This window comes from Anthonomus grandis, chromosome 7, assembly GCF_022605725.1.
Source record: "Anthonomus grandis grandis chromosome 7, icAntGran1.3, whole genome shotgun sequence".
Taxonomy (NCBI): Eukaryota; Metazoa; Arthropoda; class Insecta; order Coleoptera; family Curculionidae; genus Anthonomus; species Anthonomus grandis.
In genome coordinates this window covers 26,292,508-26,407,523 of record NC_065552.1, presented here as the reverse complement: position 1 = coordinate 26,407,523, position 115,016 = coordinate 26,292,508, and the positions used below count along the sequence as shown (strand labels likewise).

At 33.5% G+C, this 115,016-nt stretch overlaps 5 protein-coding genes across 7 annotated transcripts; 1 reads left to right on the top strand and 4 right to left on the bottom strand.

The window, feature by feature from the left end:
• Positions 1–3,658: 3,658 nt before the first annotated feature.
• Positions 3,659–17,322, bottom strand: LOC126738102 (D-beta-hydroxybutyrate dehydrogenase, mitochondrial). Its single transcript, XM_050443252.1, has 6 exons — positions 17,156–17,322; positions 5,214–5,412; positions 4,927–5,155; positions 4,644–4,863; positions 3,989–4,114; positions 3,659–3,928 (listed from the first exon to the last, which is right to left on the bottom strand). The coding sequence occupies exons 2-6, from the start codon at positions 5,397–5,399 to the stop codon at positions 3,739–3,741; spliced, it is 951 nt and encodes a 316-aa protein (XP_050299209.1). The 5' UTR covers positions 5,400–5,412; positions 17,156–17,322; the 3' UTR covers positions 3,659–3,738.
• A 12,587-nt stretch (positions 17,323–29,909) lies between these two features.
• On the bottom strand, positions 29,910–32,328 carry LOC126738101 (uncharacterized). The gene is made up of 3 exons (XM_050443251.1): positions 32,113–32,328; positions 31,940–32,059; positions 29,910–31,886 (listed from the first exon to the last, which is right to left on the bottom strand). The coding sequence occupies exons 1-3, from the start codon at positions 32,207–32,209 to the stop codon at positions 31,072–31,074; spliced, it is 1,032 nt and encodes a 343-aa protein (XP_050299208.1). The 5' UTR covers positions 32,210–32,328; the 3' UTR covers positions 29,910–31,071.
• A 7,127-nt stretch (positions 32,329–39,455) lies between these two features.
• On the top strand, positions 39,456–47,808 carry LOC126738104 (lysophospholipase-like protein 1). Its single transcript, XM_050443254.1, has 4 exons — positions 39,456–39,713; positions 45,365–45,486; positions 45,540–45,684; positions 47,360–47,808. Exons 1-4 carry the CDS (start codon positions 39,638–39,640, stop codon positions 47,701–47,703), a joined length of 687 nt encoding a protein of 228 aa, XP_050299211.1. The 5' UTR covers positions 39,456–39,637; the 3' UTR covers positions 47,704–47,808.
• Positions 47,809–51,756: 3,948 nt separating this feature from the next.
• Positions 51,757–68,252, bottom strand: LOC126738100 (protein lethal(2)denticleless). 2 transcript variants are annotated; one of them, XM_050443248.1, is made up of 9 exons: positions 68,041–68,252; positions 67,721–67,907; positions 62,725–62,933; positions 62,510–62,668; positions 61,113–61,313; positions 60,823–61,058; positions 60,450–60,613; positions 60,070–60,389; positions 51,757–57,346 (listed from the first exon to the last, which is right to left on the bottom strand). In XM_050443248.1, the coding sequence occupies exons 1-9, from the start codon at positions 68,087–68,089 to the stop codon at positions 56,946–56,948; spliced, it is 1,926 nt and encodes a 641-aa protein (XP_050299205.1). In that variant the 5' UTR covers positions 68,090–68,252; the 3' UTR covers positions 51,757–56,945. The 2 variants fall into 2 exon arrangements, with proteins under 2 accessions (XP_050299205.1, XP_050299207.1); XM_050443250.1 differs by having other exon boundaries at positions 67,721–67,936; positions 68,041–68,230.
• Positions 68,253–75,419: 7,167 nt separating this feature from the next.
• Positions 75,420–76,466, bottom strand: LOC126738465 (probable 39S ribosomal protein L49, mitochondrial). 2 transcript variants are annotated; one of them, XM_050443826.1, is made up of 3 exons: positions 76,057–76,466; positions 75,819–75,990; positions 75,420–75,765 (listed from the first exon to the last, which is right to left on the bottom strand). In XM_050443826.1, the coding sequence occupies exons 1-3, from the start codon at positions 76,105–76,107 to the stop codon at positions 75,473–75,475; spliced, it is 516 nt and encodes a 171-aa protein (XP_050299783.1). In that variant the 5' UTR covers positions 76,108–76,466; the 3' UTR covers positions 75,420–75,472. The 2 variants fall into 2 exon arrangements, with proteins under 2 accessions (XP_050299783.1, XP_050299782.1); XM_050443825.1 differs by having other exon boundaries at positions 76,048–76,449.
• Positions 76,467–115,016: the final 38,550 nt, after the last annotated feature.

Below are 115,016 nucleotides of genomic sequence, written 5' to 3'. Positions count from 1 at the left end.
GGAAAATTCACGCTCTTTGCTGACGACACCACCGTTCTCTGGCATGGGTATGATACCGACTCTTTAAGAATAGCCATGTTGGCTGATCTTTAACTTATATATGAGTGGTTCAGGGCAAATTTACTATCATTAAATCCAGAGAAGACCAAACTAATTTGTTTTACAAATAACCGTAGTCTTGATAATATTCTTATTGCTAACTGCCCTGTCCCATATACACCATATACGGGGGAATCATACTAGCGAATCATGCCGACCATATTTTATCAGGGAGGGCATTCTTACAATCTACTGCCTATACATACAGGAGGTGGCATGCCTTATTTTCTCCCATAAATACAGGTTTGTCCTACAGAATCCACGATATGTCACCCGCCAGCGGAATAATTTGCGGCTTCCCATTCCAACATCTGCTTTGGTAAAGAGATCAATTTTTTATGAAGGTATAAAAATCTTTAACCACCTACCAGAGGACATTAGAGGGGCAAAATCTCTCATCAAATTTAAGTTTCTCTTGAGGAGATTTCTGAGTGGTCGAGCTTATTACTCTGTGGCTGAATATTTCAACGACAATCAGATTTTAATTAATTAAGGGAGACCTAGCTCTTTTCCTAACCTGTTTGTTTTAAATGTTTTTCTTTTTTTTTATCCCTAAATGTTGAACTGTACTTAGTTAAGAAAAGTTAGATATAGTTGATTTTATTGATTCAAGAAAAGAAAAAAAAGGAAGAACAAAAAAAGGAAGGAAAGGGGGGAGAAAGAAAAAAAAAGAAATGTAAATTTTAACTGTTTATTGATTCGTCATTGTAACTTGTATTTTTAAATATAATTTTAACCCTGTAACTCTGTCTCTTTAGGATTAGGTGAAGCTTTGTTTATAACAATATTTTGTTCAAACAATAAAGCATATTTGAATTTGAATTTGAATTTGAATATAAGAGATGGAAATTATTAAAAATTAATGAAACTGAAATGGAATAGAAATAAATTAAAAACGAGGTAAACAACATGAGAAAACAACTAAAAAGAAAATACGTAGAAAGAAATTTGACAGTTAAAACAAACTCCAACAAAATATGAAATGTACTAAACAAACTGTCTACAAACTAAATCAACCAAAATTAAAGAAATCAAAAATAAGTTAGGCGAAACAAGAAGAGATGAAAAACAAACAACAGAAGAGTTTAACACATTTTTTTTAATTGCGTTAAAAATTTCGAATTCACAAAATATCAACTTTAGAGAAAAATCTATTTAGAACCAACACACATGACAGAAATAGAAAATATTTTATATTCACCAAGGGAAGGCGGTATAACAACAGCTTACTAGCTCAACATTTTCACATTCTGGGACGAAAATTGTTTATTTATTTATTTACATCATTTAACAGAGAAACTCCCATAATAGAGTGGAAAAGATATATATAAACATGAAATCATCTTATCAAAATAAAATTATATTATAGATATAATAAATTATTAATAAATATATAAAAAAGAAGAAAACGAGATTACCCAAACTAAGCGAATTAATATAACCCTGGTAGGCTACAGTTAAATATATCGCATTGATCCTGTATAGAGTTGTATGTATTGCAAGCTAACGTATAGGCGAAAATTTTGTAATGTTGGTTCTAGGTCTTGAAAAGTAAAAAGTTTGAAGACTGCAAGCTGACAGCCGAGAAGTGTGTAAATTTAGAATTTGCAAGATCTCTGGCAAGTCAATTAAGCCATTAATTAATTTATATAAGAACTATAGATTTGCCGAATCCCTTCTTTGCTATAAGGATTTTACCTGAAATCTTTCAAGCAAACGATCATGTGAAAAGCCGATTTCCGGGTACATTCTTTCGCATTTAAACTAAAGGAATTTAAGAAATTTTCGATGTATTTTTCACTGTTTAAGTTCTTGAATATGGTTCTGCTAGTATGGCGACCAGACTTCGGAAGCATATTCCAAAATTGAACGAACATATGTAACGTACAGGAGTTTAGTGCTAGAGATATTCTCAAAGAATGAAGAGTTCCTGATAACAAAACCCAGCATTTTATAACCCCTTTTTATGATATCTTCGATATAAAAATTATATAAAAGAGCTATCAAAAATAACTCCCAACTCCTTAAAGTAAGCTGATTTTGGAAGTGTAACATTACTAATTTTGTATTGTTAAGTAACACAGTTCTTTTTTAAGGAGTAGGAAACCACACAGTATTTAGAGCCAAGTTGTTATTCTTGCACTATTCATTCACTGAGTTAATGGCTGCTAGCAGTTTAATGTAGTCCCCAATAGTATCAATTCTACAGTATAATTTTTTGTCGTCACATTATAATAAACTTTCTACTTCCAGGTCCTAAAAACTGGTATTAATTAATAATTTAAAAAGTAGAGGCTACATGCTACTTAAGCTACAAAATCACATAATAAATCTTGCTAACAAGGCATTATTAGATGTTTTTACTGCCACCGTGACTGTTTAGGAACTTAGTCCACAGATTGGCAGAACTATGTATGTATTGTGCACTGTTCCAGTCCAGACCTGCCAAAAGTTTTTGGCGAAATACCTAACAATTACAATTACCTAACTCAAGATCTTGTTATTTTTGCGTATTGCTGTCACTTAATCATTTACTGATTCGAGACGTCTCTAATGTCCTATGGCAACCTTAGTTATTTACCATTGAAAAAATAAGTAGCTTATTTTTAACAACAGGAATATTGTAGAAGATCCAGTGCATCAACCACTTCCATCTTCCAATACCTATATCCAGGCTTACGAAGAGATCCGTTGCATTAGTTGATGAGTTCAGATTTAGACTAAAACAATGATATTTATGTACGAGCATGCCTCATACTTCCAGAATAGTTACTGAATTCGTTAAGAAGTAAAAAAGTTTATTGAATCAAACACCTCAGGGATAATCTTAGATGGAGTAAAATGATTTGCCAGAATTAACTTAATTTGGAGCAACTGAAAGTTATGCAACAAGCAGAGTGATGTAGCCCATTTGGCAATTTAATTGAATCTCTATTCCCCATTGGCGAGCAGAGGTCATAAGAGCTCGAGTTGGATTCATATTCATATTATATTTAGTTTCTTTATCCAACTTTTGAGAAAAGATTGATATAGGAAAGCACTTGAACGGAAAGACAATATAGATAGTTCTTGGATCTAAAAGCGTCGCTGACTCAAATACAAATACTTGGTATGTAAATGAGTTTATAAAAACTAAAGAAGAAATAAAACAATATTTTAATGATTTTAAATAATTTTTGCTATAAATGGTGACAATGGTCACGAAGTGTTGATTTTTAGTTGTGCAAATATAGAGGTTGAGGGATAAGACAATGACCAGTTTTTGTCCTATTAATGGTTATCGTGGTAGTGCCTTTTCTACCTTAATCCTCTTATGTAGGGAACCACGATTTTCTAGCAGGTTATAAATATTTATGTACTATTTACACCCTGCTTCACGAAGTTTCGTCCTATTTTTCGTGAAGATTTTTTATTTTGAATCACGTCTTATATATCTATTTCAAATGGGTGAGGAATTGTGAATTCGGTATATGTTCATTCCTCCTATTTTCGAATTATCTATATCGGCAGTGTTATTTTAACAAATGGCTATATGAAATATTAAATAAATTCCTAAATATATAATAATTACATTCTATTTATTAGATAATAGCACCAACAGTTATATACAATAAAATATTAAACACATCAATATTAATGTTAAATACGTTTGAAAATCTGAAGTGGATACATCCACTTATTATATTTATACTCTAATTTATAGCTATTTCTAGGTTCTTTGATAGTTAATGCTTGATCTACAATCTCTAACGCTCTGGCCGATAATACGTGAGGTTGAAACTCCACTCCACCATTTATTTCGACGCACACTTTGTCGGCGTCTATTTTTCTATAAAAAGGTATTGGACAAATTACATAAAAAAATAACAAACTAATATTAAGTCATTACTTGGAAATCTTTGGTTGACAAAACAGCAACTCAGGCATAATCCCCATAGGATTTAAGGTTACAACTTTGATCCCAAATGGCGACAACTCATGCTTCAAAGCGTAGCTAGCTCCTTCCACTGCAAATCTACAAGATAATTTCTTGCAAAATTTTTTATAAGAGAGTGTATTAAATTTAAATTAAATGTTATTTGATAATTGCCAGGCCCAATGTCATATTTTACAGCCATTTATTATCAGTTACCATGATAATAGTCTAAGAGTATAATTATCTACGGATAGTCACGTTTTTCCTTTCAAAGATCTACAGCCAGTTGCTTAATTATATGGCTTACAGGGTAGTTTCTGTGCTCCATTTCTTTTCAAGTTGCTTGTAAATAATATGAGTATGAGTACTAGATTGCATGAGAAGCTTAAGAGGAGAAAGTCAAATAAAGCATCTGAAACTGATTTCAAATTGGCAGTTTTATCTGTAACTAGGACAGGCAATAACAAATTTTGACCCAAGATAATTTAAAAATTCAATGTGTAAAAGAATTGTAATTGTAAATCCACCCTGATGCTATCTTATAATGTCAAATATCATATGTGCCACCTGTTAAGAAAGAGCTAAAGTTACATTAAAAAAGAAATCACTTATTTATAACACAGCATACCTGCTTGCAGCATAAACTACCAATCCACTACCCATATTATCAGTTGTGCCGATGGTTAAAATTCTTCCTCTGGAATTTTTAAGAAGGTTTTGAAATGTTCTGGCTGTTCGTAAAACGCCGATAACGTTGATTTTTAATAAGCTATCCCAATGGTCAATATTTTGTTGCGTTAGAGGGTTCCGATATGTGGAACCGTTGGTGCAAATTACAGCCCAAATACCTAAATAAAATAAAAAATTATTTAAAGAAAATATGTTTTAAAACCTTATTTTTAATTTCTTACCATCCTCCCCAGCAGGTAGATGTGCTCTAATAATATCCACAGACTCATATAGCAAATCCTCCCGTGTGACATCTAGGGGTAAAGCGACAATATTGCCATGCTTCTGCACCGTTTCTCGATGCTTCTGCCAAGCTCTTATTACCTGCGCGGAAGCTGATGATTCGCTTTCTGGGCCGGGTTTTAGGCCCGCAAATACTCTGAAGCCCAAGTTGGCCAGATGAATTGCGATCTTAAAGGATTTTGCGATAATTAATATTATATTTATTCAATTTCCGTAATCTACTCACTTGGAGACCCATTGCATTGTCGCAACACGTGACCAAGACGGCTTTACCGGCTCCAGGACCAGACTCTGTGCATGCGGGATCTGAGCCACCACGGATTTTGCATACGAGATATAATAAAATGGCGCCGGCTATTGATATGAGCGCTACCAATTGTAATGCCAGCATCCAAGCAGTTTGTTGGTCCATTTTGTTGGCTTAGCTGAAGATTTATAATATTGTCAACGAAAATACATTTTTAAAACTTAATAATTACTAATCAACAACACAACACTAACAATTACAAAACGAGATTGCGACGCACAAAATGGAACATTAGTAATTATGTAAATACTCTGAAATCTAGGGAAATCATCATAACCATTTCGAGCTGATCCTCTATGCTGGTCTCCGTCTACGGATGGATTGGGGCGTGATCATTTTGAGGGACCGCTAGGCTGTAAGCAGCTATGAGTAGGTTTCCTATTTTAAGGAGAGGCACGGATCGCTGGACTCCGGGAATGTAAGGAGTGTTTTTCAGTGAACCCGTAATGTTTAAAGGGTTTGCCCGCTCGGTCTAATATGCTTAAAGGACTTTCATCAATAATTGTATGAAACGTCAAAATTAAGATGCTAGAAAACCTTTAACCAATTCAACTCTTGACGAAGAACCTCTGGATCCAATGGCCATCAGGCAACTCCTTAAATTTCATCATTCGAAGTTAAAAATCCAAATTTTCTGTCAACTTTGCAAAAAGGAAATAGTCACTTTTTCTAATTTTTTATTGATTTTCAGAATCAGACTGAGCATTATTATAAACAAGCAAGACCTCTTCCGGGCGTTTTCGCTTTCTTCAGTTATTTAGTACTTATTAATCGTAGCACCTTCCTTAAGAGCATTGATCAATAAAACATCTAAATAATTATTTATTTTCAGTAAAAATTATACGAAAATAAAAAAACCTATTCATGGCAATCAATTGTCTAGGACAAACCTCAAAAAATTAAAAAACCCTGAACCAATTATTAATAATCTATTAAATTAATAATATTATCATTTTATATAATCAATATTCTGCAACAAATATGACATCATCTAAATAAAGCAAGACATCTTTGGAGACACGTGGAAGCGAATCGTCGCGACTAGGAGGCCAGCCTAAACGGCATATTTTGAATCGAAGTCAACGTAATAGTAGTAAAAAAGTTCCTAGTAGTAGTTTGTACATGTATATTAAATTAGGTGACTATTTTTGTGCATCGAGTGTTTTAATTCCTACCCAAACGAATAGGAAAAAAAACGCTACGATATAGTATTTCATACTTAATCCAAAAAAATTTATAAAAATAAGAACAAACCCAATTGCCTTAAAGAAAATTCATGACTTTTTCTCTAAATTGCCAGTAATACTGCTAATATTTAAAGCCAGTCTACGAAACGCCCTTTATAGCCCTGTAAATGCAGGACTTTCAAAAAACCTACTTTTATGATGGTGAATAGATAGTGTTTCACCCCTTCTAGTAACAGTTATTATTATCATTTATAGAAAACAAAACTGAGTTCTTTTTGACAAACATCACTAATGCCAAACAATGGGGCTGTTAGAATTAAATTCTGAGAATGTAGTTGACAACTGACACGAATGTGCAATGGCATCATTACTCTAATCAGTCTCTTTTGCGATTTAAAAACCTCCATTGCGATGGATGATGATCCTAAAATATAATTACATATTATATAGTGGCATGTGTATCCTCCATGAGCCTGATTATTAAATTATTAAGTTATTTAGTCCATTTGCACTTAAAAAAGCGTGAACCATACCAGTGGCCCAATGAGGGTGTTGACCGCCAGGGGATGGAGGGGACTGCAGATGGTATATGTGCGTAATTTTTTTGCGCATAAATATAAAACTGTTTCGAGTGGTTAGGATCGACATGATCTAAAAGTATAGAATTTTGAACACATTTTGTAGACTTTTTTGTTTCAACTCACATTTATTTAATTCAAGTTTAGAGCTTAGATGGCTGCACAGATCCACATTCCAAAACAATTGCGAGAATAAATATTATCGCACTTATTAAGAAATTAAGCCACGGCTTTATCAAAAATTATATCGGAATGCATATTATATTCCGTAATTGTATAAAAACATATTTTCTGTCACTGACACCTGTTCCGCTTTAAACTGTAGACTCCAAAATAAAACAATGTTCCCTAGATGCCATTCCCACAGATGTAAATAGCTCCGCAGGCGGAGCTATTTACATCTGTGGCCATTCCAAGAGAAAAGTCATTTTAAGGAAACTTAATTTTGAATGCCCGTCGTATATAGAACATTTGAGATTTCCAAACAAGCTTTTGTTCAAATTTCGCACTTTTTGCAAAAATTAGCCTCAGTAATGAGAATCCTCATTGGGTACACCTAAAAATTCTTCGGTAAGTAACCGGACAAACCAATAATTTACAACAATTTTAAAGTGAAAGTCACTTCCTATCAAAAAATACCAATACGCCTTTCACCAATAAATAAAATAATTGCATTCTAGTCTCAGGTAATTTTATAACTAATCACAAATAACAGACATATTTGTGTGTTTAATTAAGCATCGAACCGAAGGTTAGGCTATGCTAATTTAGCGTTAAACATCGCTTGATTTGTATTGTTGTTTTAAGGCGTGATGTCACAGACATATATAGGTGTCATAAAGATGTTATTGCAATCGACATAACATCATTAGAAGAGGATAAAAGAACACAAGTAGTATAACCTTAAATATATATGTTATACCTCAGGAATGGTTGAGTGATATCCACTTATAGGAAATACCGACAAGACGAGACTAATAATTATCAACTACTTATTGGCTCTAATGAATAAAAATTTAGCAATTGCTTAAAAAATTGAAGGAGAAGCTTGAAAGCCTATGACTAAATAAAAACCCGTTTCTGCATGCTTTTATTAACTTTTAGCAATTGCTTTTAGGTAAAGCTTTTTCTTAAGAAAACGCCAACTATTGTTTACACATACCTACTTAAAATAGGATGCATAAAATGAACAATTGGTTTTTCTAGTATAGCTATTGCTTTTACATATTTAAGGGATGTTCCATCTTGCATTTCATTTTAGTGATGTCCTGTTCCTTCTATGATATAAACGCATTTTTGATGACTGATTTGAAATTTAGTAGTAGTGGCCGAATATACAGGGTGGCGAAGTAAAGATTCTGTTTTTTTTTTTAACAAAAAACAATCAACACGATTAAAAAGAGGTGTTGGAGAGGAACTAGCTATGAGCCATAAAATTGTTACCAGTATTTGGAAAAAACATGTGTTTAAATGTCTCTAATATTCCAAGACTGAGGAGATATTTGCCCGACGACCAGGCGAAGAATAAAATTTTGCAAACCATGATTAAAAGAGAAAATAAATTTCAGGGGAAAATGGTTTGATATTAGTCTTGGAGATACAGAGTTTTTAATTCTGTACTCAAATTCAGAATCGGAGCACAGAAATTTTCAATTCCGTACTCAAATTTGAATGTTTGGAACCATATTACAGGGACATTTTTTGTTGATGGTTTTTAAACGCTCAAAAATATCTTGAGTTACTGCAAAACCAAATTCTGCCTGCCTTTCAAATCCTCCCTGATTTGGATCTAATCCAAATTTGGGATCGATGTTCAACAAAACGGCGTTTCTGGTCATAATGCGGTTATGTTAAAAAAAATTGGAACAAATACTTTTTCTAACCCTCTTATTAGTGGGACTGGCTATATTAAATGGCCTCTTATCTTAAGGACACCATTTACAAATACGAATTTAGTAGGCCAGCAAATTTAGAGGAGTTACGAGAGAAAATTGTTTATTTTTAAGAGTTTTAATTTTTATTTTGTATAGTGTTTAAATGTTTCTACTTTTATCAGGGCTTATATATTTAACTTTTTTTATAATAACGCTTTAATTTGTATCATGCAATACATGATTCTATGTGGGTTGTAGACTGATCTATGTAAAGCCTGCATTAGACAAATATTTTAGAAATGCCTGAACTTTTGTAATATTTTGCAAAATTTTATTGCAGATAATACCCCTGCAAGCAGCCCTTATCCAAGTAAGACGCTTTCTAAGTAGTTTGTACTGAAAAACAATGACGTACCTGACGAGTAACAGAGCGCACGAAATGCTTGGGTGCGCATTCCCCAACCTGTATATGCCTGCAAGACCATACGCATTGAATAGCTTTGTACTAATATTAGAATAATATTTTGCAACTGCTAGTTAAACAAATGATTTTGCCAAAAAGCGATTACTGAATTTTCATTTATTAGGCTCATTAAGTCTATAATGATTAGTTCGGTATACTGGTATTTTCAACAAATTAAATAAACATTTAATTTTTATTATTCCTTAAAGTAAGAACACTTAGGGCATGAATAAAAATTAAAATTATTAAATAAGTAGTCGCTATTTGGAACGAAAGTTCACCGACCATTTAAAGGTGCGTAGGCTATTTATTATAGAGAGATTTGATCTTTTTAAAAAACGTAATAATAACAAATAGCAGGTAAATATCATTGGTTTTGTCCCAGTGACACGTATTACGTGATCGGAAATGTTTATTTAAAAAATCAACTTTATGCGCGATCTGTCTCTCGCTAAAAACTCTGTATACCGTTATAGAAGTGATTAGCACATTTTGTAAGACGTAAAGCGGTAACTTTTTTCTAAATATGCTGGTTTGTTGGAAATGTTGATCTTGGTATTTAGTTGTAAACTGAATAATTTATTGCTTGTTATTTAGATTTTCATGCTAGATGTCAATTTGAGAAGTGGGAATAGGAAATCGAAAAAGATTTTACCGCAATCTATTTACAGGGTGTTTCAGAATAAGTTAATAAAGCTATTAGATCAGATCAGATTTGTTGTCTGGAATTGGCAGTTTCTTTGCTGCCGCAACTTAAGAAAATGTATAAGTAGAAGAAAAGAGAATAATGCAGAATAAATACTACGTAAAATTTCTAAAACTAAAGCAACTAATTACGGATTTAACTAAAGCCATTTGTTATGATATCAAAAAATTCAACAATAAAATGTTTACCTACCAAAATAATCAAAAAAAATCAAGACTTGGTAGGTACTTAGGCAGTGACTTTCCAAAAAAAAAAATGAAACTACGAAATAAAAAGGACTGAATTACAACTGTTAAGAACGAAATTCTAAAAATAGTAGAGGAATTTTATAAAGAGCTATGCCCCAGATATTAGGGAAATTTTCTGCAATTTGAATTTCCATATTCTAAATCCCAGAAATCTTAGATTTTTAAAATAAAAAACAACAAATTGCGTGGAGAAGATAAAGTGGTCATTGCAGCCCTTAAATTGGGTCGCGAGAAGTTGTTACAGTCCTAAAGTTCGTTTTAATGAGTGTCTTATACAAGGCAAACCACCACAATAATGCAACCATTATCCTAATGCATAAAAAAAGGTGACATAACCAATATGCTAAATTAGCGTTCTATCTTATCTCAGATCTACAACTACTATTCATTTACGATCCACTATTCACTTGAACCATTGCAAATAGATTAAAAGCGAAACTGAACTTTTATCATCCAGGGGAACGGAACAGACTCTGCTCCAAAAAACCATACAGAAAAGCCCATTAAATACAATTAACCACTTATTATGATATTCGTGGACTACGAAAAGGTCTTTGACACTATAAACCAGTATCAGATAAAAAAATATCAGATAAATTGAAGTCAATCACAAAGCAATATAAAGTCGCCTATAGAATAGATCGATATACCTCAATAATAGACTCTATATGTAAAAATTCTAACATAAATTTGCAGAAATCAACAAATTAATTTTAAATAAATAGAGGAACTAGACAGGGGGACACGGTTTCACCGAAACTGATTATGAACCTGCCTGAGTATATGTTTAACTCTGTACAACATAAGGATTTGACTCACTATTTGGACAACATAAACATAAATGGTGAAAACCTAATACATTTTAAAAATTTACAGATGACACAGTTCTAATATCAAATCGTCTTGACCTCTGCTTAAGGCCTCTTATAAGGTCGGACCAAAAATTAATGTGACAAAAACCCAACTAATGACTAAGCTTAAGCTTAGTGAAGGAGTTTACATAGATGGCATACGAGTAAAAGAAACTACTTCATACAACTATCTTCGCCACGAAATTCGTATAAACAGAGAAAATCAAGCAGATTGCTTGGGCGAATAGAAGTAACTTGGGCCGCGTTTGTGAACTTAAGGCATATATTTAAGTCAGATTTACCACTTTGTCAAAAAAAAAGCGTTTTCCACCAATATATTCTGCCTGCCCTAACTTATAATGCTGAGACTTTGACATTAACAAAAAAGGCTGTACAGAAAATGAAAGTTGCATAGTGTGCAACGGAAAGTTCAATGCTGGAACTGACCCTCAGAGATCACAGGAGGCACAAAATACGAGAACGTGGAAGCAACCAAGGGAAGTGTGGACGAATATGAAATGATTGATAATTTTGATGCTAGGGGAGAGGATGTGGCGATGCTAAATAATTATTCATTGTATCCTTTACAAACACCAAGAAATAATAGGTGCATGTAAAGTTTAAAAGAAAAATAGCATAAGAAAAATTACAAAAAAAAGATACACAAGCCGAACTCTAAAAGGTATCAACAGCATTCTAAAGTACAGCCTTTGAGTGTTTTACAACAACACTTTCTCTCAAATGCAGATAATAGATATTACTGATAAACACTCAGGTTTGCCACTGTTGACCTACCTCTACAAAACCATGCTACTGACTGACAGCAGTCTCCTGCATTTCTAATCAGAATCAAAAAGTAGTATTCCAATAACTTGGTAAAGTAGTTGATTTAATGTAAGTGTAGTAGATGACTCAAAAGAAGTGTAACGCAGTAAGCAATGAACGTTCCTGGATTACCATCAAAACATGTGCATATGATTTTTAACCTGGCTATACCATTTAGCACATCAGACATGACACTTATATAGAATAGAACGTTTTTGATTCAGTTATAATTATACTAATATTATTAACGTAATTATACTAAAACTAAGTCATTTTCCTATTCTCTTTTCATTGAGAATAATTCATAACTCTTGCTGAATAGGATTCTTTAAAAGTACGTTATAATACTACCGACTTTTTGGCAAATAGAGGAAAAATTGCCTTTTCCACCAAGTTTCGAGCTTTACTAGCTTATTAAAAGCTAAACCACGAGAAACAACATCAGCTATATTGAGCTCTAAAAAAAGTATCTCCAAGAAGTTGAAATATACTTTGAATATGGCTTGCCCTGTTTCCAACTCTTCAGCGGGTAGGGTATAAATTAAACCAACACAATCACCTTGAGAGTCTGATCAACCTAAAAAGATAAATGCATTTGCAAAAGCACAAAGGTGACAACTTATGAAATTGCCTATTACTAACCATCTGGGAATACTTACATTCGAAAGTTCATGAAATTGTGATTGAAACTGTGTCTATAAATGCTCAATGCTTTCTGGAATAGATTAATCCCAGTCAATTTTCAATTTCCACAATTTCTGCGTAATGTATTTTGCAAAAAGGGTTACTGGGCTTACAAAACCTAAAGAATCGAAAATCTTACTTCTGAATGAAAATATAGAAAGCTTTTTAAAAATATTTATTACCTGTTTGGCCCTTATTCTTATAATCATACGTTTTCTTAAACGAATTAGAATAGGGATGCTATTGAAACCCTGCGACCTTAAAACGAGGGTAAACAAAGGACAATGACATTTGACTATATACACTTGATAAAGCTACAAGTAATTCTTGTAAATTTGAAGTCCATTCCGCAAATTCTTAATAGGTCAAGATATAGATCTAAGATCATCTGTAAAAGAACTAATGAAACTATTTTTAAAAGTTTTTGGATATCATTTAATATTTCCCTGTTAAATTCCCTATATATTAAGTTTTTTACACAAAAATCATCCTTTATTTTTACAGTCGTTACAGTTACTTATCAGCCGAAATTAATCAGAGCGATGTTTGAAAAGCTTTATGTAAAAAAATTTAATTTTTTTTTAAACTGAAACTAATTAAAAAATAATTCTGTCTGCATGAAACTCTTAAATAAAAACAAGTTATTAATTTGGTAAGTAGGTTTAACCCTGTACACAATAGCAATACGTATGTATTTTCCATTACACTTAACGAATAACAATAAACTCTTTCATTTATGGACCGACATAAAATAATACGAGCGATACATTTTGCTTATTAATTAAATTAAACTAAAATATTAGTTTTGTTGAAGACGATAGCAAATAATAAGGAATAAAAAACTTATACTTTCATTTGTATACGCTCCGGAGAGCTCTTAAATTACATCCAATTTAATAATTTATACTCTGTTAAATACGTTGAAAGACTTTATAATAGTTTTGTATGGTTTAACTTTCCGTTTGTTTACCTAATAAACTACTGGCTGGTTATTGCCCTTTATTCGTCATGATACGTTAATTGTCTTTAATAAAGACATTATACAGAATGTTACAAAAATAAATAGAAATAAAGGGAATATAATAGAATCTGCTTGGAACGTTTCCAGGACAAATAAAGCATAGACTAGCGTAAAAAAACAATAGGGACTGTTATTACAAACTAAGGAAAAAAACTAAACAAACGTGGATTACTAAAGAAATTTTAGAACTTACGTGAGAAAGGTGTAAAAATAAAAAAAACACAACAAAGTATAAAGGAGTAAATCTTTAGAGCAAAAGGAAAATCACAGATGATAAATTATCTAGAGCTTACTCGTCGCACTGGCCCAAAAGCTAAGCGCTAAATAGTGTCGCACTCAACAAATTATCGACCTAATGATTCATATTCTAAGATATCTCTTATTTATAACAGAATATTTGGCAGTTGATCGACAAACACACCTCAAAATGGATCAAAAACTGTAGTTATTCTTTATAGACTTTAAGTGGACAAGTTGACGGGGTAAATAAACTAATATTACCGATATGTTTGCCTTTCTTACTTCATTCCTTTTTACCTCATTTCCAACCCTAAATCATTTATTTCATTAAGACCTCGAAGCATATTGCTATCACTTTCAAAGATACTAGAGACGGTTATGAAAAACCGAAAGATCACGTAAGAAACAATTCATTGTACCACTACCTTAACAAAAAATAGGTCTCTTATGTGAGGCTGGTGAACTAATAAGTTGATAGCATGATTAGAGATAGGTCTCAGCCAGTGTCATATGGTGAAAAAATATCAACTTATCTAAAAATTCTAACAAGTAACTCAATTTCCAGATGCAGTCTTATCTTGTCTTCATCATTATTACGGCGCTGACACTTAGTCCTAGATATCATTGTATCCAGAAGGGCTCAACAAGCTATAACAGCAATAAATTTTAACTTTAAGAACGTGCTAGTAATGTCAAAAAACACAATACAATTCAATAATGCTTTTTGGACCAAAAAATGACTAGAGAGGAAAGTGGAAGCACTGAAAAAATCACATATACACTAAAAAAATAGATAATATATTGTTGGCCTTCCAATAAATCTCCTTCTGCAAAAAGCAAGAAATTTAGGGTTGGGTTGGGTTGGTTACATCCATTGCATTTGCTGATCATTGATCATATGGTGTGTGACAGTTTGGTTTATGGTAACTTAATTATTATTATACGATTTATGCTCCCTGTTTAAAGCAAACCGAAGCAAACAAATTCAGAGGCTTCAAAACTCCTGTTTAAGACTGATTCATGCAGTACGAAAATTTCACCCTACAAGACATACCCTAAAAACAAGGAAATAATCATGCCGTGTACTCTTTAGTGCGTTTGGTGCTTTTTTGCTTTATTGTCTCAGATTCGGGTGCTTGTTGCAAAAGTTACACACCTTTTTGCTTGTAGGGAAGCAGCCTTTAAGAAATCGAAAGAAATATAAGTTTCTTGTTAACAAAAATTGGTCACACAAGGGAAAAGAGTTTATAACAAGCTAAAACAAATATTTGACTCATAGATAACTTAGACCCAAGATATATTTTCCATTAACACATAGCTTTTTAGATGGTTAAGCATATTTCTCCTATAAAAAATAAAGTTGCATTCATAAAGAAGGTATTAAAAGTTGGATTTCAAAAGTAGGTCTTTTATCAGGATTATTTTCAGATTTGATGGATTGCCTGTACTTAAAACTGTTTCTCACCAATAAATTATGGTTTGTAATAATTTTCTAGATCCTACATCTAATATTATATTGCAATATACTTTGGAATAGTTGTTATTGCTCCTTCTGCCTAAAGTGAAAATAATAGCATTTCAAATTATCATGGTGAATTATTGAACTAGTTCAAAGTTTACTATGTATTATTCTGTGAAAACCGCTTATAAAGAAATAATGAAATTCTTAAACAAAAGGTTGGTATGGTGGTAAAAAATGATAAAAAGGCTAAAAATATTTCTAGTACTTATATTGCTTCCTCCTATATTACTTCGTTTCTAATCTATTCAATAAAATTTTATTGCTAATAGTATCTTACTAGTTTTTTGTAAGTCTAAAGAAAGAACACCGGTATAATATGAAATGTTTCAACACCAGTATAATGTGCAATGTTCCAAACGTTTCATATAAACGTATAAGTCCACTTTTTGCTTTGTTTTCTTGATTAAGGATCAAAATTTGACTAATTTTGTAGTCACCATATAAAATTTAAACAGCACAGAATAATACCGATAAATCGAAATTTTAAGCAAAATTTAGGTAAATAAAACACATAGTTTCCCTTCACTCACAAATATAAGTACTTTTCAGTGCATAGCGTGTTCATTTACTGTTTGAGCCTAAAGCTTAACCAATTTTAGCTCCTAGTTCAGCAAGAACATACCCTAATTCTACATCCCTGAGGTTGAACATATTTATGTTTGAAACATGTAGAGCATAACAACGCATATTTGTAAGTGGAAGCATATTATTTACCTTACTTTACCTTATCTTACAACTCCGCTGGAAGAATGTACTCCATTCTTCAACAATAAAAATTAGTTAACAGATTTTTGTCTCTTCTTTTTGACGAGATTAGCTGTAAACTACTGTGTAGATGCTGATAGATAAGAAAAAAATATGCTGAAAAAAAAGCGAAGGAAAAAAGAAATCTCTTCAGCATTTAGTAGGATTTTAGTCAGTCAGCATTTACGCTAGGGGTATTTGCAGAATCACAGTTGTATAGTTCACTGAAACTACAAATGAAATTTCCAAGCTAATAAGAAGCATAAAACTTCTGGTTGTGTGGAAGAAGAACAAGCTGAACAAGTAGAACAAGCATTTTTTAAGAACATTGTGTATATGGTGGTATTATATTGGATGACCCATAGAAATAGTTGGTTTTCATAAGTATTTTCATGTTTCCTTCTTCTGCATAAGTTTGTAGCTAATATTTCAAAACTGAATAATAAGGATTTATCAGTTATTTATCAGAACTTTAAAATAACTTCGTATTCGTATTCCAAGAATAATTATATGAATTGGCGCGAAACATTTTTTTTCACCAAACTAGTGCAATTAGTATATAATATATTTTTGTCACCATGCAGGAGATTTGCAGGTAGTTAATAAAAGCTTACAGAGTAACTAAAACTAATGTCAACTTAATTTTTTACGATACTTCACAATATCAATTTACTACATATGTAGTACCTAATTAATACACAAACTTAACCTTTGAAATACTGCAAAAAGTTATAGGGCGCCTACTCATATGACACCGCAGTTAGTGCCAAAATAATGACTTTCTGATAAAAACATTCAATTTTGAAATATTTTTTTTTTTTGATAAATTTCCAAATTCATCATAACCTACGTTGTTTAAAATTTACAATAAAATCTTAAATAACTCAAAACCTAGTTATTACTAGTACCAGTACTTACTGAAACACTAGAAAAAAAATCCAATTCACATCACACCACCATCACAATCACTATATCTTCACATAAACCAATCGACTAGTCAGCATACACATAAGCGCTTTAAAGCAGTACTCGAGGACCGCCAGTACTACTTACCCGAGAGTCAACAAAATGTGTTTACAGAGAACAACGTCGAATTCCTTCGAGACATGCGGTCGAGTAAAGTTGTTTTACACAGATTTTTAACTCACCAATGGCGTGCCACGTGAGTGGTTGCTTAATTCAAATGTTAAATTTTACCTTCTAAAAAGTTTTCAACAATCTGGGCATAGTCTATAATAATGCGGAAAATTCATGGGTAAAAAACCTAGAAACTGTTTTTCGGGGTTTTATAGAAGATTCCTCTCTGATGTAATCGAGATTTAAGAATATTCAATTTTTTCTAGTACAGGTTTAAACCAGGTGTACTACCTAGCTTCCACTAAACACAATATTCATATTTTCATTTTAAGAATGTTCTGATGTTAAATCTCAAAAATGAAGCTATGGTTTTAGCATATTTTAAGTAATTTCTCTTTATGTAGGTAAATTGGATTAAGCTATGACATCAAGTATAAGGCTCAAGGGGTTTTGAAACACGTTTTTACAGTGTTGCACTTTTGAGTTTGATGTTCTTTTTATATGCTAGATAAAGTGATACATCGTTGTAATTACATGAGAAGTTTAGTTTAGATATAAATCTTTCAATTAAATATTGGCATATTTCAAGTCGGTTTAAAAACTAATAGTAGACTTGACAACATATTCTTAATTCAGTATTTATAGGCATTCAACAAATCTTTTTCTAAAAAGATGACAAAAAAACTTAAAAAAAGTGTTAGTTTAGAGTTTTACAAAAAACAAATATTTCTGAACGCTTCCAAGCGCATTTTAAATCGCCGCGACTATGAATTATTTAATTAGTTGGTTTCTAATGTGAATAAAGCATTTCGTAATAATCGCATAACGTAAGGATGGCAAGACCGAATCTTAATTCGAATTAGTAATTGGTAGAAATAACTATATGTGAGAATACACCTAGTATAAGATGAGCCAGATTCCAAACATTCCTCCAGATAAAACAGGACATGCGAGTGACATACAATTTAAGTAGCATTTATGACTCAATGTTTCGGACATTTATCGTACATTTTAGCGCTGATTTTTGTAAAACATTTCTGGTATGATTCTCTTACGACGTTCTAGAAACATTTTACTAATTATTTTTGCACGAGTGGGAAAGTTTTAGCGGTAATAAAAAAAATAATCAAAATGTTTGACATCAAAGGTTTTTGAGGTCTGTTTAAGAAAGAATAGGAAAATCCGCCAGCGCAAAAAATAATTTTACACATATATATGCAGCAAATAAATAATTCTAAACATCCATATTCCGACTGTTTTCTAAGAATTATAAATAAAAATATTATATACTACCACATGAGCAGAACATTTTGCTTAAATCTCTACAAATATTTTGCAAAACTATTCCAAAATTAACTAAATTATGTAGTTTAAATAACTAACCGCCATAGAAACGACATAGTTATCTTTTAATTATTTACCAAGTTTATACTAGCACTTTAAAGTGTCTTAGGGAAACTCGGTTTAACAAAATTTGCATGTATAAACCCCCGTCGATATCGACGATCGCTTAGATCGATTTAAGTAAGTGCATGATCTGGTTTTAAACCGCTTTAAGCTACCGTGTAAACACTTGTCACCACTCAACCGATTTAACTCCCAGTGCTACCAACACAAATGTGCTTAAATGCCTAAAAAAAAAATAAACAGATATTTTAATTTTATTGATATTTTATTTTTAAGCCAAATAATTTTGTTATCACTTATTAAACTAGTCAATTTTTCAAGCAATAAATCGCCATGGTAAGCAGCAGTCTTAAGGAAAAATCACTGGAATCCCTTTCTTAATTCTTTCATGTAAACACTAGCCAAGGTGAATTATCTCTAAACCGGTATAGCAGCTAAAGTGGTTTAATTGCCCGTATAAAGTTGGTAATTGATTAGAAACTAAAAGACACCAGATTTACGTTGGCAACAGTGACATGACCGCTGCCAGAAACATTTCTGGTACTTCTGTAAGGAAATAGGGTCATTGTTGGCATGTTTCTATTGTCGCAAGCGAATGTTTCTGACATGCTCCTGTGTTATTAGGTATAAAACTATCTACAGAGAATTGGAAAAACTTCTGGAAAAATTGGAAAGTTTGTTCGAAAGTCTCGAACATAGTTCTAGTAGAAGTCTCTTAAAGAAAATTTACGACCACTTACAGAGAAATGCTTGCCTGTGAGAGATACAATTTCTTTTATGCTGTACAGCTTTTTGGGACAATTTATTGTGCCATCTGTTTGTAGTTGAAGTATTTTGAAGTATGAAGTACAGAACCATTCTATTTGAGAAATCGCAAATATTCATAAAAAATTGTGTGGAAAATGTCAATTTATATATATCTATTGCCTTGAATAGACCAGCTGTTTTCCAGCATTCGGGAATTATCTCGGAATGAGCGGCAGGCACACATCTCGCAATCTCGGAACAAACGTGGAAGGTTAGCAAATGGGGGCGGTCAAACAATGGTCATCAAGCCTGAATATTGATGCAACTTTTAAATCGATCATCAAATAAAATATTCAATTTAGAAACGGCAGCTGCGATGAATCGTACCCTTTGTTAACTTGTAACTTTATTCATTTTCTGGAATTTACGAATTTTCTTAAATCAGAAGTGGGATTGTATAAATAAAATAGCTCTAAAAGCCACAATCGATTTTTGCGGACGGTTAGAAACTAGTTAAAATGAATAGTAAAATATTATAATAAAATTATGATAATGCTGCATCAAATTGGTGTAACAAACTAGAAAAGTTATCTGGAATATTCGGCTGGTCTACTGAAGAATTACTTGCGAGAGGTTTAGTTGACGTTGCAAGGCAATGGTTGTCGATATGGAAACCTATAGAAAGGACCTGAGAAAACTTCAAGACGTAGCTATACAATATTTATTCAAGCGGAATTTCAGCGTGAAGCTGCGAGTGACCAGTTTATACACCCAACTTGTCTTTCAAATTCTTTAAATTTTAATCTTACTTATAATCGGTTGTTAGAAGTTGTTATTGACGATATAAAAGATGTTTACATCAAGCTAGCTGCATTTCAAATTAATTTTTTTTCTATTAATCTAGATAACGAATTCTGTACGATGCTCTTGTAATCCTGAGGGGTATTTCGAATAGTACTGCTTTCGCTAGATGTCAGACGGTATTGAGGTTAGGAAGGGAGGCATTTCTTTTTGCTAACACAAATCTAAGAATAGAACTTTATACTGATGCTAGCAATTTAGGGTTTGGGGTTATACTGTTTTAGCGTCATAAAAATAAGCAACTTAAAGTTATTTCATACATGCACCCCATGAAGAATCCAAATACTACTCCGGTGAGCCTGAAACGTCTAACTAAATAAACGTCTACTAATAAATCGGTAAAGGTTTGGTTAATTGAATAAAAAACTCTAGATTTTAGGTACATTTTTAGTTTATTTTAAAAAAATCTTTATTGAAAGTACACAATCTTTATTGAAAATTTGGGTGCAATTTGTTAAAGACCATTCAGTCATACTAAGAAATAGTTCTGGTTTTTTCCAGTCTGTGGTATTTAAGATGTACTTTTTTACATATATAGTCATAGGGGTATCTACATTACACTGTGTGTTGTGTACTCTGTTATATTATTTATTACATACTTTAATGAATACAAAATAAATAAAGATGGCAATATTAGTACACCTATGTTTAATATGACTAATGTATAATAATAATGACTCTCCCTACAGCCCTTTAACACCTCTTTATCACTGGACGATCGCGTGACCCTAAGCTGAAATTGTATACGAAATTTTACCTTGGACATAAGCGTGAAGATTATTGACTCCCATATATCTGACAGACTTAAGTTTTTTGTGCGTTAAGACTAAGATGGTTTTTTCTAAACCATCCTTTTTTTCTTGACTGCATCTCATCCAGGTTCCCTACTAGTAATCGAGTAATATTTCAGCAACATCAACTCTAGTAGGCTTTTACATGTTATTATGCCAATTAGTAATAAAAAGAAGAGAAGTGGCATTTAAGCAATTTACATATTTTTTTTATCTTTAATCCTACTACTCTATATTATAATATGGTTGCTACCCCTTTGTAAGCAAAGGTTGCAAAATATTTAATTTAAGTATAATAATTTTACCTTTAATACCTACGCCCATGCAATACCTCCACGATCGCAATGGGCAATCATCCGCCAAATTTTTTCATACGATATCGACGCTTTCAACAACAATAAAAAATATTTGCTTGGAGGCAGATGGTGTGCAATGATGAGGCGATGCCTTGTGGGCCTTGACAAGGTTGTCATATTTCTTAAAACAACATCTTTCGATATTCTGTTTTAGGTAATATATGGGACATCTTGGTATCCATAGATAAGGTATTATGGTATCTACCTTATGGATACGATTACGGTCTTTTTATTATGTCCGTCGAAAACATACCGCAAGGCATTAGGTACAAGTCCGCCAACCTCTATGCAGTGATACAGGTCATCTTCAAAATTTTGTCGTACATTCTGTAACATTTGCGGTGACACTTCGCGACATGCGTCAATGATTCGTACTTGCCGAACTTCCAATGTGTCCAAGATGGAGTATTGAAAACTTTTAAAAAGTTTTTGTGAACTTAGTCTTTTCATGTGCCTCCATTAAAAACCTAGATGACTTAGGTCTGGTGTCCGCGGGGGCCCTTCAATTGCATTCCTTCGTCTAATTCAGCGTCCTGGAAACGTGTGATTTAAACAATGCGGAGAAGCTCCGCCTTGTTGGAAACTCAGTTCTTGTTCCTCTATGATATTTATTAGAACTAAGTGGATTGCATTTTGTAATAAATCCAAATACATATCACCTGTTAACTTTAAAGGAAGGAAAAAAGAACCTACAGTAAAATTGCCCAAGATACCAGCCTATACATTCAACTTCCGTGCTTATGCTTTCTATATGTGCTTCGTGAAAAATCCTTGCATTGGTATCAGCCCAGTTACGAGAATTGTGGCGATTCACTAAACCATTAAAGAAGAATCTGCTCTCATCAAAAGAATACATTGTAAGCGACGATCAAATTCGTCTTCAATTTGAACTAACTACTCATAAGGATGAAACTTGTATTTTTATTAATATTCGTTGGGACTTTTATACGAGTCGCAATTTGCCCCAGTACTGTCATTTTCGTAAGTTCATTTAGTACAGGATTTCTAAGCTGGCTTTTGTTGTAAACATAACCTTTTTCGCCAAATTTAGCCGCAATATCGCTAACAATTTTCTTAGAAATATGTTTATCAGTATTTCGTTGGTTAAAAAAATCCGGGACCCGATTTCCACAATCATCATTTTTGGAAAAAGGGTTAATAATTTCTACTCTTTCTGCAATTGAGTAAATTGAAAGGTTTAACAATTTCCAAACACTTCGATCATAACAACTAATTGTGAAACACGAACCTGAAAATTCTTAACTCATTAAAATAAGCCTAAATTATTTTTCAAATTAGCGAAAAGAACGCATTCTCTTGAGGGAATTTACTTTGACTTATACGGTAAGTTTTGAGATAATATGAAATCGACTTTTTGTCAAACGTATTTTTGGTATTTCCAGGCTCCATATTTTCTAAAGTGAATCGATTTTCAAAAACAATGCAGAAACATTTCAAGAAAAGTTAGACATAACCCGCCACGGTTTTCGATGGCCCACCCTGCATACAGACGTGATATCAAAACGGTGGAAGCTGAATCGGTGGCTAATAAAATACGCTATAGTGATGGTTCCATAAGAAACGATGTTATGGAACTGGTCTTTTAACAGCTGGTTTTTGCCCAACCTTATTAAGCAGTTTCGAGAGTATACTTGCATCAGACATTTCCAAATTGCGGAATGCATCACCCTTAAACTTTTTATGCGGTGATCGAGGTCGTTGAAAAAGCAAAATATATGCTACTCAACAGAACACAAGAGTCACATCGATCCTAACAACTCGCAGCAATAATTTGATTTTTTAGCTCTCTTATTGCTCTTATCTTAACAAATACATTATCGTTCGTTTTGAAACAATCTCTAGATATCCAAATAAGGGTAAGTATGATGCTAGCGGCAACATCGCCGAAATAGTAAGGTACCTATCCGGAAATGCGAATGCATGCACGTTTGTGCAACCTACAAATTACAACAAAGCATATTGATACGAGGATGGTCGATTTCTACACTATTTTCGCGTTTCGTAATAGAGTTTTGTGTTTTTGCATTTTCGGAAACTGGGTTTAATTAGCTTTCTGCGCGTTAAAGAAATATGTAGGTTTTTAAGGTCGAATCCGTAAACTAATTGCTCCGGAAATTTTGTACAGATTAGCGCAATCGGAAATATAGAAAGTAATGAATGATTTTAATCTATAAGCATATAATATCACAACCACACTGAAATTTTTTTAATGAGTAGCGGATATTTAGCACTCGCATTAGCAAAGAGTGCACTATGTGAAAAAAATTACAATAATTTCTTAGCTAATGAGCTAAGCTTAGCCATCTATAAACTATACTAATAAACTAACACTACTTCAAAACGACATTTCTTTGCTAAGATTAAAAGTTCATCATCTGAAACAATTATTATACTTACACACCTATATGTTAGTACAAAGTAATCCAATTTGTTAGGGAGTTTCAAAAAAATGTTTCTCAGTACCTAACTAATTTGATAGCCCACAGATTTGTCACTCTATAGCTAAATAAAAAAGGAGGCTCGTGGACTTTGGATATTTAGTTAATTTTGATAAAATGAATTTGTCAATTTGTAAGGCAGTGCTATGGCTGTTATGCACGAGTCCTATGAGGTGAGAACCACGAGTGTTACCAGACGCCAATATAGCTTTGGAAAAACCGATGAGGCACTCTGATTTGAAAGGCTTAACATCGCTGGGTAAATTGTAGGTGTTAGCCAGATGTCCAACAAGGTGGCCAGCAGTTCCATCCTCTTCCCAAGACCATCGGCATTACGACTGGTCCGCAATAACTATGGTGTGGAGATGACGTCTTAAATGCCAGTATCCGGTTAAAAGACCTGTCACTAGCAAGATTCAACGCAGTATTTGTCTGGTGAGAGGGACAGAGACCCCATCTAGGTATGCCTGACTCATGTCAGGTCCTTCCGTCCATCTTCGGAGGGTCCACTTGTCCAGCAGACTTTTCATTCCTGCAACAGCTACACGTTTGGCAATACATCACATTTCCACTACATATATGCAGACACGTTTTGAGAATATGTGCATAGATTTTGGAATAAAAGGACTTCTAGAACAGGTTGGTCGCATGACTGTGTTTAATGGATGGTGGATTGGGTTTCATGTCTGGTCGATAATAATGTAATAATTCTTAAAAACATCAAAGCTTTCCTTTTTCCTTCCCCCGGGCAATAACAGTAAAGTATAATAGTTGTTTGTCTTTACCTTGTGTACTTCATACCTCTCTGTCTGACACACGGTAAAAAAGAAAGGCAAAACCAATAATTTGGTTTAATATACGATCGTGTGCTTGTGTAATCGCTTTCGTTCACTCCCAAATGGTCAACATTCCAAACGATATGTGTATGGCAACGAGAAAACAAAACAATGACTTTGAGTACTTATGTATTATTACAGCTGAAACGTGCATAAAGCTAGTGGATCAGGGCCATCAAAGTGGTTTGATGATGCTTTCAGAGAAATGAGAAATAAGTGTTGCCATTTTAATTGATAACGTAGCTATCACAAAGGGCATCGGCATTGTCTCCGATTGTCTTAAAGTCGCAAAAGTTATACCGATATACATAAATAAGGATCTAAGATGGACACCGAGAATTAGCAGCCTATTTCTTTAATCCCAATTTTTGGTAAAAGATTAGTTTGAGCAAAATTCATTGTTTTATATTAGGCAACATGGCTCTAGACTCAACGGATACAGCGGTCAGGGACTTGTATGATAAGAGGCTGGAACCTCCCAGGGAACATTTAACGATTTGTCAAGAGCTTTCGATTGTGCTGAGCATAGTATACAGCTTCAAAAGCTCGTCGATTATATTTGACAATTCATGTATTAACATATTTACTAGTCCTACTTAACCGGCAGGAGTCAATTATGTTCGTTTTGAAAGCGATCCCAAATGATGGCACAGGCGTGCCGTAGGGCTCTTTTTTTGAGCGCTTTCTCTTTCTGGTGTCCATGATCTTTCTAGCTGTCATCCTCGGTCTGTTTTTTATCTTTATGCTGATAAAACAACACCCTTGATTGCTGATATCCGCCTGCACATTACAGCTCAGCAGTCATGCATTGACCTGGGGGAGTGTGTGGTATCAAATCGATATATTTTTTCCTTAGATATTGTAGTCATGGTCAACAGACTCGGGATGAAATTGTAACTTTCCTTGGTGTCACTCTGGATTCGGGATTAACCTGGCGGTCCTAATACGAAATTTGTCCACCTCAGTTTCCATTTGCACGCTCAGTGCTGCATATTTTGGAAATTTCTATTCTATTCTCACTGTTTGTTTAATTGGGGTGACTCTGCTCATATATTCAGAATATTTTGTCGCCCTTTTCAGCATTTAAGGCCAAAATTAAGGAGTACCTAATTAAAAATGCGTTTTCCTTATTTAAGCAGTATCTCCGGTTCAATTTTGCTGATGTACTGTAACCTAATTGTTTGTGTTATGCGTTATTTTTAGTTGCATTGTTAGTTTTAAACATAAATAATCTTTAGTCATACTTTTTATTGTATTTTTAAAACATATTATGTGTTTGCATTTTATATTTCGTGACTTGTGTAACTGCTTTGCTTGTTGACACCAATATATGAATATTGATTCACTTGAAAACTCAATTCAGAAAATTACAGTTCTGCAGAATAACCTTTTTTGGCCCCTATATTAAATGCAAGACGTCCTCGGCCCTTCTTTTTTTCAGAAATGGGCTAAATATCTAAGTTTAACTCATTCTTTATGCATATCACACCTATATTATTTTAGGTTCCACCTAAAGTGCTTTTGGAAAGATTAGAAATATAATGAAATACTGTATTGACTGTTCCGAAATTACAAGAACAAACTAGGAATATTGACTTTGCGAGAGCAAATTTAATAACATAGAGACTATTTTAAATTAAGTCCATATGTTACATTCTTATTGATTATAAAGCAATAGGTCGCGTACACCTTTGGTATGCCCGCAAGGAAAAAAATATACCAGTTTCCAATGAAAAAAATTGTAATTAACCCCAATTGGATTGTAAATAAATATATAGACTTGCTATTGAACTACTAATCTATTAATTAGGGTATTTATATTTTTATCTGAAAAAAAAATTCATATACTTAATTATTAGGGGGTTTAAGGCGATAATATGTTATCTTTTGTTATTTAGTTATATAGTAGTGTCCTTTTGATAATTATCTACGAATTAAATTTTTAAATAATATTTATTTATTGTTAAATTATTACAATTACAAATAAAAGGTATTGTTATTTCAATGTGAATTTTTAAACCTTTCTTACACAATTTAATGTTTTAAGTAAATTTTATCAGGACAATAGCAACTGATTTTATAATTATACCTGCTAAGAAACGAAGTTTAAAAAATCCAATTATGAGGAAAAGAAAAAAAACAATATAAGAATAAAATTTTAATTGAAACAAAAAATCTAAAGCCAATAAATCCAAAATAGTATTATAAATATAAAAATAGCATTTACCGAATCAATACTCTAAAGTGACATCTTAGCCCTGTCAGTTCCATCAATCGCGTATGACAATAAATAATTATAATTGAATCTCACTGATTTATAATAACGAAATTAAAACAAAAGATTGATTCAATCTTATCAAAATTTTACATTGGAATACCCAACCTATAACCACAAAACTTTAAAAACTTATTTTGGGTCTTCTCCATTGAAGCATATATTATTAATTATAGATCATATAAAGGAGACCATACAATTGTAGCATATTTAAATTATGGCCTAATAAGAGAACAATATACACTCTTCATAACATCAATTGTCACTGCAATATCTCAACTAAACTTAGAAAATGCAGTTGTTAAAGTTAAAATCCTCATTGAAAACAATTCCAAGACATTAACTTGGTTTTTATATAGCGAGTTAGTATTAATCATAGTATATTTTGATTCAAACTTTCTACTACCTGTGAAAAAGTTCTAATATAAAAGCACTTATCAATGTTGAAGTTCAGGTTTTTAAGACGACTCTTCGTCGAATCTTCTTCGTTCGAGTTTTTACTCTCTGCAGTAAAAGAATGTCGTTCAAGTTCTGCAAAATTTTAAATAATTCGCAAAGAACAAAACCTTACATAAAAGTTGATTACTAATAAAGAGATTGAATAATAAGGATGAGCGAGCAATGGCCAACTTGGTACTCCTGAACGAACATCTATAACCTTCGAAAGATAATTAAAAAGCTTTACTCTCTCCACCCAACGATTTAAAAAGCTTGACATCCACAGCAAAGCTTACTCGTTAAATCCCAAACTCCCTGGTTTAAAAAGCAATAAATCTTTAACTCTGTCAAAGGGTCTGGAGAAATCAGTATAGGTGACACCCACTTGTTCTTTTCTCTCTAAAGCCTCTAGTAGATCCATTGCATACGACAACAAATTAGTAGCTGGCTCTACCAGTTGTAAATCTGTGTTTCTCCGCAGACAATAATCCTCGATTCTGACAATACAATTTTATTGATGATATATGAGCTTATCACACAACTTCGGAATAGCTGACTGGAGATACCACGATAGTTCTTAATATCATAATTATCGCCTGATTTAGAAATAGGGGTGATTTAACTGACTAACTCTAACTTTTTAGGTAAATTACAATTTGTAGTATCATAAACAGCAGCAAAATGGTCGACGGATAGATCAGCAATGATATGGCCATCATCTGCAGATTGATCATTATTAAAGTGCATATAGTTTGGTACAGAGCTACATTTTCTCTTATAATTAACAAATCTTCAGAAATTCGAAGGATTGTTTCTTAGATTAATAAGAGCAGTAGCATTATAAGAGAGGAACAAATAATGATCATAGGTTTTTGTTTGAAGATACTTTTGATGAAATAGGAACAAAAACATCTAGAGCTAAATCTATCATCATCCTAATTTACAAATGATTTTGCCAAGTAATCATTATAATTTTAGATACATTTCATGATACTAGTGGCTAATCACTGTTTAAAGAATCAATTCAATTTTGAATGAATTTGTGTGTGTGTTAATGAAATGCTTCACTTCTGAAATTAGGATTAGCATTTTATCAGAACATCTAACTCAGGTAATCCCTTTGTTCATAGATTTTTCGCAACCATCTTTTATTAATTAATTATTGATTATTAGTTTAATTAATCATATGTAGCGGCAAAACAAGTAATACGATCTACCTTCTTTGAAAATGCGTTTTAATCTAACTTGTCTCCAAAAAAATGTCAGGGTCTTATGTTATAAACGTCCCCCTTTCTTATCACCATACAAACAAATGAAGTAACAAAATTCAACAGAAATCCATACTAAGTTAGCCCTTTCTCATGCAACTTAAAAAAACAACCACACATTTTCTAGTTTTAAATATAATGCCCTACAGAGTAATATTTTAAGATAAAAAATATGATGGAAAACATTATATTTAATTTATACAGAGTTAACTAATATAATATAATACACTTATCTGTGACTTATCTAACGCGTTTGATGGTGTAAGTCACAGAATACTGCTGCAGAAGCTAGAAACCTATGGATTCAGAGGAGTTGCTCTCGACTGGTTTCGTTCTTACCTATCTGGAAGAACACAAAGGGTATTCTTTGACAATGATTGACATATATTTTGACAATGATTAGGGGCAAATTTACTATCTTTGCGGATGATACAACAATACTTTGGCATGACACTGACCCCAAGAGGTTAAAGAGTTTTATTGATGAATTGTTGTAAAGTCATGGTGTGAATCTAATAGATTAACTTTTAATATTTCTAAAACTAATATTTTAACTTTTAAATGTAACTTCGGAACTGTCACTTTGCGATGAAACAATAAGTTCTTCTGAAACATGCAAATTTTTGGGTCTGACAATTGATAAGCAATTAAAATTTGAAAATCATATCTCCTCTTTAATAGGGAAGCTACCATCCAACAGTGATGCTATTAGAGTAATAACACATTCTCTGGGACTTGATGTGGCTAAAATTGCCTATTATGCTCTTATTGAGTCTCATCTGAGATATGGTATTGTGTTTTGGGGTGTGTGCTCTCAGTATTTTTTCAGCTCTCTTTTTATTTTGCAAAATTTATTTATTTATTAGCTCCCTTTCATAGCTCCTGGAGGCCATTATTTTTAAAACACTCTGTCCTGACATTGCTACGCCTTTTTATTTTAGAGACTGTCTTATCCACAAAAAATATCGTCATCAGCTTGGCCCCTCCCTCCTTGGGTTACAATCTCCAAACAACCTTCTCTTTACCTCTGCCTATCCCAAAAAGTGAGCAGATTAAGTCCTCTATTGTGTACGGGGGCAAAAGGCTTTTTAACCATCTACCCCTTTATATAGGGCTAATAAATTGTGAAAAACGTTTTAGGAAAAATATAAAGAAACTTCTACTTGCTAAAGCATTTTATTCTCTAGACGAGTATTTAAATACAACTTTTTGACAGTGAGGAGATTTGCGTAGCGTGATGGGACTTCTTAATACTTTTACTTTTTTAATTTTGTTGCTTGTGTTCTATATTCTATGTATGTAAGAATTGTTAAAAATGTTTATATTTTTGTAAAAGATGTTGTCAACTATCTTTAAGGTTTTATATAATGCTTTGTTCACAAAATATTATGTTATGTAACAATAAAGCTATTTTTGACTTTGACACTTAAATATTTAGTGTAATGAACTAGAATTTCATCATACATAATTATTTGAACCACCAAAAGCTATAAAACAAATGGATAATTACTGTTTAAAGGATTGATGAAATCTACCATAATGATATATATTTTGGTTAATAAAAAGAGATATTTAAAAAAAAACTATGATAAGATGATATCGTTTACCATCTGGAAACTATCTAATAACAATAATAATACATCAGTTTTTATTTCAGTAAATACAAATTCTGTTTATTTTAAAAAAAGGAGTGAAGTGTACAATAATTAAATACATAATGATAATTAATAATCTGTTATAAATGAACCTTCCGAGGCCAATGACAATTTATATTAAATTAACAAGCATATTTACAACTATTTTTCGACAAAACAATAAGGCTCTTAAGTTTTTGCCAATTTAAACATTGCTAGACTAAGACAGTGGCTCCATAGAGGAGGTAAAATAACAACAATTGTAGAAGTGACATTAAGTATTAAGTAAGAGGTTAGTTTTTTAATTTTTTATTTGATGTTGAATGAATTTTTTAGTTTTTGGTAACAACTTTTTTTTACAACTTGTGTATTGGTAATATTATTTAGTAACAAAGAAATGGCCTAAGTTAATTGAATTTCCAAAACTGAAATTAACTTGCCATGTGGTCTAAAATAGAAAACTCAGATTTGAAAAATTAACCTGACATCAGTTGTTTAGCACAACTTAATATTTTTTGTATAGTTTGTGTTATTCATTTAACTTGGTATGAAAATGTATGTAATAATATAGAATAAAATTCAGCACATGTTACTTACAACCCTTACTGTTCAAATAAATACACAAAAACTGTCATTAAAGATATTGTGGTTATTTAAAACACAAAATATCATGCCACATCTTCTTTTACTGCTCTATATACCAAGAAACGCCATAATCTGGATCCACATTTATTACTTTTTCACTAAATTGATTCCTCATTTCTGCCATTGCAGTCCTTATTTGCCTAATAACTTTTTCAAAAACTTTCACCTCCTCCATTGACTGAATTTCACTGACTGCTTTAATCAAATCATTTTTTAATTCTTCCTTACTGATTTCTAAAAGTTTGGCATCATTCCTGATTTCTATTGTTAATGGCCTATCTACTTCTTCCTCTTGTATAATTGTGTTTTGGAAACTCAATGTTGACTCCTCAGTGTCATGCCCAACATGGGTTTGGGTCCATAAGGCCTCAAAACAATTATCTTTGGTCCTCTTTAGGTAAATATTAGCAGGACAATAGGCATTCATTTTGTTAGAGCCTTGCCTTTTTAAAGGTCTAATACCTTTACCCCTTGGACGATAATAACCAGAGCATTGACATGTAAAATAAGCATATTTTCTTTTTTCACCATTAAGGTTTCCATTTTTCTTAACATATACAGCATTGGTGGCTACTTCTATCTCACCTTTCCACTTTGAAAACTGCTCATAAGTGTTGAATACAATGGTTTCCGAATTAATAACTAAATTGTGATCAGATTCAAAGTGACTAACCAATTCAGACCGGTCTATATGCCCAAACTCACATAAGGGGCAAGATTTTTTAAATATTTTCTTTATTTTATCATGAGCTAGTTTTTCATGGCTTTTTAAATGCTTAAAAAAAGAAAAATTTTCCCCACATATTTGACAAATGTGCTTCAACAGATTATTTCCCAATAAAGTGTATCGTTTATCTAAAAATTAGTACTTTTTTAAATTCTTTTAAGTGAACTTAGCAGTGACTTACCATAATGGAACTTCAAGACATGCCTTTTAAAGTTTGAATGGTTGGTGAATGCTTTAGAACAAGCCTGGCAATATTCCGATGGTTTATATAGTTTTCTGGGGGCTAATTCGTTTACTTTTTCTAAAAACCCACTTCATTAAAGGCTATTATTGGTTTTAGAATACCACACTTACCTGGGTGGAATTGTTTAACATGAGCTCTTAAATTGGAAGTCTTCGAAAATGTTCTATAACACACAACACATAGATTTGGGTTATTTTTTAGGGACATTTTTAAAATAGGCAATAAGCAGTTTAATTTAATTCAATAAATATAAATCATTGTCAATAAAATCCTAACTACTCTGTTGATGTTTATATCTTATAAGTGGGTTGCCTATTAAATGAATGGAAATTCGTTTGACACCAAGAGTGAGGTTTGAAAATTTATTTAATTAAGGTGCAATTCCATTAAGGGAACATTCACCGAACATTTCATTACAACGTTTTCAGAATGTCATGTTCTATGTTCAAGCAATGTTTCTGTATTACAGTAAGATTTAATAAGGGCCTAAGCTATTACCTGAAAAATGCAAATATTTGTATTAAAATGAAAGTGCGTCTTTTAATGTATCACATTTAATTATTTATAATAACCGGAAGGGATTTAAACCTGCAGCCTGCCAGCCAGATATGGCTACAACGCTATATAATATCAATTATATACAGATTGGTTCTGCAGAAACTGATGCATTGATGGACTCATAGGAAAATTTGGCAATGTAACGGAATCTTGATGTTGAACTTCTAAATGCACTCGGTCTAACAAAAACGCAATTTGGAAGCGACTTAAGAAGCTAAATATAATAAATAATTATTCTGAAAAGTCTAAATTAATCCCAGACAAACTAAATAATCCTATACAGATATTAAGAGCTTCTTTAACCCATTCGGCCCCAATGGGACAAATAAATCCCAGCATACATTTCATAACATCTGCCGGGCGCTATCTGTCCCGTTTTTAATGGAAATTGTCATTAGCGGGTATTTTAAGGCTTTAACAATGGCCTCCCCGATGGACATATTCACTAAAATTTGTCCTCAAAGTTTATTTACTTTTATTGCTGAGTCTTTGAAAAAAAGCAGGCGACTTTCACTCATGCAGGGGAGATTATGATTACTATTGGCTGCACATTAGTTATGTGTTTCAATAAGGTGCCAAAACTTGGCCATTACTGGTCACCGCATCCATCTTTGGGAAACAAGGCTATTAAATTGGCCATATCCAAAAGCAGGTGTTTGTTTTTACTATCCAAGCTTTATTTCAATAATCCAGTCAAGCCAGAAGGGGCTAGTAAGATTTACTATGTACAAGAGCTTCTATCTTGCTTCAAATATACGTTTTAGAAATATCAATCCGACAGTACAAGTCAAAGTATCGACGAGAGCATGGTGGGCTTGACTGAAACAATATATGCCACAAAAACCTGTGAAAAGAGGCATAAAATTATGGTCTAGATGTGAGGCGAAAACAGGATATACATACGATGCAAATGTATATTGCGGCAAGGACGTCGTTGAAAGGAGCGAAACTTTGGGCGAAACTGTTGTAAAAAAATTATGTGAAACTATACAAAATCCAAACGTAGTTCTGGCCTTCGATCGATTTTTTACATCAGTCCGTTTGATGGATTCCCTCCAATACCCAGCTGGGGGAAGAGCCATTATTACAAGAAAAGACATGCCAAAAAAATTCATTGAAAAACGAAAAATGTCTAGGGGTGAATGCGAGTTTTTATCAAATCAAACAAACTCTATTGCGATCATATGGCAAGATACAAAGCAGGTTATTCTTTTGAGTAACTGCCATACCCCTGATATGACCTGTATGAAGAAAAAAGACAAGACTGGGCAGAGAGTTGACGTATCATGTCCCACTGCTGTGGACCTGGCTGTGTGGCTGGCTGGCCTGTGTGGATCTGGCTGATCAGATGTGTAGTGTGTATGACTTTGGCAGAAAATCATGCAAATGGTGGAAAAAAGAATTTTATCGACTTTTGATGATTGCTGTTGTTAACAGCTGGGTAATATATAATGACTTACGTCGTACCCAAAAAAAGATACCCTTACTGGAATTTTTATTTACCTTATCAGAGGACCTAATCGAAGAAGGACAACAGTGAAGTTTGCTGTTGTCAAACTCCGAAGAAACAGTTGTGGAAGACCATCAAAGAGATCAAAAGAAATGAAAAATGTGGGTCATCACCTTCCAATAGAAACATCGAAACGGCGAAGATGTACTCGTTGCGCTCTTCAGAAAAAAGAACGTAGAACCACTACTATTTGTGCAATGTGCGATGTAGGGTTGTGCAAGCATTGCTTTGCGCTTTATCATTCGTCCTAAAATACTTACCTTTGCGGTTTGTCTTTTTGTGAATAAAAAAAATACAAATTTTGAAATACAAAAATGTGTTTTTTTGGCCCCTAGAGATATTTATAACCCACCTAAAAATCCCGCTTGGGATCTATTTGTCCCACAATTTTTTGCTCTTCCTGTATATATATTTTTTTAAATTTTAACAAGTATATATTGTCAAATGATCTCTTAAAATACCATAACTCGCAAAAACATCCTTAAAATCATTAAAAATAAAATTGGGTCCCAAAGGGTTAAGCAATATTCAGGTTCTGCAACAATAACACATGAAGATCTTTTATCCTTCTAGCAACAAAATAAAAAAACTAATTTTGCATTTTTTTTCCATTCCTACCGTTGATGTTGATGAGGTTAAAAATCAATTGTATTTATTAAAATTTTGGCATTTGGCGCTTATTATAACTCGCTCATTATACTTATTTAAGTCATTAGTTTAACCAGTAACTATTTTACCATGCCTCTCCAGAGTTCTTAAAAAAATAATGGATACGCAAATAACGGAACACTTAAAAGTTCATCAAATTTTACCAGAATATCACTCAGGATTCAGAACGGGGAATAGCTGCGTCTTTGACCTTGCCAACATCCTGGATGTTTAAATTAGAAAAAATCTAATTTCTTCTAGAATTAGAATTAAGATATCTATTAGTATGAGTTGGTTTACGTTAAATTCTAGTTTCAACATCTTGTAAATCTTTTTTAATTAAAATATCAAGAATAGGAAGCTGACCATCAGCCTCCTTTTCGAGAGTAAATTTTATAGTGGATTCTTTGAAGTTATTGTAATTTAAAAAATTTATAAGATCTATTTCGTTATACCGATACATTGAAAAAATATCATCAATATATCGCCACCATATTTTAGGTTTTTTATCAAATGTATTAATAATTTCAGATTCAAAATTTTCCATCAATATATTGCTTAAAATTGGTGAAAGAGGAGAACCTATAGCCATATCAAAGTTTTGTTAATAAAGTTCATTTTTGTATAGGAAATAAGTAGTTTTTACACATTAGGTTAAAAGTTTTAAAATTGTACTAACGCTTAGTGTTGTATGTTCTGCTAAATTATTATCATTCTCTAATTTATTTTTAACAATATTTAAAGTTTTGTCTTTTGAGGGAGAACGATGCTGGAAAAACTACTGCTTTAGTCCTTCTAGATTACTCTAAGGCTTTCGATACCATCAACCATAAGCTTGTACTACCATTCTTTTATACATAGGATTCTCCAAACAATCAGTACGTATGATAAAAAATTATTTACAAAGAAGATTGCAGTCATTGGGACACTTCGAATACTTTATAATTAATAGTGGAGTTCCACAAGGTTCTATTTTATCTCCCATTCTGTTTTCGATTTATACCTGTAACATCATTAAAGCCCTACATAGGTGTAAATCAGATCAATACGCTGATGACATTCAAAGTAGATATGAATTTTTTCCTCAAGATTGGATACATGCAAAACAAACTATTGAAGATGATCTGGAGCGTTTCGTAGAGATTTCTAAAAAACAAGTATAAATCTAACAAAATCAGTAGTGTTCTATTTTGGTAAAAATAAGTCGGAGTTTAACAAGAGGATGAATGTAACAAATCATCGTAATGTTGTGCCCGTTTCTGTTTGTTTTAAGAATTTGGATTTTATGCTCGATACGGAACTAAGATTTAGGGAGCACGTTGATCTCTCCATTAAGAGAGCTTATTTTTCATTAAAACTTCTCTATCCACATCGCCATATACTAACAGTGAAACAAAAAATTGAGTTATAACAGGTATTTTGGTTCTTAGCTTCTTCAATTATTGTAGTATGTGTATGTATCTGTGATGTAGTATATGGCCCATATCTGATCCAAAACGATGAAGCTAGGATTCAAAAAGTTTAAAAGTCATGCCTAAGATTTATTTATGGAATAAAAAAACACCAACCTATCTCGCACAAACTGTTTGATGCAAAATGGTTGAATATGAAGAAACGTAGAGAATTGCATTTTTAAGTTTTTCTCATAAAATTATAAAGACTAAAACTCCTCCATATTTAATATACAGAACCCAATATTGAATGGACGTACATAATCTAAGCCCAAGATATGAAGGATTAATACTTCCTCCTCGGCATAAAACATTTATGTTCGAACGCAGCTTTTCATACAATGTCTATCGCTTGTACAACGGTATTCCCGCCTATATAAAGGCATTGACAAAAAATTCAGATTTTAAAAGAAAAATGAAACTCTGTCTTTGAATCATAATCTTTAATTATTGATAGGCTGTCGAGTCGAGTATTATGGTTCGACGCCGGATGTTATAGTTAAACTGTCAATTTGAACTTTTTGTTGTTTTGTTTTACATTTTCATTGTCTGCCTAATATTTCCATTTGAAATCACTTAAAACGCTGTTAATGCTAGTTACTCTAGATAATACTTATAATCTATACTAGATTAATCCTTTTGCGGCAGCAATAGTATAATAATAATAATAATAATAATAATATTTTAATCCTAAATATCTAAAATATCTCAAAATATTGCATATAATAATTTGAGATATTTTAGGTACTAAGTAATTTTAAGTATTTTACTAGGTGCTGGACTCGAACAATGTTTAATGCTTTTCAGCTCCTTTTTGCATTTCAGTAGGTAAAGTATTTGTTAAGAAAAACTATATGTATTGATACTCTAATGTAATATTTTTTACCGATGCAAATAAAAGTTATTATTATTATTATTATAATATTATACTGTTTTTGGGAGAACGCAACCAAATATATTGATAGTTTTCGCATTTTCGGTTTTACCGGAAGTAGATGTCGCCTTAATTAATTTAAATGGAATTCCCGACAAATATTGAATGTTAAAAATGTTCTAATGTCTTTTTTTGGTGGACAGCCCCTAGTAGTTGATGACAATATGGTAAAAAAATGACTACAATACGAAAATTTGTGAAAACAGTCGATGTGCTGAAAAACTATGGATTCTTTCTTTACAATTCCAACAGTTTCTATATACCTAGGTATACCGAAACTTTTGAATCCAATCAGATCACACTAATTATATAACCGAAGCACTTAAAATTTTCGATATTACGAAAATTTTAGGATCCAAAAAATGGCTCATTTCGAAATTTTTAAAAATTCATCAATTCTTGAGTTCTATCAGTTAGGTCTTCTAATAATTCAGTATATTTCTTTTATGTGAGGTGCATTTTAGCCGTTGGTGTTAAAATTAACAATTAAACTAAATTTTTTTTCTTCGATTTTTTTAAAATCTTGTAATAAAAGACACTACTCAGATCCAAACTAAACTCCGAAGGCAATCAATATTATGGTATTATCAGACCTTTTAGTCATTTAAAAAAATTATGCGGAGAAAACTTTATAGATAGTTTTTATTTAGAACCAGTTATACCTAAAAATAATGAAGTCGATTAAAACATTAAAATAAACATATTCAGGATCAAATTAATCCAAAAATTCTTCAAAAAGGCACCTTCTTTTAATGTCATTGAAATTGTGGCTTACCTAAATTGCTACTTTTCCTCTTGCTTGCTACTTTGCTACTTTTCCTCTGAAGGGATCTTTCCCGATAAGTTAAAAAAATGTTTTATCGTGATTCCCTTACGCAAAGAGGGAAGTGATATTAAATAGCGTTGCCAACTTTCGGCCTATCTCATTATTATCAAATTTCTCAAAAAATATTGCAAACTTTGGCTAAAGTTCAGTTTATCGATTTTTTAGAAAAGAGCCATAAATTAGCTCATTTGAGAGAACAGAGAAAACAATGTGTGTGGTAGTAAGTACCCATGAAACGGATGGATAATTGTATTTAAGTACCTATATTATGCAAGAAGTACCTAGCTAATCTACTGATAACCAGATATCTTACCAAGTGATATAAATGAGGATCTATTATAAATGAAATGCTGATTTGAAAAAAACAAACTAGCACTGATAATTGAATCTAAAACTGAATATGTATTAATAGTCGTTTGATGTGACACTCAAATCACAAAACAGCTTTACCACTAAGCAAAACTCCTTATTTTACTCTCGTCACGTGTTTTGCTAACTATGTTAGCATATTCAGGATAAATTTAAAAAATCTCTTAAAAATATTAACAGATTAAAAATCCAAAAAACACATTAGATGAAATTTACAACTTAATCTGGAACAGATGGTCAAAACAATGTCAAGTAAGAGGCAAAAAAAAGGATGTGGACTTGCTCAAAGAGTGGGCCATATATTCATACACTATAATTCAAACACGCGGGTCTAAGTAGAAAGCAAATAACAACAATAAACAGGATCAGATACAATCATTGCTTTTTACCTGGATATCTATATAGGATTGAAGTTAACTATCTCATCTATTGAGATAGAGAGAGAATTATCGATTGAGAAAGCAGGCACTAGACTAACCGCAGATTTAGACTGACTACTAACAGAGACAAACCAGAAATCTTGGACATCCAGTATATACCGAACCCGGGGTTGGAAAAGGATAGGATAAGAAGTTACCAGTAAAGTTCAACAGACTCCAGAAGCACAGAAGCTGGTCAGAAAAGCCTAGAAGCTTCTGACCAAGAAAGCTTCTAGGGTTTCTTGCTCAGAAGAAGGGATCTAAATCATTGTGGAGAGTAGGTGGCACACCTTGGTAAACAGTATTTGAACAAGTTTATTAACTTCAAACACTGATAATGATAAAAATATCTTCTTGTAATGTGTTTTTTCTGGTACTTTTAAGGACCTTCGGAAAAAAAAGGGGTTTGGTTTAGGCAATTACACCTATGTGTGGGTTTTGTTTTCTAGATACACAGTTTAGGATCATCACAGATGAGGATCCTTTGTTTAAAGTGAAACAAGTCTGTTTTACTTTTTATTGTAACTTTTTTAAGACCGAGAGTTCGTGTTTCATTTTTATTTTTAATTTTATTTTAATTCAACAGAACACTAGATATATTGATTGTTCAATTAATTTCGCCAAAAATTTTGAAGATTGTAGATTCTACTCATATACTTATAAAGAGTTTATAAGTATATGGTTCTACTCTTCTTATCAGCTGATTTTATGACAATGTTCAATGACAGACCAAATCTGGAGCCGATTATTATGTAAACAAATGCTAATGAAAACACAATTACATGCACAAAAATTGTAATTAACATTTTTCCGGTTATGAAATTGACTAGGAATTGATCGTGCTAACAATTTTTCCAGTTTTTCGATTTTATTTTTCGTTTCGTTTCGGAGCTGTTTTGGGATACCTATTTGAAGAAATAATGTCTCTAACCTCATTAATTAAAATTCCATCCAGCAAAGTTTGTTCTGCCTCTGTGATATTTTTACATGGTTCAGGTAAATACGTATCTTTCTACATATTTCTACAAAAAAAAGGGGTTATTCCCTAATTAAATAATTTAACAACCAACTGCACAAAGTCAGTAAAAAGGAACTTCTGTGCTGTACCTAATAAGTATACTTCGACTTGCAAAAAGCTTTTGATATTATATTGCATTCCATCCTCATTAAAGTGCTCGCTGGCAATAGCTGGGGACTGGCTTGAAATATTTTCTAACTAATCATAGCAAATTCCTTAAAATAAATAATATATTAATTTTGCCAAAGTAACTTAACTTGGTGGACCTTGAGGTACATGTACTATTTTGTGTCAATTTTGTTTATTCGGTACATTAATATGGTTTGTAATCTTGTTGGGTTTAGAAAAATTAAATATTATCCAAATTCAGTTAACTTAAGTTTAAATATTTCTTTTTTTTTGGGCTTGTGCTTGGCACATTTAGCCATGTGTTCTGATATAGGAACTCATTCATAATGGAACAGGTTGTTAATATAGTATTTAAAAAATTATACTACTGGGTAGTATGACATTGTATTCTCATTGTACCTAATAAAGAGAGTATAAAAAAAGGAATAGTGCAAGAAAGATTAATACTATCTTAGACAGGGTGACACGCTTCTTGTCCTGGAGCCAATGCAGGACATTTTTTAAAAGACAAAACATAGGGGGGCTTGGATAGGTAGGTAAACAATAGGGAGAAATATTTCTAAAACATTAAAAGAATAATCTTATTTTATGTAAAAAAATTTACATTTAGGTTCCATAAATATGCAAGTTCTTTAACATAGGTACCATATGAAAAAAATAACTATATTTCTTTTCTTTCGTTTTATGCCAAGAAAACCTTTGAATAAAATATGTCTAGTAGGTATAGATCTCAGTGCACTAAAAATTTACAATCTCAATTTACAACAATTTACAAATCCATTTAATATGCTAAACTACATACATACATTTACTTGTATCATGAAATAGACAGTCTCATAAATTTAAAAATTACATTTTTGAAATTAAAGACCATTAAGAATTAATTCAGTTCCAAGTGAATATTATCCCAGTTTTGTAATTCCTATATACACATTTTTAAAAAATATTTTCTGAGATAGCTAAGTTATCTCTTATATATGTAGGAAAGATATTAATGAGACTGGAACTACTACATGTGAAATGTTTTTGGCCTATGGGTTTAGATGTCCTTAGTGTTCTTATCATATCATCTTAATTGATTCTGTTATGGGGAACATGATTGATACTTTCACATTTAAGTGTAGGCTTTTCACTTAAAGGCTAAAATGAATATATAATGTCATGAAACATGTTCATTATATTATCAAAATGTTAGATTTTTTATTTATTAAATTTAAGAGAATTTTTTAGCAGAAAAAACTGTAGGTACTAATTGTAGTATATTAGTCTGTTGTAGAACCCTTGCTTGGGTATGGTTTGTTAATATGGAGCAGAATGTATGATGTTAATATGAAATAGTTAAGGTATTACAAAACTACATAATTAACATTATTAAAAAAAAAATGAAACTGTAGCTTATTTAAATATTATATATTCAAAGGAAATGGCAACACCAAAACTTTTTATAAGAAGTTTCGAAGAATAGTAAAATTAGTTGCAACATAATTTTTTTTTAAACAAAATTCTTTATTCAAGGTTTTATAATTACAAAAAAAAATCATTAGATATTAATACAAGGCATGTTTTGACTTAGAGGGTATTATCATAAACAACTCCTCTAGTACTGATAACAGATCATTTAAAAAATACTTAAATACTAAATCCTACAAGATGTTTGATGGAAAAACTACTGTTTCTAAATAATACATATAAATTATATTATATCTTTTTATTTTATTTCTTTTGTTCATTTATAAAACTTTTTTTTACATTTTTTACTTCTTAATACAAACATACATGTTTTGTTTGGAGTGACTCGAGGAATAACCCTTGAAGTACTCTACAGTTATTGAGCATGGTCAGGTTGTCAAAGCTAGTTTAGTTGATAAATTATTAAGAACTTGATGAAAAGTGAACTACTTTTTTCCTAAAACCTATATTGAAAGAAATCATGATTTATGTACTTTGTTACAAAAGAGATGATCTTTGTTTTACTAACCAATTAAATCATTTTTGAAAACATACTTATTAAAGATATAGGGTTGTATTTGTTTGTTTGTGTTTTAGAATCAGATATATGAGTTTTAATTTCCTTTGGAAATAAAAGAAAATATCACATAACTGCCCTACAAATCTTCTAAAAAAACAACATTTTGTTAATTATTTGGGATCGAAGCAATATAATTGGTTTGCTTAGAATATAGAGACCATAGAGAATATGGGTAAATATGAGATTAAATTAAAAAAATATTTATATTTTCAATAATTATACTGAATACTGACATATAAAACCATATCATGTTTTAGATGTTACATAATATAAATTAAAAATTAAATGTTTGGAAAATAATGTATTGAACTTATCGTTAGTTATATTTATTGTATTTTTCTAGCACATACAGATACTGGATACCTAGGTGCCATAATTCATTGCTTTCTTTTTTTGTTAATAAAATTCTATATATATTCTTTTATTAAAGAAATTAATAAACTAGAAAATAATTTTGAAAAAACAAAACAGATTTCTTTAGTAGCTCACAGCTAAATATGTAAAATTTACAAGGGAAACAAAGGAAAATTTCATTAATTTCTAGATTAAATAAATTGAAGCAGACTTAAGTTAAAAATACAATCCATACCAGCAAGTATTGAACAAATATCTGTTGTTTTTAGTGTAAGAAGAAGCTCAGATATTTTACTCATATTTTGTTTACTATGTATGTTATATTGCATATTCCACTCAAATTGTGACTATGCCATCCTCGCCTAAGGATCTTAAGAAAAGAGCAGAGAGGGGCAGTAATAAAGCGAGCCATAAACGGTCTTTTTTTGGCTCATGTAAAGGAATCTTTTACTTATAGTTGCACCATAGTTTTACCATAGTTACACTACTCTCACTATACGAGGGATGTCTTTTAAGTTTTGCATATAGAAACATAGAGAGCGTCACTAATCAAATGTCATTAGTCAAACTTAACCTCAAACTTTACTTTTCTTAAATTCAAAACGTCAGTGCGATACATATAGTTTTACAGCTACAGTGAATTTTTAAAGGTAGCAAATTGCGCATACTATGGAATTAAACAGAGAACATTTTCGGGCCATCATTTTTTACAATTTTCGAAGGCAATTATCTCAACAAGAATGCTGTGCTGAGTTGATTTCTGTTTTCGGTAATGAAGCACCACATCAGTCGACAGTTTCTCGTTGGTATGCAGAATTCAAGCGTGGACGGGTTAGTCTTAGCGACGATCCAAGGTCAGGTGCACCAAAAACGGCTGTCACCCAAGAAAACATCGATGCTGTGCGTATGCTTATCACGGAAGATCGACATGTGACATATCGTGAGATTGAGGCTTCATCGGCGATTTCAAAGACCTCAATTCAAAAAATTTTGCATGAAGAATTACGGGTAAGAAAATTAGTTTCCCGCTGGATACCGCATCTGTTAACTGAAGAACAGAAAGAAGCTAGGGTGATGTGGTGTCAAACAACTCTAGACCGTTTTGAGGCAGGAAACTCTAAAAATGTGTACAACATTGTCAGTGGTGATGAATCATGGATTTACTCATATGAACCTGAAAATAAACGTCAGTCGTCTGTATGGGTATTTCAAGATGAAGAAAAGCCAACAAAAGTCATTCGTTCTCGAAGTGTATCCAAAAAGATGGTTGCAACATTTGTCTCAAAAGCAGGTCATGTTGCAACAATTCCTCTGGAGAATCAACGAACTGTTACTGCCGATTGGTACATTACCATTTGTTTGCCGAAAGTCATCGCTGAGCTTCGAAAAGCGAACCCACAACGACGAATCATCCTCCACCAAGACAATGCAAGTTCGCACACAGCCCGGACAACTATTGAATTTTTAACTTATTAAAACGTCGAATTATTGGATCATCCTCCGTACAGTCCCGACCTAAGTCCCAACGATTTCTATACTTTTCCAAAAATCAAGAATGAACTGCGTGGTCAGAGGTTTCAGACGCCAGAGGAAGCAGTTAACGCCTTTAAAAATGCAATTTTGACAGTACCCACAAACGAGTGGAATAACAGCTTTGACAACTGGTTTGAGCGCATGCAAAAGTGCATTAAATTTCGTGGAGAATACTTTGAAAAACAATAAAGTCGTTAAAAGGTATTTTTTGTTTTATTCCAGCTGCATATGCAAAACTTAAAAGACAACCCTCGTATACATTCAGTGCTTGGTCAAAAAAACATAAATGAATATCATATATACCTAAAGTGAATATCTCCACTATAACACTGGGTGATATTCCTAATGTCCTTATTATGCTTTCGCTGAGGACAGCAAGATATTATTTAGATGCTTAGAGTACATTTCAGTGAGAAGGAATAATAATCTTTGGATTAAATAGCATTTGGCATAAAAAAATTTAGTAATCTATCTGTTACACTTGGTCCAAACATTTTGCTAAATATGGAATTAAGCTAAGAAAAATAAAAAGTTTATTTAAAAAATAATCATGTTACAGTTTTATGTAGGTAGATACAAACTTAATTATAAAAAAAAATGTGTAGCAGCTATACAATATAAATAAAATGTTTCATTTCTTTATACTACAAGAAACTACTAGAGAAAACGATTAATGTGGTTGGGGTGCAACTACATTAACCGTAATCATTACACGTATGCCATAAGAGCTTATAATAAAATTTTTTGACATACTTTGCGCCAAAATATAGATCAATATACATAAGTTTTTGAGTTTTATTAAAAAAGTATTCAATGTAGCAGATCCATCTCAGATGATTATCAAAAAACACAAGTACATTATGTTATTGACATCATAAATGTTTGCATACAAGTTTGATTATTATAATAAATACCTCGTGTATTTTTATTTCAGTAATATTTGGTAAACCAGCCCTAGTCATAGAATAACATACAACGTTTGACTTATTAGCATTTAGAGACAATAAACTAAAATCCAACAATCTTTTAACAAGTATAATAACTTTTTCAGCCTGTTTAAATACTTCGTTCCCAAGTTTCAAATTTTATATTATCGGTGTGTCATGTCGTCACTATAGCACACCACAATGTCACGGGATAAAATACGATATAAATGGCATCAATGTGCAAAGTTATCTTCCTAATGTAGATCGGAAAGAGATATATAATTTTTACTTTGGATACTTTTTGGTAAAAGGGTGGCTTTTTTAAAGTATGGTATAATAGTATAGGTCCCAAGACTGTATCCTGTGGCAAACCACATCCCATATGACTAGAAGTCCTCAAGGATCCTCCAATTTTAACTTGCTGAACTTTATCATCTAAATACGATTTTAAAAGATCATTTAGCAGCTTCCTAATACTCTTTTGTTCAAGTATATCCAGTAAGATGTGATGTGTCACAATGTCACCAGGCTAAATCTAAATCTGCTAAATATTGTACTATAATATAGTACTTTATGTAATTTTATACAAAATGTTATTTATATTATGGAATTTCGTTACATTTAGGTACAAAATATAGATTATAAATTAACATTTTAGGTGACGCAGGTCAAGCATTTTACAACTGGGTCAAGTTCCTAGTAGGAGATTTTACGTCTCCTCACATCAGTTACTATTTTCCGACAGCCCCTTTGAGGCCTTATACACCTTTAAAAGGCGAGGTTAGAATGTTAGCATTTATTTGAAATAAATAATTAATATAACATATTTTTAGGAAAGTTATGTTTGGTTTGACAGATATAGTATTACACCGGAGGTGCCGGAGCATGCCGAAACCCTACTAGAAGTGGGAGAACAAATGAAGATTTTAATAAATGATATCGTAAACACAGGAGTGCCATTAAATCGGATTATTGTTGGTAAATGTCTTATAATAAATTAGTTGTTACGAAGTTTCTCCAGATAATTAAAGAGGAAATTAATAAATTCTATTATACCTCTCGATCTTGTGTAAGAGTACTTTTGGTTTGTACTTTTTGGTTTGTACTTTTTGTTTGTATCTATTAAATAAATAAATATAATATAATATATACTAAGTTTTAGGTAAATTGAAAAGTTAGTTTGAACGATTCCTAAGGTGTCATTAGTTTTTTCTTAAAATTTTTAATTAATTTCGCACATTTAAAATTAACGCCAACAAAAACGGCTAGAAGATTCAGTAACTTTAAATATTTTTTTGCTTGTTGAATATTGACAAGTGTTATAAACTTACTTTTTCAAGGACGAAAGGTCATCAATTTTATTCACATCATAAACGATTCCTTGAATGCATCTAAAAAAGGAGTCTTTTTTTATTGAGTGAAAGTTCAGTTGAACATACTATATTATTTACCACCCTATTTAATTTTTTCCGATCATTTCAAAAGTTTTTGAGTCCTATTTAGAACCCAAGAAGTGTGAGGCGAATGAGATCTTTCCTATCTGATTGGAAGAAATCACTTTGTCCACCATGAGAGTGTAACAGAGTAGGGAATTTCTTGGGGTGCTGTTCTGGGACCAGCTTTGTTTCCTATTTATATAAATGACCTTATTTTACACGACCAGAGAAGCAACTTATTTGAGCAAGCAACAACATTGACTAGAATGCTACTCGTTCGGAGACTAATGCAGCGTGATTCTTGTCTAAAAAGTCTCTTAACTCTTCCAAGACGCAGAAGATTAATAAGCAATTTTATACTGAGGAGAAATCAGATAAATTGGGATATTTTGATCTATTATATAATTTCTTTATATAATAGGAGTTTACCTAGATTCTTATACTATGAATTTGTCTAAAAAGCTGTTATATTAAAATTGTAAGCAAATTTGTAATAGGTCGAATGTTAAGTCTATGAATTGCTTTTATTTATTAAAAAAGTGAGTATAATATGGATTTCTTTACTTTGGTTTCTCAAGTAAATAAATTTCATATCACAATAATATATAGTCCGTTGGATTATAGTACACAATCTACCTTGGATCGTATACCTCAAGTTAATTTTGATAAGCTTAATAATAAATCTTTACGATTACGTTTCGTTATATTTAATTCAATCTAAGTGCAATCATTGTTAAATACAATATGTACAATAGGTATAATAGTTTTTATACACCCACGAGCCGAGATTTTATCTATCGACCTCTGAGCTCGTTTCTTCTTCTAAATATCCTACCTAAGTTTTTTTTAATTGTCTAACTTTATTTTTTATTGAAATTAAAAATAACGAAAAACTTATTTATTGAATAAAAAGACCTAATTTGAACCAACCTTTCAGTAGTCAAATCTACTGCCGTTTTTAAGGTAAATAAAATGAAATTTAATATATAAAACTAGAAAATTAAATTAAATATATAAAACTACTAAGAACAATTAATCTGAATTTTCACTTAAAAAAAGTGAAAATTCTGTTACTAACTTTTTTTTAAATGCCCTTTAAATTAAACACTCATAAATTATGTCATGCATTATACGACTACCTTAATATAACATTTAAACTTATAAAATACTTTAAATATTCATTATATTATGTGATTTCATTGAGTTTTATTTTTTAGGTGGATTTTCAATGGGAGGAGCTCTTGCCCTCCATACCGCATACCGTTTTACTCCCGGACTAGCAGGTGTTTTTGCCTTATCTTCTTTTTTAAACAAAAATTCGGCGGTTTATTCAGAACTGAAGGAGGCACAGACACCACTGTATATGGCACATGGGGAAAGAGATACAATGGTACCTATTTCCTGGGGCAAACGCACTTTTGACGAGTTAACGAAATTAGGCGTGAAGGGAGAGTTCGTGCCTCTCAGTTATACTTTACACGAGATTAAAAAGGGCGAAATTGAAGCTTTATTTAAGTGGATTGAACATATATTACCTCCTGTAGAGGAAATTAAATCTTAGATAATAGGATATTTTCTGACTGTGGTTTCTTGTTTGTAGCCAAGATAAGTATAAAACGTATTTGTAAGTTTTATACATTTTAATATATTGTATACATTACATGTCTTTTGTAGTTACAATTTTTTTTGCTCTGACTAAAGTCAATGTCAAAACTTTCAAAATGTCAAAAAAGAGAGAAAAGTAATTTAATAAACCTAATAAAACGCGTCGGCTAACGCGTTTTGGGTAAATTTTCATAGGTAGCCAAATAAAATTGATGAGGACCGTCTACAAGGAGAGATCATTACCTCCACTCCTCTAGAATGTGATGTACTGATACGCGAATTTAAAAACGAGAGTCTCTGCTAGAAATATATGCAGTTGACTTTTAGTATATTTGGGGTATTTGGAAGTATTTGCTGATGATTCTGAACGACCAAAATTCGAAAAAAGATTAGTAAGGAACTTTGCATTCTTCCATAAAGTGATATGCGGTGTCCTCCGCCACTCATAGTGTATCCAGCACTTTTGAATCAGTTTGGAACTGGTTGTGAACCTGGATGGTCTTTAAGGCAGCCTGGCTGCCGGATGGATTGATTATTTCGGTCCCTCTTTGACTTTCTACATTGTAGCTTCCTCCAAAATGGCGAACACTTCTTTTTGAAACTTCTTTTGTAATATCTTTCGAGCGAGAAAGCTTGTCCTAGATCGATGTTGCTATGATACACTTCGGCTCCGGACAACCCTGTATGGGCTATTCTTAAATCGTCTGTGTTTAGATAGTCATTTTTATATAGGATACAAGCGCCTCCCTTTGAATCCACAGTGTGGGTTCCGGTTTGCTAGCTTCCGGTTGCTTGCTAGCAACATTCAGTAAGTCCCTTCCAATTTCAGATCCTAGATAGATTTCAAATGAATATTTTTGGTCTATAATTTTTATTGTGAAATCTTGAAAATGAATGGATTTATTATTTTCAATTTCTATGATAAAATTAATTTTTTGATGCTTCGAGTTTATAAGGTTTAAAGACTTACAAAACGCAATTCTTTCGCACCTCAGCACCCATCTTTAATATAGATAGGTGTGGAATGTATTACCAAATTTAGTTAGACTTGTGTGTTTATTGTTAGTGTTTTTATTCTTATCTTTACGGTTTTCTTCAACCTACGTACTGTGTTGACAAAATCCCCATTGTCATTTTTAATCATACACAATTTTTAACTTTTTCAATTATAATGTTAATACGCACTATAATCTATGGAGTTTCAGGATTCAGACATAGTTGATTCGGTTGTTCTCTTTAATTTTCAGTACTTGTTGGTTTTGTTTGACTTTGAGAGCCGCGAAACTGGTCACGATTTGTCTTATTAAAAAATAAAACTAACGTAGGCATTTTTTGGCCAAAAAAGAGCCTTTGTCCCTCACTGAAGAAAAGACCTCCAAAAGAATGAATAATTTGGATAAGTTTTTTTTTTATCTTTAGCCATAATCATTTTGATATGGCTTATAATATTGTGGCTTATATTACTATAATATTTGTGTTTCATACTTTGAGTTAATTCTCAGAACAATTGGTCAGATAACTGTATAAATTCAAACAGTCAGAGTAACAAAATGTTTTTGTTACTTTGTTACTCCAAGATGTTTTCCTGACATACCGGCATGGATTTCATCTAGTAATTCTGAAATCTGATATTTAGGCACAACGATTCGCCTTCTTTTCCTTTAGTTATCTTCCAAAATTATGGATTCCCATTGTGCCCAATATAACTTGACATTGGTAGAATACTTGGCAAATTCTTCCCAACTACCTAGAACTTCCTCTTAGCCTTTTATAAGATCCCTATTTTGCAATTATCATCGGCGATGGTGGTTGTTGACCATCTTTCTTCTCTGCCCGCTGACAATGTTTGCAGTCCTCTGGAGGGTCTTATCTGCATAGGGTATCTACATTTCCATGACATCTCTCTAATCTCTGTTTGGTGTTCAGTGTCAAATTCAGACTCCTGTAACCTCTCTATCAGTTGGGACCAGGTACTTTCTCCCATAGACGTACTTGCAGAAGTACTCTCTCACTTTGACAACAGATAGCAACTCTCGGCGGGTGATGGAATATTTACCCTCTGCATTAGACAGCGTCTTGCTAAAACAGTAAAAGACTTTTTCTTCTTGGCTATCCTGGATTTGGGACAGCACGTTTTCTCTGTCCATATTGGTAGCGTCGGTGTCTGAGCTGCGTAACTTATGTTCGTCTTTGGGAACTGGCCAATCATTGACAGTCTCAGAACATATGCCTTGTTAACCGCAACTCCTCGACTGGAAACGACGTGATCCAGATACTGATAACTGATAGTACATTGGTTTCACCGTGTATGTATGTATTTCACTGGTATGGTGCTGTAGCAAGAAGACTTGGGCGATATTTACTGGGGCTTGCTTAATTGATAGAGATCAAAGACGATCGCCCTTTCGCATCGGCTGTATAAATATCTCTGCCCGCCAGGTCGTGGATTATGGTAGGCGTAGAAGACACGATAACTTGAACTTCATTTACTACGAATAAATATTGTTCATTCAAAACAGCTCTAACGTGGGTAGGATAGAAATTAGCTCTTTTGGCGGGAAAAATAAGATTAGGCAGCGTTGCCGTGGTTAATATAAAGAATCATTAGATAGAAATTAGATCCTTCGGCGGGAATGGAAGTAGCGCCTTTTGGACCCTGTTTTCTGTCTGATTTCTCAACCAAGGAGAAAAATTAAATTATTATTTAAAATTAAACTCTAAAGTTCTATAAAGTTCACTATCGTTAGTCTATAATGCCATACACCATGTTGCAGATTTTTATTTTTACTTTCATATTTCCGTCGTAAGTGTTTTTTTTTAAGACCACACTATAGTGTGTGTCATTGTATTTAAATGAGGTCTGATGATACCGTAATGCGTAACCCAACAAACAGACCCTAAATTTATGAGACTTAAATTTTTCGCCTTATACATCTAAGTCTCTTTGAAAATAATGGAATATTTGGACTAATTCCTCAAAATCATCCTCTCCTGGAGTCACTTGCCGGACACGAGCCTCTCTCTGCATGTGGTAGCGTCGAATTCAAGGGCCCCTGTTAGTGCCTCTACTAGCTTAGGTGGTGATGCTAGTTAGTACTAACGCCTGCCCCATTTTACTATCGTGCAGTCCATCCAAGAATGCTTGAACTGCCAAACGGTCCATGATCCTTTCCCGAACATCTAGATATGCCAGTCGAACCAAACGTGCAATATCAGCTTCAACCGTTTCAAACTGACGGTGATAAATATTCTATGTAGTACCATGTATGTGATTGAGGCAGTTTGAGACGAATCAGGCCAACAGATTCGGTATTGGCTCAACTTCGTTCTTGTTGTCCACGCTGGAAGGTGTACGGACCAGCCCATTGAGTGTTAACGTCCAAGGTTGCTACTTCTCAATCAATATTGCTTCATCAACGAAATAATCCGCTTTTCCAGAATTCCTTCTTTTAATTCCCGATTGTTTTTCAAAACTTTTTCTTCCAACCTGGCAGAATATTCTCTCAGCTCTTCCCCAATCTCACTTTTTAAGTTTGCGAGTGTGGCAGCGTTTTCTTCCACTTTTGAATAATTTTCTAATAATTTAGCTTCCACGTTGGCGGTCTTCCATTTACGCAGTTTTTTTTAGCACCTTAGCTTACAGACTTTACTATATTTGACCGAGATCGCTTCAAAAACAATGTTATCCGGTTCATCACCATCCTTCCCAATGTAGCGTATTTATTATTTATTTAGGTGTAAATTGAAACATTTGATACACAGAAATAGTTAACTAATTTACACACGTTACTAGAAATATTTACTTATACTGTATTTATTTACTACTATTTATTTCGCGCCAAGATTGAGAGTGGCCTCCTAACATATTAGCTATATTGTTCCGGAAGATTTGGTAACTTTCCACGTCTCCTCAGATGTCCCGAGTTGTGCTCCCCTATCGCTCTATCGAGATGGGCTAATACATTCGCGGCGGTTAAATCGTTTTAATAAAAACGATAATAAAAATGCGTTATAAAAAAAAATTAAATAATTTTTTTTAATACCTAAAATCGTTACATATCAGTCAAAAGTATACCGTAAAAAATATTAAATTAAACAAACTAATAAGAAGGAACAAGGCATGGTTTAAGCTTAACACTATTTACAGTAATAATATACATATTTACAAAAAACGCTATACGAACAATCGAATTGAGAACTAACGTGTTTCATTTGGTTTAAATCTGAATAATTCCTAGAGCGACTTCATCACAATCAAACGTGCGCCCTCAGAATTACCGGTAAAAAATTTCTTTTTTAAAAATCCTGCCTTAAGAAAGCATCATAATTGGGTAATATTACATACGAAGCGTATAAATACAAAATCAGACATATGACATTTTCCAAAAAAAATTGTTAAAGATGGATTACATGAGAAAACTTTCCTAGGAATATGATTGTTTTAGGTACATAAGGTTTCAACTACATAATTTAGGTACATAAATAGGCATTTTAAAGCCTTTATTCATAATTTGAATCTAGATTCAGAGTTAAAACGTGAGACAATAAGGTGTATAAAATAATATTTAACTTAGTTTTAAAATATATCAGCTGGAAAAAATGCTTTTAAGATTTTAAGTAAAATAGTTTTGTGGTGCGTAACGATATTGCCAGTGGCGTTGCTATTGAACCAAGTCCAGCAGACAAGGGTTGAAATAGACTGGTTAGTAAGCAGGAATGGAAAAGAGAGAAGGCCAAAATAAAAAGGCATTTGTACTTAAGATGCTGGTGAGGCTGTGGCAACATTTTTTGATTTTAGGTATTCACGTAAGCGCGCTCCTGAATTTTCGACATTTTGAATAAAACAAAAAAACTTTAATGTTCGTTGCCGACTATATGACTGAAATACGAAAAGGAAGGTAATGAAAAGTTTTATCATGAGGCATCCAAATCATAGCAAGATATGTTGTTATTGAAGCACTGCGTAGCGAATAAACCAGAAATGTCTGTTACCAAAATTAAATAAAATTTTCTAAATAAACCAAAGACAGTCAGTGTCATAATTATTACTTCAAGGGGACAAATTTCTATTTATAAAAAGACATTTGTAGCTATACCGGGTGTTGGAAAAAATCGAATTAAAAGAAGAGGAGGTAAATGTTTCAGAAAAATCAGCCCATATAGAATTTAATAGTCAAGAAAAAAACAGTTATTAGAAGATTCTTACCTTACGGAATTATAATTGAAAAGTGGACTCACATTTAAAAGACAAAGTGTTTTTTTTTTCAGACATTTTTTTGTACACCATTATCTTTATCACCCAAAGTTGAAGTTTGTCCAAGATATAGAAAATTAAAAAAATCAACGATTCACAAGGAAAACTAAAGGCTATTACAAAACAGTGTGTGCACAATCCACGTAGTTTATGTACGCGCAACTAAGTTTATGACTTATTATGAGATTCAATTCCCAGAATTGCAATATTTTCTTTTGAATGCCAAAAATTTCAGACCAATCTTGTTATTTCAGTATGCAGATAAACGTCTGCAATTTTACTGTAGTAAGTGGACATTCCAAGTCCAGTTTTAAACCTGAAACAGTAACGTCGTTTATACGGACAGAGTGATCGTCAAAGAGTTCGAATGAGATAGTTGCCGCCATTTTTAATACACTCAAACATTTTAGTTTTAATCAAGAGATCGAACGAATAGATGTATAAGATGGGTGTGGGGGGCAAAGTAAGAATAGGCCAAAGTTGGTATGATTTAATATTGTCTGCAAATTTTTCTCTCTTTCACAATGTGAAATGTGTAGAACTTGTATTTCCCATTGTCGGGCATTCTTTTCTCCCGTTCGCCGAGTATTTGCTCAGATAAAAGAAATGTATCACTATTATTGAATTAGAAACCTACATTAATATTATAAAATTTTACTCCACAGTCTTAATCATGGTTGAAGATTATTCAGTTTTTTATTGGAGGACTGAAGAACAAAAAATGGTTAAAGCTCCCGCATCCTGACATTTTCGGTTTTAACGAAAGAAAAGATTAATATTTTTAAAAAACTTTTGGTTTTGGTTCTACCATTTTATAAAAGTAACATTCGAATTCCAAGAGTCTCTGTAAAAGGAGAAAAAAAATCTCAAATTAATTTACAATCATTAAGAGTAAGCAGAATCTTGAAAACCTGACAAAAAACATATCTGCTTTATTAGCTAAGCACTATGAGAAAGATTGGACGGCTAAAGAACATCTTAATTTTTTTTGAAAAATGCTTTTGAATTAGAAAACCCTCATAAGGTAGATCATCCCAGGGATCCTAAAGAATATAATATGAGGCGTTTAGAGCAAAAGTGGGCCAAGCCACATTTTTAAAAAAGTTGAGTTAACAGCAAAAATGGCCTACAAATATATCGAATTTTTATTATGCAATACCGGCCCAAGCCTATTTCGACCATTTACCGCAAGATGTCACATAAATCCACTTTTGCGTACATAGCACGTTCATATTTGCTGGAGCAAGACTGGCCCAACCCATTGTGGGCCGCTTTAGTATTCAGTGACGTTGAGAATATTTTGACCACGTGTTTGTAATTTTGATAGCATACTTTTTGTTCGAAAAGTAGTTTTTTTTTCAAATAAAATGCAAAGAAATATGTCTGGTTGTGACGAAGATCGCTTTGGTAAGTAACCTATAATTAAATTTTATTTGCACATTTGCAGTTAAAGTTGAAATAATATGTATTTTGAGGTTATGAAAATACTGTGTTTCGGTGATCCGGGTTTGGGCCACTTTTGCATTTACATTTTTTTTGTTACAGATATAGAAGAACCTTTTCAGGATTCAGGTTCTGAATTCGAAAATCAATACCAGTTAATAAAACTTCTCTGGAAAAAGTCACTGCTGTGAAAAGTTTTATTAATAAATTACCAGCTTATGAGTCCCATTATTTATTAAAAAAAAGTCCAAATGTCAAGTATCTTTCTGCAGAACTAGACCTAACCAAAATGTACAATTTGTATAAAAATGAAACTGAACAACCCGTTTCATTGTTTGTTTTTCGTCAAATATTTAAAAATGATTTTAATTTAAAGTTTCACGCGCCATTATTCGATAGTTGTCGCAAATGTGATGCTTTCAATATTAGAATTAAAGCAGCTATGGCAGATGGCTAAGAAAGTGAGGCAATTAAAGCAGAACCAGAGCTGCATCAGAGGAAAGCTGAAGCTGCTAGACAAGGCATGAGAAACGATGCTGAAGCTGCAAAATCGGACAATGACCTTACCGTAATTTCATTTGACTTAATGAAAACATTGGCAACGCCGATCATTTCAACAGGAGTTGCGTACTACAAAAGGCAATTTTGGACGTTTTGTTTTGGGATTCATGATCTTCAAACTCGCGTAGTACACATTATGTACATGTGGGACGAGAGTGTTGCATCTCGGGGTCCTCGGGAAATTGGTTCCTGTATTGCACACTACATTAAGAACTTTGTTACCACAAGAAAGCTAATAATGTACAGCGATCAGTGCGGTGGTCAAAATAGGAATTTCAAAATGGCTGCCCTTTGTACATACATTGTATTATCCAGCGATTACACAGTTAAGAACATTAACCATAAATTTTTAGTTTCTGGTCACTCCTACCTTCCAAATGATCAGGACTTTGGATTAGTCGAAAAAAACAAAAAACACTATAAAAATATTTTTGTTCCCAATGATTGGATGCAAGTGGTTCTATTATATATATAGAAGCCAGGAAAACAAATCTGTTCAAAGTAGTAGTTATGACATCCAGCGACTTTTTTTCAACAAAAGAACTAGAAAAGGCATTAACGAATCGTAAAAAAGCTGATGAAAAAGGACAATGTCTGCGAATACAGTGGCTTCGGTATGATAAAGAAAAACCTGAAGTTATCCAATTTAAATATTCCAATAACGAAAATGTTTTATTTAACGAAGTTAATGTAAAAAAACGGGACAACCAAACTTTCCATGACATGGCCAGACTTCTTCCTCTGTTCGAGGGACCTAAGCCCATACAAGAAAAGAAATACCAAGACTTGTTATCTTTGCTTGATTATATGCCACCAGTAAACCATGAATTTTATCGTCAACTGGTTTACAATGCACGTGTTGAAGAAGACGAATTTTTTTGAAAATCATGAGGAAGAAGAAAATGATTAATAAGAGTTTACGTTGAGTTTTGTTTAAAAATGTCTTATCGTTTACCTAAAAATAAATTATTTTGCTTTAGTAATTCATTTTTAGTCTCAAGTCAGTAAAAAAAAGGTTATGCAAAAGTGGCCCAAGCCACATACAAAATCTTATTTTTCAAAATAAAAAATTCCAAAAACTATGTTATTCCACCACTTACCTAAATAAAAATAAATTAAGAAATTCTTACAATCGCCTCTAATAATTTCATAATTAATCTTCAAAAAATTTCATTATTTTCATTTGCGAATTTCTCCATAAAAAATATTTTTGGCTTAGGTCACTTTTGCTCTAAACGCCTCATATTATCTCTGATAATGAAGATAATGATTTAAGAATTTAATTTTGTTTACTTGTTTAATAAAAGCATTAACTTTAAGTTTTTTTTTTTAATTTTATCACAAAGCCTTATTTGTGCTTGCATAGAATTTTATAAAAATGAAAAAAACTTTTTTTTGACCTTTTTTTGTAGTAAGTAAAAAAAGTTCAAGTATTGTACTTGAAGAAACTGCATAGCAATTATAGAAAATTAGATGCGAAAGCAGATATTTGCTAGTCCCAGGTGCAAAACCAGATATCTATTTTTTTCCAGAGAATATCATGATGAAACGTTAATTTCTATCAAAGCTTTGAATATTTTGGCAAAACGGAAAGTTTATTAGGTTAAAACTCTAATTTTGGCATGTTTGTCTCTTTTTACTCAAAACTTACTTGATTTTGCAGTTATATGCTTCATATACAGTCTGTACACGTTAAGATGTAATAACATCCATACAATTTTATGTTATGATGAATTTTAATTATGCTCGTTGCTAGGTATGTTTTTGAAGCCCGCATTTAGGGAATAGAAACCTTTACTAAAACGACTATCAATCAAGACCGAAATTACGGATTAAAAATCATCTTAAGTAAGCCGATTTTCAGTAATATGAGGCTCAGAAAAATCCTCTTAAAAAAAAAAACAACCGGATTTTCTTGTAAAAATGTTTGCACCGCAATTTCATTGACTAGCTTGTTCTCCACTTGCCGCATTTCCTCCGCCTATTCCCGACCCGCACTTGCCCCCGCTGCTGTTCCTGACTTTAAAAAAGCGTAACAGTGGACTTTGACCCGCGTTCGGCCACGCCTTTCGACTACTTCTGGGCGTGACGGGTGCAAATCCCGCACCTCCAGGCTCGATTTTCGGCTGTTTAGGGGGCGTAGTCGGCCCATAACTTTGTTCGAGCATTTGTTGTCGCAGGTGACGTTCGACGCGCATGCGCGTCAACCAGTCCTGAGATTTGCGTTTGGGCGGGGAGTAGTTCAGGTGGGGAGCGGTACCGTCAACGTTGAAATTAGGCAGGTTCAGTGTGGGTGAGGTGGGGGGATGGTTTTGGGGCTCGTTTGACGTTTTAAATGATTCTGAAATAAAAATTTTATAAGGAATTAGTATTATGATAAAAGAGATTAATAATTAGTCTAAAAAAAGGAATGAACCATGTATGTTTTTGCCGTTATTTTTTACCGAAAAAACGAAACGCGAGACAGATTAACCTGCCAAATTAATAATATAATAAAACAAAGTTTACAAGAAAAATTAAGTTTGATATCTAGTTGTGAGGTGTTTTAGATATAAAATAACAAAAATAATAAAATAAGTAAATCCAAAAGCCAAATAATGCTTAGTAATAATCTTTATTAAATAAAACCAAAAAAAGATAGATAAATAATTTCTCTAAATCACTAAAATAAAACATCTCACTGATTAATATCATAAAGGCACCTGTATTTTGGTTTCTTCCACTACCTATTTTATTTTTATAAACCCACAAAATAAATTTAAAGATTCTGGTATAAACATCTCACAATCTTCAAGATCTTACTTAGGAAAACAAGATTTTATATGATTTTCTAAAAATTGCTAAGGAAAATCAGTTTCCTGCCAGGATATCTTACAACAAATTAATTATCAACAGAGATGAGTAGCTGTCAAAAATTAAAAGGTCTCGACTAAGGACCTTTTTTAGAGCCGATTATTTGACAAAGTGATTTTATTTACAAGCACTAGTGCTTCTCCAACTATCGACAAAAGTTTTGTAGAAGTTTATAAGGTGAAGAGTCGAAAAGAAGAAGCAGAGCTTGTGAATTTGATTAACGACAACACGTTGAAATCCCTAACCAATGAGTAACCAGAACTGTGGCGACAGTGTAATAAAATAGCTTAAACTAGGTCACCTAGCTTACAATCTGCACACGTTGATGACTTTCAAGGTCTTGTTGAGAATAATGATTTTGATCTCATGGGTGTAAGTAAAACATGGTTAAGAAATTCAATGTCTAGAGAACTATTACAAAAAATCAGTTAGAACCATCTAATAGGCAGGAAAGGGGAGACCTAATAATTAGTATTTAAAATACCAAACACACCAAACACAAACTACTTAGAATTTTTTAATAACTTAGAATCCACGTTTCCTAACATTACACCTACTGCTCAGCATATTTTTTGCCTTGGCGACTTTAATGTTTATTTCCTTAATATTAAATTCCTGATGTTAGATGGTAAGTTTTGACATTTTTCGAGCACTTTGTACCAAATGATAGAATCCCCAACCAGGGTTGGTACTTACTCCATGTCCCTCCTTGATTATATGGACGTTGAAGTCTTGGTAAGAGAAAAGAAATTTGTTTTTATCGATTTCGGAAAATTCCAAGAATTCTAATCAATATAATATCACCATATAGTATCAATATAATAAGATCTTTAAATTTACCACCATGTCACCATATTGCCTTTTGTAATACACATAGTGAATTTCTGCACAAAAAAAACTACCCTAGTTTAAGGATCAACATAAATATCAAGACAAAATTGGTCATCAGTGGATAACTACATCCTGATGCTGCGCTACAGATTGATACTAAAAATATAGACAGAGTTACCCAGTTTAAGTACCTTGCACATTATAACACCGAACATCTTAATTCAGATAGAGAAATAAAGTGTAGAAAATAGACAGGTAGACAACATTCAAAAAAATTAAACCACCATTCTGAAGTGATGCCCCAGAGAATAATAAAATCCTACCTATGATCAGTGTTACGGCACGAGGCAGAGATCTGGACAATCAAAGCCGCGACACTTAATCAGTTAGAAGTGTTCGACATGTGGTTACACCGGCAAATTTTAAGAATACACTGGACAGCTATGCAGACCAACAAAATGGTACTAAAAAGGGTGGCCGACGCAACACGTATACTAGTAAATTCAGTAAAGTGCAGGAAAATCTTGGACATGTCTTCAAAGGAGATCCAGAATCCTACAACTGATCATGATGGGAAATGTGGAAGGACATAGAGGAGGGAGAAGGAAGCACACTTTAAAGAAATATCAAAAAACTTGAGACCCATAATGGCTTAGATTTAATAGAGCATATTAGAAGGTGCCTTGAAATTAATGTTTTAACATCGACATTATCCTAATAAAAAAAAAATATATATATATAATTAAGTGCAAACTTATCATTCCAGCTCAACGTACTGAATTTTTTGCACGATTGGTTTCCTACTTAATAGCGAAGTCTTTAAATGCCCTGTCTGCCATCAGGGAGGTCATTCAAAAATTAGGAAATGAATTTCGAATGTGTGTGCAGGATTTCAATATGGTTTAACATTTTTGTTTTATTTTTTGACGCACATTGTAGTGAGTTATTTTACTATTTATTATAAACGTTATCAAATTTCATTCTTATTTTTTATTTTGTTTGCTTATTTTTGGTATTTATAGTGTGCTCGTTTTAGTGTGAACATATTTTAGAATTAGCTAAATTAACATTTAGGCATTCTTTGATTTTAGTCCTCTTTTGTTAAAATGATTGTTAAATAAATGTATACTATTTTATTATGTACAAATGAAGAGCTTTAGTACTATTATTAGTATTATTATATGTTAATACAGGTTGTTTCAAAAACATATTTCATTTTATATTAAATTTTATGGGAAGTAAAAATATAGGGAAGCATAAAGTACTTATTTTAATGAGAGTCGAGGACTTTAAGCACCACCATTACTCTCATATTTTTTATATTATTTTCGCTAAGAACTATTTTTTCCCATTATAAAGAAATAGCTAAAAATCACTTACCAAGTGCTTTATTTAGAGACTTCAAACTCATCCGATCGACATCTTCTGTCGGTCGCTCTAACACCGCAAAAGATCCCGCGCCATTGTCGACTATTTCCCGAAAGTTCCGACTGATTTGGGCGAATAAACGACGCGGTCCAAACTCGGTGGTAATTTTTTTATTTTCACTCCACAACTCGGTTTCCGCTTTCCTTTTGTTCCTATTCGCGAAACAGTTTTCGCAAAATAACGGCGACTCCGTAGGATTCTGACAATTTTCGCACTGTTTTAATATCTTCTTATACGGGGAAGGTGGCTTCAACGGTAACAAAATTCGTTTCCTGAAAATTAACGAGCGCTTAAAATATGATGTGTGTGATGGTCTCATTTTAATCTCCAACCTGGTGGGTTTGGGTGGTATGGGCATGGGTAAAATTCCCGCTTTCCCTCTGATGTGATCCGAACAGTCTAAACCACACACGCTCCATACTTTGTATGTTAAATCGTCGCTGCACGTGAACAACACCGGGCTTAACTCGCTGTTGCACCACGTGACGCAAGTTACCTAAAGAAATTATATTTTATAAGTTTCAAATTTCTATGTAAAATCATTAGGTAGACAGCAACTATTACTTAAAACTAATGATCGCGAAAAGTCGTTGAAAATAATATTGGGATAAGAGACACCTCGTGGTTTGACTAATAAGGGAATTAAAATTAGGCAATAACCAAAAATTGGTGTATTTTTTAACAAAGAAAATATTATATTCTTACCTCCGCAGCATGCCCTACCAGCTTCACAATAGGCTTTGAATACTTCAAATTCCAAATGTACGCGTGCTCGTCGGTGCTACCGCTCACCAAATAACGTTCGTCTTTGGATAAAGCAGATTTAACATAGAAAGTACTATTTTGATGTCCAACGTAACTCATCACAGGCTCAGTATCGTACGTACCAACGTTGTAACAATAAATGGTATTATCCATACAATTTGCATATAATTTGAGTCCTAAAAATCCAATTTATAAAAAAAGATATTAACCTAAATATAAGCAAAATTTACCTGCACTATCGATAATCAGATTACTAAAGCCATTTTTAGCGGTTTTTCCTGTGTATGGAATGGTATATTTAGGAAGGGGTTCCTTTTTATTTACCGTATAATGGCGCCTTAAATCCCAAATTTTTATCATTCCGTCACCGGCACCACAAGATATTAAGGAGTTTTCATTTTGAAATACCAGGCTAGTGACGCTCTTTATACCTGTAAGTTTTGAAAAAAATTGCATTAGTTTTACCCAAAATGTTTTATGTTTTTATCTGAAACTCTACTATAAGAATTATAATCCTGGTATATTTTTTTATTGTATTTTAATTTATTGCTACAAAAATGTTGTGTTTCTAACATTGACGAGGTTTGTATTTTAGCATACCCTGTTTTTAAGGGCTGACTAAATATTCTGATATTAGCACACGATTTACCTATATTTCTAATTAAAATAAAGAAAAACAATTCAATCGAAATACAACCAATGAAGAAAAAAGATGGAGACAAGAGACTAAGAAAGACAGAAATATGGTATAAAGAGTAAATAGTTTAAATGTACATAGATTTTTATCATTTGACGTTAGGAAGGAGTTATAGGATTTAGGTGCACGATACATTTTCAGTCGTCATAGATCTAGATCCGTATCTAATGTTAATGATGTGCCGTGGTTGACTAATTTTCGGAAAATAAAATATGGAGTTATAAATAAACAAACTTCGAACATTAAGTACCTTGGTTTTCTTGTAAGCGATTCTGTTAGGCATAAATGACCTTTATAGAGCATTACTGTAATATTTTTGTTTTGACACGTTTCAAAACAAGATGTGGCACTATCTTCTCAGAGGCACTAGAGCCTCCCCATACCACAATACAATATCATAATATAGATTCTTCCAAAAAATAGTAAAACATTAATAGTAACTTCTTATTTAAGTATTTTCTTGATTTGACTTTTTTATTGTGCGCACAATTACAACCTGTAACTTTACATTTTTCACTGTGAATTGTAATTAAATTATTTGATATACTATATTGCTAGAAGATAGAGAGAGTAATACTGTTAGAGAATGTACTGCTTACCAACTACTTGCTTACCAACTATTCATGTGCCATCTGCATAGTGATGACACATGAATTAATAGTTTTAGTCTTAATAAAGTACTTTTAAAATTGGTCAATTTTCAACTGGTTCAATTCTGATATTTATGCGCATATATAGTTATAGAATAATTGCTGTAAATGCTATTGCAATCGATAAAATGTTGAGTTTTGAATTAATTAAACATGTACAGTGATTTTCTGAAATTCCCAATGATACTTATCTTAACTTCCATCTGGTAGGCTAAACACAAATAGCACATAAAACCAAAATAGAAAACAAACATAGGGTAAATAAAAACAAAACACTTACCAGAACTGGCCATCATGGCATTATACTTTTTCTTATTTTTACTAGGAGTGTTTACATCTTTGCCCGCATGGGAATTCATTATGGTACAGTCAGCTTTACCTATAAAACTATTTAAATCTGTCCTGGTGTCCCATAGAATAATATTACCATCTCTACTTCCTAAAATATTTTTGTTTATACAAAATTTGCTTTAAAAATATTGATACCCAACTAACCTGAAGCAAAAACACTGGAATCATCCTTTCGAAAATTGACAGTCTTCACAGATCGAGTATGGCCACAAAACATTCGTACCTCCCTAAAATCTCCATCTCCAAAATCATACAATTTACAAGTATGGTCTCCAGAAGCAGTCACAATTTGCATCTGGTCAAATTTCCATGCCAAGTCGAATATGGCATTATTGTGAGCATTTACTATGTGTCTGAAATAATTTTAATATTTTTATGCACAGATTTTTTAGTAATAATTAATAATGCTATAAAAAACAAACATTAAATATTGACCAAACGAATGTATGTTTTTTCTTCCCAAATCTTAGGCATATGCCCAAAGTAAACATTGGCTCTTTACAGAATCTCCATTAATTAACTGTGCTCGACATCCTCTTTTATATTTGAGAAGGTTACCTTTAACATAATAGGGGAGGTTTCCAATAAGTTAAAAAAAAATGAAAACCTATGAACTAACAGTATCATTACTCAAAATTATTAAAAATTTAATTATTTATCCTTTTACAAAGTTGATAATCTCATGTCTTGCAGAGAGGTGGTCATTCCAACAGAACTGAACCTATAATAAATCCAATTTTTAAATCAGGGGACAGAGAAGATAACTATAGGCCAATAAGTGTTTTACCAGTAATATCTAAGGTCCTTCCATGGTAAAACAAATGATTGCCTCATCCATCCCAAATAGCTATTGCCAAGTGTTGGTGAATTCTATGCATCCAGATTGCAAGCAGTGAAAAAATTATTATCCAACAACACTAAGTTTCCTGGTTGTGAACTTTAAAAATTTCAATATTTTTAAGTTTTTTTAGCAATTATGCTTTTTTTTAGCAAATTTATTTCTTAGCTATAAGGGTACATTAGGTACTAGTAGTATTGTTAGATATATTTAAGGGTGGTCCAATTTTTGTTAAAATAAACTATTATTACAAAATATATCATATTAATTTAATATTCTGCATATTACTCACGAGTCCTTCGTTTTGTTTTGCAAAAAAAAATAATGTAATGATATTGGCAGCACCGCAGACGCTAAAAATACTACAATATAAATAATTAAACTATGCTTTTTACATGGCTGCAACAGTATTAGATTGAGGAAAAAATCTCAAGAATTTATGAGGTTCTGTGACTCCTCAAACTTTAAAGTCATGTCTCTCACTTGTAAAGTCATCATTTTCACTCTGCAATATCTTATGCCATTTTAGTGAAGGTTGTATATATTGCAAATATTAAATCTCATTTTATTTATTTATTCCTTTGTTATATCTATTAACAGCTATGAAGCCACTTACAGATACTGACTTAAGATAACATAAAATTTACTTAAAAGGTCCCTGACATACTCACTTTAACACTTAGCTCCCTGGTGGTTCTAATAATAAATTCAAAGATTTTTGGGGATTTGTTACTTTAGATAGAATGTATTCAGGGAATCAAAGTGTGGGGTTAAAAATTATATAAAAATAAAATAAAAATACCTGCACAAATTATGTTCTCAAATGTCATTTCAAATACAAATAGTTTATTAGTGCTTACAATACCAAAAGTACATACACAAGTCAAAAAAGAAATATATATCATAGATTGCTAAAATAAGTTAGAATTAAACTTAAATACTAAAAAGTCAATAGTACATAAAACTAAATGGAAAATAAATTCTTAAGATTTCTATATTAGAGCTTTGCAACACAGTAAAATCTTAAAAAACATGAGAGAAAATTAGGACAGTACAGAATTAAAATTTGACTGAAAATATACCTGATGAACCAGTATATTCTCGACGTGTCTACTAAACTGACTCAGGAACAAGTTCCTTGTACTAACAGGAAGCTGACTAAAGAAATGTATCGCCAAATCCCCAATGCCATCCCTGCATTATAATAGACTCTAACGCCTCAAATGCTTGCTGTACCCTTTATGATACACTCCAAGGCATTTTTGTTTCAACTACACCCCTTAAGAAACAAAGACGACTTTTTCCTCCTTGGTTTACCAAGAATATAATAAATAATATTATTAAGAAGGAAAAAGCCTTTAGAGACTTTAAATCTCATCACACTCATTCTTATTACTCCAGATAAACCAAATCATGTTAGGGGCAAGCAGAAGAAATTATACTGATCTTATGATCCATCAATTTTTTGGTCATTTGTTCATAGTAAAAAGGGTACAACACGGTTTCCTGCATCTATGAGGGACTCATTTGGGTTCATATGAAGGCCCAGAAGAAGAAATTGTGTCAGCCTTTGCCCGTTTTTTTAGGAACGTGTACAGGGACACTAAATCATTACATCAGAAACACTATAACAGAACACTCGTAACATGAGACTCTGACTATGCCCATATTAGCCCCACTATGACCACAGATGACATTATTAGTGCTGGTAGATCTCCGAAAAATAAAATTACCGCAGGTTCCGACGGGATCCCTAGCTTTGACGTTAAGGATTGTGTGCAGGTACTATCATTACTACTAAGTCATATATTCAATCTAATAATCGATACTGGCACATTACCTGAAATGTGAAAGACCTCAGGAGCATGCCCTGTATTTAAGAAAGGTGACTTCAGTTTTATTTATTACTGACTTATCTCGAACCTATGCAAGTTCTCCAAATTATTTGAAACAATCCTCTACCGTGATATTGTTTTCAAAATTCGGTCTCGACTATCTATCGACCAGCATGGATTTTTCGTAGGTCAATCCTGCATTACTAATCTTTGTTGTTTTTCTCGGCAGGTGTGTGCGGCTATTAATGAAAAATTCCAACTAGATGCGATATACACAGATTTCAGCAAGGCTTTTGACCAGATTGACCAACAAATATTGATAACTAAATTGATGTGTATGTATGGATTTTCAGAGATTCTTATAAAGTTAATGGTTTCCTACCTGACAAACAGAAAATAATTTATACAGATTTGGGGATTTAGGTCTGTTAGTTTTACTCCAACCTCAGGGTACCCCAAGGTTCTAACCTGGGACCACTACTCTTCCTTTCATTTATTAAAGACGTCCTAAGTATCATTAATTGTCATAAATTGGCCTACGCAGATGATTTAAAAATTTTCTTCAAAAAATTGCAGCATAGTCTTAACTTGTTTAGGGAGTGGTGTGTTTTAAACAGACTCAATTTAAATGTATCTACATGCTTTGTTATGTCATACTATACAAATAAGAATCCCATATTTGACTACCAAATTAGTGATGCTTCCCTAATAAGAAAATCTGAAATTTCTGATCTGAGTATAGTGCTTGACAGGGAATTCACTTCTGTACTGCAAGTTGAGAATGTTGCCTCTGGTGCCTCAAGGATGTTAGGATTTGTCTTAAGAAATTGTAAGCTATTTAATAACTTCTCAGCGATTAAAACACTTTTTTTATAGTTTTGTCAGGTGAGGTTGAGTATGGCTCTTTAATTTGGAATCCCTACTATATTTGTCATGTGAATACTCTGGAGGCTTTTTGAAGGCATTTTTTTTAAATATTTGGCATATTGGGAGGATGTTAGATATCCCCAGATAAAGGTATAGACCACATTTTACTGTTTGTGTAAGATTTGGAGGAGTGCCCTTAGCTGAACAAGCTATTCAATCAGTTTTCTGTGAAAGGTCATTAACAACAAAATTCCCTTCCTTCTGGAACAATTATCTTTTCATGTACCCCAACTGAAAGCCAGACATAAGCCTGCTTTTGCTCCCGACCAAGCTAGATCAAATATTATGTTGCATGATCCCATTTTCATTATGTCCAAAAATTTTAATTTTTAGGGTGACAAACAATTATAGCTTATCGCAGCTTTTAAATATATGTAGAAATTCTCCCAATATATATTACCTAATTGTTATGTTCTATGCTCCAGCTGGAGGCTTGATTAAAATTTGTTTGGAAAGTTAGAGCAATTACCAAGTATTAATGTATTTAATTTTAATCTTTAGCTATTAAGTGATGCTTATTATATTTTATCCTATCTTTTGTAATGTACTTATAGGTTTAAATTTTTCCTTTAAGATAACTACACATTCTTTTTTGTATGCAATTGTAAATTGCTCTATATATTGTACTGAAATTGTAAATTGATTTTCCTTTAATTGGACATTGGCCTGTTAGAAATAAATGCTTATTATTATTATTATTATTATTATTATTATTATTATTATTACACAACTCCATATTAGCATTCCAGTGTAATTCTGAGTCTAGATACACTCCCAGAAATTTAACACTGATAACCCCACCTTCATGACTATTTCGAGTAGAAAAAGCAATGGTTTGTGTCTTTAATGCAAACAGGAGAAGTCTGTTTGCTGAAAACCACTGCTCAGCCCTCAAGAGTGCATCCCCCAACATCCCCCTTCCCATAGCACTACTTCTAGCTGGACAGGCAAGTGTGGTGTCATCAGCAAATAGGGAAAAGTGGGTATCAGGGGGAAGTCATTAATGTAAATTAGGAACAGCAAAGGTCCTAGGACTGACCCCTGTGGCACCCTAACACACACAAACAGCAATTGAGAGACATTATAGGCATGTGTAGAAAAAACAAGAGTACAGTATTCCTATAAAACTCTTTAGATCAACTCAGCTCAACTTGACTTAAAAAAAAGAATAGCCAGTTTTTACTAATTTTTAATTTAAAATTAAGTCTTAAGAAACTTAAAAGTGATATAATTTCAAACAGTTTAAATCATAAATTAACTACAGAAATATTTCAGTATGCAATTTCATAAAACTATGATTAAGCAAAGCATATTGCTCCTTTAGAAGATTTATGCTGATTACAGTTACATGTATTTTTGTGACTGTCATCATATTTTAATGTATCTACATAATTTAATGCATTTATATTAGAATTTAAGAATAAGTTTTAATTCCTACTCTCTGTTTAATTTAATTTCATGACAAGTTTTATATTTGTATTTCATGTTAAGACTTTTCAATCAGGCTTGTCTCAAAATATACACACCAATAAAGACTTACTTCTCATTAGTTTTGTAATCCATCACCACAAGTCTTCCATCCTCATTTGCCATGGCTACAAACTGTTCATTACCAACTTTTTGGGCACCTTTACAAGTAAAAATTGGGGTGTAAAATAGTGGCTGTTCTTCCACTTCCGTTTTGCAGTGTAACTTGTAGAATGTAGGGTCATAACAGGTCCATTTGGCTGTATAATGAATCCTTAGTTAATGAAGCCTTGTGAAATGTGTTTTGAGTAAATATAGGCTTATTAATGTTATTATATTACTTCTTTATTTCTACCATAAATTGCAAGTCACAAAATTAAACAGTCTACTTACAGAATCCGTACTGCCGATTTACGAATGCGTTTACGGCGTTAAAGGACATTGTTAACTCTTTATACTAGCAAAAATAATCTAAAATTATGTTATCTAAACCGGTCAATTGATAAATCGAGCATTCAAATGCTGTAAAGCTAGAAAATTTGTTGATCTTTCTAGAAAAGTGCGGGAAAACCGTTTCGTTTATTTACGTTTAGAGAAAAAGTCAATATGTCACTTGTCAGAAGCCGATTGATGTTTAAATTTGACATTGATAGTTAATGGGTTCCTACAAGGATCGATTCTTTAAGGCTCTTTTACGTAATGCGACGATTTCCGCGTCATCGTTTGTTGGCAGATATTCTAAAAATATTTCTATGGCACAATTCACACAGAACGGGCATATGGCGGTGGCGTGGGACTGGCATGGAGCTGGAATGGAGCGGACATGGCGCGCACAATTCACATAGAAAGGGATTCAATGTGATTATTGTCATTTATTTGTTTCGTACATGACTGCGTAGTAAAGTTACAATGCTTTCTGATGACGAAGATGATCAAGATATGTTGAACCTTGTAAATTTAGCTAACATTCAAAGGCAAAGGAGTTACCACAGATGTAAATAGATCCGCACGCTGTGCTGCGGGGCTATTTACATCTGTGGAGTTACTAAATGCATCCCTTGTGGATGGATAAAGAAAAAACTGGTGGTTCGTTTAATGTTATGCGGGAGCTCAATATGTACCCTGAATGTTTTCAAAGTTTCTATCGAATGTCTGTTCAATGTTTTTATAAAATACTAGTAAGGGTTTAGTAAGGGTTAATATTGAGAAGAAACCTACAAATTGAAGAGAACTTGTCAGTTCAGAGGAAAGGTTGTTAATAACGCTGAGGTAAGTTGAAGAAAATATATTTAAGTGAATTTATTTCTTTTTAATCTAAAATAAAAAAAATAACGATAATGTTACCCTAATATTAATTATAATTTACTCAAATGAAATTCATCCGTGTTCCTGGGCGGTACTGAATCTAGATTTCTATTTACCGAATCTTCAATCCAAGATTGAGAACTATCCATTGGGATAGTAGAGGCTTCAGGAATGGTTAAGGATAGTATTTGCTCGGCTAAATTTAAAATTCCAATTTTGAAACGCCGCTTCTGAACAGAATTCATGGACTTAAAAACGCCAGGTCTGGGTCAGGAGGATCGATTGTTGCATTCGTTTTCGTGCTGTTTTGGATCTCCAGCAATTGTTGCTTTTTTTCAAAGTACTCGTAAGCTTGCTGGTTGAGCTCATTAATGCGCTTGAGGCTGCTAACTTCTTTTTTTCTAAAATCTTCTTCTTTCTGTAGTAGTGTTTTAGGTGCTCTCATTGCTATCGGTTGATCATCGATAGACGTACTGGAAGATGGTACAGATGACCGAGAGGAACGACTGGATAGAATGTTATGAGGTGAGAGTACATCAGCATTGGAGTAGTCTTTAGACTTATTAGATTGTGACCCCGTTTCAGCTGCGTGGTGGCTCGATGATGCGTCGGCAGACTCTTGATCCACGTTGCCTTTGCTCTTACAAGACTTCAAGAAAGGATCCAAAAAGGAGAGATGTGGAATAATATTCTTTGACTCGTTTTGTTCCTTGTCCTGATTTTGTTTTTAATTTGGCTTTATATTTTGAGTAGCTTCCTCGTATGTTTTTCCAACGGTCTTTACACTCGGTTACTGAAACAAAAGTATAATTTCTAATGTAAATACGAGTTTAAACATCTTTTGTTAATAAACACGTACATACTTACCATTTTCACTGAATTTATTTGATATTTTTTCCCATGCTTGATCTTGTGCACTTCTATTGCAGTAATCCGACCTTTTATAGTCGTATAGAACTGCATACTGTTGCATGTCTTCACAGAACTCGTACTTAATAAATAATCATCCCGCATTTTACCAAATAGACAAAAAGAAGTACTATAAACCGCTGTTTGGTATATGGCATTTACCACTAGTGTAGGCCACTCGTGGCGGTGGCGTGACTTATCACGCCTGTGCCACGCCATTTCTATCTGTATTACCACAGAATACCAATATAGTATTGCCCCATAAGCGAACATGCAAGTGGCACATGCGTCCGCATATATTTGTGTTCTGTGCATGCGTCTACCACGACAGTCCCACGCCACCCCCATACGCCCGTTCTGTGTGAATTGCGCCTATACGGCCTATAGGATATTCCAGGATTTCAGTTTCTTAGACGATATTCCCGCATTGTTTTTGTCCGTATTTTTAACTTACTTGGATAGTTTAACTGTGATTGATTGCTGTAATTTTACTACTTTTTCGTTAAAATATCTTGGAAATTACTAAATATCCAACTAAAAACAAACAAAACGGTCAAACAGTAATTTACGACCTCGTTGTTTTTCAATTATTGGTTATTCAGTATGACGCTTTAGTAAACGTCACATATATTCAATTTCCTGCAGACTCCATTACAAAAAAAACATGTAGTAAGATATGCAATGTAAATTTTCTCAAGTCTCGGAGCTATAGAATTTATTCTGATCAGTTCTCTCCAACAAATTTAAATCATGCTAATACTACTGATACTGCGCTGGCTAGACGCTAGAATATTTATTATTTAAATATGTTTTTCGTCATTTGGTGAATTGATTTATAAGATGTGCATTGTCGATTTTTCAATTTTATTTCATGCTCGTATTAAACCACTTCCTGTATTCACTGAGAAGAGGCCGAGATATAGGCAATAAGAGAGATGAGCACCCAGAATGGATCAAAATGAATGTGTTTGTTATAACTTGTTTTTTTAAGAGCTTTTTAATGTTATGTAGATATTTCTCTTTCAATTAAGTTTTTTTTTTTAATATTATAGTTTTAAGCTATGTTATTCGTATTATAAGTGACCAATAAATATACAGGGTGTTTCACAACTTATCCGAAAAATTTTAACCACATATGCGCTGTTACGAAACAAGTTGATTTCTCAAAAAAAAATGTAGTAAAAGTCCTACAGAAATTAAGTTATAAACCTGAGTTTCAATAATAAATTGAAAAATAAATATCTGTATTTTGCGTTCATCGTCGTGACATTAGAATACGCATTAATAATTTATTGTAGCAAATGTTGTACCAAACAACTGACGAAAACAAAATTGTGGAAGAAAATCCAGGAATAAGCACAAGGTTAGCCCAACAGGTCCCAGAAGTGTCACATGCAACAGCGTGGCGCATATTACATGAGGCCTAACTGTACCCTTATCACGTCCAGAGAGTCCAGGCATTGCTACCTACAGACTATCCCCTAAGAGTAACATTTTGTGAGTGGTTTTTGCAAGAAAATGCTCGAAATGCGCGTTTTACAGCTGATATTTTGGCCACCGATGAAGCTATTTTTATTCGTAATGGTATAACCAGTCTTCATAATACACATGTTTGGTGCTTTGAGAATCCTCACGCAGTGGTCCAGACAAACTACCAACATCGTTTTTCTTTAAACGTGTGGGCAGGTATTGTCGATGAACGTCTAATTGGATCGTTCATATTGCCAGAGCGGATGGATGGTCACCAGTATTTGGAATTTCTTCAGAATGATTTGCCGGTCCTTCTTGAAAATGTGCCATTGGCGGTCCGAGCACGGATGTGGTTTATGCACGATAGGGCACCTCCGCATTTTCGTTTAGAAGTGCGTGATTTTTTGAATCATGTACGCTGGATCGGAAGAGGTGGACCAATTGCATGGCCTCCAGGATCTCCCGACCTAAATCCTCTGGACTTCTTTTTATGGGGACACTTGAAAAACAAGGTATACCGTACTTCAGTTCAGAATATTGAAGAATTGCGTGACCGAATCACAGTGGTTGCCGATAATTTGAGACTTCAGGAACAGCAGGAAGGAGGTGTATTTGAATTAATGCGCCAAAATTGGATTAAACGTGCCCAAGCTTGCATTAGAGTCAATGGAAACAATTTTGAACAGCTTTTATTAAGTAAGTGAACTGTTAAACTGTATTATTTTATTATCTCGATATCTGTAGGACTTTTTTTACATTTTTTTTTGAGAAATCAACTTGTTTCGTAACAGCGCATATGTGGTTAAAATTTTTCGGATAAGTTGTGAAACACCCTGTATATTATTTAAGTAATACATGTTATACTGTAAGTTGTTTTCATTTTCAAAGAGTTTATTTTGTATTATTGTAGACAGATTATATTGTTTTTAGATAATATTTTCTCTTATAAAATCTTTAAGTCATTTTTAAAATTTATTTAATTTTTCTTAAGAAAACAGAAACAAGTAAATCTTAACCGAAGATAATTCATCCTTTATTGAATGTATGTTTGTGTATTTAAAATAGGGTTATTATTATACATACCCAATGGTAATGTCTTTAGATGTATGATAGCAGAAAAATCTTTACAAGCTTTTCTAATCTGGTTGGGTTGGGATAGTTCAGTGTTAAAAAAATACTTATATAACAAAATACAATATATTATTTGTTATAATAAATTATTGTATATTATATATATGTTTTTGGGTAATCATTATTTAATTTTTTTTTTTATAAAAAAACTAGGACGTGGTCGTTTTTTACATAGTCAAAGCCATGAAATTGTCAAAAATGTGTCCAATTTTATCAAAAAAGAGGCTTACAATAAAATTTCGTTAAAAAACCCAAGGTATATTATGTATGTATGTATATGATTAAACTTCCTGCTTTCATTTCTCGCTCTCTCTCATCTCGTTTTTAATTTGTTTAAGCTAGACTTGATAGAAAAAAAAACTACATAACACAAAATTTAGGGTTTATGCTTAGAAGTTTCAGCTTACCTATTTCGAGGGTGAAAAATTAAAGTATGGATCTCTTTTAGGGAAAGAATTTTACCTGCCACTGGGGTATTAAGATAGGCACCTGCCAAAGTGGAAGGAAATATGTGGGCATTTTTTACACCATGGAAAAGAAATTGCCAACACTGAAAATTAACAATTATAATATATATTTAGATTAAGTACAGACGTTATTTCTTTAACATACTATTTTTATACTGGTACAATAAAGACAAATAATATTAGGAAAAAATTTTTCGAACCAGAAGAAGTCGGTGACTTAAGTTTAAGTAGTCTGAATAGAGTTCGCCGCAACATTGGATTCAGTTGGAAAGACAAGTTCTGGGTATTGATAATGCTCCAGTACAGAAAAGTATTACCACTGCCTCCAAAAAAGCTAAATTGGTTGGAAGAAAAGAGGTTGCCAGCAGATCCTATTTTATTGATCAATCTATTTTTTATGTTCCTATTTGTTTCTTTTCTTGTATGTTTAGAACAAGGAATGCTTAGAACAAGGAAAGATACCAGAAGAATATAAACATTCAATTGTGACACCACTGTTCAAGAAGGGAGACCGGAACAAACCGGAAAACTACATACCTATCAGCCTCACATGCAACCCACTGAAATATATGGAGAAAGTAACAGTTAAGGAGCTCATAGCATTTTTTCTGGACAATGGTTTGATACCTGCCTCTCAGCATGGATTTTTGTCTAAACATTCAACAACAACAAACCTTTTAGAGTGTTTGAATGACTGGACAAAAGATCACGACAATGGCCAGCCAACAGACATAATATATCTTGACTATGAAAAGGCATTTGATAAAGTCCTGCACAAGCTCTTAATGGCAAAGCTGGAGCATTTTGGAGTCAGAGGAAAGCTGCTTGATCTGATCAAGGCATTACTGAATGAGAGATTCTACCAGGTTATAGTCAATGGGGAGCTATCCAGTCCACATCGAGTGCGCAGCGGCGTTATCCAGGGATCGGTAGTTGGCCCAGTGCTTTTTACATCATATTTGTTTGATCTAGTTGGACTTATAAAGATGGACACAAGTCTGTTTGCAGATGACTGCAAAATATATGCTAATCCTCTAACCAGCGCAGCGCTGCTCCAGGCAGACCTGCAAAATGTTGAGATGTGGTCAAGGCAATGGGGTATGAAACTAAACACATCCAAATGTACGGTGTTGAGGATCGGTCCAGATAATCCTGATAATGAATATTTTCTGGATGGATGTGCCTTAAAATCAGTGAACGAACAAAATGATCTAGGAGTCCTAATAACATCAGACCTAAAATGGGAACGTCATATAACCAGAATTTGTAAAAAAGCAAACTCGCTAGTCTATCTGATAAAACAAGCTTTTAGGCACCATTCTATTGAAATGATATCCACTCTATACAAAAGTCACATAAGACCAAAAATAGAATATGCCTCTGTTGTATGGAACCCATATTATATTAAAGATATAGACCAATAAGAGAAATTACAGAGCAAAGTAACAAAAATCCCTTACGAATTAAACGAGGTGCCATATCCAGAAAGATTAATCAGGTTTGGTTTGACCACTCTCAGAGCGGGAAGACATAGAGGCGATCTCATCGAAACCTACAAGATTACCAGTGCAATTTGGCGAACCTTTTCCACTATAGCCAAAACCATCATCTCCGAGGACATACAAGGAAGCTTGAAAAAGAAAGAACGGCAAAACTTCCCAGAAAAAACTTTGTAACAAATCGTGCAGTGCACTTGTGGAACTCGTTGAATCAGGAAACGGTGACGGCCCCAAATACGAATATCTTCAAGAATCGCGTTGATGTTGAGCTGGGACAAAATTCGGAGAGAATGATCCACTACTGCATGTGAGCAGGTCCACCTACTCAAGCCTGAAACATACGGAAGAAACAATAGCTTCATCTGTCTCACCGCCTGCTATAGTCAACATAATAATAATAATAATGTTTGTTTACTCTATATTTAAGGCAGCTTTGTCAAAATTTTTATGTTATGTGAGAATAAAGCATATTTGATTTAGTTCCAAGGGTTTTTATTGTACACTTCCTTAAATAAAGAGCTTTTATTTTTTATGCACTGGAATCTGTTGAAAAAGGTAACTTTTTAAGAATTCCATGCTAATGTGGTTACCCTACTTAAATAATGTTTGAAGTTATTCTAAAGTTGCTCATGAGGAACTGTGTCAAACACCTTAGCCAGATCCACAAACACCATAATTGTCTTGTCACTTTAATCACATTTGTGTGTCAAAAATTTTAGTCAGTTTGTTTATGATGATGAGGCAATAATTTTGAATCTTATTTAGTTGTCCCATTTTAGGTTTAGAGTGACAAAAGAGTCTTTAAAATGAAAATTATTCTATTCTATTGGCATTATTCTACTTTTATCATTAATAAGAACACAATTTTAAAAACATTATATAATCATTTACCTCTTTACATGTAAATTTTTACAAATAATTTAAGTAATTTACATTCTCCTGTTTTTGCTACAACTCTGTTGAGACATTGGTGCCTATGATAATAAAATAATTTTGTTACTTTGATGAAACCAAAACTTTATTATACTTTTTCTAACAATACATTTAATACCCCTTTTCCTGCAAAAAGTGTTTAATAGCATTTACATAATCACCATTAATCCTTATAACACCGGTAAACTCATTTACTTGAGATCGAATCGGTTGAAAAAACTGAGGAGCCAGAAACTCCTTTATTTCCTTCTCTAATAACCAAATATCTCCCTTAATGCGCCTCACAAATGTTGTCTTTCTAGTTTTTAAATTGGATATCTTCAAATAACAAGGAATCATATGATTTCTTGTTCGGGCAACAAAGTATGGGCGATTTTCAAGGTTCTCTGCCTGTGGTTTCCAACCTGTGAAAAGGAAACATATAACCAATGCAGAAACTTTACTGATAAACTCATACCTGACGGGTAAACATCTTTTTTTAAAGGTTCTGGAATAGTAAGTTGTGGCAACACTCGATGAACATACTCCCAGTCAACTGGATCTTTTGTTACTTCATATTGCCTACTTGTGTTGCTCAAATCTTCTAAGAAACGTGAGGATTTAAAGCTGGACCAGCGTGTTTGGGTTAGCTAAAAATTGATTTAAAATTGGATTAATAAGCTCAGTGTCCTTGGTAATTTTCGCACCCTTTGTACCATTGGTATTACTCGGCAAGTTAATGGTAAAATTTTGCTGGTGAGAGACATGGTGTGTGGTAGAATAAATAATAATCAACAGTTTTTTACTCGATTTGAGGGTCTTAGCAAAATAGATAAATTAATTAATAAAAAAAGGGTTCAAGTTTTTTTCATCAGAATTTGAGGTTAGTTTGGGTTCACAATTTTACTGTCAATGTCAAAAAAGTATACACCATTAAATTTCTGTTTTTTGGTATTGGACAATAAGAAAGCACCGTGGCTTTTTGAAATTTGGGATTAGTTCTAAAGCACTACTAGATTTGGAAGTATCGTACATATTGAATTAACTTTTTTTCGTCTTTTTGATATACGAAATCATAAACATTTTTCTTATTTTAGTTAGAAGCGACCGGGTTAATTCTATTTTATTAAATTAATTTTATTAACCCGGTCTTCTCCTATTGTATAACCACTGTGTAGAGGGAAAGCGCCTGATCGCCTGTCAAAAAATATTCATTGACATTTGACATTTATCATGAGGTCCCGTTTACACTAGAATGAAAAATGAGAACCGAACTGAAGCAACTCTATTGGTCAGAATACCTCACCAATGTTCACAGATAACACTGCCCTCCAAAATTAAAACATTATAAAAATTGTTCTATTTCCAATATTTTTTTATTTCTGAAACCATTGAAATACACGTATTGTTAAAACTGAACTATTGACGGATAATTTTCGATGAATTGTAAGCAAAAGCATACCTCGTTAGAGGCAAAAAAATGAACAAAGTTATTCATCCAGAATTTCATGCGTTTTACTTCAATAGAGTTTCAATATTCAACGTCATTTTAACTTGCAAAATAAATCTGCCGCAACAAGAAAACCGCAATTTGTCAAACCGTGTTGTTACTTTTCAGAAAGAAGGGTATACCCAAAGTTAGCTTGCTAAAAGATTTAATGTCAACCATCTCCAGAGGTTTGAGTCGATTTGCACAAACTGGTACTAACATTAGAAGAGCAGGGTCCAGGGTCGTAGCATGCTGAAGACCGCTTTCTACGAATTCGTACCTTGAGGCAACGATTTGTGGCTAGCATTTCTTTACAAAATGAGTTCCTGGAGAGTTACAGTTTAAGAATAAGTCAAAACTCAATCAGGGGAAGGCCAGCGCAGACCAATTGATTTGTAGCTTTAAGCTGGTTCAAAAATTCGAATATAAATTTTACTTACATTTTGCGGGTAAAGAAAAATAAATTTCGCGGAAAAATCCCAGAACAAAGGGCTCACCTGACTGGCTCGAATGTATGTCCTGCAAGGCCTTGCACCCTTTGTCCGGTAACATAAATGCCCAAAAGGGCTCTGCGGCGACACGCCAAAGTACGTGTTAATCAACGAGAAAACTTTGTTGCGGTCACAATTGACTTGACCGGGCGATTGATTCAGTACGAATGTCATACTCCGCGCACTCACGCTTCAGCCTCGATGCCTTAAGGATTTTTTTTTTAAATGCGCACGAGTTTAAAATTCTTGTAACTGACGCGACACGCACTACGCCATCTTTGCCAGGAAAAGTACTTTCTATTATTCCGAGCTTCCATTTTAAGGGAGGACTTAATTTGTCCTTAATTACCACCATAGTACCTGGGGTTATATCACGGACACTTTTTTCCCATTTTTGGCGTTGCTGGAGAGTATTAAGATACTCCAAATACCAACGTTTCCAGAAAACCTGATGAAAGTGGATTAAAAGTTGCCAGCGATTAAGTCTTTTAATATTTTGGGTACTTAAGTCTCTGTCTGGAATAGTTGATAAGTGAGATAAGGTGAGAAAATGTCCGCGAGTAAGCGGCAAAAAATCATTGGGATCGGAACTTAACGGTCCTAGAGGCCTAGAATTCAGCACAGCTTCAATTTGTACTAAAAATGTGTAGAACTCCTCATAGGAAACTATTTGCTCTTCTACAATACGAACTAAATGCGATTGCAAATCATTTTTTTTGGTCCATTCGTACTGAATCAATCGCCTGGTCAAGTCAATTGTAACTGCAACAAAGTTTTCTCGTTGATTGACACGTACTTTGGCGTGTCGCCGCAGAGCCCTTTTGGGCATTTATGTTACCGGACAAACGGTGCAAGGCCTTGCAGGACATCCATTCGAGCCAGTCAGGTAAGCCCTTTGTTCTGGGATTTTTTCCGCGAATTTTTTTTTTCTTTACCCGCAAAATTTAAATAAAAATTTATATTCGAATTCTGGTAACATAAATGCCCAAAGGGCTCTGCGGCGACACGCCAAAGTACGTGTCAATCAACGAGAACACTTTGTTGCGGTCACAATTGACTTGACAGGGCGATTGATTCAGTACGAATGGACCAAAAAAAATGATTTGCAATCGCATTTAGTTCGTATTGTAGGCGAGCAAATAGTTTCGTATGAGGAGTTCTTTTTAAAATGCGCACGAGTTTAAAATTCTTGTAATTTTAGTTAATGGCAAAAATAAATGTATGAAAACGCAACACCAATATAGGCTTGCTAGAGCAGCTACTGTCCATTGCTCACCAGAGAGCATAGGAGAGGAAAACTACAATTTGCCAGTGAACACGATGGTTGGAACAATGAAGATTGGGCACACGTTATGTTTAGCGATTAATCCAGATACTGTCCTTTTTCTAACGATAGACGTAATAGAGTGTACCAAAGGCTAGAAGAACGATATGCACAGTGCAATATAGTGGAAACCGTTAGTTATGGTGGCGGGTCAGTAATGGTGTGGAACGCGATGAATATGGAGAGCCGCACAGAATTAGTATAGGCGATACAGCAGTACCTTGAAGAAGTCCAAATCAATACCATGGATTGGTCACCCAGAAACTCAGATTTGAATCCAATAGAGCACATGTCGGATATCATAGGGACACAGTTTCCAAGATCCCCAAACAACTTGACTGACATTTATTTAAGATTAACAGAAATTTGGGGTTAGATAGAACAAGATCAAATAAGGACCCTAATATCAGTATGAGGGCCCGCTGTTAAGCCGTTATAAACGCCAGAGTAACAATTTGATATGTTTTCTTCTTTTTTAGTAGTTTTAATTTTCCAGTAAGTTTTAATATTTTACTTTTTATAGTACTATTATTTTATCAAATCCTTTTTGTTTGAAAAAACGTTTGGAAATGTTGGCACCCTTTGTACCATTAGTATCATTAGTCAGCAAGTTAATGGTAAAATTTTTCGCGTAAGAGATATTGTGTGTGGCAGGATAAATAATAATCAATACTTTTTTAATTAATATGAGAGTTTCTTAACAAAATAGATAAATTAATTATTAAAAAAGGGGTTCTTTTCCACTAGATTGAAAATCTAATTGACGCTGATTATCAAATCTTTCACTAGGATCTTTCTATCAGTAAACCATGCTAATCTTTCCTTCGTTTCAGATACTTTTGAAGTCCTTGTATGGCTAATGTGTTCTAGCAGTTCTTTTTCCCGTCTCTTTCTCGGTTGATATAATCCACCAATGTCATCGTGAAATATGAAATCAAACGCTCGAGATTTTTTTTTCAGATTCCATCTCTCACATCGGTTTGGCATCTCTCAATATCCTAAAAAAATAATTTAATTAAAATTACAATTTTTAGAATGTATATGCAGCATATTTTATGTAGAATCTACTCAACGAAGCTCAATGAACATAAATATGTTACCTTTTGGATATTTCTCTTTAATGTTAAGAAATTTTTAAACTATCCGATGAGAGAACTCGCACTCATTATTCTGAACAGAGCGAGATAAGGGAAAAATAGGATTGGCCACCAGCTTGGTTCGAAGATCTATTACTTAATTTACTGCCACCTATTGTAAACTCCGAATAACTACAATCGATTACAACTGCATTAGTTAGTTGACAACAGACGTGAGAGATGATGCTAATGGTAATCTATTTTGAAAATTTGAGAATTCTCTATGAGTAGCCCTACACCCAGCCCACATTTTTGTTTATTAGATATGAGATTCTTAGGTTGTCATAAATTCAAACAAAGGTCGAAATCTCATGTAAATTATAGAGTGATGTATAGAATGTTTCCGCTATTTGAATCAAAGTAATTTAGATGACGTTCGCGAAGATATATTATATATTTAAAATTGGCGTAATTACTATAAATCTCAAGAAGAAAGTTTTTGGCACTTGTATACTGGCAGTAGTGACATATAGCCTGAAAACCATAGCACTAACAAAAAAAAGCTGCCAACTAGCTAAGGGTGTTGCTAAGAGCGATAGAGCGAGCAATGCTTGGCATTCGTCTAAGGGACAGAAGAAGTAACTAAGAAATTCGACACGAAACCAAAGTCATGAATATAGTAACACACAATTGCTGAGTTGAAGTGGAAACGGGTAGGCATGTGGCTCGACAGAATTAATCAAAGTAGACCTCTAAATTGAAACTCTGGTGACCAAGACAGACAAAACGGAGTGTGGGAAGACCACAAGGAAACTAGCTTGATGATATCAAGCGACAAGCAGGAGACAGGTGGTTTCAGGACATTCAGGACACATTCAAGATCGGGCAACAATGACTAAGAAAAAAGAGAAGATACAGAATATTTGGCTGTTTTGTATAGCTGTGCGAAATTCTATCCATCAGCTTTTAATCATTAATAATGAACATTTTAACAGGGGAAATAAATCTTAATCAATAAAACAATAATAGTAATAACAAAATAACATAGTAACTTTGTAGCATGAGTATTCAAAGAAAACATTATGAACGTGAAAAACATTATGGCTCCTCATTTCAAACGATCTGAAGCTTTATTAAAATTATCTGACCAGAAGCTTAAATTGACTTTCTTAAATCTTTTCTAAATCTAGATATGTAATATTCATCTTTATGTTCAAGTCAAACTGTTCTACTTGATGTTTAAAGTGTTTTGTGGAACCAATTATAAATTCAAGGTACTTGTATGCTTTAACAGATAAGTTTCTGTCTTGAGCGACTTCAACTCATGAACCACGTCATCAGTCGGATACCGTTTATCGCACAGTCAAAGCCAACTTCCGTCTTTAAGCAAAGAAATAGATATCTTAATATACACATTCATGAGCAAGATTGATACCTTGGGAACCACTATTTGACGTAGTGCAAATATCTGATCTAAACCTACTAAACTTACAAATTGGAAAGGCCTATTTAAAAAGTAAGAAATGAAGAAGCTTCTAGATTTTCATGAAAACCTAATTTATATAGTTTTTTAGAAAAAACTAGATTACATCTAGTTGATATTGTTAATTTATAGCATCATAAATCATTCACTATAAAGTTTTTATAAATGCAGATCTCAGAATGTTGGACAATAGATAATTGAGTTTTCTCCTGACATAAAATCGAAACAAATATTTGCTTGTTTCCAGATATTAAGAAATGTGCCTAACTTAGAAATTATATAGAGGGGTCCAGTGAAAGTAGAAACATAGTCAGGTAAGACAAAACAAGGTACTTCATCAAATACAAATGTTCTCTATTTTTGAGGTAGTCCAGGTATTTTTTTAAGTAGTTCAGGCATATTTACGATTAAGTTCATGAAAAAGATTGTAATCAGCAGATAGGGTGGAGATACTAAAGGCCCTTCCAAAGAATTTCCTTTAGGGGGCTGGACCATTTTGATGCAAATTACAATCAAATGGAATATAAAAAAGTAAATCCTATGCTAGTCCCTGAAAGGTTTGAAGTACAGAAAAATACAGAACGCGTATTTGACTGTAGCAAGTATTTTCTCCCGAATAGATACATTTTTCATTTAACTTGTACCTACTGTTAACAAAAAGTACGTTACAGTATACGTTCAATGGTTGTGGATAAAGATTTACAATTGAACAGCACGTGTCATCTAATATATTGTAGCTGTTTTACTATCCGTGTAGGTGTGAATCAAAAAGCGACGCTATTTTTTCAGAATTTTCAATGCACGTCTATACTGAGTTGTAGAATAAGTAATTGCAAAGTTAACCTACAGCTAGAATGTCCCAGACTGTTGCTCTCGTAGTTTAATCTCAGCTATGTTCCTTGTCTTTACTCGTCATATATTCTCCCGTCTGGCTTAGAGATTATTCGATTGAGTGCTGATTTGAATGTCGGTCGATGCTCTTAGAGTATAGTTCTTAGATCATAATCAGTCTTCATTTCAGTAGAGATAAATTATAATTCCAGTAAGTCACTGGTGGTAAAGCCGTTGAAGATATGATGCACAGGCTAATGAAACCTCCCAAGTTTTCCTAAAGCCTGTTGGCTTTTAGGATATGGGATTTAAAATCTCTGTTGGCTCCAGGTTGTGTTGGCAAGGAAGCCATACACATTTATCTGAACAACTATGTTTCCGTTATATGATATTAAAAAAAGCGGGCAAGGATTCTTTATGAAATACTTCAAGAAAAAAATGGTAAATATTAAAATGGAAATTAAAACCAAATAAAGAAAAAAAATTAAAACCCGATTACGAGGAATAGCACCCACTTTGCCTGTGTTAAATTTTCGTAATGAAACATGAATTAAAAGAAGTTAATATCTTAAGATAAAATAATAATTTAATACTGATGAAGGTAATAAAATTCTTATAAATGACTACTGAATTTATCTATTTAGGTGCTACGCGTCCAACTAACGGTCCAAATTTATTACGTCCATTAACAAATATTCCGGTAATGGACCGTTTATCAGGACCACCATCGCCAAAAACATCCTGTACATCCGCGTTGACAAATCGCTGTAATTTAAAATGGCGAAAGCTACCGGCGGCGGAATCCAAGCTCACCAAGCGCTCACCATCCATTTCCCATGGAATTTTAACTAAAATTGATCGTCGGCATAAAGATGGTGATGGTGGTCGCAGATTTTATTAATTTCGACGCGATAACGAACTACAAGAATCGGCTCCTTTTAGGGGCGCATTCCTTTATGAGATGTGGTACAAATTTTATTTACAGGGGCGGAGGTACACGGAATTAGCGTACGGAATTAGCAAGAGATTAAATATTGATACATTTGGTATTACAATGCGCTTGTACCAAAGCTCTGGTTTCAATTAGATGAAATCAAGCTCCCTTGGTATGAAAATATTGCCACAACGTTGCAAAATAATTCGCATGCTGCATGAATATTAATACAAATTCCAATTTTCATATCATCCAAATAATTTATTTATCTACAACAGAGAGGTGACCTATGTTAATTTTAGGTCTCATACAAAATTATACAGGTTGCACACCCACGTGTGTAGTTTTTGTCTCTGTAAGAGGCTTACGTGTGAGCAGCAGCACAGCTTTTCCGTGGACAAATCAAACGTCGACAGGGCACAAACTGATGCAATCCACACAGACTTTCAAACGTCTTTGATCGTGTTGATCACAAAATATTACCAAGAGCTCTTTGACTGACATTTGTTGTCATATTTGGTTTTTCTTAGTGGGACTATGCCTTTCCTTTTTTAATTCAAAGGATATTATTAATTAAGTTTTGAGTAGCCAAAGTGCGATGCATGCAGATCATCTCAAGTTTTGGTGGATCCTTAAATTCTCTGGAGGCCACAAAAAATTACATAAGGCATCTGGAGTAAAAATCTGTTCAAATGTCTGATATTAAAAGAATGAAATTTAGAGGGCCAAAAGAATAAGTCAAATTAATAAAAGAAATGCCATGAGACTTGAAAAACTGAAAAACAAAAAAAAAAGTCAGTCAAGTGCCTAAATTCGAAAGCCTAGAAAACATAAACACATATATTTCAAATCCCTGAAAGCACATTATTTCCGTTACGCCACTGTCTTTAAAGAAATCCGTCCATAATAAATTAAAGTAAAACATTAAAAGCTCTGGTTTCTCCGATTTTGGTAGGCGATTTTTTAAATAAGCGTAAATTAATGCGGTTGTCACCATCTGGCCCGCCTTCATTTACATATTCTCGTACCGCCATTCGAACCGCTCATAAATGGGATCACTGTCCAGCGCTAATTTTATTTTTAATGTATTATCAAAAATGTCCATTACCAACCAAAACCCGACCGCTCATAGATCATTATGATCACAAAAACTGCCCGCGTAAGAAAATTAACATACAAAATTCCACACTAGACACTTCGTCTCGTTAAATCCGACAACGGAAAAAATATTAAGCAACAAATCATCTCGTCGTAATAATAGAAAATGAAAAACGAGCGAAAATCAATCGTGCACTCGTGATAAATAGCAATCAAACGCCTTGTATCAATCTATAAATACTCATTTCAAGATGATTGATTGGGAAACATAAATTCATGGGTTTCTTGATGAGTTATTTAGAGATTTTGGTATATTAGACCATAAAAATCCATGATTAATATTTATTAGTAATCATTATTTTAATTAAAATTGTAGCGGACTCTGAAACACACTTATAAATGAATAAATAATGGCTTTATTTGTACTTTTCAATAGTGTACATAGGCGAAGTCTAGCCAAAGGCTAATCTATTTAACCTATTTTAACTAATATAAGTAACATCATTCTAGATAACATAACAGAAAGAAAAATTAGCATTTATAATGGTTACCCATTAGTTCATAATAATCAAAAATTATGAAATAAGAAATACCTACAGACAATTTAGTTGTCTGTTAAAAAATGCAGGTTTAGCTTTTTCTTAAAACCCGCTACTAACATTTTTTTTATAATATTCGGAACAAGGTCATTATAAATTGCCACAGCATTATACAGAAAACTACGACGAAAGAAAGCTGTTTGATATCTAGGAATTGACAACTTAATTATAAATCTTAGATTTGCTTCATGTAAATTCTTCCTAAAGCTAAGTTTTTCGCGAAAGCAGGGAGGAGTAGACGAAGCTAGCAGTCTATGCACAAAAACCGCCAATTGCAAAAAAAATAGATTTTCCACGCTCAGCCAACCAAGTTCACATATCCTTACAGAGACTTTATCTCAGGCCATAAATAAATCTGGAAAGTAAACAATATTGCAGTAATTCATTATAGGTAATATTAAAGACTCACACAGTTTTATCCTTACTTTAAACTTAACACAACACTTTGAAGGATTGAGTTTTAAATTATTTTTAGAGGAAAAAAAAGGAAATTCTAGAAAAATCGTCGTTCATTTTATTTGATGCCTTTAATACAGATTCAGCTTTAAAAGAATAGTAAGTTTGCGTATCGTCTGCGAACCCCTGGATCTGGCAGTATTTTACAATAAAACAAATCAGAAATATACATAAAAAATAAGACAGGTTCCAAAACCAGTCTCCAGACGTTATATATTTGGTATTTGAAATGTCTGATCTTCCAAGACCACCATTTGCCTTCTGCCGGATAACTAGGATTTAAAAAACATTTGAGAAACATTATCAAAGCCATAATAAGCCAATTTTGCTAAAAGAAAATGATGACCCAAGGTGTCAAATGCCTTGGAAAAGTCAAGCATTATAAGTGCTATGGAGTCTCCTTTATCCATTGCAGAAATTAACTCTTGGCTAACGTTTAGTAAGACAGATGTCGTGCTATGTTGTTTTCTAAACCCAGATTGCTTATGCAGAATAATATTATTAGAGATGAAAAAGTCATAAATTTGCGGCTGTATAAATTTTTCCAGAATTTTAGCGATGGCCGGAATAATTCCAATTGGTCTAAGGATGAAGAAATCAGTTGGATTATTAATTTTAGCCAAAGATCCAGAACCCAGTTTCTAGGCAACAGTTATATGTGGAGATATCTTTGGAGTACAGTATTGTAACATTGACGCTGGCATTGTATCACAACCGCATGTATTTGATTTTGTGTTTAAGACTATTTTAGAAATTTCCTCAACTTTGGCTAATTGAAATGAAAAATTTAGATCATGCAAAATTAGCAACTTCTTCCAGGTAACTACCTAACGGGCTATAAATTGACGCAAAATAGCCATTAACTCTGTTTTGATCTCGGAGATTTAAAGGAATAGAATGATTAGAGACATTTTTTAGACTTAGATTATTGATAGCTCTCCATAACTGTTTACTATCTCTGATGTTCTGATGAAATTGCAGATGATTTTTTTTTCTCGCATAATCATTTCCACATTTTAGAGTTATCCACGGGGTATAAGGTTTAGAAATTTTTAAGGTCGTAAAGAGTGCATGTCTATTAAATAATGAGCAAATATTACTAGTAAGATACTGAATTTTTTCGTCTAGATTATTGATATAGTACACATTATCCCAAACAATTTTATTTAGGTCCTTATAAAAAAACATTTTTATTGAAATGTTTAGATTTACAATATAATTTCGTTTTTATCTCCCTACTCTGTGCCGCAATCTCGATACTACAGAATATAGCTTGATGGTCACTAATTAAATCAGCGTTAAGTACTGCCGTAATTGTAACATTTAAGGGTTTATTAAAATAGATAACATCAATTAGTGATTGTGCAATACCAGCAATACGAGTAGACTCATTTATTAACTGAGTAAAATCATAAGATGAAAGACAATGAAGTAAAATATTATTTGTTAAATGATTAACATTAAGATAGTTAGTAATAGAGGATAATAGATAATATATGAGAATATCATTATCCCCTAATAACCGAGTATAATAATATTCTCATACTGTAGACATGCATATTGATAATATATCAACAAAATATTTAACACAACGCCCTAAATCTGACCTTGGTGGTCTATAGACTGTTCCAACAAGAAAAATTGTTTTGCCTATATTTACCTTAATAAATAAATACTCTAAATCATGCCAGGAATAAACTTTTATGTCAGGAACATTTTTGTAATTTTCAACAATTCATTATTCAAACTTTCACCTGACTCACGTTGATTGACTGTCTACATTTCATTTATTTCGAAGATAAACAATAAAAATGATGTAATAGGTACTCATGCTTCTTAGCCATCGAAGTTTAGTGGTTTTTTTTACAATACTGTTGCCCTTTCAACATCAGGTTAAAGACGGGCATACTCTACTTTCACTTCTGGTTCAAGTGTCTTTTTTTATAGGTGTCGTCTTCTCCCATAGTCTTTGTCTAAGTATTTTTATTTTTTAGCTCGATTTTCTTTCCTCAGGTCATCTCTCATTTTCATGAACAGTTTTTCCTGTATCTCATTCCTCTTGCTCTTTTCCCTCTTTCTTAGAAAAAAGAAAAATTTGTAAATAACAGAAAATTTTCCTAAAAATAACAAAACAAAATTAAATATTACCCAACAAGAACAGTTAGATTAAAAAAAAATCCAGTGCCTGGTAAAATTTGAAAAAGTTATTCTCCAAAGCATTTTCCTGTAATAACACAGGTTTTCCTAGGATCTGGATATATCCGTATATTTTTATAATATTCCTATTATTATTTGTGCCATTAGGATATTAAAGCTTTAAGATTGTTTCATTAGGGTAATATAACGGTTTTCTTATAGCAAATATTTAGTGCATTTTTTCTTCAAACATCTTAGTCTTACCGGTCTAAAAATCGACCGCGACATCGCGCCGACACAACAAAAGAGAGAAAAAAAAAAACACGAAATACTAACTCAGCAGGGAGCAATCGTGTTTTTTTGATGGATTAAGAAGTTTCTCGGCTCACGAAATTTATTATTATTCAAAAACAACTCTTTGTTCTGCTACTGCTACAGAGAATTAGAACGGAATTAGAGCCGGACAGCCGCATCGGTGATGGCGGTAATTTATTCATGAACAGATTAACGCGAGATATGTTAATTAAATTAGATCGGGTTATACGATGTGTTTAGATGATATCATGGTTTTTGGTAAGGATAATATATATGTAGCATTTATATAAAAATTGATAAACTTAACATAACAACTTAAATTAATTTAAACATTAATTACATTATATGCCATTAGTATTCCGATCCGCTTAACGAGGGTCTTGTGCGTGGAAATCAAATTAACTTACCGTAACATAGCCTAAGTCTCAAGTTAAAAAGAGAACAATAAGATTACTTTTACGTCCTCTCTATTAACTATAGTCCGACCCAAGTTCAATGTAGAGATGACAAGACATGGAATCCATTCCAATGCAATGCAACGCAATTGCATTTCCCCTCTCAGTCTCAGCGGTAAGCACAAGTAGGAAATCTATGAATCATTATTAAAAAAAAAAACTAAGCCAAATTTCTTTTATTAATAAATCATTTCCAATTCATACTTCTAGGTTTAAAGATTCAACAGAAAACTGGATTAATAAGGTGAAACAGCTCAAGCTGAGCTTTATCTCGTTCTGGGTCGTCAGAGGAATCACAATTACAAAAACACACCGGTCAAACTCAAACTTTTTATTCGTACAACCAAAATTAAAAACTTTTAGCGCATCACCCTCGCTCATCAGGGTCTCGATGCCGAGTGACCTCGTCACCGCGGCATGTACAATTAACCGCCAGCGCCACCATCTCTCCGGCGTTGCCGAACATGTTTTTATTTCGCTGAACCGTATCATGACCCCCCAATTAAATCTAATTCATATGAACAGATTTAATTCTATCAGACGTTTTAACGAAAGCAACTTAAAACTAACATTGATTACAAAATTTCACGTACAAATAACCTTACAACTAATAGGAAAATATTTATTACAAACTAATTGGTTAAGCCTTCTACATCTTTATAACGCTTGAGGTTAATAATATTCTGACATGAATGTTCCCTACCCATAGAATCACCAATGACATACGAGTTAGGACCGTTGTGCTTCAAAACATAAAAGGGGCCGGTAAACAAAAGGAAGAATTTTTTAATGGTTCGATCGTCGGCAGAAGACTGGGCATGAGATCTAACCAACACCTTATCACCAATTTGAAAAACCGTAGGATTTAATTTTTTATTAACCTTCTCCACGCGACGTTCAGCTCGGGTGCGCAACCTCTCGCGAACAAGTATTACTACACTTTCCAAATCTAACCCCATATTATCTTCACGTGGAAATGATATAAATTTTTCTATAGGCCGCTGCGGAGTTTCTCCAAATTGCAGAAACATCGGTGTAAACCCTGTAACTTCACTAACCGCAGAGTTTAAACAGCCTTCAATGAATTCGAGAAGACATGCCCACTTAGTATGTTTATCAAAACAATAAGAACGCAGTAGTCGGCCAATTTCTCTATTATATCGCTCCGTCATATTTCCCTCGGGAAAATAAACGGAGGTATGTTTAACCCGGATACTTTCTTCGGCTAATTTATTCCTCCATAAATTCCCGGTGAACTGGGTCCCGTTATCACTTAAAATGCACTTTGGTTTCTGAACTTTTGGTATATAGTCCAGGAACACTCTATTTATGATAGCCTTAGCAGTAGCACGTTTTAAGGCATACAACTTAACGAATTTTGAGAAAGCGTCTACCAAAACCAGTAGTTGAGTTACCCCACCTCGCGACACTGGTAATGGACCTATTAAATCAGTACATACCAAGTCACCTGGATTCTCTACAATGACGGTATGTAATTCACCCCTACTTAGCTTAGAACATTTTGCCTTTTGACAAAGGTCACAAGTAGATACAATTTGACCGATATGCCGTTGCATTTTCGGCCAGTAAAAAATTTCTTTCATTTGAGCGTATGTTTTCATTCGCCCGAAATGCCCGTTTCCGATATGATGTGCTAAAATCAGATCTCTAACTTGATTCTTAGGAACACATAATTTGTACCCCGGATTCAGATGGTCTCCCCTCTTAAAAAGCAAACCCTTATATTCTCGAAACCATGAAAAGATCCGATACTCTTTCTCTGAAAAAATTCGCGGATCTCTATTAAGCTGCTCTAAAAAGTTAATTTTTTGTCGTATCCAAACCTCCTCTAATTGATCAGCCCGCAGAGATTTTAAATTTTGTTTTAAATTATCGTAAGATTCTGATAAACCTATCAGCATAATGTGTAGGTTCGAAGATTTTTCTGGGGTCAAGAATAAACTTTTATTAGGGGGATTTCTTGATAAAATATCGGCAACCTTATTTTCAACCCCCGGACAATGTTCTACTTTAAAATCAAATTCTTGTATAAGAAGTGTCCATCTAGTCAACCTAGCCGATTTTAATTTACACGTCATTAAGAAACATAGCGATTTATGATCGGTTATTACCGTTAATGCCTGCCCTAATAAAAGGGTACGCCACTGCCTAAGGCAATGCACCAATGCTAGCAATTCCTTTTCCGTTGTAGTATACCGTATCTGACTTCCTTTAAGAGTGGTAGAGGTATAACTTATAACTTCCCTTTCTTCTTCCAAAGATTTCTGAAAAAGGCAACCCCCCACAGCATAATTCGAACTATCACATTGTACAAAAAATCTTTTTTTAAAATCAGGATGTACCACCAAGGTAGCCCTGAGAAACCGGTCCTTAATGGTCTTAAAGGCTTCTTTTTCTTCCTCTTCCCAAGACCATCTCTCATTTTTTTTTAATAGTTTCAATAATGGTAATGTCAAATCCGAGTATTTGCAGCAAAACCTTTGCTCGTAATTAATTAACCCTAAAAATCCCCGAAGCTCCCGAATGTTGCGTGGTGCAGGAAAATTTTTAATGGCCTGTATGCGTTCCGGATCTATTTCTATCCCCTTACTCGAGATTATATGCCCAAGGAACTTAACCTTCTCGCTAAGAAATTGACACTTCCTTAGTTTGACCGTAACACCTTCTGATTGAAAATAAGTAAAAAGTCGCTCCAAATGACTGAAATGATCACTTATATTTTCCGAAAATACGAATAGGTCGTCTACATAAATTACTGTAAAATCCCGCGTATCCGATGGTAAAACATTTTTTAAACACCGTATCAAACTAGCCATCGAAGTTGACAACCCAAAAGGAAGTCTCTTAAAAGTATAAGAGTCATTTTCATAAATGAAACCTATGTATTTTCTATGCTCCGGTTTAATTTCAATTTGCCAGTACGCGGATGTTAGGTCAATGGTACTTATTACCATGCCTGTCTTAAAATGAAAAAATAATTCATTTGGATTAGGCGGATTTATAAAATCCGGCTCCATACGGCTGTTTAACATACGAGCATCTAAACATATGCGTATGCTACCGTCTTTCTTTCGAACCGTCACTAATGGCGAAATATAATTTGTTTTCTCTCTTGAAATAATACCCCACTGAAGCATTTCGTCAATCTGAGACTTAACTTCGTCCCGATATGCAAATGGAATAGGATACGTAGCACAATGAAAAGGACTATCATTGGTCATTATTATTTCGTGTTGGTAAGATCTTATATGTCCCGGACATTCTGAAAATATAGACTCAAAGCGGCGTAAAAGATCAAACAAGTGAATTTTATCTAATTCGGATGCATTAATAATATCGACGGCCGCGCGAATATCACTTTCATTATATTTGTGTTTATAAGCACTAATATTACCCGGCTGTATCACCGAAACAGCCCCTGCGTTAGTACATAAATTAAGACAACGCTCCTCTAAAGAGCTTGTCATATGTTGACTATACCTTACTACATACTCGTTCTCATTTACGTAAAAAGCAATTATTGATTTATTAAAGTCAATATTAGCCTTAAATTCCAAGAGCCAATCGAACCCAAATAATATATCTCGATTCAATCCCGGTACTACCAAACATTTAACATCTAGGTAAACTTTCGCATCAGGGATATATAAATTAATAAGCCCTTGCGTTCTAACCCTTTGTTGTTTTCCGCCAATCGCAACCGTAATAGCCACATTCGTAACCGGTAAAACTGACATTCTAGACTCATTCGCAATGGATTTAAAAAAATCCTCAGAGATAGCAGTAATTTCGCTGCCACTGTCTATTAAAACTTCAACGCCTTTTTCTCCGACCACAGCCTTGATAACCGGCGATTTAATTGATGGTTTACAGGCCTCAAATTCACCCTCATTCTCGCTTTCCGACTCGCTAAAAAAATCGAAATCTTCGTTAAAACGCGTCATTTCCATAGCTCTCATATTTTGCCTATCGACCCGCGCATCATTTCTGTCGACCGGCTCCGACGTTTGCCCATTAGCGCTCGAACCCTGTGTTCGCCGCCAAGTATTATTGTTTGGCCCCGTGTTGCCACGATTCCCCGGTCCGCTATTATCTGAAGTTTGGGTCGGTCCCATTACACGATCCCCGCGAGTCTGGACACTTCGTCTATTAACATTAACAGCGTTACCCTCTGTTGGGTAAGCGTATGTTGCGTCGATGTCTCGCAGGTACTCATCGACCTCATCGAACGTCCTCAGCCCCCTGGTTACAATACCCCGCTGAACGTCAGGCGGAAAATGCCTGCTCAAAAACGTTATTAATTTAGATTCGGGAATTGGTGACGATAAGAAACCCGCCTGGTTAAAAAGATTCGAAAAGTAGTCCGCGCGATTGCCAGATTCAAATCTCCCGTAGCTTATTTCCAAAAATAAATCTCTCTGTTTGTCCACCCCCCAAAATCTGTTTAAAAACGCCACCTCAAAATCCTGAAAATTATGAAAACTACTTTCTTTTATAGCTGCCCAATCAGCTGCTGTGCCTTTTAAACACGGCAATACCAAGCCCAATCTATGTCTATCTGGCACGCCGGCCTCGTCAAAAATTTTATAAACCTTATTTAAAAAGGCTTTAGGGTTCATTTTTCCCGCAGGAGAAAAATATAAATTATTACCCCCCAATTCCTTAAAATTTAAAATATAGGATCTATCCCCCAAACAAGCATTTTGCCTATTTATTGTTAAGCCCTCTTGAACTATCGCTCCGGCAACCGGTAAACTTACACTCGCGGTCTCATTTTTCTCCCCACTATTTTGATTTTGCTTGATGGATAGATCGGTTACAGCCTGTTTTAACATACTCATTTCAGACATTAATTTATTTAGCACCATATTGAAATCATTAGGCTGAGTCATGTTTTCGTGTGCGGTAACACTATTTGTTTGCGAACCCTCCGCATTATCATTATCCGAATCATAAACAAAGTCCGACATTTGATTCCTATTTTTACTTTTTCTTTTAGGTGGCATTTTAGCTTCCTTTTTTTTTTACAAAGTAAGACCACCAACAAACAAAAACTGTCTACACTATTAAAGTTACTCGACAAAATACTACCAAACTACTAACTCTACCTTATCAAACTTAAACATTAATCTAGAATAAGGGTAGATTTCTACAAAAAACCAACTTTGTGATAAATATTAAACACTCCGAATATTCATTAAAGTATTCTAAAGCACAAAAAAAATATAGTTCCGTGAGGATTCTATTATTTTAATAACCTTTATTTTAATAGAAACTAGGTAGATCCTCGTAAAATAGTCTATTGTCCCTGAAGACATCCAAACATGTTGAACTGTACCAAAACGTAGACAACGTACCACATGCGATTAACTAAACACCCATAAGACGTGTTTTTCGTCGGCTGACAGCAAATTATTTAATGATCCGCCTAGCAACAGCACGTCAAGAAATTGGAAAGAGCTTACCGGTTATTAAGCAATTGGTAACTGTAAACCTCAGGCCTCTAGTTGGGTGCCAATGAAACAGCTCAAGCTGAGCTTTATCTCGTTCTGGGTCGTCAGAGGAATCACAATTACAAAAACACACCGGTCAAACTCAAACTTTTTATTCGTACAACCAAAATTAAAAACTTTTAGCGCATCACCCTCGCTCATCAGGGTCTCGATGCCGAGTGACCTCGTCACCGCGGCATGTACAATTAACCGCCAGCGCCACCATCTCTCCGGCGTTGCCGAACATGTTTTTATTTCGCTGAACCGTATCAAAGGATATAAAACATTACTCAAAATGCATAAAAAACTTTATGCCTGATACAAGCAAACTTCTCCACAAATCCATTTTCACTATAAAGAAGAAAGAAAAGCATATAGAAAGTACTTTAGTAAATTATCAAAGGTCTCTCAAAATCAAAATAAGATTGTAAATTAAAAAATAAATCAAAAACAGCTTGGTCTAAGTCTGATATTACAACAATAAGTAACCCCTCCGAAAATTTACATATTTTTAGTCAACACTTTAATCTTTTACCTACAAAAAAACAGCATAAACTCCACTCAAGCACAAACCAACTTTTCCACAATATTTCTAAATCCAACAGATCATCAGGAAATATTTCGACTCTTGATGAATATGTCAACAAATTATCATGGGGTCTTGATAAGATTCTAAAATATGTTGCTGGTTTTATCTGTATACAATTAAGAGATATTATAAATGAAATTTTCTCTACAGGTGTTTTCCCGAATAAACTTAAAAAAGGGAAAAGAATCCCAGTTTATAAAAAGGGTGATCCCAATAATGCAGAAAACTATAGACCTGTATCTTCATTATCATCTTTTTTTTTTAAATAATTGAGAGGGCCTTATACAATAGAATTTTCAATTTTTTAAAGTGTCATAATGTCTTATCAGAAAGTCAGTACGGTTTTGTGCCACTTAAATCAACGGAGCCAGCAATTTATGGGGCAATAAACCATATCATTGAACTTATAGACAACATCTATAAAGTTGCAGGTCTTTAGTGGGTGTGTCAACAGTGGCGAAGCGTACGAGTAGACAAGGTAGACACTGTCTACCCAAAATTATCCAGTAATTTATCACGTAATTATTTCATGTAATTGTTGAATTAAAATTTAAAAACAATTAACACAGAACGTAGTCGCTATCCTTACTATTATTATAGACTGTCAAAAGCATTTGATATGATAAATCATGGGCTGTTGCTGGATCCTCAGTTGGTTTGAGAGATACCTGCCTATCCCTACTGGATAGTGGTGTGAGCGAAAGAAAGCAGGTGGTAAGTATCACCCAGAATGGGAAAATATATTTTTCAGAACCAACAGCAGTGGAGCAGGGCGTTCCCCAGGGATCGATTTTGGAACCACTTCTATATGTATGTGAATGGGCTCTCGGGGGATCTGTCAGGGGGACATGTACACCAGTATGCAGATGACACACCAGTTATACTATCAAATGGCTCCGTGGCTGGTCTATCGGATGCTTGTACAGAAATGGTGAATGAAATAGAGAATTGGTGCATGGGTAACTTGCTGAAACTTAATACAGATAAAACTGCAATCCTACCTCGTATGTCAAGGGAGTCAATAAAACAATTCAGCATTGCAAGACACTAATTTCCAGACTAAACAGTAACTGTGCTCTGGCCCGCAGACTCAGATACAATTTATTCACTGCATTCAGTGAATATTGAATTATGGAATTTTATTTTGAGGGTCGTCTGTTGAAGCTATGGGTGTTTTGAAATGCATCATTAGATGTGTTTTTGGTGTTTCACCAAGAACTAGATGTAGGCCATATTTTAAAAAACTGGGGTATTTAACTGCTCCATCTTTGTAGTTTTTGGCATTGGTCATGTTTGTCAAAAAGGAGCCAGATGTTTTTCAAAGAAATGAACAACACTATTCAGAGAACATGTCAATGATTACGAGTAGTGACTTACGCATTCCTCTACATCATTTAGTTTTTTTTTGAAAGAGTCCCAAGTTCAGGGTGGTAAAAGCCTACCGCTCTTTGCCATAGTGCATTGGAAAAATGTCAAAATATTTAGGGAGGAAACAATGAAATTCCGTCAAGAAAAATGTCTCTATAGTTTTAATATGTGGTAGATATTACGGTACGTAAATGCATTGGTATTAGTACTATTAGTTGTAGTTTTTCTTTTATTTCTATAGATAAATAAATCTCTTTTATTAACTATAATAACTATTGTTTCTGGTTGAACTGTATTGGTTTAAGTGTCTGGTTGATGTATTTTACTGTTATTATTGTTCTCACTTTAATCAAATATTTTGCATATACTTTTCTCTTATTCGTTTAATGCATGGCAACCAAGAAAAATATTGCCGGGCTGACACAAATACCAACTGATTTGTATACCTTCATATGCTTCTCGTGTGAATATAGCTATAAAATAAGATGCTTGGTTCTCAACCTCTATTCAATGGAAATATTTAATAAGGCTTTTATTTATGCCACTGAAGGAACTGTTATTATCGGCGTTAAATAATATCAAATGGGCCGATAATACACTTATGCTCACTGATAATGAAGAAGATCTACAGAACATAATGAATAAGATAACCGACACTTGTACACAACTTGTCTTAAGGGTCAATACTAGCAATACAAAATATATAATTATTATTAGGAAAGAACTTATTATTTTGGATTATGTGTTCACGGTCAATGGCATAAAGCTGGAGAGAATTCATAGACATAGTGTATCTCGGTAGTAATATCAATGGTCAGAGCACAATAAGCCTTTAGGGTGAGCTGGATTGAGGCACAATGGACGAACCCGAAAAGGGGAAAAAAACATCAGCGATCAGTAGGATTCAACCGTGGAGATATCGGTTAAAAATAAAGAAAGCTCGAGACGCTTTTCTAAAGATGAAAAGAGTGTTAACCAGCCACGACTGGATGCTGAATTTGCTAATGAAGATGGTACGCTGCTATGCCTTTCTAGTTCTCTTGTTCATTATGGAAATATGGACATTCATCGAGACATTCATCATGCTCAAACGTCTTGATTCATTTGAGATGTGGATGTACCGGTGATTATTAAGAATCAATTGAGTAGACAGAATTAGTAGATAGATAGTCTTAATCGCATGGCGAAACATTTAGAAGTAGTTATAACTATCAAAGGAGAACAACCAACGAGCGGTCACGGTCACGGTACTAGAAGAAGAAGAAGGTTTCAGAATCCCAAATTCGGATTTCAGTTATTGACTGCAAACATATTTTCGAGGGAAATATGTCACGAATATCTTCTCTTCTCCCTTAGCCACCTGAATTTTGACTTAATTGCGCGTATTTTTCCCATTTCAAAATCTTTTCACTTAATCACATTTTTTTCTCGTTCTTAAGGACTCTGCTGTTGACTTAGGAAATACCCTGTAGTCTGTACAACGTTTAAAATAAAGGTATTTTTAAAAACTGGCTTCGCTGACCTCAATTAAATCTCGCACATCATGTTGCAGTATAAAATTGCAGTTTTTAATCGCCCCTAACAGTCGTAACTAGTCGCCTTTATTATAATGAGTCGCCCGGCACGCAACATCTAAATTAATGCAAAACTGTATAACTAAATGATTAATGCCGAAATCAAGGCGATGCGATGTTTCTGGAACTCTAAATGTTTTGCCTCATGATTTGTTGGCCTTCAGCCATTTGAATGTTGTTTTAATATATTTTTAAAATGAATAAAAGAGTATTATTTTTGTAAGGCATGTTCCGTTATTTAATAAGCTATAATCTGTAAAATATCTTCAAAGCTATAAAGTATATTAATATTTTCAAAAAAATGCTTAATTGATTAATCATAGCGTACGCGCAGAAAAACAATATACAAGTCCAGGTTTAACCCTCAAGTCATAGATGCACTTCCTCATTCGTTTCGTCAGTTATGTAATGATGAATGGAGGAACTTAATTATTTCCCCCAAATTACCTCCTTAGAGAAGTATCAGTAATATACTCAAACAGATGTTTTTCTTCAGGTACTATGACCATTCAACGATCGTTGGCCATCCTGTTGGTATCTTGCGACAACTATTGTTTTATATTTTATTATATATTGTTCTATATACCTGCTCAAAAATGCCGGACTGTAGATTTCCCATACCACTGCCTCAAATTCTTAAACCACGATGTTTTCTTCTTCCTGAAATATGCTTGCTTTGGATTTTTCCTTAATTTTATGATATGACCAAAATATTCTAACTCGCGTCGTTTGATAGTTTTAACTTTCTATGCTGTTACTATTTTAATTCAACCCAACCCAAAACTACTATCGTTATAATATTTTCTCATAGTATTGTATAAGTTTACTAATTTAAATCTGTACTTCCAGAACATTCCAGTGATAATTAGGAATGGCGTTTAAAATATCTATCTATATTTCTATCTATAGTAAATAAATAGTAAATTCTTCCTCATTAACTCTTTCCTATAAATATTTTTTATTCTTGGGGTCTGTGAATAATTCCCATCATAGTATCGGTTAGTCATTGAGGAATGTCCTCAATTCAGAAAAGCATATGACACGTGCAAAATTAAAATAGCCATGGTAGCCATAACCAGTTTTAGCCTTGAAAAAGTCCTAAATAGATTTTTAATGAGAAAAGTTATACACAGAATTCACTAGATAATTGACTGTATTTTTCTCTTCTTAAAATTACATGCCGAATAGGATTAGAAAGAAGGTACTTATTCCGTAATCACTGTGATTTTGTTCTTATTCCCAAAACTACTGCCTGTGGTGCTATCTAAAACTTATTACTTCAAAAAATTAATTAAGTACATCGGACCAGAAAAGTAAAAGAGCATTGAAACGAATAATGTGTTCCGTTTTCATTTTTATACCGTGGCGACATCTACCAGACATGCTTTAACACTTAAATTTAGGTATTTCGAACCAAAAAGGTAAACTATTCAATTTGAATTATGTAAAAAGTTTGAAAAAATTGGTAAATCATTGATATAAACCAATAATAACAAAGGGCCTAGAATGCAAGGAACCCTAGTGTACGCCATACGAGATAAGTTACTTATTTGACAGGTTATTCGGGAATTTAATATATTGATGACGATCTAAAAAAGATTCAATGAGGTTAATATTTTAGGATCAAAATTATAGAATGTTAACTTGCTTAATAATATTTTAAAAGAAAAATAAGCTTTGTTAGAACTATAAGAAGGTGATAGAGGTATCGAACTTCCAGTCTAACTGTTACAAACACTGTAAGACTATTTATTGTCAACGAAGTAGATTTATTGCTTCTGAACACAAACTGGTAATTACAAAATACGTTGTTAGTCTCAAAGAAAATGACCATTTGATCTTTTAGCAACGACTCTACAAGCTACATATACACATTGCTTAAAAAGATGTGTAAGTGGTATATACATTAAGGTAGTTTAGATATTTCATAATTTTATTTGAGAATATATAGCAATCTGATCTAGTAGTGTTTTTAAGACCCCCAATTTTGTCTTTACCCTCAATAAAACTGACCTCATGAAAGCTGAAATTTTCCAGACAGAAATGACCATGTACATAGATGTTGAATTTGCTGAACTGTGCTAGATTTCTTCATAATTTGATCAAAACTGAAGGCCTATTTGAAAAGATAATTTGCAGAAATTTCTTTCATTCCCGTGGAATGCTCTCTAGTCATCATTATCAATTACTATTTATACTAAATGGTGATATGACTCAGAGCTCATTTTCCTATACATCGGTTTAACTTGGATCTACGGAAGCTCGGTGGTGCAAACTGTGTTCTGACTTCTAATGTCATAACTTGCAATTTTTGATTTATTTCGTCACAAGATTCTGATTTTATATGTCATATGCTAAAGATGAAATATTAGTGTAATTAGTTTTTTTTTAATTTAATTTATTTAATAAACGGGATCGGCCCCTATTACAGGAAAATACATATTATATTAATGCAATTTTAAACCCAACGTTTTAGAGCGTTATCATAAATATGGTCTTCAGGACTCCGACTATTCTAAAAAAACGAAATTTTATGAATTTGTTCTGAATAACCCCTCATAGGTATAGGCCACTATTTAAGTAATAAGGGGACCAAACCATTGAACTATACCTTTTTTTTAATTTCTGAGAAAATTTATGCAATTACTTTCCGTAGTTGAAAAGGGTGAAAGGGCCATTGACAATCAAAGTCGCACTAGCACTTTTCTTCGACGTTCAAAGCGCCTTCGACAAAGTTCCAGTCTTGTAACACAACAGCTGCCTTGGTGAAATTTGGCAAACGTAAATCAAAGTGAGTAAGTAGAGAGGTGGCCGCAAGGGAGTCACCAAGGTCCTAATGTCTAATTATGGACAAACTTCTGAGATGTTTAGAACGTTAAAAATTCCACCCGCAGGCCTACGTTGATGACGATTTAGTAATTATCGCAGGGAAATTCAATACATGTAAATAGCATACAGGATTATCCAAAGGTGGAGTGTGGAAACAGGGCTCTCTGTCAATACTCGGTCAATCAATCTCAATATAATGTTTAAAGCCAAACAACGCAGTATGTCAATATGACCCTGAGAGTGTTGATATGGCAAAAAGGGCAGAATCGCCGAAAATTTTAACTTAAATTTTCATTGGTAGATGCAAAATAATCTTCCAAGCGGAAGCGTCTGCCATTCTAGAGCTGCCGTCCTGGAACAGCGGTTGCTATGGTTGCATTAAAAAGTGAGCGTAATGTTGTCGTCTATAAAATAGCACTACAAGGTACTTACTTATACACTTTGTTTGGATACTAGAGGTTACACTAAACAACCTGGACCTGGCTCCCAACGACGATCCAGAGGTATGGGCAGTATCTGGCAGGTCCCGAGCTTCATAGACCGTGTTACACGATTGCAGTTTGCCAAGAACTATGACAACTGGGCTAAAAATGAATGGGGTCGCCTGTTGTTTACTGATGTGTCAAGATGTAGGCTACAATCTCCGGATGGCTATAAAAGGGCATCGCGAAGATATTTTGCAGAATGTGTAAAACTTAGTCCTAGAGTAGGATTGAAAGAAGTCGTCCATATGCTCAAAGAGACCTTGATATAATTAAATCAAAAGAGAACAAGACAAAGTCCCGGTCTCAAAAAATTCTTTTATTGGATTAATTATACACACACACACACACTCAGTGTGAGTGTATAATTGATCCAGTCGGTCGTGTTCTTAACCTTCTTAAGGTCTGATGATGCTCTTAGCATCTAGAACGAAACACGTGTCATCAATAAAAGAATTTTTTGAGACCGAGACGTTGTGTTGTTCCCTTTTGATTTATCTAGAGTAGGATAGCAAAGGGGTCACTTATGTCTGGGTTGGAAGTTCTCGAGAGTCACGTATTCGGTGTTTTGAAAACTAGAAAACACTGATAATGCAGGAAGTTACTTTAAACATGTCGGTTTATTTGTGTGTGTTATTAGATTACTACAACTTCACAAAACTACTACATCATATAATATGGCTGGGCCTTCACCGAATGAAATATAAAGGCTTTATTTACTTATTTATATGCGTCTATAAAATGCATTTACCTAGGTAGGCTAACTTTCCCTAAAATAATATCTTTTATATCCTCCACTTCTTATTTAACGTTATATAATTTAATAAATTTCTTAAAGCGTCTCGTGTGAAAAAAAAATAGAAATTCTAAAATTATAGGCATTATAAAGCGGCATACTGCGGCATCCGTATACGTTATTACAGGTGTCGGATAAATGCGATTTACCGTATACACGCCCGCGTGGTGGTAAATTTATATCGCATGTCTTTGATAGATCTCTAATATTCGTTATTATGTCTAATGGCGTGGGCTGGCACCACTAAATTTCTTTAATTGGATAATTTTCGGGTCGACCCTATATTGAGGATACCAACAGTCGACAGTAACGAACATTTTTCTGGTATATTTTATTTGATATACAAGGTGGTCACTTTTAACACTAAGATTAGAAGAATCTGGAAAGAATCTAATAAATCGGGTAAGCCATTTTAAAATACGCACCTAAATTGCTCAGAAAGTAAGCGAGATACGAAAAAATTTTTGAGACCAAAGTTTTCAGGAGAAAATGGCATATGTATGTGTAGAGTATGGATCTGTATTGATGTGTTATCAGAGTCCCCAATATATCAAATTACTTTAAGCTAAATATTACCTTGACAATTGACCTCAAGGTTAAGATAGTAAAGGCTATTTACACATTTCTGCTTGATCGACCTGCTAAAGTATTTTTAAAATATTTAATTCAAACATAAACATTAATCAACAGCTCGAAAGCAGTTTAGCAGCAAGGTTACAATGACCAAGATTGAAATATCATTATATACATAAAATTTTCTGCTCTTTTCAAATCCGCTGCAAAAAAAGAGGGGTCCTTTCAAAAAAAATACTTTGATCCTGAAAAACGACTTTAAGGTCAAAATTACCTCCACAGTTACATGTCCCCCTCTATACTAAAAAACTTTGATATTAAATATTTTTCTTTATCTCGTTTACTTTCAGAGCAATTTGAGTGAATATATTAAAATAATCCACGCTGTACAGTATACACCCTTATGATTGGAATTCGAGTGAAAAGTTATGAGCCGACTAAATTATGCATTAAGATTGAATAATAGTTGTAAGATTATTTTCCAAATACCTTCGAAAATGTCCTAAAGAAATTTAATTTAATAAAATTTAAAAAAATCGAGTGTTATTTGACCAAATATTTTGAAATAAATAATATTTTATCAGAACCGCTTTTCCTTCTATACAGGGTGTCCCGAAATTACATCGCAATATTTTACCAGCCGCATCTTTGTCTAAAAATAAGACAATAACATCATATTCAGGAATCTTGAAAAGTAAATCGTTTTCATGTTACAGGGTGTTTTATAATTCCTATTGAAGATGGTTTTTTGTTAATATTTTCGAAACGCCTTGTCGTTATTTTTCGAAATTTTTATCGTAGACTACTGTTATTGTTACTAGCTAATTTTATAACTATATGCTAAAATGTATACAGGGTCGTTTCAAATTAGTGGCCAGCAAAGATAAAAATGTCATAACTTTTTTTCTGGTTACTTTTTAATTATTTGGATAGTAAAATTAAAAAGAACCAACATTTTTACATAAAAAGGGTACTCTTGTCTTATTTCGTTAGAAACCTTTGGGCTCAAGAAAAATAATTATTAAGTTTTAAGTAAATCATGACTTGGTATTGAAAAGGTAACTATGTATAAAATAAAAAATATTAGTTGGCAGTGCTTGTTGACAATTTATTTATTGCTTCAATTTTGTTTGACGTTTTGATTGGCATTTTAATTATTTTACATTTATGTTGGTAAAGTTAAATAGGTCTTTGTGTAAATTATTTCTTTAAAACTATGGATAGATTTACGAATCAACAATTGGGCGATATGTATTTTGTGTATGGTTTGTGTAATGGCAGCTCGTTAGCTGCTGCCCGTGAGTATCGCCAAAGATTTTCCCTCAGAAGAATTCCAGGTCGTCGAGTATGTGTTAACATCTACCGTAACTTATGTGAAAATTGAAGTTTTCTAAGAGCTCGTGGACAAGGCAGACCACAAGCTCAAATCATGACTTGGAAAACGTCTTAAACTATTTCAAAGAAAATCCTGGAACAAGCACCAGAACAGTGTCACGAGGCACACATAACCCACTCTCAATAATAATTATTAAAAAAAAAATACAGCCCACATAGGTAATAATAAAAATTAAGAAATATTTTTTTAAATAGGAAGAATGGTAAGAATCCAGGGCTCATTACCAGAGAGTTCAAGAGTTGGTACCAGACGATTTTGCGCTGAGGCTCCAGTTTTGTAAATGGATAATTAACAACCCAAACTTAGTCCCTTTTATTTTATGGAGTGACGAAGCTACCTTCGCTAGAAATAGTTCGTTTAATATGCGTAATATGCATGTTTAAGCAGATGATAATCCAAGAGCGATACGGCGTACCAACTTTCAGAGGAGGTTTTCAATAAATTTGTGGGCCGGATTAATCGGGGAATTTATTGGTCCGATAGAGTTACCCAACCGTCTTACCTCGGAAAACTATTTAAATATGCTGGAACATAATCTTGGGCAGCTTTTGGAAGACGTTCCTCTTAACATACAACAGAATTTAATATTTCAGCACGACAGAGCGCCTGCTCATTTTGAACGTAATGTTCGTCAGTGGATGGATATCCATTTTGCTAAAAGTTAGGTTGATCGAGGTGGTCCTATACATTGGCCTCCTTAATCTCCAGATCTAACTTCAGTAGATTACTATTTAAGGAGTCATTTAAACGAATTGGTATATGCTGTAGAAATTAAAACCCGTGAAGAATTAATTCAAGCAAAGGCAAGATAAAGTCTCCAACAAAATGGCAACCACTCCGAGCATTTGCTATAATTTGTTTTCTTTTGTTTGTTTGGTATTTTCAGTTTTTTTTCTTAGCTAATAAGTTAATTGTTTTAATTTTTCTCAATTATTTACACTTTTGAAATAACATTTTAAACAAAGAAAACGGTTTTTGCTCTTAAAATTAAGTATTTGTAATAGCCTTATGTCATGTTTATAACTGAAGATTTGTAACATACCTTTTAATTTTATTAAACGTGATCAAAAATACTTTATGAGTGTAGGTTGCAAAAACTTTTATGTCTGATTATTTAAAAAACGGGCGCTTCTATCGAAATAAGACAAGAGCACCTTTTTCAATCAAAAATATTGTTTCTTTACCAAAATTATTAGAAATTAGCTAGAAAAAAGTTTTGACATTTTTAACCTTGCTGACCACTAATTTTAATCGACCCTCCATACATTTTAACATAAAATGTTATAAAATCAATTGGCCAGGCGTTTCGAAAATATTAATAAAAAAACCATCTTCAATAGGAATTATAAAACACCCTGTAACATGAAAACAATTCACTTTTCAAGATTCCTGTATATGACGTTTTTGTCTTATTTTTAGACAAAGATGCTGCTGGTAAAATATTGCGATGTAATTTTTAGTTAGTCGTTTTTTGGACTCATTAAACTGTACAGTGTGTTCAAAACGTCTGGAAAAATACACTGTAAATAACAGCGATTAACTTTAGTGGACAGTACTTCATAAGATTACACCGCACAGCACCGTTTTGGTGGAGGCCTGGCTTTAGGAGTCCTGTTATAAGACGTAAGTTCTCTTTAGTAAGAGATGATTTGCGGATTACCTCCGATTCACCGAAGTCACGAGTCACTAAGTAATTTGAGAGAACTCCTAAAACTGCTCGAAATCGAAAGAACGTTGCATTCTAGTTATAGAATTATGCTGTTTATAAGAACTACTATCAAAATCTACATAGAAGAGTTTTTTAAGTCTAGTCAATTTTTGCGCCTGAAAATTCAGCCTATTTAAAAGATAATCATAATCAGTCATGCCAGATATTAATTTAAAAATTTAAAAATAAAACACTAGTCTGAATTATTACGCCTTAACTCAAGTTGATCCAAAGAGAGAACAGACATGACCGACTTGTAATTAGTATGACCATTAGCTAATGGAACCTTAGGTTTAAAAGAACAATTTCTTAACAATTTACTTTGGACTTTCTTAATATTTTCAATATGCGATTTATAAAATGGAGACCATACGGAACTAGCATGAATGAATTAATTGAATGAATTGACGAAACAGTGGGCTGCCAAGGCAGTTGTGCATATAGGTCTCCTGATGGACCCGTCATGCCCCACCGGGGGTTACCAGAGCCCAAGGGCCTTAGAGAAACCGATAAGGCTCTCTGGTCTGAAGGACTTAAAGTCGCTCGGTACACTGAAAGTGTTACCCAAGTATTTGAACCTGGCGCGCGTGAGTGCTGGGCACTCCCCGACTACATGGTCAACGGTTTCATCCTCCTCACAGCACCATCGGCATTCCGGGTTGTCCGCAATACCGATAGTATGGAGATGGCTTCTTAAGTGCCAGTGACCGGTGAAAAGACCTGTCACTAGCCGAATTTCGCGTCTTTTTAGGCGTAGTAGATTTTTGGTGAGACACGCAGAGGGTCCCACCTATGTGCGCTTTGGCCTGTCTCATACCAGGGGACTTAGTCCATCTTCGGTGGGTCCACTTGTCCAGCAGACCCTTCATTGACGCGACCGCAACGCATTTGGCGATACCAACTATGGATTCCGGCCCCATCGGCACATTCGCGGATCCCAGTCTGGCGAAAGAGTCCGCTTCCTCATTACCTGCATGGCCTGCATGGCCAGGTATTCAGACGAGCTGGACCCTGCATCCTACCTGTACCAGTTTTTTTAGGACTTTTATGCACTCTAGTACAAGCTTGGAGCTTACCTTTGCGGCCGTGATAGCCTTAATGGCAGCTCTGCTGTCCGAGCATATTGATACAACTGTATTGCGGTGTCCGCTGCTTAGGATTTTCTGTCCGCATTTTAATACAGCGAATACTGCGGCCTGGAAGACAGTGGCGTGCTCCCCCAGCGAGTATGCTCTACTGGTATGTGGATCCCACATACCACCAATAAGCCCTGATCCAGCTCTGTTATTCATTCTGGAGCCATTTGTGTACCAGATGGTTCCCCTATTTAGCAATGCAGGTCTGTTAGAATGCTGCCACTCCTCTCTGCCTGCAATGTGCGTCACGAATCACGAAGCGTCGTGAACGGAACTAGCATACTCCAAACCAGAACGGACCTACGAACAGTACAGAACTTTATAGACAGAGCATGAGAAGTCTTGACTGCATTTAGTTATGAGACACAAATGTCAACTTAGAATCGAAAATTTCTCCAAGATCCCTAACTTCCGCTACCCTTTTTAAAATAGTGGAACCTATAGTATAATCAAATAATGTAAGATTGCGAATCCTTCCAAAAGTTATTGAATAACACTTTGGAACGTTTAATCTAAACCATTAAGGTTGCACCATTCACACAGTTTGGGTGGATAATTACCGTTTTATCAGTAATGTTGCTACTCTACTGTAATAGTTGCTCTACCGCCAGGGTTATACCATATATTTCAGTTTAAAAGATACTTGGCATAGTATCTAATACTAGCATTATGTTTAATTAGAGGTTTTTCTAGTCTACGCCCCAGTCGCATAAAAATCCATCTAAATAGATATTAGTAATACCCACGACCGAATTGGTACCAATGCTCTTTATGATGATTGTGTATCATTATGTATGTGACCAATCAAAAGCGGCAACAAGCACCAATAAATAGTCTCTTTGATACATGGTAGCACCGGCAAGTTGCAAAGACATTATCAATTGATCATTTTGGATTCAACAGGCTTAATTGAATTTAATGTTATTCCTCTCGAAGTCACAGGAGTGGTGATAATATTATTCTTTTATATAAACCATGAAGGCATTAAACTCATTTAGAATGCTCTCATTCCAAATATTAAAATCTGGAATATTAAAATCGACGACATTACTACATGAGTTTCAGAGAAAATAATTAAATCAAATTATTTACCCATTGACTTAATGGTTACAAGTAGTTCGTTAACCAGACCAAGCGTGTGCTGAGGGGCTGCTGAAAGAGACGAACAAGGGGTGACAAAATTAGCTTATATTTCTATTTACAAAACTGGTGGACGTACCATGTTATGGCGGTTTTTGATAGGGTGTTGGGTAGGGTTCATTGCGCCCAAATCATAATTTGCCAATTGTATTTATTCATTAACTAAAATTAGGAATATATTTTTTCAAATATGTCATCTCTATAATTTAAAGTTATTTGTTGTAAATTGTAATGTAATATATATTTAGGGTAATTGTATATCTCTGATTCTCATTTGTCATAGATTCATTATCCTCAACCAAAGCTAATTAACGAGTGCATATATATTCAGGGTGCATTTTATAAGGGATATCTAATAGGTAACATACAGGGTGATTCTAACAAGGTTATATACTGCTCTTTTTTTTTAGAAATATTTTTACATTAGAAGAGTAGGCTACCTTTCTCTGTGTTTATCTCTCAGGCTCTTCTAAACAGTTTGCCCTGTTTTTAAGTGTAAGATATTCATTTAGGTATATTTTTTATCCTTCGCTTGAAGCCCACATTTTTTGACTAAATTTTTTTTTAATATATTAATAAATATTTCAGACTGCTGTTCTTTTTAGGTGACTAATTATTTTCATAAATTCTCTCCTAATATACTTTATTTTCCTTAATTTAATTAAGATCGCTGCATTGTTTAGATTATGACATTGCTCAATGTCACTTTCATTCAGATTTATAGCAATCAGTCCCACCATTTTTATTAGGTTATTTTTAAGAATAAATAATGTTATTTTCGCATTCTCTTGAGTCCAGTTCCTCATTGGTTCTTTCAAAATGTAGAATTCTTTGCTTTTAACTTTTATTTTATTTTGTTTATCTCATATTTGTCGGTATCGCTAACCTTCCACGTGTGCCGCGAGATGTCGTGTGGTCGCCGCTTGCTTCATCCTTGTCGCACTTTCGGGTCTAGGCGATTACCGAATGTTAACCAAAAAGTCAAAAAGGTCCTGAATCGTCTTTTGATAGTGTTTTGAAACATAACATCATCTATTTCTGCCGGAGCTTCTCCAAAATCTGGTACTTTTGTTTGGTGAACCTCACTTTTACAACAAGTCACAGTTTACCCTTATCTATAATATCTGCTTGAATAGTACTTCTGTGAAAGCTTGAGCGACAGATAACAGAATTTTGGAAATCTATTACTTTCTTTTTACAATACTTTTGGAGTAAGGGTTCTATAAGTGAAATTAATTAATGAGTGAAAATTACTGATCTTAAATCATTAAATTTATGAATGATAATGATATTATGAATGATTTTTTTTAAATTGTTGTTTTAACTATACTTAATTTTTAACTAAATTACCCCTATTAATAATTCCCATTTTACCAAACATATAGGTAACCGATATTATACGGGTCATTATAAATGATGGCGCAACCTTTTCTCGTCGTCTTAACACATCAAACCCGATCAACATCTACCAAAGCTCAGACCGAATTGTATATGTAAGCTAGATCCCTAGAAATTTTCATATTTTATATCTCTAAGAATCTCTCTCATCTTCTGATTTTTTGTGTCTTCTTCTTAGTTGAACCGCACAGTGGAAAACTTATACGTGATCCGGCTGGCCAAAACTCTATCTCTTTTTTGCCTTTATTAATTACTTTATGAATATTATTAAGTGTGCCAAAGGAAAGGAAAAGAGTCAACCCAGGTAAGTTGGTGACAAGGCCAGGTTTTCGGCCCAGCCCCTCAGTAAAATGTATACCGTTCTGTCCCCCGTCGGACCTATTTAGTAAATAGTTCGGATGTCACGTTATTCTTTTTTTGGTTGGCTAAGAACTGCAACATTCTTCGCTATATACTGATACTGATAAGTCCTATCTTAATATAATCTCACATGATCTTATGCTGTAGGTTATACACACTCTCTTTTTAAACTTGGCTTTTGACTAGAAACTGCTCTATGGTATCTATCATCAGGTCAATATTACGAATGTAAAAAGGTATTCCTGTGATTAACCGTAAGACTACTTTTTGATCTAAATGAGATTGAATATTTGCAGTGATCTGACCATTATATTTGCATCATGATTCCTACATCTTCTGCGTATGAGCTGGGAGTAATGCCAATTTTTTGGAATATCTGCGTGAAAAATATGAAAAAAGGGTAGATGAAAGCTGCTAGCCTTCAGTCATGCACACTGTCATGGTACTCAATATACGAACTCGGCTATCTTAAGAACATTGATGGGCATATACAAAGATCATAAAAGAGAGCTCGAATCAAACAATTTATACGCGCTCACTTTTCAGGGTCAGCCAAGAGAATTTATCCAAAAACCATCAAAATCTGATTAAAAACTATGAGATACTCAATTAATTCCAAGCATATGAATCACCAGGCCATATTGCTTCTAAATTTATTTCTCTGCTATTATATTCAAAATCTATGGAATTATATAGAAAATTATTGCTGATACATATGAAAGATGGTATTTCGATACAATCTCACAATACAGTGCATTTGATGACTGAAACGATTTCCTCTTAGTCACTAGATCTCAAATAATATTCATTGGAGGATATTCTGGAAGCAAAAAATTATTTTGTCGCCAGTATACTGAGCAGTCCTAGTAGATGATCTACCGAAGATGAAAAAGGCAAGATTTAGCTATGTTTTCTTTTTAAATGATTTTGTTATATTAGTTAGAGTTAAACAAAAGATCTATTGAAGTGGTAGATGAATGACCGCTTAGTAACTGTCCTAAAAACCTTTCTGAACAAAGCAAATATATGGAGGAGTCAGTGTCAGAACTTTGAAGTGTAACTGAAAGAAAAGGTTGACTTTCTGCCAGGTACCTAATCTAACATACTTTATGCTTAAGGCAACATAGGAAGGTCACTTCTATTTCCATTATCCATTTCTTCAGCTCCATTTATTTTCTATTATATAGTAATTTCATATATTATTAAGTACTTCATTCCATTTGTTTATCATTCTTCTTGTTTCTTCTCGATTATTAGTACTTCTCTAGATACTTTTGATAATTTTTGAATCATTGTCTTATATTTTCTAAGAAAATAAGGAAAAAAAATTAAAAGAGTTATGATAAAGTCGCGATTACAAGGAGTCATTAAAAGTTGTTATCCTAATAACCTGACCAAAACAGAAAAAAGAAGCGATTTTAAGATGTTGTTACACTGTGTTCTGGCCGGTGTGTTGTTTCTTTTCTGTTCTGAAAAGTGCACTCGAGGAATTTAAATCGGGAATCAAACAGTAGCGGAGCCGAGGCGACACGCGGACCCACTCGCCCGGAATTTTAACCGCAGGAGGGCCAACCACCATAACACAGAGAAGGATTAATATTATTTTTTAATTGTAGAAATCAAGAATAATTTTAATATGTATGTTATTTAAGTAAATATTATGTACTTGTAGTGTCATAAATGTAGCTTCTATGTATATATTTATGTAATTTATTCTTTTTAGCATTAAAAATATAATTAAAAGCACCGCGGAGGTGTTATTAAAAATTCAACTATGCTAGAAATTTTTATTTTTTTTGGTTTCTCTCAATGTATTTGTGAAAGTTGTAAGAGATAGCTCACTCGCTTTTTGAGTAGTTTGTTTATAGAACAGTGGTCAAAAGCAACTTTGCTCATATCTTCTTCCCAGAATGAGGGCTCAGAGCTCGTAGGCTTTCCAAAATGAATGCGCAAATTTTTTCTTTGAATATAAATTCCCTTCATGACAACCGTACTAGGGTCCAAGATTAAAATAGCACACCTTGTATAAATATGCTTGCAAAAGAGATGATTTTTAGCGATTCTTCTAAGTAAATTTGCATTAAAATTTTGTAGAAAGATAATTCAATCAAAGGCCTGAAGTAATACATAATATATCCATTTCCGGATCAGTACTCGTCATTGTAGCATCATCAATAAACAAGATATAATAATTATTAATATTGTCAGGCAAATCATTAATGTAACTAGTTTAAATAGTAGCTGTATTATTTATCTAATAATAATAATATATAATAATAAATGTCTTTTATCGTTCAAATTCATTACAAACTTCATACAAAAAAAATAAACAAAGTACCTGAACCTGGCGCAGTCTAGCTTTATATAGCTACTCCACTGAACCAGATCAGGGTAAATTCGAAGTATATAAACCAACATTATAACAACATGTTATATATAAAGAAAGATTCCCAATTATAATGTAACACAAAAGAGTTTTCTTCTATAAAAAATAGCAAATTTGATACATACTAAATAGTAAGAGAATTGTTTTGAATATTCATAAGAACAATTTAATATTTCCTCCTAAATTTATCTGCACGAAGGTCAACAAATTCTGCAGGTATTTTATTGTAGCACTGAACAGCATTGTAAGAAAACGATCGCTGAAACATAGCACTCCTATGGACCCGTATGGTTAACTTATTTCTAGCTCTAACATTTACACCGTGTACATTTGCTCTAAAAAACAATCTATTCCTTATGGTCGCAGGTGCCTTTGGGCCGCTAATGATTTTTATCAAAAAAGGGGAAAAGTGAAGGATTCTACGATTGTCCATTTTAAGCCAGTTAATTATTTTAAAATATTGCGAAATATGATCATACTTACTTATCTCTATCTTAACTTTTAGCCTAATCAGAATGAAGATTCCAGAGGACCAGTAGAAACTGAAAAACAAGAAGTTTCTTTTTAAGGAATGAATATGTACTTTAATGAAAAAGTTCAAGGTTAAATACTACGAAACAAAGCATTTCGAGGACTAGGTAGCAAGTGGTAAAAAACTCAACAGACAAGGTGACATAATTCAACTGACAACTTAAGCAATAGTTGATAATCAAGGGTGACGACGTATTGGAATGAATATGGATGAAAAATTACTGTTGTACCAGTTAGTTCAGATAGTGAAAAATTGTGATGATAAGAATATAAAAAAAGATATTGGATTGGGTTGGCTGCATCCAGTGTTCGAGAATGTTCGACTGTTGACTTCACATGACGAGCACCGTGGATTTGACAAAGAGGCTGAACATTATAAACACGTATTTATTATCCTTGGGTATCACGCTGAGCTATATAATGCTGGGTTCATGTTGGCAATGAATAACACACTGGATCTGACAAAGACATCAGACAAAATCAACACAACGAAGTACAGAAACAGATCTGCTAAAATGTTTATCAATCAGTAAATACAGGGTATTTGGCGGAGGGTTAGCTAAACTTGGTGGGCATATAGATGACTCAGATAGAAAATATTTTCCTAATAAACTTGTGTTCTAAAAGTCTCGGGTTTTTTTATATCATTGATTTTGTGTTATTTTCAGGATTTTCAAAAAATTATGCCTTTTGACATCTTTACATTTTTTCAGCATATAATATCAAAATATCGAAATAATTCGTTTTGAGCTCAAAAAGTTAATACAAGTAGCAAAAAAAGTTATGAAAGGTAACTTTAACTTGACGCAAAAAAAACTAAAATCTATCAAGATGTTCAGGTAGTTTTAAATACATCTCCAGTTAATACTCTTTTCAATAATATACGATGTGTAACACAAAGACGACTAACTTGCCACAATTCATGACTTTAAAGGACAATAAAGTAAAAAAATATATATTTTTTCATTTTATGTATTTATTTCAAAATTACAAATTTTATTAAAACTGCGCTCCCCTGGCTCTAATATATGCCCTACGTCGCCGTCGGATTTCCACTGTCGTAAGACAAAGCCGCATCTCTTAGCTTTCTTACATACCCAAGTCGTTAATTTAGTATTGTATCGTTTCTGTAGTTGTTATTGTTATTGTTAATACTGTTGTTATTGTTGCTGTTAATTGAGTTTTTATATTGTTTTTGTGACTTTCCTTATTTTCGTATCATTATCGCCACAATGGCTGCATACACTACCGAGGAATACGCCGATATTGTCTTTGCTTATTGAAGAGCCAATATAAAATTAATATAATAATATAATAATAATAATAATAGTAATACGCGAGAAGCACAAAGAATTTATGAGGAGCAATACCCCAATAGGCGTGTGCCCCACCACAACACTTTTTCTAACACTTTTCGTCGATTAAGGGAAACAGGCAATCTAAATTTTCAAGTAGGGATGATACAAAATATTAGGAACAGTTCCAAACGAGTAACGGCTGTAACAGGTATTAATTTAAAATTTAAGAAAATACTAGTTCCAAGATATCAACTGTTGTTCCGGAGTAATAGAATATAACAGATTACAGACGGAACAGTGGGAATAGCAACAGAGAGAGAACAGAGAACCGAATAGCGAAGGAAACTGCCTTTTGGCGTTCCTTTTTTATTCGACCTAGGCGACGCGATGCGACGAAACACGAAACTAAAGTAGGTATTAAATTAAATTTTATATCGTGTCAAAGTTATTTTAACAATCTCGGTTGGAACTGTTATTAAGTAACAGGTATTTGGAACTGTTTCGGAATAGGAACAGGAAGGTAACGGAACAGTTCCAAAAAAATACTAGTCTGTACCATCCCTATTTTCAAGAACCGAGGATCAATTGGAGGCAGTATGATGTTGCTGTAGATGAAAACGTAATTCGCGCATACGATGAGGATGCCACCACTAGTACAAGGAAAGTAGCTACAGATCTGAACATTTCTACATGGAAAGCATGGTCAGTTGTCAAGGCGGAAGGAAGGCATCCTAGGCATCCTTTCCATTACACCCCAGTGCAAGGTAATTTCATACTACATCAACAACTCAATTCCAAAATTTTTACTGGCATCGTGATACTCTATTCTAGGTCTTCTACAAGCCGACTATGAGCGACGGGTACAATTTTACCGCTTTTTGCTTCACGCAGACGTTGAAAATGGACACTTTTTAAAAAGCATCTTATGGACAGATGAATCAGCATTTACACGTGCGGGGATATTTAACCAACATAATTTACATTATTGGGACAACAAAAACGTAAATCCGCATTTGACCAGAGCCAAGTCTTTACAAACAAGATTCAGTGTTAATGTTTGGGCAGGTGTGATTGGGAGACACCTCATCGGTCCACACTACTTGCCGAGAAACCTCAACGGGGACAATTACTTACATTTTTTACAAAATGATCTCCCACAATTATTGGCTGATATACCCATATTTCCGTCACGTCGACGAATCGTCTTCCAGAATGACGGGTGTCCTGCACACTCCACGGTCCCCTGATTTAACTCCACTCGATTTCTACATATGGGAAGTGCGAAAGAACTCGTGTACGAGGTGTAAATTGACAATCTAGACCACTTAATTCAAAGAATCAATGCCGCTTTTCTAACCGTCAGAGAAAAGATGCGATTTCGCCTTACGACAGTAGAAATGCGACGGCGATGTAGGGCATGTATAAGAGCCAGGGGAGCGCAGTTTCAACAAAATTTGTAATTTTGAAATAAATACATAAAATTTAAAAAATATTTTTTTTTACTTTATTATTTTCCTTTAAAGTCATGAATTGTGGCAAGTTAGTCGGCTATGTGTTATACATCGTATATCATTGAAAAGAGTATTAACTGGAGATGTTTTTAAAACTATCTGAATATCTTGATAGATTTTAGTTTTTTTTTGCGTCAAGTTAAAGTTACCTTTTATAACTTTTTTTGCTACTTGTATTAACTTTTAAGGCTCAAAACGAATTATTTCGGTATTATTTGTACTTGATATTGATTTTTTTAGATTCAGGATACATTACAGACTAAATACAAATGTAAAAAAAAACGTAAAAAATATGCTGAAAAAATTTAAAGATGTTAAAAGGCATAATTTCTTGAAAATCCTGAAAATAACACAAAATCAATGATATAAAAAAACCCGAGACTTTTAGAACACAAGTTTAT

Bases quoted from the DNA above. Each gene is read 5' to 3' on its own strand.
- LOC126738102 (XM_050443252.1), bottom strand. From the start codon at position 5,399: ATGGACCAACAAACTGCTTGGATGCTGGCATTACAATTGGTAGCGCTC. The intron at 5,156-5,213 runs GTGAGTAGATTA...AAATCCTTTAAG, and splicing joins ACAATGCAATGGGTCTCCAA to ATCGCAATTCATCTGGCCAA. The intron at 4,115-4,643 runs GTATGCTGTGTT...ATTATCTTGTAG, and splicing joins GTAGTTTATGCTGCAAGCAG to ATTTGCAGTGGAAGGAGCTA.
- LOC126738101 (XM_050443251.1), bottom strand. From the start codon at position 32,209: ATGTCCCTAAAAAATAACCCAAATCTATGTGTTGTGTGTTATAGAACA. The intron at 32,060-32,112 runs GTAAGTGTGGTA...GTGGGTTTTTAG, and splicing joins TGTTAAACAATTCCACCCAG to AAAAAGTAAACGAATTAGCC. The intron at 31,887-31,939 runs GTAAGTCACTGC...ACTAATTTTTAG, and splicing joins TGTCTTGAAGTTCCATTATG to ATAAACGATACACTTTATTG.
- LOC126738104 (XM_050443254.1), top strand. From the start codon at position 39,638: ATGTCTCTAACCTCATTAATTAAAATTCCATCCAGCAAAGTTTGTTCT. The intron at 39,714-45,364 runs GTAAATACGTAT...TTAACATTTTAG, and splicing joins GATATTTTTACATGGTTCAG to GTGACGCAGGTCAAGCATTT. The intron at 45,685-47,359 runs GTAAATGTCTTA...TTTATTTTTTAG, and splicing joins ATTAAATCGGATTATTGTTG to GTGGATTTTCAATGGGAGGA.
- LOC126738100 (XM_050443248.1), bottom strand. From the start codon at position 68,089: ATGTCCTTTAACGCCGTAAACGCATTCGTAAATCGGCAGTACGGATTC. The intron at 62,669-62,724 runs GTTAGTTGGGTA...AAAATATTTTAG, and splicing joins TTCCAGTGTTTTTGCTTCAG to GAAGTAGAGATGGTAATATT. The intron at 60,390-60,449 runs GTTGGAGATTAA...GTTAATTTTCAG, and splicing joins ATACCACCCAAACCCACCAG to GAAACGAATTTTGTTACCGT.
- LOC126738465 (XM_050443825.1), bottom strand. From the start codon at position 76,107: ATGTCTCTCACCAGCAAAATTTTACCATTAACTTGCCGAGTAATACCA. The intron at 75,991-76,047 runs GTGCGAAAATTA...ATCAATTTTTAG, and splicing joins TAATACCAATGGTACAAAGG to CTAACCCAAACACGCTGGTC. The intron at 75,766-75,818 runs GTATGAGTTTAT...TCCTTTTCACAG, and splicing joins AAAAGATGTTTACCCGTCAG to GTTGGAAACCACAGGCAGAG.